Source organism: Astatotilapia calliptera, chromosome 4, assembly GCF_900246225.1.
Source record: "Astatotilapia calliptera chromosome 4, fAstCal1.2, whole genome shotgun sequence".
NCBI lineage: Eukaryota > Metazoa > Chordata > Actinopteri > Cichliformes > Cichlidae > Astatotilapia > Astatotilapia calliptera.
The window spans coordinates 31,241,864-31,363,759 of record NC_039305.1 but is presented as its reverse complement, the minus strand read 5'-3'; the positions used below and the strand labels follow the sequence as shown (position 1 = coordinate 31,363,759).

Sequence of the window (121,896 nt, the reverse complement as noted above, 5' to 3'; positions counted from 1 at the left end):
ATATAACACCAACTGTGATAACATTTTTATTTTTGTATGTATTGTTTTACATAGTTTAACAGCATCATTCTCACATCATACAATATTTTATTTACTGTGAAATTTCTCCACATCAGACAACATAAGCTTGGTTATTTAGTCAGCGTCCATCTATTTTTGTGATGTAGGACTCCAAGCATATAGGTCTTTAGTTTAGTTAAGGGTACCACGCACTGACAAAATAGATGTAGGGTTTTGTATGATGTGTCCATCATTGTCTCAAACTTAGATCATTTATTTAGCTTATAAAATAGTTGGAAAACACCCACTGAGTTACAGTTGAACTTCAGGGATGCACCAGAACCTTGCAGCACTTTGTGCTACTGAAGACTAAAAACAAACGCGCTGCTCAACAGAAACTAAATGCATCTATTGCTGAGCTAATAATGCAGGTGAGCGTGTTTTATATAAGTTCCCCAAACATGTATTAGCACACAGCCATCCCTCCTACTCACATACTCACTCAAAAATAGAACCATCCCCTTATCGTCTAACTGCTAACAAGCCTATTTGCCTGTGACTGACGTTGATGTGATCCCTAAAGCCTCGAGCTTGGCACCAGATTGCTTCTAAGCCAAATTAAGCCTCTGTCATGCCCACCCCCACCTTCAGTCTAGTGCTACCCCTGCCATGGGAACCCTAAATCTTTAATGACGACGGAGAGCTCTGCGCGCTCCCACGATACAAAAGCGATGACATCTGTCTCTGTAAGTGCCGCACTCCAGAGCAACCCCATTTGTTCTATCCTCGCTTCTTGAAAATAAATCAAATATAAAAGTTGCAGGAGGGCGGAGGCTGCTAAAAGAGGAAAGAGGAGGTGGAGTTAAGGGGGTTAAAACAAAGATCCTTTCTTTCGGCGGTTTACTCCCCTGCCCCAGTAGTCCCAACATGTTCAAAGAAGGTGTTAAAAACGTTTCAGCTTCCCTTCTTGCACTGGAGCTCTGGCAGCAGCCCACCTGCTTACAACTGTTTCCAAGTCAACGGGGACCACACACCTCTAAATATAAATCTGTAAGAGTCAATGTAACTTCAAAATGCTTTGAACACTTTGACCTTTAGTCACCCACTACCACTGAATCTAAGTGAAGTTATTTATTATGAAATATAAGAAGCAAACCATGCCAAACAGAAGGAGAAAGAGCATCATTCTACAGATAGATAAAGAATTGGGATTAAGGAAAAAAGAACACATAAAGGAAGCTTTGGGCCAGCACATGCTGTCAAAGCAGCGTGGCACGGACTCTCTAAACTCTGGAACTCTGCTGATGGGATGAACACTATATTTTGAAATTACATTCACTCTTTTGTTCAGGAAGGTTAAAAACTGGTGACGGCAAAGGTTGTGGAATACTTGACTTTTAGATCCTTTTCATGCTCATCAAACCAATCTGTGACTGCTTGTGCTCCACGGATGGGGTCATTGTCATCCTGAAAGAGACTGCTCCCATTAGGAAAGAATAGTGTCATATGATATAAAGGTGATCAGAAGCATCGATGTGGGCGGATCGATCCAAATATCGATAGTATTGATACCAACGCTAGTGTTGGTATGGGAACAATACTTTGCTTTTATCCTCCAAGTTCAGTATTAATTATTTCTTTGGAGAAACTAAACCTCAAACATGCACTATGAAAAATGTCCGAACCTTATTGTGTGCTTTAGTTTATAGACAGAAAGATTTACATTCAAGGTATCCAGAAACCCAGCTGTAAAACACATGAAAAGCTCAAAGGTGTGTTTTTGTTGTGCTAACTAATTATCGTGGAAAATAACAATCACAGTGATGTAGTGGTGTTTAAAATATGTTCAGAATTTGCAAATTCAGAATTCATCAAGACATGGCACACTACTGTCCCCCACATTAGCTGCCTGAATAACTTAAAATCATTGGTACTGATATTGGCAATACCGGCCATGTATTTACTTGGTATTGGATCGAACTGAATCAACGCTCCTTTCTACTAATTTATCAAACTGTTTCCCCATCACACCCCAGCAGTGTGCAAAATCCATGAACTGCCAAGCTTAAGCTCTAACGACTTACAAAATCTTTCAATGAAAATAAACATTCAATTCATTATTTTGACATGTCATAGAAGATATACATGAAATATCACACACACACACACACACACACACACACACACACACACACACACACACACACACACACACACACACACACACACACGTGGTTAAAAGCTTTATGGTTTTCTGTTAAACTTATTTGAAAATGTGAATAATCATAATGGATTTTCTTTTCCCCCACATAAATCCACCACACTGAATTTAGAGATATTCCGCGTCCTTATGTAAGACTTCCGTCTCTAGAATTAGGGGGAGAAAAAGGCCAGCTTTCATTGAACTTAAAGACATTTTATTTTCTCTTCATGCTTCCATAAATATGAATTCCTACTCTCAGAATCAGCAGCACCAGATGCTCATCTCCCTAAAACATCAAACATCTGTTTAATAACAGTGTATGTAACACTGCAGCTGCAACATCACCAGTGTAAAGATTTAAAGGAGTGCTTTGCAGTTTTCCAGCTTTAATCGCTGAGGATCAAATTACACAAATGTCAGCAGGAACTCTTTCAAACCGCTGAGCCACATCAAAATGAGCCCTGCTTCCTTTTGATGCGAGTGTTACTGAAGATGATACAGATGATGCTGAAAAGCAAATACTTCTTTAATAAGATTAATTATGTATTCAATATAATTTATAACAGAATAGTGTTTAGATCAGTTGCATTAATCCTCCCTTAATGCTATCACAAAATCGCATGGTTTAATGTAATTACTATGTAAATGCACTTTTTCATATTTACCATATAATTTCTGTATAATAGTAATTATAAGTGTCATTATCATCATAATCATAATTATTGGGGCAAACTATTGTTGAACTCTGGGGGTTTTGTCAGTGGGTAACACAGCTGACAGAGATTTCTCAGAGACATAGAGCGGGAATAATTTATAATTATTTATTTAGTCAAATAGTTTTCAACACGTTTCTCAGATTTTAATGATTATTTGGAACACTTAAATGACTATAATATGCATGCATGTATCGTGGTGTGTATTTAAACAGATAACTTGAAACAGCACAAAAGAGAAAACAAAATTCTTGTAGCGTACACATTTTCTGCAAAATAAAAGAGAGTTGTTTTTTTTCACATTACCCCAGAGTTAAACTTTTTTCTCTGTGTGTGTTATTGTAGGGTCCAACTTACAATATAAAGCGTCTTGAGGCGACTGTTGTTGTGATTTGGCGCTGTATAAATAAAACTGAATTGAACTGAATTAAACTGATCACTGCCTGAAGTGAACATTTTTTTAAATTCATAAATTCGACCTGTGTACATGAAATGTACCACTAATTAATAAACTAATTAATAAACTAACATCTATTACACATTGCACATCATCTGCAAGCGACAATAATTTACCACTTACAAGCCTAATTGATCTTTTTATGTGCTGCGAGCATGTGAAATAGATAACAGCAAAGACTGCCCATTACAATTCTCAACGCACCGGTTTTAATTAGCAGCTATAAAGTCATATAAAGTAAAGGTTTTAAGCTGGAATTTGGCTTTAAAACAACAATGATTTAATAATAAAGGAATTTTCTTGCTAATTAATGCTTCCAACACTTTTCACGACGTTTACTTACGTCATAACGTGTCCTGGAGTGTATGCGTTTAAACTATATTTGTGTCCTAAAAATATCTTGGAAATATATTTGGTGCTGCTATCTTTTCCTTTATGTAATGGCACGTTATAAAAATCCATCCATCCATCCATTCGCTTCCGCTTATCCTTTTCAGGGTCGCGGGGGGCGCTGGAGCCTATCCCAGCTGTCATAGGGCGAAAGGCGGGGTACACCCTGGACAGGTCGCCAGTCTGTCGCAGGGCCAACACACAGGGACAGACAACCATTCACATTCACACCTAGTGACAATTTGGATTAATCAATTAACCTATCCCCACAAGCTGCATGTCTTTGGACGGTGGGAGGAAGCCGGAGTACCCGGAGAGAACCCACGCAAACACGGGGAGAACATGCAAACTCCACACAGAAAGACCCCGGCCTGATGTTGGAATTGAACTCAGGACCTTCTTGCTGTGTGGCAACAGTGCTAACCACCGTGCCACCGTGCTGCCCCTACGTTATAAAAATAAACTGCATAAAAAATAAACTACTGTCACATTAAGAATGTAAAAACCACACGGAACGGTCATCTGTCGCATTGAACAGGCACTGCGGTAGGCATCTATGACTTCACTCCGGGTCCTTCTTGTGTTAGAAGAAACATGGCGGCGTCCATGCTGTGCAGGAGGACGGCTGCCTTATGTAGGACTTTAAAGGACTTCTCATCTTGTAAAGCTGTGCTTTCTGTAAACTCTCCGTGTGGACCTTTATCACAAACAGCGTCCTATAATCCCAAACCTCTAAAGCTGAACCTCCGGAACCCGTACATCCCGGACAAGGACAGCGAGAAGACGCCGGAATGGCAGAAGACAGCCCGCTACGATAAGAAGCTGTTCGGTCGGTTTGGCTCTGTGTCGGGCATCGATCCTGCATCTCTGTGGCCCACACATGAGGAGCTGGAGAAGATTATTGCGGAGGAAACCCAGTGGCATCCCCCGCTAGAGGTGATGCTGAAGAACATAGAAGCCAGGGAGAAGGAGGAGAGGGAAAAACGGCTGGCGAGGTAAGGCTACATGGCTAACGTCAGTGCGTCCATTATCGGACAACGTCCTCACCAGCGTTTGTCATTCTGTCAAACACGTTTACAGAGTAACTAGCAACACGTTTTCATAGTTCTCTCTTTCAAGCTTTTAAAAAGAGCACTTTTTAAAGCAGGATTTTTAAATAAGCTAATGTAAAATCAAATCGAATTAGAAATTGTATCTAATAAAATAGAAGCTTGTCTTAAGTGTACTGAAGAAGGTAGAGTGGCAGGCTTTAGCTCCCTTCTGTACCAGCGTGGCGGGCCTAATGAATTGTTACCCATTGAAAAGGGTCCGGTTTTAAATGTATAGAGGAAAATGTGTGGACAAATCCAGCTGTCTTCCACCATCCTAAAGAGACATTGAAAGAAAACCTTAGTAAGGTGCTTGGGCTCCACATGTAGTGAGAAACCCTTCAGTGCTCCTTCTTCCAGCTGTAGTAGATGGATATGGGTGTCTTTTTTTTATTAGTGGTGAAATGAAGTCCAAAACGTTCCATCTGTGCTGGCCTGTAGTCACTGCAAAAGCCAAACTGTGTGATTTACGTCAATTTCACGTTTCATCACAGGAGGTCCTTCCTTCTCATATGACCCAAACCATGCTAGTAAAATGAGAACTGTGGCATAAGCTTTTGAAAGTGTGAAAAGGCAGGAATGAGAATGAGCACCTCCAAGTCTGAGGCCATGGTTCTTCCCACTCCGAGTTGAGGAGTGGACTTCACCATCCATCTTTACAGTCGAGGACTCGGAGTGGCCCAACTGGAGGAATTAAACAATTTCAGGGTCGTGTTCAGGTGTGAGTGGAGCTGTGGATTTACCTGTCAATCTACATCCTCACACTAGCTTTGGGTAGTGACCGAAACAATGAGATTGTGGATACAAGCAGTGGAAATGAGCTTTCTCTGAAGGGAAGGCTGATGTCTCCCTTAGATATGGGGTGAGGGGTTTGGTCATTTAGGGGAGGCCCAGAGTAGAGCCGCTACTCCACATTGAAAGAAGCCAGCTGAGGTCATTCTGGATTGTGACAAGGATGGCTCCTGGATTCGCTACAGGAGGTAGCTGGAAGAGGGAGGTCTGAGCTTCTCTGCTTCGGCTGCTGATCTGGGCCCAAATAAGTAGAAGAAGATGGATAATTGTGAAGAATCAGAGGCGTGATTGGTTTTCTTTGATCTTGTTTCCCTTGTTTCTGTGGGCAAGTTTAAAAAAATATTATTTTTATTTTTTTTGGAGCTGTAGTAACGGCAGCTTTTTCCTCCATATTGTATGAATGCAGCACATATCAACAGAGAATGGGAATAAAGGGCTCCATGCCGGGGTCAGCTCGTCAGCAAATGTTTAAAGAAGAAGAAACTGAAACACCATCTGGCCCACTGGTCTCATTAGAGTGCAACTTTTTAAAAAAAAACCTTGGCCGCACTCCTTGGATCACATCCAGTTTGTTTCTTTGTTGGATCACATAGCGGAGACCCTGTTTGTGAACTAGTTACTTTAATATGAAAATGTGCTTAATGACTTAATGTTTTCATTTTACAACATATTCCACGCCTTTTGTCATGTTCTTGTCTTGCACATTGAGCTTTTAGCTTAGTCACAGACTGGAAAAGGCTTTTAACTTTCTAGTTCTCTGCATGGATGATGGCGTACTTTGGTTAATCAGAGATCGAGATGTCTTTCATGAGACTCAAGGAAGCTTTAAATGTACACAACCATCCTTGTTAAAACAGACAGGTATGTTATAATTATAATGAGAGTCACCAGCTTGAACATATCTTAAGAAACTTCCCCAGAGTTGATACCATAGACTAGGGCTGCTCGATTATGGCAAAAATGATAATCACGATTATTTTCACTGAAATTGAGATCTCGATTATTTGACGATATTTATTTAACAATAACAATGTGTTGAATAATGACTTTAAAGATTGTCAAAAAATAATATAAAACAGTGCAAATACTGATAACAGTGCAAATGTTTGCAATATAAAAATAAATGAAAAATGTAAACATCTATGTTTAGTGAACTTTGCAGTGTTGCTCTGTGGTGCAGCTACATTGTAGCAAAGTTTACACACTGTGTCTACTTGATCCACGTCTGACTGAACCCATAATGTTTCCACACCACTGAAGTTTTTTTTTAACCTCTTTTCAACCAACAGCAGTCACTCTCCTCTCCAAATAACTTCTGCTTAGCTTTCCGAGCTTCCCTCGGGTCCTCTTAATCAGCGGTCCCCAACCCCCGGGCCTCGGACCGGTACCGGGCCGCGAGCGTTGAGGCTCAGGTGTGAAATGTCTGGTTTTCAGGGTTTTTATCGGTTTTCAGTGTTACTTTGTTATCGCGTTTATCGTTTACTCGGTTTTCCTGGGTCTTTTCATGTGTGTTATGAATAAATCTTTTTTTTCGGTACCGGTACTAGTTTTATTTTGTTGTATTTATCCGCGACACCTTAAAGGCCGGTCCGTGAAATGAATAAACCGGTCTGTGGTGCAAAAAAAGGTTGGAGACCACTGCTCTTAATTGTTGTGACACGTGTTCGAAATGCAGAGAGGTGCGCTCGATTTGCCACACGGAGCAGCGCGAGAGTAAAGCACGAGGGAGGGGCTAATAATCGGCTCAGTCATTTTTAATGATCGTTGAAAGCCCAGATCGTAATCGAGATTAAAATTCGATTAATTGAGCAGCCCTACCATAGACTGTAAACTAAAGATGCACGAAGCTTTGAAGTTTGAGAAGTGAAGTAAACTTTTTTTTTCCAGGGGTGACTCCTTTGTTTGGAAAATATGTGCATAGGTATAGAAGCCTGTCACTACCCGATCCGTACCGGAAACCCGATCGGTACCCCGCATGCGCGAAAGGTTTCTACTTCCGGTCGTAGCGTTTTACGATAGTTATGGGTCAGAGTAATAACAAGTATATCTTAAAATGTTTGCAATAATGAAGCATTTCAGTACAATGTAGACAAAAACGAAAAATAAAAAGAAAGTTACGGATCAGGACTCTCCGATCCTTACTGCGCATGTGTAAAGTCTGACCGTACAAATCGGGTCTACCCGATCCGTACCGCGCATGTGCAGATGTTTTCTTCTTCTTCTGTTCGTTTAATGGCAGTTTACTCCCCGTGTACGAGGATACCGCCACCTGCTGACCGAGCGAATGAACCCTATTATAAACTGAATTATCGTCATTACAAACGTGTGTTAAATCTGATTTAGCGATAGTCGAGTGTGTTTATGCTCGTCTGCGAGGAGAGGATTGTTGGAATAGTGATGATGATGTGCGCTATCACTGTCAATTGTCAGTAAACACTTAATCTGGCTGATGAATCTACACGTGAGATATTACAAAGTCTGCATTATTAACTGTAATTAGGCGCCATTCTTCTTATTTTACGGCGCTGTTGCTCAATCGGGGGACGCTCTCTGTTGAGGAGAAAAGCATGAATTTCTTTGTATACGGATTATCCATTGTTTAAATGTCCCGGGCAGTCGAAAAGGAGGCAGAGCTGTTGAGAAATGCTAGGAGCTAACTGGGCGCTAACCGTACCATTCAAATATATTGAATGTCGCAATGTTGGCAAAGAGAGGAAGTGACGTAAGATTTGCGCATGCGGGGTACCGATCGGGTTTCCGGTACGGATCGGGTAGTGACATCGCCTGTGGGAAACATGTTGTTCATTTAGCACCATCAGCGGGTATACCTCGTGATTGTGTTGTCACACTGCGAACCTGCAGAGTCCCACAGTGTAACACACAGATCAACGCCTCACTCATCAGATGTGGTTTCAAAACGGCAACAGCACAAATACTCAGCTCAGGGCTTCAAAATGACCTCACTAACCAATGTGAAACATCGCCATCCATCTTTTAGGTCCAGTCTAATCAGTGTAGTCCTAGATGTTCCAAGAAATGCTCAAGTCTCATTCCTTGAATTTGCTGTGGTGGTATCAGCTGTGAACTGACCTCAGCTAAGCATAGCAGCACCTGCACGCAGGCATTCTGATGTCATCATGAGTATAAACCATAGACGGTAATAAAAGACGAGCGTAGCTTCAAGAGCGTGAAGCCAAAGTGTAATAACCTTTAACGTGTATTCTTTTGAATGGCCACCAGATGGTGATACGTATGGCTTTACATTGACTTCTGGTCCTGTACAAGTCTATGGATGAAGGCCTTTCTGTCTTGACTTCTCGAAACACTTTACTGATGGTTTCTGGGCTTACGTGACCAGTTTGTAGTGTACCACAGCTGAATCAACAATTACATTAATCTCTAAGGACAAACTTCTTGAAACTGTAATACTTTTAAACTCATTTAGATTTGTGTGATGGATTAAAGTCCGCAGTTGGTTTTCTGAAGTGTAGCTGTGATATCCAAGTATTGTGGACAAGTTTTTGTTTTCCTTCTTAAAGTTGCACTTTAATAAGACCAGTGGGCCAGATGGAGTTTCAGTTTTTCTTCTTCAAACATTTGCTGACGAGCTGACCCCCGGCACAAAGCCCTTTATTCCCATTCTCTGTTCCATTCATGCAATATGGAGGAAAAAGCTGCCATTATGTTAACACAAATACAGCTTTACACTTCTCACTTTCAGAAAAGTGAAACAGTTTGATCCAAAACTCCTTCTTCATTGACGGCTTTCTTTGTGTTAGCTGGTTTAACAAAACTCCTGGATGGAGTTGGAGACTGTGACACATCATCTGGCTCTTCCTCCAGACAAATTGAATCAGTCGAGTGCCTCTTATTTCAGTTAGAGACACACTGAGAGGAATTAGTGAACATTAAACAGTCCCATAGCTTAATAAAGGACATGTGGAAGTTTAGTCTCCAGATCAATTTAATTGGCATTCTTGGTGATGGATAGCAAATGTAACTGATCAGTTTTCTAATCTGTGTCCGAGTCGCTGTAGTTCCAGCTGTGCAAAAGACTGCTGGAACTACAGAGGGATCAAACATAAAAGCAAATTCCAGTGACAATAACACAGTTTGCACTGCTTTAACGTTGCAGCTGGGCTTCATTCAGCAGTGTTGGGAGGGGACAGCTCGACAGTTTGCATGTGCAAAGTGGAGGAGAGGACCTATATCGCACACAAAACAGACTGTAGACTTAATAAATGGTGAAAACGTGGCGCTTCCAGCTGATTTTAAACACACACTCCAAACATAAACTGTTCTGGACCAAGTTATGTTCTCAGCACAAGTTACCATGGTGATTTAGCCAGGTAAAAAGAAAGCTACTTAAGCTTAAAGCTTAGGCATCGTTTTATTAGCTTATTGCTTTGGAGTATGTCCACAGGTCCGTTGTTTACCGTTGCCGCTTCCCTTGAAACTAGTATGTCAGACAAAGTTGATCTGAGGCTGATGTTTGTGTTTGTGTTGTTGTTGTTTTGTTTTTCAGGGTTTTTGAAAAAGTTTTATTTTGATGGGCTAACCTTAAGATTAATCACTGTATTTGGTGTATATCCAGATACCATGGATGGCATTACCTTGGCCTCCCGTAACACTGAGGAATCTTGCAGTCAGTTTGACCAGGACACGTCCTTCAGCACGCATATTAAACAAATGTGTAGGACTGCTTTCTTTCATCTGTGCAGTATCTCTAAAATTAGAAACATCCTGTCTGAGAGTGATGCTGAAAAACTAGTTTACGCATTTGTTACTTTTAGGTTGGACAAATTAATTTATTATTATCAGGTTGTTCTAAAAAGTTCCCTTGAAAGCCTTCAGTTAATCTAAAACACTGCAGGAGCGTACTGACAGCACCGGCCTTCTGCTTGACCATTTCTGATTTGCATAAAAATGTTATGGCTAAATTTGAACTTGTATATTGACTTTCAGATGGGTTTTTTTCACAGTCCTTGAAATTTTAGGCCATATTTGGACATCAATATCTCCAAAAACGATTAAAGTTAAAAACTCAGCATTTTCACTGGTCTTTCCTAACATTAAATTGAATTAGGATTTCTAGTTTAGGGTAGATACATCAAAAATGTTTGTGTTGACTAGTTAAAATATGAAAAAAGAAAACGAAACTGAAAGAATGAAATACTGGAGTTTCCAGATGGTACTGTAATTACGTATAACTGAGAACATAATTTCTTAAATATATGTATACGTTTCATTTTTGAGAGCTACTGCCCTGCAGGAGTCTAATTCAGGTGGCAGTGTAAAAACTTTGGCTACATTTATTTTTATGTATTAAACGAGTCATGCAAACAGGATGATTTCACAGGAGTAGTCTTGCGAGGTCAAGCTGTGGTGTCTAAATGGCCGAACTGGTAATCTGACACAAGATGCTAACCTAATGTCACGACTGCTGCAGGCAAGCAGGGATCAGACGGTCGGTGTGTTGACTGTCTGAGTGTTGCAACAATTGTAATACATAAATAAAAATGCTACATTGTTGCATTTTAATATCTCTTTGTACATTTCAAACTAAACCTGAATTATTAGTCAGCTCCAGGGCACTAGGTCTTGAAATGATAGGTAGAGTAGGACTTGAAAATGAAAAATCTGAACAAATTTCTTATCTTAGTTAAAATCAAAATACCATCTGGAAACTCAAATTTTGTTCTGTTCAGATAATAATACCTACTGATATTTTTGTGGCATGACTAATATCTGCTCCATCCAGCATGAAAATACCATTTTCTTCATTTTTTTTACTAAGAATTTCACGTTAAACTATTCTGCATGCTTTGTTACACTGTTTATTACAACTACATATGATTCAGAAATAGTCTTTTGCAATATGGCATATTTTTATTAGTGTGTGCTCAAATTTAGACTTTGCAGGAACACTTGATTCTTTTTAAATGAAATTAAAATTCAGACACTGAAGACACCGGAGATTAAAGACCCTGATTTAGGGCAATGAAAAGTTCAGCCTTTTATCTTTTAACAGTGTTTAGGATATCCATCCATCCAATTGCTTCCGCTTATACTTTTCAGGGTCGCAGGGGGTGCTGGAGCCTATCCCAGCTGGCATAGGGCGAGAGGCGGGGTACACCGCAGCACGGTGGTTAGCACTGTTGCTGCACAGCAAGAAGGTCCTGAGTTCAATTCCACCATCAGGCCTTTCTGTGTGGAGTTTGCATGTTCTCCCCGTGTTTGCGTGGGTTCACTCCGGGTACTCCAGCTTCCTCCCACCGTCCAAAGACATGCAGTTTGTGGGGATAGGTTAACTGATTAATCCAAATTGTCCACAGATGTGAATGCGCGAGTGAATGTGTTTAGGATATTCGTCTTCAAACATTGAATGAGATGTAGGGAAAAATGGTGTGGAGGGTTAGCAAAGAGACCTTTTTTAAAAAAAAGATGTAGATCTTGAAAAGTATTCAGTACAGGAAACTAAATTTCACAGCAGTCATACTACGTGTTCAAAGTTTGGACCATTAATTATTTACTTTAGGCAAATGGCACAGTTGATCAGAAAACCTTTAAAGACATTTGCTGTCTTGAGATGGATGATTGCAGTTTTTCCCTTTGTTTCTGTCGGAGGCTTCTTCCTGTTAGAGGGAGTTTTTCCTTCCCACCATTGCAAAGTGCTTGATTGTTGGGCACCGTTCACCTTACAGTGTGAAGCAACTTGAGACTGTTGTGTTTTGGAATCGGAAGTTATGTTAAGTTCTTCTGACATGAGTGCTTGTACCAAATTTACTGTAAAAACCACGATATTCACGCCAGGACATTTCTCTCAAAATCAATGTTAATTACCAGCCAGTATGATGGACAGCACTAACATCTGCTATCTTTTCTATTTTCACCGCAGAGAGAAGCTCATTGCCGCAAACATGGCCAAAATGCCCAAGATGATAGCAGACTGGCGCAGAGAAAAGCGTGAAACCAAACAGAAGCTAAAGGAGGAAAAGGCTCGCCGTACAAGGTTGCTGGCTGAGGCCAGAGAGCGTTTTGGCTATGCAGTGGACCCCCGCAGCCCCAAGTTCTTGGAAATGGTTGCTGAAATAGAAAAGGAAGAGAAGAAGAAGAAGAAACTAATGAAACGCAGACTGAGAGAGGAACAGGCAACAGGCTCCGATGCACCTCCTGCTGCCTCCTCATAGTCTTGGACCGAGTCGTTAAAGACGTAAATAACTGTTGGGCCTGGGTCAGATTGTGTTTGATAGTTTTGAAGGTGTGCTGTGTAGTACAGTTCAATGGAACCGTTCAAATGGCTAAAAATAAGTTTTGTCCTTCTGTGAAGATGTGACGATTCCAACTTTCAACTTAGTTTTTCAGGACTGCTCCAGATAAATAAAACCTCTGCACAGATGGTGTGGGTGTGTTTAAAACATGACACGAGGCCAAGTTCAGCAATTTTCATGATTGCAGATATCCATGAGAACAATTTATTTATACAAAAATAATTTTTACACTCAAGTTTTCTGAAAAGCGCACGTCGTGTCTCGGCACCGACGCGCTGAGTGTGAACAGCAGTAAGCCGTAGTTTAGCCTCACTGGCTCTGCCGTGCTCTTATGCTGGGCGCAGTGCACGAGCCAGTCCTCCTTCATGCTCGTTATCTTTGTCTAAAATATGTTTGTGCAGCTGCACATGAAATGCTCTAGCCATCTCAACACCTCATACACTACCAAACCTGTGGCAGTAGCAGCGTCTAACCCTGTAAGGTCCAAGTTCTCATCGGTGATGATGAAGTAACACCAACCCAAACTCGCTGGTGGGGAAAAATAAAAACTTTGAGGGTAAATTAAAGTTTTTGTGTGTCTGTAGGAATGCAGAATTTAAAAAAAAGTCCACATTTGGGAGAAACATTACTTTCAGAAGCCAAATATATTTTAATGTGTTAGGGTTCGTAGTACTTAGACGTCACGGGAGTGACTACTGCATATTACACAGAGCTCTTTTAGAACAGTAAAATAAATTCATTGCATTTCATTAGGTTTTCATTCTATTAAATATTTCTCGTGGCTTCCAATTGCTTAAGATTTGGTGTTTATCAGTGTAAACAATAAAACCATGGCCTATAAGTGTGTGTTAACCTGTGGCAGGTGGTGAAATTAAAGGTCCCTCAGCTGTGCCTCACTGACAAATATTCTACAGATTACACCTTTGTCCAGCTTAAATTGTGGAGTGTATATGATCACACAAAGGTAAACCTGACCACAGCAATACCATACCCAGTGTACTCTTGTTGAAAAAGGCACTTTGGTCAAAAACTGAAGTAGCTGTAACTGTGAGGGGAATCGGAGACTCCAGCGGAAGGAGCCCGAGCAGTCTTAGAGGTGGGTGTCATCATCCTCACCGGGATCAGCCTTGAGTTTGGCAAGAGCAGCGTGCACCCTGAACTGTGTGCGAGACTCCATGGAGTAGTCTTTGTAGTTGTGCCTGTAAGTCAGAACAGCAGACGTGGTAAAGGCGTGTCCTGCAATGAAACTTAACTTGCCATACACATTATATGCTGCTGTTGGATGCACGTTTCTAAAGTACAAGCAGATGGATGAGAAATGGATAAAAGTGTTTGTCATCGGCACCCTTAAAGAGGATCACGCTTGAAGAGCTGGAGTCATTATCAGCTAATGGATCGTACATGTTTACACAGGGATAGGGTGACCTCTAGTGTTCCCTACAGTTGCTAACAACCATTTTACTGCAGTCCTATTTAACCCCTAAAAAACATCATTTTCCTAATTTTGCATTTCAGGATTCTGTGAGTTTTACAAGTACACTAATGTTGTTTACTTTTGGATACACACGAGCTGTTTCGTAGTGCTTCGATTTTACACTACGCCAAGATAACGGCTTAAGAGTTGGGAGTTCGCCTTGTAATCGGAAGGTTGCCGGTTCGAGCCCCGGCTTGGACAGTCTTGGTCGTTGTGTCCTTGGGCAAGACACTTCACCCGTTGCCTACTGGTGGTGGTCAGAGGGCCCGGTGGCGCCAGTGTCCGGCAGCCTCGCCTCTGTCAGTGCGCCCCAGGGTGGCTGTGGCTACAATGTAGCTGCCATCACCAGTGTGTGAATGTGTGTGTGAATGGGTGGATGACTGGTTGTGTAAAGCGCTTTGGGGTCCTTAGGGACTAGAAAAGCGCTATACAAATACAGGCCATTTACCATTTACAGGCCATAACCTATCAACTACAATACTAACACACCATAAAATAAAATAACAAAACCACTTGTTATAACCAAAGTATGCAGAAGAGCATCTCTGAACACACATGGTGTTGAAGCTCGATGCAGATGGACTACAACGGCAGAAGACCACACTGGGTTGCCACTCCTGTCAGCTAGTCTTGAGTTCACATGAGCTCGTTGAAGCTGAACAATAGCAGATCGGAATAAAGTTGCCTGGTATGATGAGTCTCGACTTCTTGTACAGCGTTCAGGTGGGGTCACGTTTGGTATAAACAACATGAAAGCATGGATCCACCCTGCCTTGTATTAACAGTTCAGGCTGATTGTGAGATAATTTTGCTGGGGATATTATCTTGGCACACTGTGCCCAGTCCTTTATGACTGCTACGTACCCGCTATCATGACAACCCAAGGTGTACCTAATGAACTGACCAGCGAGTGTATACCTAATTTTGTTTTGTGGTGCAGCATGCCAGCACTTTAAACTTCCGTCCAACTAATTAGTGTCATTTACTACTCATTTACATTCCATTGGCACTAAAGTGAAGCTGGGCTCATCATCTGCTCAGACTGAACTCAAATGGAAGCAAAAACGCGTGGCTATGTGAGGCACACTATGTGGGCTTGTTCAGTTGAAAGCCAGCTGAATAAGGTTCTAGCTCCCTGCCAGTGCCGCTAAAATGGTAGAAAAGTAGTGCAAACTTTTATATTCAAAACAGAATGCTGCAGTCTCACAATAATATGGAGAGTGAAGACTGAAGGAGTAACTTACTTGGCCTTGTGCAGTATTTTAATAGCTTCATCCCTTCTGCCTTGGTCTATGTAAAGCAGACTGAGCTCCACGAGACAGTTGGGCACCAAGTAATGGTCAAACCTGATCTTCTTTTCACTGCAATAAGAAGCGAGTTAAATATTCATTCAACACGGACATTCATTTAAGACATAGGCTATGATGTTGATCCTGCACTGTACTCAATGTGGCATCCTTGGGAAGGCTGAGGGTTGTGCTGCAGGTGGCTGACCAATTTGGTGAATAAACAAACGTCTCTCATGAGGACTGTCAGTGTAATTTAAGCTGGAAGTCCTTCTTGATTGCCACGCAAATATTCACACTGTGACGTAGTGAGATGAGAGTTTTATGGCTGCAAAACAAACAGGGCACTGAAAGGACGTCCAATGAAGAGTTACCCTGATACGTTTTAAAAGGAAGACCTGCAGAATTTATGCAATGTTTGGAAAATCAGAGAAAACACTGATGTAAAAAGCTTGTATTACAGGTTTTAGTAGAAGAAAGTAGTAAGATTCTGAAGTACTCCCTCTTCTGCCACTAATTCAAGAAAACACAGTGTGTTAACCAGTGTTGCCAAAAAAAACGTTGCAATGAAAGGCTGATATTAATTTGTTCACACAAGATTAATTGATTCTGAAGAAACTGCTTTCACTGTGAGCAGGAAATAACTTGGCTGCGTTTGAAACTCTGCTAGAGCTCACCTGGAACACACTTTGTTAAAGCACTCCTCAGCAGCCTGGAGGAGGCCTTGATTCTTCAAACAAAGGCCCTTCAACATGTGGATCACACAGCGGTCGTCCACTGTGTACTCGTTTACTGCAGGGGACGGAGCAGACACCATGAGCAAACATGAAAAACTGCGTGTTCCTGTTTCACAGTTTGGAAAAGGGCAGCAATACCAGGAGCTTCCAGTAGAGAGCGCTCTGCCTCCACCAACGTCTGCATCATGCCTTCAGTTAGCTCTGGTGTCTTGTTGATCATACTGAATCCATTCCACATGTACATCATTTCCTGTAATGAAGCAGTTCATATTGTTGGGACGCTCTTTTAATCAAACATAGCAGTCGTTATATGTGTTTATTTTATTTCGTAACTCTTACCAGCACTGGTACAGGTAACCTGACTGGGAGGGCAGCCTTGTAGCGTCTGGCTTTACGAATTGCAAACTTCTCCGTTGGAGGAGACTTCCCCGCTATCTTCTGCTTCAAGGTGGGCACTTGTCTAAAATGACAGGGGATATACAAAGACACACCAACGAATGATTCAGTTACTAAGTACACCATGTGACTGTTTGGCATCGTAGTGAGTGTAGGCTGTTACTCTGCTGTTTACCTCAGCTGTCAATATGTGTCCGTGTCTATTTATTGTAAAGTAGGCTACAAGACTTTGTGAAAGGATAAAAATCGATTGACCAGCGAAGCTCACTTCTTTCCAGTGACTGCGATACGGAGGTGAGTTACTGAGGGCTACCACTATTAGCCGCTGTTAGCTGCTGTTAGTTAGTGTTAGTAGTGAAAATTTCTTTGACATGGATTTAACATTGTTGGACTTAGCAAATAAACTCCCATGTGATGTAAGGATGTAATCTCTTTTTATCAGAGGGAAAGTTTGACTTTTAGGACCCTTGAGCCAATAATTAGCTGGCTTAATGTTAGCTTATAACCAGCTAATATAATGTTAGCTAACAACAAGATGTTTTTGTGGTTTGGTTTGTGGTTTTGTTGTTAGCTGTCTGGAGATTTGACGAGTGCATGTCTATTTGCTGACAATAACTAATTGCAACAATATTGGGAATAAATAAGAATGTCATTTCACGCTTTCCTTTGTTAAAGCCCTGACGTGAGATCAGGAGATGAGGCTTGAGGTAAGGAGGAAGAGGATAAGATTTTATTCAGATGCCAGTCATGTTGTCTCTTTCCTTTCCGTTTTTCAAGAAACCTGTGAGTTCCTTTCTCCTTTGCTACATATGTGGATGGTCTCTAACCACATATGTGATTAAACACGATTAAGTGGAATAGCTATGTCCATCCAGGCCACTGTATTCAAGATGGCAGGGCAACATGTTGGCTTCCACAAACTGGTGCCTACTCAATCTGCAGGAAGACACTAATTAACATTTTCACATCAAAGTTTGGTCTTCTTCATATTCTAAAGGAAAAATATCCCTCCCATTTAGCTGTAAAATGTACCACGGTGTTCATCCATGTGAAAAATGAAACCAATAACCAAAGTGCCTGAAACCTGTATTCTAACTGAAAGCGCCAGATGGCGATACCTGTGGTAATATTACTTATTGAAGAAATAAAATTCTGTTTTTAGGCATGTCACGTTTCAGAATGGAGGGTTATCTGTTGTACGAAACCACATGCTCATTGGTTAAGGACCTGTTATTCACAAACCAATGAATGTGACGCAGTGACTTACGTCCCTCTTTATTGTGTCTAGTTATTTTTTTGCAACCAAGATGGCGACGGCAGAAATGCTGGTCCCAACTGTTTAAAACAGAACAACAGAAAGCAGAGGATGCCATCACAGTAGCTATGTTTTTTTAAATATTGTCTGTATTGTAAGCAAAAAGCACAGAGACATTTACGTGAACTATACCGCTCACCTCACAGCATCTATACTGGTAAAGAGGAAGTAAGGATATAATCCCTGCTTACCTAAAGAGTTCTACCTCGTCCTCCCCAAAAGGCCTGGCCTCATCTTTAGGCAGCATACTGAGGTAAGCAGCTTTCATGTACACATACATGGCCTAACAGGGAGAACCATAAAGAAAGGATTCATGTATTAAATCCTCAAAATGTCTGACAATAAATTTTATTCTGATCTTCTCCCGTCATAATTTCTGTACCTTGGACCAACGACTCTCCTTGCTCAGCAGGTCAGCGTAGAAGTACGCCATCTTCCACGCACGCTTGTACGTGAAGCACCACATCAGCTCCCAGTAGCACATGTGGTGAAACTGCTTCCATGTCTGCTGGGCCTTACAGCCGTCTTCAAAGAATTTCACTGCCTGGAAGCGCAGAGAAATTAAACCGTAGAGCAGAAGAACACGGACAGTGACAAGGCATGTTGTACATTTAATATTAACACTGGGCGCTGGTTTTTTGGAGCTCATTTCCTTAAAAACATAGAAACACTGCCACAGCAAGTGACGTATCATAAATGCTCCTCATACCCTCAAGAAGTGCAATCAAGCAATGTTTTCTTGACACACCTCATCAATGTTCCCTTTGATTTCCTCAGTTCGACCAGCAAAGAAGAGGAATATGGCCCCCTAGAGAAAAGAGAAAAATGTACAAATCTAAACACTGTTAAATTTTCATCTACCTGGAAGCAGGCACATCACACAACAATCATTCTTGGCAGTGTTTGATCAAGAAATTTTCATCCGAGCGCTCAGTTTGTTCTCTGGGATGGGCTGTGAGTAAAAGGTGGAGCAGAGAGAAGGATTGTGAATTTACGAGAATGTGCGTCATGCGGAGTGGTAGTGATGGCATGAAGCAAGCGTGACATGGACGAGAGACCTCGGCAAGGATCGTGCGAGTGGAAGTTTGAGACAGTATCGGGTCGAAGGAATCAAGGTGTGGATGGATGGCAACGTGAATACAATCAACGACTGTGTGAAAACTATGGCGTGAACCCGTCAGAGACAATATACATTTACAAGCAATACAAAAAACAGAAATGTTTGGCAATAATAAATGATACGGTTTTGCCTTTTTGGCCAAAATTCCCATCTGTTATCATACGTTTGTTCTGACCACTATAAGGATCCTTCACTGTGTATGGAACTGCAACTGGTCAAAGTTTAACCACATTACTCCATACAGGTTCTTTGTTGCTAAGTTCCACTCTTATCAGCTACTCTCGTGTGTGCAAATATGAGTTCAACTAATGTCATCCCACCATCCATTTTCTTCTGCTTATCCAATTCAGAGTCAGAACTGGGATGGAGCCTATTCCAGTGGTCATAAGGAGGGAGACGGGGTACATTACGGATAGTTCGCCAACATAGCGGGCTAACAGAGAGGGACAGACATCCATTCACACTCACATTCACACTAGAGACAATTTAGAGCCACCAGTTAACCTAAACAGTCTTTGGACTGTGGGAGAAAGCCAGAGTACCTGGAAACCTATGCCAACATTACACAGAAAGGCTGGCTGTTGGATTCAAATCCAGCTAACCACCATACTACTGTGCTGACTTCAAATACTAAAAATTATGAGTTAAAAAATTCCTACAGCCCTGTGTCCTGCACTGCCTGGCCAAATGTTAGAAACCCAAACACATTCAGTTAATGGGGAACTTAAAAAAGGTCACATTTAGATTAAAAAAACAATTTGATCATCAGAAATGTGTTTATTAATCAGCCAGTTGTCACAGTGCTGACTACAATGCAGTCAGCTTCTGCCATGTCATCAAAACTAAAACATTTAAACATCAAAACAGAAATGACACGTTAATAATGAACTCTAAAGAACAGTATCGACGTTCCATAAGTTGGTGTATTTATTTAAAAAAATAAAATCAGTCAAATCTGAAGCAGCAAACCAAAAGACTCTTCTCCAAATACTTACTCGTTATGTAAACATGGACGTATCTGAAGAGCAGCCAGTGCTACCGACAGTTACAAAAGACACAATGGCACTGACAGGAGTGCAGGCACGCTAGTTTTCATTCTTTGTATTGATTAAACAAGAGATTTTATTTCCATGGGACTCACAACATGGAAGGAAAACTGGAAGCTATATTCTGCTGCCTAACGTAGCAGAGCGTTTGATTATGACAGCCTTGAACTGAGCTGCTCTGGACTGCAAAAGACATTACTGGGTTGGGGGTGATAGCTGTCTTCAAGGGTTTTTTTTAAATGCTTGAATCATAGTTTAGTCTGTGGTACAGTATATGGTTGAAACATCATGACTACCTCGAAGGTTTACCATAGCTGGTAAACTAACTGCTGACACACTAACCAGCAGGCCATGTAACTGTCCCTGAGACAGTTAAAATAAAGTTGGTTATTTCATGTTTCTGTGATAGATTCATGCTGTAATGTGTAAAGTCCTGTAATGTTTGTATGAGGTAAAGTCTGTAATTGTCACATGACCAGAGTTTGGTTGAGAGCACAACCATGGCATTGTGGAGCTAGCATGGATACATGGCTACCGATGCATCTACAGCCTCAGCGTTAATGTTATTCTGCATGTGGTCCAAGAGGCGCACACGGTATGGTTTCATGTATATTGTTTGTATAATGTTGCATACGTGTTCTACACTGGTAATGAGAGGACATTTTTGTGATATCCATTATTGTGCATTTTTCTGTTCTGCTTGCACAAGACTGTTTATGGACACTGATATGAGAGACTGATAAGCTCAAAACATTTATGTTGTAAACTTTGTGTTTCTTCAGTTTTCACGGTGTCTGAAGACAATAAGAGTGTGAGAGAGAGAGAAATAAATTTCCGAAGACATCAGTATGATGCGTGGCCATTCTTTGTTGGACCCCTGTAGTTACAGGCCAGCTAGTCACAAGGAAACCCTGAAAGGTTCAATAAAATAGCCTCAAATGTTTTTAGGACTCCTTTTTCCATTTTATCTCACACTTGCAGACTGAATCAACCAATCACAATTAAACTGACAGGAACTGATTTTCTCACATAATGTTTCCACCTCAAATGTTGTCTGTTAGCAACAATGCATATCCACCCCAGTCTGTGAGTCATTTACAGGAGACTAACACACAGTTGGTAAACAACATCGTTATAACACTTTTAAAACCAAAGTGCTTTACACTAAAATAAAATAGAATAACAAAACTGACGTTGCACACATTCACCATGTTTACATGACACGTCCCAACAGCAGCCCATCATCCAATTACAGTTCTAGACACCAGCATTTTCCAAACGCTTAACAAAAAAGGTTTGTCCTTAAATACAAAACCTGTTACAGCTGATGTCTGAAGTCAGAGTTTCAGTGCAACAACAGCAAAGACACGAGCTCCTTCTGAAATAAGTTTGACCACAACGTGATCAGACTGACCGAGAAGCCAACATTAATGATCCTGCAGCATTATCTACCACATATGTATATACAACCCCATTAAAGGCTTCTGGATACTGGATTCTGTAATTAGCCAGTGCAAGGCTAATAACAGTATAGAGTTATACTCCAATATATTCCAGTTTAGAAGTAACAAAGACATGCATAATCCTTTGCAGATCAGAAGGTTGCAAAGATGTTTTTAGTCTGGAGGTTTTTCTGGAGCATTGATTTGTTTGTCTAATTGTAAACGTGTCACAAGTTTTTAAGCTGTGTTTTTAATAAAAGGAGTTAAATAGCTCAGGTAATGCTTCAGCCTCTCAGTTAATACTGGAGAGCTTCGGTTTTGAACTGACTTAACTGTAAGAAAGTGTGGGATATCCAAAAATGTACTCATCGAGCCTTCTTATGTAATAGTGATTTCCAAGACTCAAAAGGTAAATACAACCATAAATCATCTGTATATGACAAGAAATGTTATGTTAGCAGATAATTTGACCATGAGGGAGCATGCAGCAAAGAAAAACAGAACAGGACAGATGCCTGTGGAACTCCAGGTGTCACATTAAGTGACATAGGAAAGTGTTACCCAGGGGGAGTCACATGCTTGACTGCTGCACAGTCTCCGAGCGCTCACTGAGTAAGTCACAGTCAAAAAGGTTAAAAGCAGCACTCAAGTCCAGCAAAACTGAGATAGAAGGATAAAAGCAGACTCAGTACCACGAAAGGCCCTGAAACCTGACTGAAAGGTCTCATAGTCTCTAGTCCAGTAAGGACAATAGTTGAATACAGACAAGTTTTTATAAAGCTTTTTTAAATAATTAGAGTAAGTTACCCGTGGGTAACGCAGAAGGAAAGGTTTCAGCAATCTCTCAGCTTCCACCACCTCTCCCTCGCCTGTCCCTGAGAGGATAAAATGGACATATAATATAACACAGGCGTCTTGTAGGAATGATTTAAAAAAAACACTGATTTTTAGCACTACCTAGTATGAATGTGAGGAAGGTGTAGTAGCAGAGCAGCAGCAGAGCACACAGCATAGAGCGCAAGTTCATCCCCGTCGCACCATCGTTCAAAAGAGACAAGCCGTATTCCTGAACAGGATTAAAAAGAAAACAGAAAGTATCATAAAATAACAGCTGTCAGCTAATGATTAAATACACAGAGGTGGGCGTGTATGTTCATTGCACCTTGTCTCCAGAGAAGCCTGCAAACTCCAAAACTTTGAGTATCCGCGGAGGGAAGAGAGAGAGAGTCTGTAAGCAAAGAAGATCTGATAAACGGAATAATACAAACACGTAATTATACACATGCAGCCACCCAGCAGTGCAAATATATAATGTGGGACATACCAGGTTAAACGCCCCTATCCCGAATGCTATTCCTCCCTCTAAGTGAACGTGGCTGGGCTCTTTGAGACAGCGGTGCGATTTTATGAAGGAATGCAGCTCTCTGCGTTATGAAAGACAAGCATTTCTAATCACACAGCTTATCATATCACCGTTTTACTACAGAGGTTAATGAAAAGTAAAAACATGGAAGCGTTCAGGAAACACTTATTCGAGACTGCTTTGACTTCATTATTTCTTGTATCTCACAATATTCTGGACTTGCAGTTGTGATAAATCAGCAAATCCTTCAACTGTAAAACTGGTGAAGTAGCCGTTTAATAATCACAGTGCAAATATGTTTTAGTGACTGATTTCTGTTTAGACATTAAATACAGACAAGTGAAAGTAAAGTTCAGAATTACTTTAATTACTATACTGCATTATAAACATTACACATTTACTTAAAAACAGCTTCTTGTTTCATTGTTTACTTACTTGTAAATAAGGTAACTGTTTCGTACTTTGATTCCTCCTTTGATAAAACTCACCATGTTCTCATCCTGCAAAACAGTGCAAGGAATGCATCGCTACAGTTTACCTGTGTGTTGTTTGCAAACAAATTTAACATGACACAAATGGTTTTTGCATGCTATGTGTTATATGAGGCAGGTTCTACAGCTTGTGCAGCCTTAAGAAGACTAGACTGGGAGGTTGTGCTGTTTTTGAAAGTGTAGAGAAATTGTTACTTTGTTAGAAGGATATTAGCATACTGCACCTGCAGGAAGGTGAGGGCAGCTCTTTGGAGTTGACACTCTGCATAACAGACTTCTGCATGGAGCTGCACTGCAAAAACACATCCATGTATACACAGATTAAATGATAAATTATATATGATGAAGTGTAAAATCTAGGTATACTCCTGTGTTTGGTGTTCATCTACCAGGCAGGTGCTTCCTAGCTTAACCCTCCATATGCAATCCTGACTGAAGACATTTAGTCAGCTTATCAGTTCGAATACATTTTATTTATATAGTGCATAGGTGTCAAACTCTGGCCCGTGGGCCAAATTTGGCCCACAGCATAATTACATTTGGCCCGCGAAGCCATACCAAATTACTATTAGAGCTGGCCTACTGGTATTATACAGCTAATATATATATTGTTTAGTATTAAGCTTTGCTTGTTCCATATTCAGTTTTCCAGCAAAACTTATTTGAGTCCATAAGAAAAGATTCATTCTTATATCTGGAGGAAGATTTTTTTTTCAATAAATATTAAAGTTAGCCCGCGACTTTGTTCCAGTTTTGAATTTTGGCCCACTGTGTGTTTGAGTTTGACACCCCTGATATAGTGCAAGACCCTATAATATCAGACATACAGGCCCCTTTATGCAAGAATGTGGCAATGTGGAGAGGAAGAACTCTGAGCTGAGGGTCCTAGCCTCAACGGTTCAGAGCGGCGAGTCAACTGCAGAAAGAATGGTTTCACTGCTGCATCACAGCAAGGAATGAAAAACAAAAGTTGCCTGAATGTGTTCATTAATAGCTGGGGTCCGTCAGTGCTGGAACAACTATTGTTCATTTTCCTTTTTCTAGGTTCTCTGATCTGTTTAAGGCACTTTAAGTCACACTGTTAAAGCAGATCTACAGGCACAAGTATGAGTCTGCCAGCCAATCACATAGCTGCATTCTGAAATACTCAACATCTATAACTTTGGTTGCAGGATAATTTTGAGCCAACATTAGTAACACTTCCATGCATTGTTAAACTGTAATTCTTTGGTTATCCTGGTTTTCTTTTCTTAGCTCAACTGTCATTTTCATTTTTCCTATATATGTCTACAACCTGCACTCCCATCAGCCTCAGCTACACTGGAAAAAACTACATGCAAAATACATGACAGCATGTTGGAATGGTATCACATTAAACCAAGGTGGCACACACAGTAAAAATTATGCACGCTTATGATCAGTTTTTTAGCAGTGTCTGAGATCACGTTGGTATATCAATGTGTAATGGAACTTTTTGAGAGGATTCCAAAATGTGGATTCTGTTCATCCAGATGTAGTAACTTAGTGTCAGACTCTTCCTAGACTGCAGAAAGAACTGGCATGAGTAAAGAAACGTTTTCCCCACCGAATATGCAACGTCCAGGGGTGTTTAAAGATATCTATTTAAGTACAGGCAGATGGGGAAATTGGCTTCTTCAAAAAAATGGAACTAAATAAAATGACTTACAGTAGACATTTCTCCACTGCATTTTTGGAAGGATCCTTTAAAACTACACGAGTGGCACATTTAAGCCTTTTACCTTCAGAAAGTGACCCCCCGGCTGATTTGTTGGAAAGGCTGGAAGACTTCCGTCGAAACCTGAAAATAAAAATCAAATGGCACTTCAGGACACTCAGACACTGACTACTGCGGCCATGTTATCTGACACATCAACCATTTGCCAATCAAATGTGTCTATTTTCTCTTATCTAAGAAGTTGCTATTGCGAATTCTATTATGCAAACACAGTCAAACTGGTACTATGGTCACATGGGAGCCATAAAAGTACATGCAGCTCTTAATATTTGCCTCTGTGGCTCATGGAATGTGGAAGAATAGTTCACTGCATCCAAGCTGAGGATTGGGGGGTGTTACCATCGTTAACCTTTGTAAGACAGAATCAGGGGACAACAATCTCGACATCCTGACCTCTGACAGACCTCCTGGGCACGCTTCATGGTATTTCCTGCATTGGTGATGTCATCCTGCTGGAAAGTCATCATTGCCTGCATTTCCAACACTGTGGCGTAGATAAGAGCATGGTACATGCTCTCATTCACTCTACATAAAAACACAGAGTTGCAGGATCAACATCACACACCTCAGGCTGTAAGCAAACATGTAGTTACTGCATTTCCCTGTTGCGCAAAGATAAGAGTAAATATCTGGCTCTTTTTATTCTTTCTATCTCTTCCACCATCCCAGTCCGTCTTGTGCACAGTGTTTATTTTGCAGGCCTAACAGTCTGTACGCTGTTGAATCAGTCAGACCTTGGGCGTCAGCTTCGGCAAACACTTCATATCCTGGAGAACTGAAGCCTGACAGGAAGGCCACTGCTTCACGGTTCACACCATATAAGTCTCTAAATATCACCAAAGGCTAAAATACTGCTGACATCACACTGAAAATGTGAACACTGTGAAACAAAGCAAGAACACCACAAGCGCATACAGCCTGCATCGTAAGAGTTACATGAAACCTCCGGAGAGCTAAAACCTGACTATGGATTGTTGTGTCACCTTGGTCGCAGCTTCTCCAGGCTCTCATTGAAGTGGTTGTTAAGGAAGAGATCCAACGCCTCCATACAGTCATCCAAACACTCTTTCAGGGTCATCTCAGAGGAGCTGCTGCGCACACACACACACACACACACACACACACACACACACACACACACACACACACACACGCACACACACACACGCACACACACACACACGCACGTGACTCAGGGTAAAACAAGCCTTGCAGTATTAGCATGAGATAATGGACCAGATCTATTCGGGTTCAGCGATTAGCATGCCTCCCAGTTAAAGCTGACATCCGCGTTTACATGCAGGCGTGTTTACTTTGTGAAATTTGCCTAAAAGACTCGTTGTTTAATAAGATCGCAGCAAGTGGGACAAAATATTCGATTAAAAACATACGGAAGCCTAATTGAGTTTTTTTAACTTGTAGTTTGAAGTAACACTCTCCGTTTCACTACGTGAAAGAATGCGAAACTACACAAGTCTCCTTCCTGGTGCAGCACAAACTTTTTAAAAACATTGAAAAAAGTTCTGCTCATTCACGTTTCCCTGCTACAGACAAAGGCGAATAATCACATTTATAGATCTGCACAGGTGGCTTTTCAACATTTGCCGGGCGATATGTCACCGCTGAAGTGGACAGACCCACACATAAACACTTTGTGGGAAACAACTCCAACTTTTGACGTGTCCTTGACTTTTCACTCGCCTCCCGTACTCACTTTTCCGCGGCGTTTGTCTCTCTCCCATTGGACATGTTCGCTCTCCGGGCGGCGCGCCTCCCAACACCTGTTCGGAGTTCAGCGGCACTCGCAGAAAATCGGGACGCATTCAGCTCTCACACCGCGACACCAAGCTTTCAGCTCTCACGCTTCTTCGCGTTGGCGTAAAAGCTGACAGTTAAGCTACCGAGGCTTTGCTGTCAGTTAAAGTTGACCAGAAATAAGAACGTGCACTCCTCTGTGCTGACCCAACAGCCCGATACTACGCATTGCGCAACAGAAGCGCAGCTCCTCCGCCTACCTCTGTGGCTCCACTGCCACGCAGACACTACACCGTAACACTGATCAGTGTCAGGTGCTCGCAGCTCTTAAAGATCCATCTTAGTCTTGACTAAGAAGTTCGGTAACTTTCAACAGTAAATGGCGCCATTTCCCCTTTGTCTTCTTCTCCTCTCAAAAGTGAAAATGTTGAGTACATTCTTCTTTGCGCCATTGCTGCATCTGATGCCATATGGACGCGATGATGGGCTGAGGGGAGAGCAAATATGATGAGGTGACAGAAAAGGGAATATTATTTCGCTGTTAATCAGAATTTAAAGGCAAATTATTTTGTTGCTGCTTCGTCTCTGGTACCTAAATAAGGAAGAGGTAAGTGTACTGTAAAATTCACGCGTGTAATTCCACGGAATCGTGAATAGGGGTCAGTGTTGTAGTTATACCTCACGAGGAGACACAGATGCCAGAAGTGGTTCATCATCTAGTAATCTAAATCTACACCTTTTTATTTATTTTAAGTTATTCCAAAATCTTGTTTATACAGCCCCTCTCACACTTTGCATCCCTGCTATGAACTACAGGTACGACAGCAGTGCACTTGTTTGACAAACAAAGACAAAAGCAGGGTGAGACTGTGGGTAAAGGGAAACTTGCGATGACTTGTTGCAGTTTTGTATTTTCTAATTCGTTTTAATTTTCTTTCAATTTTAGTTTGACTTTTTGTTTTAGTTTCGGGTAGTGTACAGAGTAGGATTGTTTCTGTTTAATGTTTTTACTGTTTCAAAAGGTTTCGTTTTTATTATTTCACTTTTAGTCTCCTCAAGTATTACTGCACTGCAAGATGTAGGAAAACCCGCACAGGTCATTCAATGAAAACACTGAACTTTTTGGAACTGGACTCACAATCTTAGACATCCAAGGCCCCAAGAAGCGTGTGCATCAAAGGAATTACAGCCATGTCCATTTTCACAATTCCTGTTATATATGTGCAGGGAGGCTACTTTGTCAGTCGATGCATTTTAAAAGGATTTGCTATAAACTCACTGCCCCAGTGTAAGATCATGCAAAGAGCTTATATACATGGTCTCCCGTTTTTAGAGGTTAACATATAATTTGACAGTTTACAAAGTATATTTCATGGCCAGGTGAGGCCTGTCTCCTTGTTAGTTGTTGATACATGATGTAGACATCTGAAGTTGATTCAAGGTGTTGAATTTGTATTTCAGGGCTGTAATCAGGGCTTAGAAATGAATGAGTTCCATGCTTTCTCTTAACACTGTGGATTTAAGGTGTGGCATCTGTTCTCCAGCAGAAAAGACTCCTGAAGAGACTCTGTCCTACAGTTGCAATACAGTCAAAGAAACAGAAATGTTGGGAGCTGTAAAAGGCTTGTACAACTTCCATCTTTTGCAGGAACAACTGTGTATAAAGAAATATGGAAGAAGGCTGTTGTGTCTATGAAACAATTAAATAAAGCAAAATAAAATGTAGAATGATTTCTTTACTTCAAATTACAATAGCACAGATTTACTCAGAGCAATTCTTTAAAAAACTATTACCCTTCAAAATGGTGATGTCTTCTACTCATGTTTCGTTCTCCCTGAGCATATTGTGACCTGACAAAGCTAAACTGATCACTTAACAATATGGATCTGTCTTTGATTAAAAGTAACATCTGTCCCCTATTTTCATACCACCATTAGAAATATGTATTTGTTTGAATTATAACCTTTTTCAAGCTGCTTGATTTTATAAAGCTTCTTAAAGTGCAACATAAATGGTCTGCATTTGTATAGCGCTTTACTCAGTCCCTAAGGACCTCAAAGCACTTTACACTACATTCAGTCATTCACACATTCACACACTGGTGATGGCAGCTACATTGTAGCCACAGCTGCCCTGGGGCGCACTGACAGAGGCGAGGTCTGCCGGACACTGGCGCCATCGGGCCCTCTGACCACCACCAGTAGGCAAACATGGGTATCTTGCCCAAGGATATTTGGAGATCGAACCACCGACCTTCTGATTAGTGGCTGACCTGCTCTGCCACCTGAGCTACAGCCACCGCCAACATAAAGAAGCAGTGTGTCCCATTCAGTTCCTAGTTGGCCACTTGACTTTCTTTTTGTTTTGGGTCTTGACCAATAGGCCGTCAGGCTTTTTGGAAGACTTACTAAAACGTTTCTTTGAACTTACTTTTTACATTCATTTTCAGTCATGTGTCTGTACCTGATCATTTACAGAGAAACCCCAACAACAACAACAATATAGGTATGAACTGGGACCTGCCGACAGAGAGAGAGAGAGAGTCTTTCCTCTTGAATATTTGTTCAGTATTGTATCAACCTCCTTAAATGTGTAATTATTATTGGCGATTAAAATTCCAATTCAAGAAATAAAATGAAAGAAAATCCTTTAAATGCATTTAATGTATGTATTTCCAGACATACAGAGGATCTTTGCGTTGCAGCATTTACCTATATGAAAACGTTGTTTTTGGAAAGCAGTTTATGCTGTTACCAATCTGAATTAAAACAACTGATTTATATTATTTGTTCAGCTGTTTAGCAGTTGGCCTTCTCTTTCATTTGATAACAGGAAATTAAAGTAACTACTGATCATGAGCTGACCGTAAAGTTCGAGATAGGAACCACTGCAGTCTAGAACACTAACAGTCTGTTTTACACTGTAGCTCATGATCAGTTTCAGTGGATTTGTTTGAGATTTTTCTTGTTATTTCTTATGAGATGTCAAAGTAAAAGCATCAAAAGGACACAGATCAGTGAGCATGGATGGGTGCCTGACGCTTTATCTGCAATTCCTCTGTTTGAACTGTAGGTGGAGCTGCTACATAAAACATTGACCCCAGACTAAACCATGCAAAGGCTCCAGTGTTCCTCTTCTATCTGGACTACAACACAGGAATCAGCTCTTAGAACTACAAAGTGAAAACATAAATGTGGTTCAGAATAAAACAGGTTTGTGTGTTTGTGTTACTCCAGGACGTCAACATGACACGTTCAAGGACCCAGTAAACATCAGAGCAGACAGCTGTTCATAAACATGTCATAAAAACGTGCTTAAACTACTCAAAGCTGCCCCTGTGACCACTGCTGCAGAGCAGAATGAACAGTACTGATGGGGACTATGAAGGTTTGTAGTTTAATTCCTGCTCTTGCAGGATCAGTGAGTTTAAAGATAAACCTCACGAACACAACTTTAAATCCCCACGACATCACCAACAGTTCTGCAGGAGGACAGAAGCCCCTGATTTAATCTACCATAATGCTCTGTGATATGTTGTCATGGCAACATGAAGTCCAAAAAATACAAATACAAAAATGCAAAAGAAGAGGAGGACAACAAGACAGGCAGCTGGAGGAGCTTTTGAAGCAGGACAACTTTTCTGGATTTATCTTAACTGGAAATTCTGCTAAACAAGTCAAGCTGGAAACAAGGAGGCAGCTGGTTGGATTATATCTGAGGACAGGACGCATGAAGAGAAGCATGAGGAGAGAGGAAACAGCAGAGAGATGCTGTGGAGACGATCGTGGATCAAGTCGAAGAAGCAAGCACCAAAACTGTGAGTAGACATCACACACCAAGAGCTAAAATGACTGTGCTGATTAAGGAAACATTACATTTGGTTAGTTTGGGGTCTGGAGCTTCAGGTTTGTGGGTTCAGTTGGTCTCAAAATTGAAGAAAGACAAAAACATGTTTCTTTCAAAGGTTGTTGGAGGATTCTTACTGTAAGAACTGAAAGTTAATCCGTGGGTTTAACTGATAATTAAATAATTGTAATTGTTGTTATACAAATGTGCAAACATCAATCATAATTAGTGATCAATGTGAGTTTTAATCATTGACATTTCTTTTAATTTCTTTATATTTCTGACAAATTTGCAAAATATGAAAAAGAATTTTAGTATTTTTTCAAAATAAGACGTTTCTAATGGACTTCAAACTTCTGAGCTGTAGTGTAGATTGCAATGATAGTTCTCTATTATAGAAGATGATATAGAAGTATGAGGACAGGGAGACACTGTTAAAACGTTATGAGCTGTCTTGCTGCAGAGAAAGTGGAGTCTGTCATCCTTGAAATGCTCCCTAGATAGGCAGCTGGCAGGATTGAACGATGCTCTGCCTCTGTGGTCAAGTACAGACATCCATGAGCCACTGATGAGCGTGACAGATCAGGAAGCATGCATGAAGTGGACGTGTTAGGGAGAGTTTGCCATCAGAGTTAAAACACTTCAACTCAGTTTTTGATGATAGACACAACTAAAAATCCTGATCAGTTACAGACACACGTACACATGTAAAAGTTTGGAGTCAGCTTGTTTGGATCCCTGCACTCTTCTGTGACAGTGTGTGAGTGTGCCTTCAGACAGCCTGCAGTACCTCTGCCCCGTCTCCTGGAGCCCACAGTGTTTATCCTGGATTCATAACTATCTGCAAATAATCCTGTGAAACTTTACCACAGTGTCTCATGATCACTCCGAACACTACACTTATGTAGATATTTCACTAAATCTCATTCGTGATTTGCGATAAATGTTACCATTAATCTTATATTTCTTTATACTTCTGATTAATTTAGTAAAACATAAAAAATAATTTTACTGTTGTCAGAAAATTATAATGTTTACTAAGTTAAAGCAACTTCTTCATTATGTGTATATAGTACTACGATAGTACTAAAAATACAGTGGGGCAAAAAAGTATTTAGTCAGCCACCGATTGTGCAAGTTCCCCCACCTAAAATGATGACAGAGGTCAGTAATTTGCACCAGAGGTACACTTCAACTGTGAGAGACAGAATGTGAAAAAAAAATCCATGAATCCACATGGTAGGATTTGTAAAGAATTTATTCGTAAATCAGGGTGGAAAATAAGTATTTGGTCAATAACAAAAATACAACTCAATACTTTGTAACATAACCTTTGTTGGCAATAACAGAGGTCAAACGTTTACTATAGGTCTTTACCAGGTTTGCACACACAGTAGCTGGTATTTTGGCCCATTCCTCCATGCAGATCTTCTCGAGAGCAGTGATGTTTTGGGGCTGTCGCCGAGCAACACGGACTTTCAACTCCCGCCACAGATTTTCTATGGGGTTGAGGTCTGGAGACTGGCTAGGCCACTCCAGGACTTTCAAATGCTTCTTACGGAGCCACTCCTTTGTTGCCCGGGCGGTGTGTTTTGGATCATTGTCATGTTGGAAGACCCAGCCTCGTTTCATCTTCAAAGTTCTCACTGATGGAAGGAGGTTTTGGCTCAAAATCTCACGATACATGGCCCCATTCATTCTGTCCTTAACACGGATCAGTCGTCCTGTCCCCTTGGCAGAAAAACAGCCCCATAGCATGATGTTTCCACCCCCATGCTTCACAGTAGGTATGGTGTTCTTGGGATGCAACTCAGTATTCTTCTTCCTCCAAACACGACGAGTTGAGTTTATACCAAAAAGTTCTACTTTGGTTTCATCTGACCACATGACATTCTCCCAATCCTCTGCTGTATCATCCATGTGCTCTCTGGCAAACTTCAGACGGGCCTGGACATGCACTGGCTTCAGCAGCGGAACACGTCTGGCACTGCGGGATTTGATTCCCTGCCGTTGTAGTGTGTTACTGATGGTGACCTTTGTTACTTTGGTCCCAGCTCTCTGCAGGTCATTCACCAGGTCCCCCCGTGTGGTTCTGGGATCTTTGCTCACCGTTCTCATGATCATTTTGACCCCACGGGATGAGATCTTGTGTGGAGCCCCAGATCGAGGGAGATTATCAGTGGTCCGTGCCGGCCGTGCTTTTCAAACATCCACTGGTGGTAGGACAGCAGCAGTTTGAGGCAGAACCTGAGGGCGAGGATGAGGGAGAGCCACAGCAGAGTGCTGAAGACCAGCGCTGACACCATAGTCTGGCCCTGGGCACTGAGGGACATGTGGAGACTGCACAGAGGGAGTGAGATCGCTTTAATGATGCGAGCAGCTACAAGGAAACTTTTTCAATAGACAATAAATAATACAATCTGCAGGAAACTGGGAGGAACAGTCTTGATAAATGACCTTTTTAAGAGATGTCCCGTTGCTCTGTTTGTTACTTTAACAGAGCAGTGGGACATCTCCCATATCTGATAAAATAACTAAAAAAGACAATTTTTGTAATTTTGCCTCTACACACCACCATGGTAATTTACAGCCATATTTATCGGCAACACTCAGAGTCCAGCCCAGAGAGGCTCAGATATAACCAGACAACTGCCTGGTAATCAGTTTCAAATGTGAGGTAATAAGCAGTATTATCTGATTACAGCTACACTAAACACCGATCGGAAGTATTTTTATCTACAGCTAAGAACTGATGCAAAAATAGACTTCAGTGTTAGTGACCAAGACAGCAGCTTTTAGATTCCAGTGGCTCCAAAAACTGCTGCCTTTGACAGGTTAACACAAAATTATAGAATAAATAAATAAATCCGTTCTTGATAAATGCAGTTCTCCCCGAATAATCTGTTACTTTAGCAAAACTGAGAAAGTGTGCATTTCACTCACATAGCTCATGTTTAATCTTACCGTGAGGCTTCTGACAGTATAAAAATACAACAGCAACACCTAGCGGGCCACTGAGGAAGTGAACTGTGCATAGTATTAAAAACAATAAGATGTTAGGATATTAGATGTTATGATATTAGATTGCATTTAAAAAGTAATAAACTCATAATGAAGGCAACAAGCACGGGCAGTTCAGTTTTTTTCTGTAGTCTAGTACTGCACTAGTACAGCTTGGTAATCAGGAAAGTGAGTTTTGACTCTCCTGAGAAACCTCGGTTCCTAGCGTTCAGGTGGATGTAACTGAGACACGCCACCTACCTATCAGCTGTTGGCGAAGACACTTGCTGACGGCAGCGGTCGTCCCCAGCAGGACAGTGCACCCCACCACACCACAAAACTAGTCAGGAACATGACAAACGGTCCGAGATGTTGGCCCGGTCTCCAAACTCCCCAGATCCCAATCCGAGCCAGGATGTTTGAAAAACAAGCCCAATCACGGAGGCCCAAACCTACAACCCCAGGAACCCAATGTCTCCATCCCCCTGGAGTCCCACGTCCATGCCCCGACGGGCCAGAGCAGTGTTGGCACCATGAGAGGGGACCTACATACAGTGGGGCAAAAAAGTATTTAGTCAGCCACCGATTGTGCAAGTTCCCCCACTTAAAATGATGACAGAGGTCAGTAATTTGCACCAGAGGTACACTTCAACTGTGAGAGACAGAATGTGAAAAAAAAAATCCATGAATCCACATGGTAGGATTTGTAAAGAATTTATTCGTAAATCAGGGTGGAAAATAAGTATTTGGTCACCTCAAACAAGGAAAATCTCTGGCTCTCACAGACCTGTAACGTCTTCTGTAAGAAGCTTTTCTGTCCCCCACTCGTTACCTGTATGAATGGCACCTGTTTGAACTCATCATCTGTATAAAAGACGCCTGTCCACAGCCTCAAACAGTCAGACTCCAAACTCCGCCATGGCCAAGACCAAAGAGCTTTCGAAGGACACCAGGAAAAGTATTGTAGACCTGCACCAGACTGGGAAGAGTGAATCTACAATAGGCAAGCAGCTTGGTGTGAAAAAATCAACTGTGGGAGCAATCATCAGAAAATGGAAGACATACAAGACCACTGATAATCTCCCTCGATCTGGGGCTCCACGCAAGATCTCATCCCGTGGGGTCAAAATGATCATGAGAACGGTGAGCAAAGATCCCAGAACCACACGGGGGGACCTGGTGAATGACCTGCAGAGAGCTGGGACCAAAGTAACAAAGGTCACCATCAGTAACACACTACAACGGCAGGGAATCAAATCCCGCAGTGCCAGACGTGTTCCGCTGCTGAAGCCAGTGCATGTCCAGGCCCGTCTGAAGTTTGCCAGAGAGCACATGGATGATACAGCAGAGGATTGGGAGAATGTCATGTGGTCAGATGAAACCAAAGTAGAACTTTTTGGTATAAACTCAACTCGTCGTGTTTGGAGGAAGAAGAATACTGAGTTGCATCCCAAGAACACCATACCTACTGTGAAGCATGGGGGTGGAAACATCATGCTATGGGGCTGTTTTTCTGCCAAGGGGACAGGACGACTGATCCGTGTTAAGGACAGAATGAATGGGGCCATGTATCGTGAGATTTTGAGCCAAAACCTCCTTCCATCAGTGAGAACTTTGAAGATGAAACGAGGCTGGGTCTTCCAACATGACAATGATCCAAAACACACCGCCTGGGCAACAAAGGAGTGGCTCCGTAAGAAGCATTTGAAAGTCCTGGAGTGGCCTAGCCAGTCTCCAGACCTCAACCCCATAGAAAATCTGTGGCGGGAGTTGAAAGTCCGTGTTGCTCGGCGACAGCCCCAAAACATCACTGCTCTCGAGAAGATCTGCATGGAGGAATGGGCCAAAATACCAGCTACTGTGTGTGCAAACCTGGTAAAGACCAAGGCTAAGAAGCCTGAAAACCTTTATATTTTTTTTCCTGCCTTTGGAGTCTTTCCCAAGAAGAGAAATATTGTTCTAGCAGAAAGTGGTCCATTTGATTTTGATTTTGAGTGTGGTTTGTCTTGCTGCCTGATAAAATATGCATCGAGACGGATTTGTCTCCAGTGTTCTGGTGACAGGCTGAACCCAAAGACCACAATCAATTCTTGTTGGCCTTAAGATAATTCTTGACCAACATTGTTACACTTGTCTTTTAATAACACTTTTAGAGTCAGAGGAATTAAACCGTCAAGCCTGCTTTAGATGCGGTATTCTTCCAAACCTCCAACAATGCACAGCAATGGAGTGAAGTCAGTGCATGCAAACTCGGTCAGATGCAACACAGCCATTGTAAGGCCGAACATGGATGCACGGCTATTCTAATTTTTTCAGTATCAAATCTCAAAAGTTCTGGTGCTGGCTCAAGCAGACTGTTATGAAGGCATAAAGAGGATAGACATAATCAGCATGTGTTATTGCTAAATTTTGGACAATTCTTTCGAGATATGCGAAAATGAGCGAACCTGTCCAAGCACTAGAAATGAGATAGGCATGTGACTGTGTTGAAAACATTTTTGAGACAGCAGTTTTCACTCACATTAGTTTAGGATGTTTATTCCGAAAAAAAAAAAGAAACAAAAAAAAAAAAAAACGAAAAAAACAACCCAAAAAACTGGTAAAGACCTATAGTAAATGTTTGACCTCTGTTATTGCCAACAAAGGTTATGTTACAAAGTATTGAGTTGTATTTTTGTTATTGACCAAATACTTATTTTCCACCCTGATTTACCAATAAATTCTTTACAAATCCTACCATGTGGATTCATGGATTTTTTTTTCACATTCTGTCTCTCATAGTTGAAGTGTACCTCTGGTGCAAATTACTGACCTCTGTCATCATTTTAGGTGGGGGAACTTGCACAATCGGTGGCTGACCTGACCTGCACTCAATCTAAAGCAGGCGGTGCTGGACCAAGGCCAGGAAGATCGTGAAGGACCTCAGCCATCCCAACAACAGACTGTTCTCTCTGTTGAGGTCAGGAAAGCGATTCCGCTCCCTGAAGACCAACACAGAGAGACTGAGGAGGAGCTTCTTCCCGCAGGCGATACGGTCTCTCAATCACACCACCACACAGTCCTGACCCACACATATGGTTCTTACACACACACTGGACTTTCTGAACATTTGTTTACACTTCATTACTTAAATCACGCTGCTGTTATTGTGTATATATTTATTTATATTTCTTCATACATTCTTATACAGTTCTATATTGTGTATTTTGTTGTACAGTTATTTTATTTTCAACTTTAATTTATATATTTTATCTTATTCTTCCCAGTTAAATTTACCCTTCATTCTAATTTGTGTTGTACAGTTATTTCATTTTTAACCTTAATTTATATTTTATTCCTTCCTAGTTAAATTTACCCTTTTTAATTTTTCATATTTATTTCCTATCTTATTCATAACCTTTTCCTTTTTTGTTTTCTTTAGGTCACGAGCAGTTGTCCAAGCATTTCACTACATATCGTACTGTGTATGACTGTGTACGTGACAAATAAAATTTGAATTTTTGAATTTGACTAAATACTTTTTTGCCCCACTGTAACTAGTTTGCTTGCATGCAAATTGAATGCAACTAAGTAACATTATGTTTGATTGCCCTTCGACCTAAGAGATGTTTGTGGCTGTGTGGCAGGCAGAGGTAGGACCTAAACGCAGGACTCAGAACCAAAAGGACAGAAACAGGTAGCTTTACTGTTGTGATTACATAAACTCAAGTGTAAAAACATACAAAAAATCAGAAATTAGGAACTATACACTAGAATTAAACAACTAGGAATTAACGACTGAAACATGGCCCACATGGAAATGCAGCAAACGGGATGATGCAGCAACAGTCAGAGGGAGACTGACATACACAGGATGAGGAGAGGATGGACCACTGCTGACACTAATTGCACACTGACAGGAGAGAGGAGGCAAAGCAGAACACAATGCACACAGGACACAGACAGGCAAAATAAAACAGGAAACAGATGGAACGGACACAGGATGACGGTGGAAACAAACACTGAGACGAGACTGACTCGATAAAGGGAACGCATGGAGGGGACAGACATAAGACTAGAAAGACAAACGCAAAGACACTGAAGATGAAAACGAGGGCGACAGAGAGAATGAGAGACAGAAGGGGGGAGACGCAAAACAAACTAAACTTAAAATAAATACAATCTACTCAGCAAACTCCTAAGCACAAGAAAATACACCAGGAAATGTAAATCACTCTAAGAATACAGCAACAAGATGAGATTCAAGAGTCCACAAAGACAAAATGCAATGACAAACACAACAATGCTAAATCATTACAAACATTGTATGTGGGTATGATTAAAAATAATTAAAAACCAGTTGTTGTAATGCAATTAAATGATTCCAGCTTTTATTTTTAAAATCAAAAAGTGTATCAGCCAACACACTGGACATTTTTCTGCTGAACAACAAACACGAATATTGCCACAATTGTAGCTGGTGTTATTTAATAAAATTTAAATTCTATATTTATTTGTTACACAATTTAAAAATTTTAATATACATATTATAATGTCATATATATCATCTTACAATAAAAACAGATTCAATAATTCTGAAACAAAGTTTAAGCTTCCCATAACTTTGTACTGCAAGTTATAGTATTGATATAATTGATATAAAATGTATGTATTGTTCAGCCATAAGTGCAGTCTCTGGCTCAAACAACACATTTGTTTTGCATTCAAATGCATGAAATTGGTATGTTGTATTTATATTTTAAGGATGGCTTGTTTCCAGTCCAGGCACTGCTGCCTGATTGACTGTCATGGATTTAGTTGATCCAAATGCCTGAAGAAAGTCTTTAACATCTCCCTTTAAGTACAGTGGCAGTGGATGTGGGCTTGAGATGCATTGACCTAGAACCTGCTGGTGACCATCTTCACTGAACACGCCGTCTGTGACGGAGGGTGAAGTAAAATGCTTCCCAGATGGTATTGCACGGTAGCTCAAAGTCATACAGCCCTTTTCTGTGATCATAATTCCATCAGTTTTGTCAGGACTGCAAACATCACCAGCCGCAGCTCCAAACCATGACACAGCCTCCCTCTTACAGTTTGTTGTAGACATTCATTGTTATACATTTCTCCTCGCATCCTCCTTGTATACTGACAGTGAACCAACATTTTTCAAATTTGAATTCATATGTTTTTATGGAGCTGCCAGCAGGAGGGGAAAGGTGAAGACCACAGAGAAGGTTTATGGATGAAGTGAAGGTGGACATGCCGAGCGATGGTGTCGCAGAAGCGAATTCAAGGGATAGGCTATAGTTCTTTGAGAATCACTTTGTTGGTGGAAAAGTAATATTTTATGCTTTTATCTTTGTCATTTTTCACTGACTCAGCATGCAAAATGGGAACAAATTACATCTGTTTTGCTTAGTGTTTTTGACAGGCTGACAGTTCCTAAACACACTTACAATTAAAATAGGTTCTTTGTTAAGTTGCTTATTTATTAATTTAGTGCTTCAGTATATTATGGATCAGTGATAAGTGGCTTAACAAACAAATCTTCACCTAAATACAGTCAGGTGCAAGGACTTGATTAAAATGACTGGGAAAAAGTAAAAATAAAAAGTTTAAAAGATCTTTACAAACCTGAGAATTATTGCTCAAGACTACTTTAAATCAGTGGTTCCTAAACTTTTTCCCGCCACATACCCCGTGAAACATGTCAGCTACCAATGACTCACGATTAGTGTCTATAAATACAATGCAATACCGCATGCATAAAACTAAATACTGCAAAGTCGATTATTTCTCACCACAAAATGAATTTATTAAAATATTTTAGTAATGACCCAATTTTAATCACAAACTTTACTACTTAATACTAGCAGTGTATCAAAAGATTTATTAGAATTCACCATTTTGTCGAGAGCTTAAAGGCCAGATGTGAACTTTCATTAAGCAGAACTTTATTTAATGTGATGGGCAGACGCACACAGCTTTTCAATATTTGGCTCAATTTGGGAAAGGATGAGTCTTAAATCGTTTTCCACACAAAGTCTTGCTGTGTGTTTTGTTTTCATTTTTTAAAAGCAGAAAACCCCCTTTCTCACAAGTATGTGGTTGGCGGAAGGCATCAGAGTCTTGATAGCGTGTTTAGCCAGTGCATGCTGTTTAGTGCGCAGTCCTATGCAGAAATCCACCAGGGAGATCCAACTGTGGCGATCTCAATTAGGCTCTCCTGGTCAGACGGTCATAACGAAGTAGGCTCGGCTGAAACATGTTTCAGACAGAGAGGAATTCCCTTTGCAGCAAGAACCTCTCGGTGGATGCTGCAGTGTACCCAAGAGGCATCTGGCGTGACTGCTTGTACACGCCAAACCACACCTCCGTGTGTCCCAGTCATGGCCCATGCGCCATCAGTGCTAACACCTCTGTCACACACGAGTCCATGTGTGTTCACGAATGTGTCCAGCTTTTGAAAAATATCAGCGGCAGTTGTCTTTTCTTCCAGCAGTTTACAGAACAGCATGTCCTCCTTGATAGTTCCTTCATAAATGTTGCCCACATACATTAGGAGATGCGCCAGGTCAGCCACATCCGTGGACTCATTCAGCTGTATTGCATAAAATTCTCTGTGAAATATGCGCTGATGGAATGGACTGTATCGTCTTTTTTGCCTTTTCCATTGTCCCTACCATATCTAAAGCAGCAGGGAGAACGAGGTCCTCCAAGTTGGTTTTAGCCACTCTGTAACTGACCATGTAAGATGCTTGTAGTCTGTTTTTCTTCATAGGATTTGGCATTCGAATGCAAGTTTTACTTGTTGAAAGTGATTTTAGCTGTCGCTCAATATATTCTCTTGGTTTATTTTTCAAATGGGGATGATTTGTCTCTAAATGTCTGCACAATAGTGAAGGTTTCATTGAGTTGTTAGACAATACTTTTGCACAATTAACACATTGTGGCCGGTAATATCCACCAATATTTATACACGTGAATCCCCGCAAAATATAATTGTCATCATATTTGCGCTTCTTTGATGAGGGTGTGTTACAGTCCGAGGTGATATGCTTTCTCCCACTTTGACGCTCTGCATCAGACCCTTAATCACTTTCTCCACGACTGTCTCCAGCTATGCTAGCCACTTGGCTAGTAACCACAGATGCATCTGTGCTAGAACCCCAATCTGACCATTGTTGTTGAACAATCACCTGTGCGGTCACTGGCAAATGCATCTTCAGATATGAGCTGATTGGTTTTAGTGGCCGGTGTTTTGGTGGTAGGGTGTTTTTTTTCCTTCTTCTTGTTAACCATTTGTCCATTTCTGCGCTGCACTGAATGCTTGGAGGCAACTTTGACTGTCAGGCCTCAGTCAATCGGGCAAGTCACGCCCATTTATTTTGTCAGTGCAATGTTTTTGCTGAACACCAGAGGGTGGTATATAGTCATTTAATAACCACAGCAAACTGTATTAAAGCAAATTTAGGCTTTTTAAATTCGTGATCGCCACTCCAACCTCAACCCTCATGTACACCCTACAGCCACTTGTGTGCCCCCGAGGGTACGCGTACCCTAGTTTCGGAACCACTGCTTTAAACAATACAGGACATTCTGGCTTCTTGACAACAAAATAAATGTGGTTTGGCTCAAGACTTTTGCACAGTACTGTACGTATTGAACAAATGACTAGATATCGTTCCATTTGCCTGTGCATCAGGAAGTCTACATCTACAAGTATCTGGAGATTAATCGTTATATAATTTACATATTTTGCTTGTTTCCTGATGAACTACGGAAAATGCTTTGTCATTGCACGTGACTATCTCCCAGCAGGTCACATTAAACATTAAAGTGGATGATGAGTTTTCTACGAATCAGGAGGAGAAAAAAAATGCAACTTCATCCTGTGAGTCACAGCTGGTACAGACACCCCGGCTCAGTGATTGGTGGAAACATACGTCACATCTTGCACGAGCACTTCCGGTGGAGTATAAATACAGGGACCCGCGAGTGTCCCTGTATTCACCAGGGGAGAAATCTTTGAGGAGTTTTTGCTTCAACAGTGTTTGAACGGAACTTCTTGACTTCGTCCCGCTTTGTATTTCAGCTACTCTGCACTTCGGAAGAAAAACCCTTTTCTACTTGAACACTACACATAAAGTCGACGTGAAGCTTTATTTTTGCACCGTTTTTGTTAATAAAAAGCACAAGAAACGCCAGCCGAAATGGAGTCCCAAGTGCGCCAGAACTACCACCGCGACTGCGAGGCCGCCATCAACCGGATGGTGAACATGGAGCTGTTTGCGTCTTACACCTACACTTCTATGGTGAGAACACGTCATGTGATGCTGATGTCTGTAATAACCTTAGTCTCAAGCTATATTAGCTTAATGCTAGACAAAGAGAACGGAGTAGAGTCGTTAAATGTAAAGTCCGGTATGTTGTTGCTAATTTCAGTAATGCATGATTTCAGTAACGGCTTCTTTGCTGCCTATCATGTGCCAATAAGCAGGTTGTCAGATACGGAGTGTATTTTCACCACAAGTACTGTCACTAAGTAACCAAAAAATGCTGCGTCATGCTTACGGTGGCTTTTCCATACACATGCTCGCTTCGCAGGAAACGAGTGTAGACTCTGTCCTGCAGAATTTAGTGCACATTGTCTTTTTAAATCAAATTTGAAACATTTTATATCAAAGTTAAACTTGTATAACTTGTGTTGTACAGGGGCGAAATGATTGGTGGTGTGTACCAATTAATAACCTGTGTCTGATTTGTCAGGCCTTCTACTTTGACCGTGATGATGTGGCCCTGCCAGGCTTCTCCCACTTCTTCAAGGAGAACAGCCATGAGGAGAGGGAGCACGCTGACAAGCTGCTGTCCTTCCAGAACAAGAGAGGAGGTCGCGTCTTACTCCAGGACATCAAGGTGTGTACAAACTGAACCAGTCCTGCTGTGACATACCTGACTGTGTCTCTAACACAGAAACTGGGATTAATGAGCAGTGTTATGACACTTGTTCTCTTGTTGTTAGCGTTAGTGTGTAATGTGTACACAGAGTAGAGCTGGGCGATATGAGATTTTTTCATATCACGATATGTTTTTTTCATTTCAGGCGATAACGATATCTATCACGATATGAGCCAAATAACTATATTTGTAAGATTTAAATGTGCCGTTGCTCACAAGTAAAATGTGAAATAATCAGCAGCTTGTTTTTATTTAAATATTTATTTCCCATAATAAGTTCAACAGGGTAGATGTACTTAAGGAACATGAGACTTTTTCAGATAAATAAAGGCAAATATTGCAAACTACACAAAAGGCAGCCGCTAAAGCGTTTAAGTTTCAAAATAGAACAAACGAAACAGACTAAATTGTCAATTCCACTTAGAAACAAAATATTAATTCTAAAAATAAATCTTAGTTTGTTTTACAGAAGAACAGACAAAACTGACTAACTTTTGTCAATATCAAATAAACTGAGAACTAAAAGGAAATTCTCAATCTCTCCTTGTTGTATAGCTGAGCTTTTCAAACAGTTTTAACAGTTACTTTAGTCTGACAAAAGCCGAATGACGAATTAGCGCTTCCAGTCAGAGACTGAGGCTACGTCCACACGTACACGGGTATTTTTGAAAACGGAGATTTTCCGTTTTCGTTTTAAAAAATAATCCCGTCCACACATAAAGGCAGAAATGAAGGAAAACGCTGCTATGAACATGGCAAAGCAGCAGGTGGCGCTAGATTCCTAACCGTACCGAAATGTTGGCCAATCAGAAGTCTAGAAGCCTCGGTGGGAAAAAGTAAACAAAGCTGGGGCATAGAAGCAGAACCGAGTCGTATGTGTGGACGGACAGTAACTGTGTGTATATGTAAGCATTTAAACACTGCAGAGAGTAGAATTAACAGTATTGTAGAAATTCATTTCACCGACACAATAACGTGGCGCACAGTGTGACGCATGCACCAGTTTATTGTATTTCCAGACTTGCTTTCGGCACAATTTACAGTGCACGCTACTCTATTTTTGTCAGACTTGAAATAGCCGAAATACCTTCACACTACGGAACTTCTATGGCTCTTCCGTTTGACAATCTCTCCGGCATTGGAACCATCATCTGTTTTCTCTTCGGTCACGCTCGGTTGATTTTTCTAGTCAGCACACTCATTTCCTCCATTACCCGCTGGCTGCTTCCCAAACAAACACACGTGCGGCTTGGCACTTGTGCTGTACGTAACAAGTCACGCGACGTGACGCTGCGGCTGTGATTGGTTCGGCTCTGCGCTACTTGATTTGGATTGGCTGACCCTTTTTTTTTTTTTTTTTTTTTTTTTTTAAGAGGACAAGAGCGGCGAGGTCTATCGCGATAGCTTAATTTCTCTATCGAGTAAAAGTTATATCGCGATACATATCGTTATCGTTCTATCGCCCAGCTCTAACACAGAGCTTAAAACAAGTGTTCAGTCTCTAACAGAATTGTTTGTTGTGCAGAAACCAGAGCGTGATGAGTGGGGCAGCGGGCTGGAGGCCATGCAGTGTGCTCTGCAGCTGGAGAAGAATGTCAACCAGGCTCTGCTGGACCTGCACAAGCTGGCTTCTCAGCATAATGACCCTCATGTAAGTGGGAGTTGGAGGGAAGAGTTTGGGGTTAAAGACTGAACTAGTTGATGCTGTGTATGTTTGACAAATCATCAAATGTTAACTGTAGTTTGTTTTCCCAGCTGTGTGACTTCCTGGAGAGCCACTACCTGGATGAGCAGGTGAAGTCCATCAAGAAGCTGGGTGACCACATCACTAACCTCACCCGCATGGATGCACACAACAACAAGATGGCAGAGTACCTGTTTGACAAGCACACTCTGGGTAACAAGAGCTAAATGCTGAGACGTAGAAGTGAGCCTGGAGTCAGCATGTTAACAACACAGGCTTTGAAGTAAACTCACTTCTGCTCCAGCTGATTTCTTTCCTGATTTCCTCACTTTAAAGCTGGCATCAGTTCTTGTATGTTGTGGTGTTTTTGTGTGAAATGTCACATGGAGCGATGGATGTTATCAGGGTATGGCTCTGCTTCTAAGCTGTCTGACATTTGGAAATGTTTCTGATCTGTTCATCTGAATAAACCTTTTGAGCTGGATCTTTGGTCTCTCTGCATCTGTGACTCGCTCACGAATCACTTCAGTGACTTGGGGTACAAATAAGTGTTTAAATCAGAATGTGAGTGTTACTTGGAGTTTTGCACAGTGAAGTAATGTTAACTGACACTTGCTGACAACATTTTGGTACACTTCCACCTCAGTGCAGACCTGCAGTTTCATGGCTGAAAGCAATGAGACTTTGTTACTTGTGATTGTGCTTTTACTTAACAGTTGCTGGGTGGATGAATTCTGACAGATAGGGCTGCAAAAGCAATGAGTGTTTGAGAATCCTTTTTCTGGTCAGATGAAACAAAGCTGGGACTGAAAAGCCAGACTTGGACTTTTGAGCTACAGTAAACTTGCTCTCATGTAATTTTCTTTAAAGCGGTCTGGCTAAAAGATACAGTAACCACTGACCTTAAGTTCATACTTAAGAATGGAGATAATTTTAACTACCCAGTAAAAGTAACCATGTTCTATTAAAATGTTTCCAGGAGAAACAAAAGCCACCTGTGTAAAGTTTATTCATACAATAGTATACTTTGAAATATGTTTTTCACGGTATATTTTAACCAAAGGTTCCTTAAGTAATAGGCCTGTCAGGGGTCAGCAACCTTTAACACCCAAAGAGCCATTTGGAGCTGGTTTCCACACAAAAGAAAACACTGAGCCGCAAATACTTTCTGACATGTAAAATGAAGATAACACTGTATATATTGTTTTTTTACTTTTATGCTTTGTGTGAACAACTAAGGTGTGTTGCTTATGAAATCCATGAAGTGCTGCAGAGAAAATTACATTTTATTTATGTAATGAACACATTTTGAACTCTTAAAGAAATATAACAAAAGGAAAGATGCTGAACTAAAATGATCCAGCAAACAAAAACTGTTATATCACCTTTGTGCTTTTGGAGCCTTGACCCGACTTTTAAAAATATTTTGAAAAAAGCACTATGCTGATAAAAAATTATTAAAAACAGATATTTGCAAAATTCTGCCTAAATATGTATTTTACTTGGTTAATCTGTGTGGCGGGGCGTGGTCTGCAGCGCCGCTGCTGGGGAGGTGACGCACCTGAGCGGCACCCGCAATCACGCCTCGCCGCCTGAAAGTCTGTGCTCTCTCTGCTGTTGTGTTGGTGTGTGTCGGGCTGTGAGCTGCAAAGCCACAGCCGGCTGTATGCGTACAGCAACCGTGTGTGAATAGTGGTTAATATAGAGATGCTGAAAAGCGTGTTCATGCAAACATCGTCGGGTCTGCCGTGGTATGTTTACAATGGGACTTCTGCTCCTGAACCTCTGCGCACAGCGTCTGCAGATCAGGGCTGTACGAAGTCAGTTTACGCAGGACTGTAAGCTGTCGTCTGTGAGGCGTGAGCGCTGTTTGTTTGTAACATAGTTCACGGTGGAGAACAGCTGCTGACATAATGTGGATCCAAAGATCCATAATTGGCCTACCTGGGTTTGAAAGTCTCGATAAATGCAGGCGTTTCGGCGGGTACACCGGCTTCCGCGAGTGTGACGCTTACTTTGAGCGATGAAAAATAATAAAATAATATTATTTTATATTTCAATATCACAATAATCTTCTAGAACTACAAGTTAAAAAAAGAACTAAAGACAAATAAAATACACTTTAGCTAAATACTGAAGTATAAGGACAAAAGAGCCGCAGGTTGCCGACCCCTGTTCTATACAGAAGTTGAACTGGAACTTTGACCACTAGGGGGGAGTGTTTTACCATTAACAGTTCTAATTGTTTGACTGTCAGATGTGAGCTGTAGATATTATTTTATATTTCTTTTTAGCCCTACCCACCTTTTTTCAAGGTTTCTGTTACAGGTTTCTGTTGTGGAGAAGAATGTTTTCATATTTATTAGAACTGTCAAGAGAGGTCATCTTGTGCCCCATTATGCAACACCAGCAATGATGGCAAAGAGTCGCACAGCGCCTGATGCAGCGCCGTAGTTCTTGTGGTGAAGAAGGGTCTAAACGGTTCTATGTTGACTACTGCAAGATGAATGAAGTGTCACAGTTTGATGCTTACCCCATGTACCGGGTCGATGAGCTGCTGGACCGGTTAGGCACCGATGTTAGATTTAACCAAGGGCTACTGGCACTTGCTAATTATACCCCTCAGTCTGTTTTGTTGCCACATTAATTTCACCCTCCGTTGAATTCAATTGAATTCCTCTTTCCTCTAAAAGGAACATGACTTCTGGAACAATGTCCTTTGGACAGATGAGAACAAAGTGGAGATGTCTGGCCATAATGCACTGCTATATTTGGAGAAAACTAACACAGCATATCAAGACAAACATCTCATACCAACTTTCAAGCACGGGTGATGATTTGGGCTTAGTTTGTTGGTGACACCACGGCCCATTGTTAATCAGTGTAGCTTCAGTCATTTTGCAGATGTACTGTTTATAAGGTTGGGGAAACCTGCAGGAAGCTTAGGTTGAAGAAGTCACTTGGATGAATGACAGAATATTTGTTCCACTGAAAACGCAATGTTCACTTGAACAGAATCAACTTTTTAGGATTTCCTTACCTGGATCATTGAGCATGCATTAAGACATTTTAACCAACTTTGGGAAGAACTGCCTCAACCTAGTATGTGAGCAAACTTAACATAAGAGCGCTGACTACAGAAACCACAACAAAAATCTTCCAGAAGGCACAGAGCCAGCTGCTCAATGAACAGGTGAGACAAACAAATTTTATCATCGATGTGTTAAATTCGAAAGCGGCTCCGATTGAGACTTACAGTGAGTCTAGATGAGAATACCCTTCAAATGGTGTTTGAATTCATTGAAAAGGCTCATCCAGCACAGCATGAACAGTCTAAGACCAGGCAACAAAGCAAGTTTGACTTACTTGTTGACATCAGCAAAACACAGAGCGTATTCTCAGCCACTAGATGAGAGAAAGATGCCACACTGAGGATGTGGATACATGAGCATGTTTCTGGCAGACAAGTCACTCAAGCAGTGAACAACATTCTCGCAAAATGACTGAACACTGAGAAAAATCTCACGAGTGGAAATGATCACAGCCACAAAATCAGCAATTATAAAAAAACACAGTGCAGATGTGAAAGCAGATGTGGAAGTTTTGGCCTATCGCAGCAATGCAAAGCCCCCGGCCCTCACATTGCTTAGTAAAGACAACAACATTGTCGTCCTTCTGTCAGACAAGGGTTGGTGCGCAGTTTTGCTAAACCAGAAAGACTATCATGGGAAAATTATGAGCCCCTGAAACGAGACCCAGGAAGTAGTTACAGGAAGATTGTCTGAAACAGGACGATGCTATTAACCGGACCTCATGCCACAGGCTATAACCAGGGGAAACTACACCAATTCTGTATGGTTTACTGAAGATACTGAGAACAGGTACAAGGGGTGTACCTGTAAGACCATATTGTTTATTTGATCAACTTGGTCATCTATAACACCTCAAAGTTTCTGGCTTTGATCCTCAACCTGTTGGTAGTCAGCTCTAAACACCACATTTCTGGATTTTTCTGAGAAGGCGAGAGACGTCATTATGGAGGCAGATGGTTTCGTATGATGTAACATCTCTCCTCACTTGTGTTCCCGTCATTGAAGCAGTTGAGGTAGTAAGAGATAACAGGATGACTCCAACTCAGCAACAGAACCACTCTCAGCGTAATGTGTAACATAATATATGAAAAGTATTATATAACGATTTATCATATTACATCCTTTAGAAAGCTACAATGAACATGGTTTACTTTGCTATGGCTATCTGAAGATGCAAGTGTATATACTGCCCCACTCTCTTTAGGTGCTTTCTGGACTCTATATACTAGGCATGGGTACCGGTGTCCGGTGCCATGATGGCACTGGTTCTGACATAAACGGTAGTAACCAGACCGAAAAGCAGCGCACATTTCGGTGCTTTATTTCCCTGAGCTGTGATACACTTCTAGCCAATCATTTTACGTTTCCCAGGATAGTAGGCGGGTCCAGGTACGTGCGTTCTTTTAGAGCAGAGCTACAGATTAAAAATGTCCAAGGCGAAGCGGTCAAAGGTCTGGTTGTACTTCACAGCAAAATATGCAAACTCAGCAGCCTGCAACAAGTGCTTTAAGCTGATACTGTGATACTGTCAAAGGAGGTAACACCAAGAATCCGATGAAACACATGGCGACGCATAGCGTTTTTTTTAAAAGCCGAGAAATGCGCCGTATTTGATAGCTTGCTGCGAGACCTCACACTGTGCACGTTGGGTGTGGTGCCAGTTATCGGACCCGGAGCAACATCCCCCAAAAACCCGAAGAGTAGAGTCCTGGCCCCTAGCCCTGCCAGTGTAGCAGAAATGATGAGGATGATGATGCAGCAGCAGCCGTTCTTCTCTGCGTGAGTAGCTTAATGTTGTTCGTGTATAATTTACGTTGAGTAGGCTAACCACGTTATTGCATTAATGCATGTAAGGTGAACTAGCAAACATCATCATAGCTACATGCGGCTGTCCTCTTGTTTGATGGCAGATACTCCCTTCACCCTGGCCAAAAAGGCTAAAATGACCAAAGAAAAAGTGGGAAACAGCTAAACATGAGAGGTTTTTGGACAAAGTTTGTGTTTTTTCCATTGTTTAAGCTTCCAGCCAAGAGTGATACCATATATGCCCCATAGCTGCAGAAAAGGCTAACATTGTTATCTTTTTACAAAAACAAAACAAAACAGCTGAACATGAGAGGTTTTTGGACAAAGTTTGTGTTCTCCATTCTTTATTAAGCACCGGTTCGAGCACCGTTTAAGCACTGGCACCGTTTCAAAAGTACCGATTTGGCACCGGTATCGGATAAAACCTAAACGATACCCATCCCTACTATATACCCAGATCTCTCATACTCCTCCCAGCCATGCTGTGCAGAAATACTAATTAGCCATCTTTCAGTGGTGCATCTCTAACTGGTCAAAATTCTTTTTTCTGTGGTCAGCAGTCATTCCCTAATTCCTTGAAACATAACGTGCAGTGGGATTTGGTGCTCCTGAATCCCCACATGAACATCTCTTGCAATGGGGTTGACGCAAAAGAACATACACTGGCCTGCATAAGAGTGGTATTATAACGAGCATAGCTGGGGCCGAGATGAATTCTAGCCTCTCTGAACACGACAGAGCATGCAGCAAACTGAGGAGAGTCCTATTAAAACACGTGCACTGGCCATTTCCTGGCTTGATGGTAAATATTACGAAAGCTGCTGGATGAGGCAGCTTCCAAAGCTGTGGCCCAAGAAGCTTTCGGCAAAGTGTAATGAACAGCCAAAATTATATTTGGTTGAGTGGCCTTGTCAACATTAACAAAGTGGAATCCACTCACACCACCACCTTTATTGTACTTTGATGAATTCTGAATCCTGACTAAAAATCAGTCTAAAATTAGCTAAGACAGCTAGGTCAAGTAGCTCAATAGTGCTCTGACTCTTTGTCAGTGCTCTGACATGTGAGACCGTTCAAATGCAAAACATTTGCAAAACATAGAAACTTAAGGGGCTGGCAGTGTCAGGAAACTCACAGAAAGTGCAAATTAAGTTGTTTGGATGACCCAAATTTGGGTGTGTCTTCCTTCATGCAAACATTGACGAACACTCATTAAAGTTCCATATGTTCTCCTTTACCAGACTAAATCCAGTATGTTATTTGTAGTACTCTGAAGAAAACTACGGAGAAAGTAAGTCCTCTACTTGCCAGCTGGTGTATACGAGCAATTAATGTCATTTGTTCAATTTCATAATCGATTTGACATTTCAAGGAGACATGAATGGCATGGATTATATTTGGATCTTCACAGGTAAGACAAATTACCTTTTACTAAATGTATTTTCCCATATAAAGAATCAATGCCAGATATTTTATTGTTTTAATCTATCTAAAACCCACACCATGAACCACAATTATGAAGGAAAAAAGTGCACAATCACAAAATGTACTCTTCTTTTACTCATAACCTGCTTTGCTCACTTAGAGATGTTGTGGAATATTATCTTCCCTTAATTCTTTCCTCTTTGGGTGCCTATTTTGAAAAATCAAGAACCCGTTCTAATCTCATGGTCCTGGGTTTGACCAAATGTTTTGTTTTTTGTTTTGGGCTTATATTATGTTTCTTTTGGATGTAAGAAAACTAAAGCTCTTTAAATACTTTATGTTAACAGGTATTTTCTTCTTGATGGAATCTGGTGCACCAACAGGTACAACCCTACTCCAACACCCCTTCCCACCACCCTCGACTCCCAGAGTAATCTATTAATTTGACTAATTACTACAGTTTTTTTTCTTAATAAGGTCATCTCCTCCAAAACCTGGCACTGAATCAGAATGCTGTACAGTCCTCAAACAATGACAGCCTGGGTTTTGCTGACAAGGCAGTTGATGGCAACAGAGACTCGAGCTATCAAAGAGGGTCCTGCACACTTACCACCTCACAATCTGATCCCTGGTGGAGGGTAGACCTGAAGAAAGTGTACACAATCGGCGCTGTACTAATTACCAGTACAGTAGAACTAGAAAACGGGCTGGATGGTGCTGAAATTTGGATTGGAAAGTCAACAGAGATCAATGACCATGAAAGCATGAGGTGAAAACACTTGATAAAGCCCCAAATAATGAAATCATTATGTGAATAAGATTTATTCCTTCACTTTCTTTCTGTTTTTTTTGGGCTCTTGCATACACAGGTGTGCTGTGATCTCTCACTTTCCCAGTGGACAGACATTTTACTTTCCCTGCAGGTCTTTTGAAGGACAATACGTCACAGTGTTTCTCCCTGGAAGCAAGAAGATCCTAAGTCTCTGTGAGGTTGAAGTGTACTATGGTAATCACATTTCAGTCTGATGCTGATACAGACGTCTGGTATTTCATAGACTCTGAAACTCAGAAAATGTTATGAAAATTAAGTGTGACCTTTAAAATAACTGCACAGTGCACCTTCTGCAGAAACCGACTTTTCCTGGTTTTCTTTCAAGGATACCCATCACCCAATTTAGCACTTAAAGGAGAAGCTACTCAGTCATCTACGCTCTCTTTTGCTGCTGCATCCAAAGCCATCGACGGTAGACGGAACTCGTTCTATACCAATGGGTTCTGCAGCCACACTGCTGAAGACGAGACCGACCCCTGGTGGCGGGTAGACCTGCAGCACAGCTTTACAATCACTACTGTAAAAGTCACCAACAGAGGAGATTGCTGTGCTGAAAGACTGGATGGAGCTGAGATCCGAATAGGGAACTCACTGGAGAACAATGGAAACAATAATCCCAAGTAATGATGAGAATTCAATTTTCATTATGAAATGAAATTAAGAGATACATGCTATCCAACTTTGGGAAAATCCATATTAACAGAATATTGTCTGCATATATTCGTCTGTCAGGTGTGCTTCCATCTCCCACATAAAAGCGGGTAAAACCTACACATACCAGTGTGACGGAGGCAGCATGGAGGGTCGCTTTGTGAACCTGTTTCTTCCTGGACAGAAGAAAACTCTCACCCTGTGTGAAGTGGAGGTGTATGCTGCCCGAGGTAGAGCTTTTAGTGAGTGAATCTGATCTACTGAAACACACCTGCCTGATAATGACTCATGTCTGTTTGTTCTTTTCGATACTCAGTGGAACCGCTTCCAAATGTGGCCTTAAACAAAGAAACAGTACAGTCATCGACTTGGTCTGGGACAGAATATTGGGCCTCAAAAGCTGTCGATGGATGCAGAAATGGACAAGTGCCACAAGGATGCTGTACCCACACTTCACCAACAGAGGACTCGCCCTGGTGGCACATAGACTTGTTGGGTCTCCATAAGGTTACTGCTGTCACCATCATCAACAGAGTCGGGAGTACAGCTTACAGGCTTATTGGGGCGCAGATCTTGATTGGGAACTCACTGGATCAAAATGGAATTAAAAACTCCATGTAGGACACGATTTCTCCATAAATATTTATGATTTTATTTTTCTCATTTAAACAACAGCACATTATTGTTTAGCCAAAACATTTTCTTTTGTAGATAAAATAAGTTTGATGTTTGTGTAAATCTATCAGGTGTGGCACTATCAATTCATTAGGGAGTTCCCCAACACACACATTCCAGTGTAATGAAATGGAAGGTCGCTACATCACTGTGTTCTTACCAGGACCTCAGAAAATACTGACGATGTGTGAAGTGGAGGTGTTTGCTTCTCTCTCTGGTATGGCCGTGGTGTGTTTGTTTCTAGCACCATATGTTGTGGTTGCATGTGCTTGTTGTTGCTTTCTTTATTGTCTCTATATTGCTTTCCACCTCTCAGTATTCATGTTTTAATTTGGAGCTGAAAGCAACCTTACAATTCAGCCTGTTAAAACAAAATGAAAACAACCAAACATGGTTGGAACAAACGCAACCTGTCAAGATTTTTCTTCTCAGCCCCCAAAGCTGTCACTCCTCCACCAACTCCTCCACCATCTCCTCCCACTGTGAGCGTACTGCTGGGCGAGAGGAATGTGATGGTTGTGGGAAAGAGGCTTTGCTGGTCTGATGCTCTGATGTACTGTAGACATTATCACTGGGACCTGCTCAGCCTTCACAGCCAACAGGAGCAAGACGAGTTGGAGAAGCTGCTGGGCAGCCTTCCCTTCACCCTCACAGACTACATCTGGCTGGGACTGCGCAGGTACTGTGCTTATCATGTAAATGCTCTTAACACCTCAATGAATGAACAGGACATAATATGAATGAGATGTTGTTCATGTCCAGTTGCAATACAATGTAAAAAGAAATCTATCCAATGATTAGAAATGTGAAATGACCACAAAGAGACAGAAGAAGAAGTAACCACATCAAATAAAAATATCACCACAAAGCAATGCAAACAATGTACACAATGACTCAAACTGACTAGGAAAGGTTTAAAAGAAGATAGAGAACACACAAAGTTACCAACAGAGCACCACTTATCTAACCGAGGGTCACAGGAGTGCAGTTAGTTCATAATAACCCTGAACTTGGTAGGAGGAAGAAAATGGATGAATGGTTGGTTTTAGGTTTTTGGCCCCATTTAACATCATAAAGATAAATCTGCATCATATAATTGTGGAAAAAAGAGAAAAAGCTTTTAAACATCCACAGGTAACATAAACAGCAGCATTTTGTTCACTCTGTCCAACAGGTCACTAAGAGGAAATGACTGGTTCTGGATGTCTGGACATTCCATGAATTTCTTCCATTGGCCACAAAATTGGGTCCCTCGCTATTATTCGAACACCTGTGGCGGCATGGGCAGCACAGAGGACTTCCAGTGGAAGGACATCCACTGTGGGAAACAACTCAACTTCATTTGCCAATTAGGTTGGGCTTATACCACTGTAATGCATTCTGCGATTTGTTGTACACTTGTGATTCCTCACAGTATCGTGTTTCTGGGGATTAATTACTCTACTCTCTGTTCATTAGGTGCTGGGGACGACATGCAAAGAGTGTATTTCTACAGCACCAAGAAAGACAGAACCCTAGAGTAAAGGCCAACAACATATTGCAAATGCAAATTGCAATGTGTATAAGGGGGGCTCATCTCACCTTATAGGAGGCAACCTTTCTGCAAACAGCTGCAGTCGGACTTGGACTGACTGCAGTCACTCTGAGAGAGATTAGTGAAGGTTTCAAATAATTGCTGTCCAATTTATAAATGCAGACTAACTGCTACAACGATTCCATCAGTTTGAATGAGGCTTTATCAGTGAGCACAACTCAACTTCAGGTTATATTCCTTTGTTACTAGGTTACTGAGTGCAAATGTAAAAGTTAACTATGAATTTCTGTTAAATGGGTTTTTCTCTCTATATAGACAGATCGGTGATTTACAATTTATTACTGTTAGTTGCCGTATTATCAGAAACATATTGCATGTAATTACCAGCTTGACCCCATTCATCTCCTCCTAGATGAGTCGACCAATCATGATGAAACTTTGCACAGACATTGTCTAGGGCTCTGTAAGTGCCAACATCTAATTGCTATATACAAATGTTTTACCCACAATTGTATATATTTGATAGATTAGAGTGTTTGTTGCAATATAATGTATCATAGCATCATCACTATAGTGATTGTATGTTTGTATGTTTCCTCTCTGCTAGTTTAAAAAATAAAGTGTCACTGTGTTAATGAACCTTTATGAACCATTTGATTTTAATTTGATTACAAAAGTAGCTTTAAAGGTGTTTCTGTATTATATGAATGATCTTAGCAATGAAATGCAGATCACCGCTGAAAAAACACAGAACTAAACTAGGTGATTAGTTAGTAGCTGGCAGTGAGGGATACTGCAAGGATTAGTGCAGAGGGGGTGAGAGAGAGAGACAGTCGTGCACACCAGCTTCTCTTTAATCAGTGGTGGAGGATTTATGGTGGAGAACATTTGGATGCAGAAAGTAATAACAGAAAAAGACACAAGACGGACTGAGGTTACATCATGTGAGTTATGCTTTTCCTCTTTTATTTTCACTGTATCATGTTTTACTTTAGGTATATAATGCATATAAAATATACATTTAATCAAACTGTTGACATTAATATTGTCTATACCGTAGATATAAAGTATCAAGCTTTGTATCTATTAGTGTCTTATTTCAGGTCTTATTTACAGTTAATACCTCCCTGCTTTTGTACACGTCTGTGTATTTATAAGCATATTACAGTCATGCTGTAAATTTCTTAAGATATAACCATGTAGACATTAATTTGCACCCTTCAGTTATTGAGTATCGATTGTTTTTGAGCAGTGAGAAAGTTCCCTCTTGGAAAATACATTTGATGATACATAGTGTAGGATTCCTAAGGTGGCAAAGATTAGTTTAAGTGGATTATAGGAATCTACCTCTATTTCTAGTGTCTGTGATCACGTGAAGTCACCTGCTGTATTCGCCTGTAACATCTCTGTTTGTTATGGAGGTTAAAGGTTTGCTTCTTTCCTGTCAGGGCTACTGTAAGTGCAGATGACTTTTTCCAGTAACTTTGTTTTGATAAGCTAATCTATTCCACAAAAAGGATCTGTTTTGTCATGGTTGGCAGCTATGGGCTGCTGTATTAGAGGTGAACCTTGATTTTTTTGTTGGTTCATTTTCCATCTACTAACAGGAAGAAGTGGGGTTTAGACATCAATAAGTATATTTGATTAATCAATCCAAGTATTTGGTGGAGGCATGTTGGATGATCTGATGGCTCACTGAAGCTTGTATACGTCAGCTCTGTAAACTCTGAGGTGCAACATTTCAAAAATAGCTTTTGAGATGTTTCCTTGTAAATAAAATGATGAACCAGCCAGCAGGCAATAAATGCCATCCACAGAGCTGCTGTTAAAAACAGCAGTAGAGCCCCAGCTGTGAGTCACCTTGTGCTCGTTTATGAAAGACAATGTATTGGCAAGGAATATCCACAATCTGTAGTTCCTCCAACAGTGCCGATCACCAGAGTATCCAGCGCATTTCCAGATTGATGAGGTGAAACGATGATGTTCTGAAGACAAACTACAGAAAAGTGCATCTTTGATGTTTTACAAAGTGCATTTTTATCCTTTTGGGGGTTTTTGTATCCAAGACGTGATCATATGAACAACCCAGATACAAAATATTACCTCATTATCAAGGTGAGATGGAGATGGGTAGCAAAGGGGCTTGCAGATACAGAGCAACTTTAAGAAGACTAATGCAGCTTAAACTGCAAATCCTATATGAAAGGTTGATGTGCTGAATGGTATGCATGATTTACTCTTTAACCATAACACAAATCTGATTATTACATCATAGCTAATAACCTGTATACGCTGAACACCTTTCTAAGCTGTCTTCCTCTTGGCAGCACTTTCACAAAGTGCAGATTTTACAGTAATGTGCAAACATTTTTGAGTTTTGAGTTTTTAATCATAGGAACAAGTTAGTGCATTAAATGAAAAACAAAGTGCTGATTCACATGTCTGCTGCATTTTGTGTCAGCTGGAATTGTCTCCTTTCCAGTTTATTCTATGCTAAAACAAGCACTCTTGCTATGAATACCATTTATACAGTGTCAGTCACAATAGGGTCCTTTTACTCAGTTATACAACACTGCAATTAAAGAACATGAGAATGTGAGGCTGATGCAGAATATTAATACACTTTACTGGCTATTGTCATGTTTGACAAACTCTGAGATTCAGGTTTCTTTGTTTGTAACACGAGTTTTCTTAACAAAACAGGAAAAAGAAACCGTTGCTACTATTGTGTGTGGGGCATCCTTTCTCTTCAAGAGTTGGTTCACATTAATAATCTTTCAACTGAATTTCAGTCTTCTGACGTGTGATTTGGGTGGACTGTGTTTCTCCAAGCTTTAAATTCTGGACAGACACACACATTACTGACCAGGATTCTGACTTTGGGTGGAGCCCAGCTTAAAGCTGCTGTGACCCAGAAAACATGTGCAATTATCATCCAAAGGTTTTGGGGTGTTCTAAATCCCTCCAAACAGGTGGTTATTTAACACACCTTCCTGTGGCATAAACAGTAATATGATACATAGTATGATGCTTGCTATTATCCAGGATCCTCACTATACCATCTGAGGCTTATACCTACTGAGACATTTATTTGATTTAAACGAATATGTTATACGCTGATGATCCCATCCTGTAAAAACATAAAATGAAGCATTCATTTATTTGCAATTGAAATAATTTAATTGTATTTTACTTTGACTCACATGTTTTTTATATTTTTGTGTGTAAATATGTTTTAACCTCTTTTTGATGCAGTTTAGTGTTAACAGCAATGTGCGGTGTGCAAATCCATTCAAAATACACATACAGTGAATTATTCTATGTATCTATCTGCATGCACAAACACAGACACACAAACATGCTTCGGTCTCCCTCTCTAATCCTCTGCTTATACAATCAGGGGGCTGTAAGGGTCATTGTAACAAAGCTTGCCAGCTGAACCAGATCTCATTATTGAAATATGTTGCCTATGAGCCTCTCCGTGTGCAGTAGTGCATATCAGCAGGGAGACATGTATCTAAATCAGGACTAATCACAGACAGATGGAGACAACAGAGGGAGGAGGAGTGAAGGAGAAGTGGTGACAGTGTGGGCGGAGAAAGGGGAGGAACCCCGGAGAGGCAAACTGTCCTTAATTTGGTTAAGCCTGAGATTTTTGGATTACCTTTGGCAATTAATCTTGTTACAGTGCTGTGCAGCGACAGAGGGACGTGGGAGGGGCCTGTGTGTGTTTAAAAGTAACTAACCTTGTGGTCTGCTATGATGTAGCTTATTTATCTGCTCAGCTACATAGGTAGGATGAGTAATATGTATTTGTATTAGGTTGTTACATTGTAGAAAATGAAACAATGTAGCCACTTTCAAATGGACTAGAAGTGTGTTAGTGTAAACCAAGAATCAGAAACGGGACGTGTTACTGACTGACAAACAGAGATGTTCACAAAATAACAGCTTGTTAGCCAAACGCTCCAAAAAAGTATGCCTTTAACATCAGGTTGTATTAAGTGAATTTTTGGATTTGAGAAAACCTGGAAAAAATGTCTTTGAGAAAATAAATCAGACCTTACTCATTCAGACCTAGTCCTGTTAGCTGTTAATGTCTGGCTGCTAGGGAAAAAAGTGTAGTCTCCAACTGGTAGGTAACTGGTTCTGGAGTTTCCTGGTTAAAAACCTTCATTTGATTGATTTGGTCGCTAACAAATTGCTGTGGTCACTGCCAGTTTGCACTCTTAACTTTGATGTAAACATGCGCAAACTGTGACAAGTGCAAAACAAACCAGAAACATCAACTGTTTGCCTTCAAAGGAAAAGTTGCATGATTTGAAATGTCTTGGGTGAAGCAGGAAGGCACAACTTTTACCTTTTTAAGTTTCACTACAAATTGTAGGGGCCACAAAGGGGCTACTTAAAAAAATCTCTAAATAATGAAATTAAATATCAATCAAAAAATTGGCTCCTTAAACTGTTGCATAGGTAGTCTAGAATATGCTGATTGTTCTATTAATCTTGTACATGTGGAACTCTAAAAGCACCTGATTTTACTGGGTAATTCAGTTTCCTACTATATTATTATACATTCAGAAAACGTACAGATACATTTACTTGTTATCTAGTTTGAACACAATGTATGAAATATGTGAATACCTTATCAAATATAACAGATTAAACTACACAACAGCAGTCTATGTAAAAGGGATGAAGTTACAGTGACACTTACACACAAATGAGTTTGAATATTTCACTTACCTGATAAAACACAATGCTTTAGACTAAGCACACACTTTGAGCATGAGAATGAGGCGATGGAGAGAGGATTAAAGGGATTACAGCCAGGTCAAAGGTCAAAAAGGACAGAATGAAATGAGGGCACATTTAAATCAGAGTGAAACAGTGAGAAGAGCTATTACTTTACTGCACTTTGTAGTAATTCTGTTGCATCGTGTAGGTAAAATTAAAAAATCCAATTAATCTAAAGACTAAAATTAGTGGAGGTTTTAACCTCCCCACAATCAATTTGTAATATTGTTCCCAAAAGCTGCCCACCATTGCTGGACATGTGTGGCTGCCTGATCACAACCATTTTATCAACCATATAAATACAAATGAACTGCTGTGCACCCGGCGAGAGGCGGGGTGCACCCTGCACAGGCCACCAATCTGTTGCAGGGAAACTCTAATTTAACTTTTAACAATGAATTTAATTTATTTGATTCATTTCATATCAATTTAATTTTCATATGCTTTTATATTTTTATATGTGAATGCTGATCCACAGCAAATGCCAGCTGAAAGCACATTATAAGGCTTTACAAAGTAAAAAGGAAAACGACAACCAGAGAGCAAGCGCTTGATGACAGTGGAAAGGAAAAACTCCCGCAGAACCAGATTCAGGGAGGGGCATGAGGGGAAGGAGAAAAATGAAAGCATGCATAGACAAATGCCCTTTAATGACAAGCAGCAGTGGTGTATCAACACACAAAGAGAAGGACTGACTGTGACTGAACATGCATCTCTTCTGGTTTTCTGTCTCCTAAATCTGCCGATTTGCAATCCTATCGTCACGCTGCTGTCTCCGTCAAGTCTTCTTTACGATCAGCTTGGATCCTGTTATTTATTGTTTGTCTGCTTTCCTTTTTTTTTTACAGAGCAACAATGCGACTGGTCAACATGGCTGGAGTGCGGCTCCGCCGGGCAGCTGAGGAGGAGGAGAAGGAGCGGCCACCCCCTCCACCACCCGTCTCCCACCACCAGTTTAACAGCATGAAGAACAAGTTCTTTAATGAGCTCACACATCTGCCAAGTGAGCACACGGCTATCTAAACATAACGTTACAGTTTAAGCTGAAAAGAAAAAAATCACAAACTTTCATATTGTAAACTTAAGGAAAATGTTAGATGAAATTGTGCATCAGAAAGCAGATCAGGGTATCTATCTCAGTCTCTTTCATCTCATCATCCTGTCATTCATTTTTCCCATTCTGTCTTCTCTCGTTTCTTCGCCGTGTGACCTTTCTGTCCTGCTCTCCAAGATCATAAACTCAAGAGTAAGTTCATCTCACATCTCATGCTGCTGTGTTTGTCGCACAGAGTCACGTTCTTAAGGTTATTCCAACTCATCCTGGGCGGAACAGCAGACACATGAAAAAAGGCAACTGATAAAATGTTGACCCTAAAAGCAAGTATTTTATAGAGTCAGTCTTTAAGTTTATTTACTCATCTACAGTATAGCTAGCTACCGTTTCTTAGAAACAGCAGTGCTTTGAGATAAATGCTCACAGTAAGAGTGCTAATAATTTGATTTAAACCAGTCAGAGGGCTGAGGGCCACTAAACCTGTTGGAAGCCCAAGAAGCCATGATATTGTGAGCTGATTATGTTGGATGACACATTAACATTAACACTTTAAAAGCGTTTGACTTTCTGACCTGTGCAGTGTGATCACTCTTTTCTTTTTATGCAGCACTAATCTACATTTCCCCTTCCTCTCACTCCTTTCTCCAGTGCCCATGTGGGCTGTGGGTGCCATTGTGGTTGTGGTCCTTGCTCTTGTCGGCTGCCTGGGATTCTGCATCTACAAGAAGTGCTTCAACAAGGGCAAAAAGCCCAAGAAGGCCCGCGAGAGGAAGGGAGGACGAGGACGCAGGAAGAAGGACAAGGAGGGAGAGGAGGGAGAGGAGAAAAAGGTGAGAAAAGAGGAATTTCTTTTCTTCAAAAAGAAGAAAACCTGCACTACTTGGTAACTCTGCTTAGTTTGGTCTAAAATTCCCTTACTGTGGGTTGTGCAGTAGAGGGGCAACATTGAGACAACCCCCAAAACAGGAATGTTTTTACACGTGGAGGATTTTTACCCCTTATCTTTTATTAGTTTTGCATTTGGCTACAGTCAGTGTTACCGCTGGTAGCATGAGGCTACATATAATATATAACCCCTCCAGGATGCCACACTGTCAGCGAGTTTGCTGTCTCTCAAAGGCATGGAGGAGATTCCAGGACACAAACAGATATTCTAGGAGAGCTGGATCAGACTCTAGAGGATCTTTTATTCAGCAGGACCAGAATCTGCTTCTTTGTGCGAGAAGAACGGGATGAAGACTTCCTGAGCTACGATATGACATCCAGCTGGAAGCTGGTGTGAATGTGTGTGACCAAACACTCAAAAACAGATTTCATGAGGGTAGCCTCAGGGCCTCTAGTGGGCCCTCTGCTTATTGTCTGGCACTGTGAACCTGATTTCTATTTGCAATAGAAGACCAGAACTGGCAGGTCCACCACGGACGTCTATGCCCCACAGATGGTCTGCAGAAGCTGTGGAGAGCATTGTGATGCCTGTAACATTATTCAGCATGACGAATTTGGTGGTGGGTCAGTGATTGTCTGAGGAAGCGTATCAATGGAGGGACACAGATCTCTACAGGCTATGCAACATTCACCCTAACTGCCACATATTATCACACATTTGCAGAGCTTTTTATGCTAAGCAGCTATTAGGAACAGAAAGAAAGGGAAGCCTAAGGCCCAAGGCTAGCCTAATTTATCCTAAATGGTAGCAGAATGTAGATTTTCTTTTTTCTTTTTTTTTTTTACAATTTTGTGGCTAAGCTATCAGCTGCTGGCTGCAGTATCAAATTTAAAATTAGGAAATGAGGGTGTTATTAGGTATAATTATTATTATTGGGATGTGAATCAAGAAAGATCCATGGCTGCATACATCCTCCACCCTCTGCGTGTCAACAGATGGAGTTAGCTGCAGCTCTGGGTTTTCTATCTGATTGTAATCACTGATTAACTGTTCACAGCTGTTTGGCCTTTATCCAGGTTGAGACTAGTGATGGCTGAAATCACTGCTTAAACTGCACACAACAGCCACAGTGCACTAGGGTAAACACAAAAGGAGTCAGAACTGCCAGTACTTTGCTTTTGGGCACTGGAGAATATAGATTATTTCATCAAAGGGTTATATTTTCACACAGACTCCAAACCAGAGTATTATATTTAAATATTTACATTTAAGCCTTCCTTGTTCATTTTCTTTTCCATATTTTAGACATTTTGCAGAATCATGGTGTGGCATGGTGTGTTAACTTCTATCCAATTTGTGTGTCTTCCAGGAAGGAGAGGAAGGGAAGGAGGAGGAGGAGAAAGAGTCCCTTGGCAAACTTGAGTACACACTGGATTATAACTTCACTGATAATCAGGTACACACACATTTAACCCAATAAAAGAAGGATTTTATGACCTTCATCTAACATCTGTTTCCTCCCTCCTCTTGCAGCTGATAGTTGGCATCCTCCAGGCTCAGGATCTCCCAGCCATGGACATGGGCGGCACCTCAGACCCCTACGTCAAAGTCTACATGTTGCCAGACAAGAAAAAGAAATTTGAAACCAAAGTCCAGCGCAAGAACCTCTGCCCTGTGTTTAATGAGACCTTCACCTTTAAGGTTTGAATCACACTGATGATATTATATTTTTAAATCGCTGAGCACCACCTCATCACTCAACATTGTTAATAATTTTCTTCTTCAGATACCCTACAGTGAACTGGGCGGTCAGACTTTGGTGCTGCAAGTTTTTGACTTTGACCGTTTTGGTAAACATGATGTCATCGGTGAAATCAAGATCCCCATGAACTCCATAGACCTCGGCCAGCCAATACATGAATGGCGGGATCTGGTTGGAGGAGAAAAAGAGGAGGTAAAGGTGTTTTTCCATCTCCTGGAAACATGATAAATCTAATGGTACATACCGGTTTTGGGCAAGATAACCAAATCCCTGTGTTTATTTTTTGTTCCTGACAGCAAGAGAAACTCGGTGATATCTGTATTTCCCTTCGTTATGTCCCCACTGCCGGAAAGTTAACGGTTAACATTATGGAAGCCAAGAATCTAAAGAAGATGGATGTTGGAGGACTGTCAGGTGAACACACATACTCGTACTTGTGCTTGTTAAAGACTCTGGAGAGCTCTGCTAACTGATTATCCTGATGTCATGTCTCTCTCTCAGATCCCTTCGTTAAGGTAGTTCTTCAACACAACGGCAAACGAATCAAAAAGAAGAAGACGTCAGTCAAGCAAAACACACTGAATCCTTACTTCAATGAGAGCTTCAGCTTCGAGATCCCGTTCTCCCAGATCCAGGTTTGTATGCATCACAGTTTGACCCCGTCATATTTAGACCAGAGAGTTGCATCAATGGACAGGGCTTAAATTGTGCAACGTTTTTTCCTGTGGTTGCATTCAGCTTGTGCACTATTTTATTTTAGGAGGCCTGAAACAGAGGCTGTTAGAAATACTGCTGTGCCAGGTTTAGGCTGAAAATTCAAGCACTGTGTTTGAATGAGAAGAAACACAAACATCTGGAAAACGTGCCCCCATGTTTGCCTCTCGATTGGCTCTTGAAACTCAAAAGAATAAAGGCAACATTTTTACCTAGCTCGTATAGATTTTGTGATTTCATCAATCAATCAAAATTTATTTATATAGCACATTTTTAAGACCGAAGTACACCAAAGTGCTTTCCAGTAAAATCGCAGTACAAATAAAATCACACTAAAATATAAATTACAAATATATAAAATATAAGATAATTACATAATCTAAATACAGAGCCAGATGTAAATTACCCTAATTCGCCTTAAATGCCAGATCAAACAAATACGTTTTTAAACGTGATTTAAAAGACTGAATGGAATCTGACGCGCGAATATGAAGAGGGAGAGTATTCCATAGCCTGGGTGCAGCAACGGCAAAGGCACGGTCTCCTCTGGTCTTCAGCCGAGACCCAGGTTGCACCAAGAGCAGTTGGCCCGATGATCTTAGTGCCCTCTGAGGGCTGTACAGACAGAGGAGATCAGCTAAGTAGTCAGGTGCCATATTGTTTAAAATTTTATAAGTAAACAATAGAATTTTAAAATCAAATTTCATCTTGTGCTTCTTGCAGAGATTTTCCTTTAGTCTTGCCCCAACTTCCTCTAATGATACTCATGCCACAGTTTTAATATGTTGTATAATTTGCAAAGTTCACATATGTTATATAGTTTTACAGCAGACTGAGCAGAGAAAACACTGAAATAATATAGGTTTAAATTTCAAATGAATCCGTTTGATTTAGCCTTCTCAGAAGACCAGTCACTACATGTATCAACCCTTTAAAGCTGGAACCATGTAATAATTTAAATAAAAAAAAATAGTGTTTATCAAACCGTCTGAGAATTAAAAAGAAAAAAAGTTAAATTACAAATATTATTTCATATAGTTTTAATTTGTATCATAATTGCAACATGGAGCATTTTTGCAATTTGTTGCTTAAAAAGTATTTTTTTTGGGGGGGGGGCAGGACGTCTCACTGATGATGATTATGCTTACACTAGGTGTTAAGAGGTTAAATTATAAATGTGAAAGTACTACCAAAGTATTCCAGAGGGACGCGACAAGACAATGATCCAAATCTACAACAGGATGGCTGAAAAGAAAAAGAATGAAGGTGTTGCAATGACCAGTCAGTATCAACCTGATCGACATGCTGTGGCAGGACTTTAAGAGAGGTGTACACAAACAAAAGCCCTCAAGCTTCAGTGACTTGAAGCAAGATTGTTGAAGAGTGGGTTAAAAATTAAGTAATTATTGCTAAAGGTGAGTCTACAAGCCACTGAATCATGGATCGTACCTAGTGAGTCCTGTTAAAACTTTCTTTTTCATAGGTCTGCATTACCCAGTAGCTAAACCTGACCAACCATCATAACCTGAGTTTACTCAAAAGCTTTACAATAACATCACTCAACTTGGAATAAAGGTGCACACCTGACCCTCATCTGTCTCCTCACACAGAAACTTCAGGTGCTGATCACCGTATATGACTATGACAAGCTGGGCAGCAACGATGCCATCGGCAAGTGCTGGATTGGCTACGGCGCCTCAGGCGTCGGGCTGCGCCACTGGTCAGACATGCTGGCCAATCCTAGGCGTCCTGTGGCCCAGTGGCATACGCTGCTGCCCGAGGAGGAGGTGGATGCTGCTCTGAAGGCCCCCATCCGCTAAAGACGCTCACATAGTAACTTACACATGTGTACAGCATCGTGTGCATAGCAGGGTGTTTGTTTCAATAATAAACCAAACGCCTGTAGAGTTTTATAACTTGATGCATTTTTAACCATATTTCAGTTTTAAACGTAATTCCTTTTGTAACATAACTTCGGGATGTCATTGTATGACTGCGTGTTATACTGAGTGCATCCTATAGAGATGCTTACAAACATATTAACATATTAACTGCACACTTCCTCTGAATGGCTCACAAAGTATAAATTAAAGAGCCACAACACAGTTTAACTTTTTGCTTCCATAAAGCTGGAGGACTAACAAAACTGCATCATCTAAGATTTTAACTGAGCTTCAAGGCAAAACTCTCCTACTCTTTGTTATCTATTGACCGTTTTATCATTAAGCTTTATGCTGACTTATGTAGTCAAATCCTGTCTTCAGGTTAATTCTGATTGTCTTCTTTAGTATTAGTATAATTATGCAGCAGTTAACGTTGCTTTTCTGGTACTCTGCCTGGTTAATAGAGTTCTCCAAAATACTACTACATTTCCTAGAAACCCTGCTTCTCCTGCTTTTCGATTGATTTTTATGACCAGCAACAGCCCAGTCTTATACTACATTAGCATGGCCACTAGCAGGTTTAAGTGCAAGGATGCTAATCTGTTAGCAGATTTCCTGCCTCAAAGTTCTGTTTAATGAAGTTTTATACAACAACATTGGGTCTAATGACTGAGGTTGAAGCGCTGAACATTATAGAATTTAGGAGAAATGTGAAATATTGCTGTTAACATTTAGTAGTTAAAAATGTTAAAAATGTGGTTTTGTTAGTTTCTTACAGTACAAATAGACCAAATAGCAAAAACTAGCCTACCGAGCCTGTGGCTGTCAGTTCTCGTTGTTGTATCGTCCCAGAGGAGCAAAACGGAAAAACCAGAGGAGCTCTGAGCTCATGTGTGAATCTTCTTCTCAAATTTCTATTCCTTATTTTGTCCCATGAATTTATCTTCATGGCTCCTGTTTTCAACACAACGTAAAACTTTTCAATGAAAGTGATGAAATTTGTTGTATCTAGTGTTCCATGTTTTACTTCTTATTTATCTTTCTCTTTGTGGTTCCTTCTCTGTTTGTGTGTATAAACTGTATAAAGAACTGTATAAAGAAAGATGTTTTCATTTTCATTGCATATAATGTGACTGTAAATAAATAGCTGAATAAATGTTTCCAAACAATGACAAATGTATTTATTTATTATGTGTCAGATTGGAAAATGTAACATATAATACTGCACATTAGAGGTTTTACTGAACTTAAAATTACCAGCTCTGAAAGTGGAGTCTATTTCTCTGCCGAATCTCTGTGTGTGTGTGTGTGTGTGTGTGTGTGTGTGTGTGTGTGTGTGTGTGTGTGTGTGTGTGTGTGTGTGTGTGTGTGTGTGTGTGTGTGTGTGTGTGTGTTTTGATTCAATGAGGCGAGTGAAAGACTGGATTAACACTGTGTCCTTTTTAGTCCTTGCCTCACACAATGAGCCAAACATGTGAGGGAGGCATTAGAGAGAGGCACAGGGTGTCACGGGAAAGGAAAATGCACCCTCCATCGCCCATACAAGACAACCCTTCACACCAAGGAGTATTAACCTGACACATTTTATTGTAAACCATTTCTTAGTCTTTTTTTATTTATTTATTTATTTTACATCGCCCATAATCAGTGTGTTAACTCATTTTGAAAATCAGTGGATGTGCTGGTACTGATGCAGGGACATTAACTGAATGTGTAAGTTTAATTAAATTCAGACCAACACTGTTGGACATTTACCAATTCTAGTTAACTGCAGACGGACAGATGGATGTCTCAACATGCCATAAACTTGCAGGTCCTTCGGCCAGATGAGCAGGAAAAACAACAAAAAACATTTTGAGGTTTTGAGGAAGAATCCAAAAGAAAATTTGTGTTTGTTTGAATTTGAAAAAGTATTCATTAAACTTCTTTTTCTTTTACCCTTAACAGACAGTAAAATGATAATGAGAAAAGTTACAATATTTAGGATCAGTTTTTAAATGTGGATGCTTATTACAAAGTTGGATCTGATGTGTGTAAAAACTGTTACATTCTAATGTTAATAGAGCAGGTGGGGTCATATCCTGCTGCACATACTGCTTGGTTTGGTTTACATGTGTTAGGTTTACTATTCAGTGGGTTTAGGGACCAAATCTATATGGTTAGGTTTACAAAAAAATGAAGTTTGGGTTTATTCTCGCGGAATTAGAGATAAGAGTACTGCATGCGTCACAGCAGTGGTCCCCAACCCGGCCCGGTCGTTTGGTACCGGGCAGCGAGAGTTGAGGCTCGGGTGTGAAATTAATGGTTTTTCAATTCAATTCAATTTTGTCTATATAGCGCCAAATCACAACAACAGTTGCCTCAAGGTGCTTCATATTGTACAGCAGATCGTACAATAATAGATACAGAGAAAAACCCAACAATCATATGACCCCCTATGAGCAAGCACTTTGGCAACAGTGGGAAGGAAAAACTCCCTTTTAACAGGAAGAAACCTCCAGCAGAACCAGGCTCAGGGAGGGGCGGGGCCATCTGTTGCGACTGGTTGGGGTGAGAGAAGGAAGACAGGATAAAGACATGCTGTGGAAGAGAGACAGAGATTAATAACAGATATGATTTAATGCAGAGAGGTCTGTTAACACGTAGTGAGTGAGAAAGGTGACTGGAAAGGAAAAACTCAATGCATCATGGGAATCCCCCAGCAGTCTACACCTATTGCAGCATAACAAAGGGAGGATTCAGGGTCACCTGGTCCAGCCCTAACTATATGCTTTAGCAAAAAGGAAAGTTTGAAGCCTAATCTTGAAAGTAGAGATAGTGTCTGTCTCCCGAATCCAAACTGGAAGCTGGTTCCACAGAAGAGGGGCCTGAAAACTGAAGGCTCTGCCTCCCATTCTACTTTTAAATACTCTAGGAACAACAAGTAGGCCTGCAGAGCGAGAGCAAAGTGCTCTAATAGGGTGATATGGTACTACAAGGTCATTAAGATAAGATGGGGCCTAATTATTTAAGACCTTGTATGTGAGGAGCAGGATTTTGAATTCTGGATTTAACAGGAAGCCAAAACAGGAGAAATCTGCTCTCTCTTTCTAGTCCCTGTCAGGACTCTTGCTGCAGCATTTTGGATTAGCTGAAGGCTTTTCAGGCCATTTATTTTTCAGGGAGTTTTTTGGACATCCTGATAATAATGAATTACAGTCGTCCAGCCTGGAAGTAATAAATGCATGAACTAGTTTTTCAGCGTCACTCTGAGACAGGATATTTCTAATTTTAGAGATGTTGCGCAAATGGAAGAACGCAGTCTTACATATTTGTTTAATATGTGCATTGAAGGACATGTCCTGGTCAAACGTGGTTTTTATGGTTTGTATCGGTTTTTAGCGGGGGTTTAACCGTTTTTATCATTAACTCAGTTTCCCTGGGTCTTTTCCCATGTGTTATGAATAAATCTTTTTTTTGTTTTATACTGGTTTTATATTGTTGTATTTATCCGCGACACCTTAAAGGCCGGTCAGTGAAAACATTATCGGACATAAACTGGTCCATGGCGCAAAAAAGGTTGGGCACCGCTGCATTACAGGACATGTGCTAAAGGATAAACTGCAGGTATCTGTAACAGATAACAGCAGAAACATTGGCTAAACAGAAGTATTCAACAGAGCACATAAAATGTTGTAAGTCACCAGAACATATATTTTGCTATCACTTATTAGCTATAGAATAATAAAACAATATATAACTGATAAATATATTGATTTTAAAAAGTTATACAATCGACTAAATAAGTTTAAATGAAAAACTGCCGTGCAGTCCTCTGCTTCCATGGCAGTGCAGTGCCACTATAGTCCACCTGAGGGAGCATGTTGCTTTGCTTTGATTTTAGACTGCTTCTGAAATCGCTGCAATCATTGCAACTCAAAAGCCGGATCAACCAGATATGGTGCAACTCTACAAAGTCACATTTCAAACTGACCTGTGACACATGCCAGTTGGATTTGTACTGATAATTGCTGGGCCAATTACACTACAATGCACAAGTGTCTTTATGCCTGTTTTCCTTCAGGCTCTTTCCAAGAAAAACATTTATAATGTCTAGGTGACAGTGTTCTGCCATTTTCCCACAGCAGCACCTCTAATGAACACACGATTTAGTTGCAGCTTGTATCAAACAGAATCCCCAGTCAACAGTGAATTATACTTATTTTATGTTAGCTTAAATATATAAAAAAATGTAATAATCGTTCATGTTATGATGCGTTTGTACCTGCTGTTGCTTGTCCTTTCAGGTTGTGCAATGCTGTGTTCTGGGTTTCTTGTTAGTTTTATAGGCAGCTCAGATAAAGGCTTGTCATGTGAAACACTAATTATGATAAAGCTTCAAACATTACTAACTGTTGGGAAATATTTCAGTATGGAAAACATGTTGATTTTTGCAGAAGTGTTGTGTTTTCCTTCTTTGAGACATGCCACATTGCTACCAATCCGGTGCTCTACCCTGTGCCGCACAGACTGACTCTTCAACCTCTAACGCTGTGGTGTAACCCTGAACACGACCCTGAAACCTAATCTTACAATCATGCTTCTTTTGTATGTAGTTTTTGTTCCCTTTGAATATTTTCTCTCAAGTGTTGTCAAGGGGATTAAAAAAAATAAAAACGGTAAATTATTAAGCATTGTATGTCAAAAGGTAAGTTTGATGTTAACTCTCTGGTGGCTGGTTCTTCAGCTGCTGCTATTTTGCACAGTGTGCACCAACTACTTACCTCCGTCCAGGAGGTTATGTTTTTGTTAACGTTTGCATGTGTGCATGTGATGACGACTGTGTTTAGACTGTTCCTTCCCATAGCTTCCCAAGTGTGGTGTGTTCTGTCAGTGTCTACAAAGTATCATATAACGATCTAAAATTAACTGATGTGAAGGTCAAACTGATAATAATGCCACTGTGATGGACCAACCAGTAAAGAAAAATTAGACACAGATTAAAGTCCATAAAAAGTTTTTATTTAACCCAAAAATCAAACTTTAAATTATACAAAAAAATCTTAATTCTGGGCCGATAAAAGAGGTCAAAGTAACAGAGCTCTACTCAAAAGCTGGCAACAAACAAACTGACCCACTTAAATGAGACCAAGGGGAAACTTAAACAGTGTGTGATCAGCCCACAAAGACAAATAGGCTAGACACAAAAACCTGACTTAATTCAGATCAAACTGAGGTTATTGTACTCGGCCCTGAAAATCTTAGAAATATGGTATCTAACCAGATTCTTACTCTGGATGGCATTACCTTGGCCTCCAGTAACGCTGTGAGGAACCTTGGAGTCATTTTTGACCAGGACATGTCCTTCAACGCACATATTAAACAAATATGTAAGACTGCTTTCTTCCATTTGCGCAACATCTCTAAAGTTAGAAATATCCTGTCTCAGAGTGACGCTGAAAAACTAGTTCATGCATTTATTACTTCCAGGCTGGACGACTGTAATTCATTATTATCAGGAAGTCCTAAAAACTCACTGAAAAGCCTTCAGCTGATCCAAAATGCTGCAGCAAGAGTCCTGACAGGGACTAGAAAGAGAGAGCAGATTTCTCCTGTTTTGGCTTCCTGTTAAATCCAGAATTCAAAATCCTGCTCCTCACATACAAGGTCTTAAATAATCAGGCCCCATCTTATCTTAATGACCTTGTAGTACCATATCACCCTATTAGAGCACTTCGGTCTCGCTCTGCAGGCCTACTTGTTGTTCCTAGAGTATTTAAAAGTAGAATGGGAGGCAGAGCCTTCAGTTTTCAGGCCCCTCTTCTGTGGAACCAGCTTCCAGTTTGGATTCAGGAGACAGACACTATCTCTACTTTTAAGATTAGGCTTCAAACTTTCCTTTTTGCTAAAGCATATAGTTAGGGCTGGACCAGGTGACCCTGAATCCTCCCTTAGTTATGCTGCAATAGGTGTAGACTGCTGGGGGATTCCCATGATGCATTGAGTTTTTCCTTTCCAGTCACCTTTCTCACTCAGCATGTGTTAATAGACCTCTCTGCACACTTGTTATTAATCTCTGGCTCTCTTCCACAGCATGTCTTTCATCCTCGACTTTAGACTTGACTTGAAAAATTGTTTTAAGACTTGGGACTTGAACCTGTTTACTTGAAAAGACTTGATATTTTACCAAAAATCTATAATTTAACACACATATTATATAAAAATTGTGCACCATTAATTAAATTCATTCATTCATTCATTCTTACCACTCTGTACGTATGTGTGTGTGAACTGTAGCACAGCCAATCAAATCAACAAGATTAAAAAAAACAAAACAAATAAAAAACTGCTCAGGCCAAAAATGCTGCCAAGCCTTCTTTTGGGTGCATAAATTATGAAGCAGTCAACAGAAAACGAAATGCAACATGCAAAAAACATGCAAGATGAGAATCACAGACGGAGAAAGAACACCATCCAACTGAAGTTGAATTTGAAGTTGCATAAAAAAATGGTAGGTGGTGCTTCTCTTTTGCTACGATGAGATAGCATCATCTTACTAGCAAATGTTGCTACGTTGATGATACTATTTGACTTTAATGTGTATGATATTTGTGTCATGCTATTTTAAACCCGGTCCTACAAGCGCATCCAAGAATAACATGCAGATTGTTATCTCAGTCTGTCGGTGGATGGTGAGCAAAAAAAATCGAAACTCAGGGAACACACAACACACACTCTGTCACTCAGACATGGACAGATACAAACTCATACGTGCACAAACGGACTAGGTGAGAGGGAGAGGACATGCTAATCACGCTGCACTAAATATACTGCAATGGTTTGTTTTGTACTGTGGAAATCTCAGCACTTTTTGTCTGAACAGGAAGTTCTGCTTTTGTGTTTTTCATTGAATGTTTATTCTGTGAATTGAGCTGTATCTTATAGAGGTGCAATTTCAGAATTACTTTGTGTATATTTTGTAAGTTCACTTATTTCATCATGTGTTGAAATAAACACAAACGTGATTTTTAAAAAAACACATGGTCTGTTATTTACATTTAACATGTCATTGCAACATTCTTTTTTCTTTTTTTAAAGACTTGAAAGGACTTGAAATTCAAAGTTTCAGACTTGTGACTAAACTTGGACTTTTACACCAGTGACTTGAGACTTGACTCGTGAGACTTACTTACAAAACAATGACTTGGTCCCACCTCTGCTTCTCTCACCCCAACCAGTCGCAGCAGATGGCCCCGCCCCTCCCTGGTTCTGCCGGAGGTTTCTTCCTGTTAAAAGGGAGTTTTTCCTTCCCACTGTCGCCAAAGTGCTTGCTCAAAGGTGGTCATATGATTGTTGGGTTTTTCTCTGTATGTATTATTGTAGGGTCGACCTCACCTTGAGGCGACTGTTGTTGTGATTTGGCGCTGTATAAATAAAATTGAACTAAATCGAATTAGTGTAGTGTTATAAGTCTCGATTGTAGCACTGTGACATTTGGTAGATATTACCCAATATGTGTGGCTGTTTAAAACGGTTTCTTACTGCCTTTGTTTGTATTGACAGAATATAGGCATGATATACAAACAGCATATAAGGAATGATGAATGAAGAGTATGTCACGGTCCTGGGTCATGTGACCAAGTTTCTTGATGTTTTGTTATTCTTTTCAGTCCAGTTTCATTTCAGTTTATCTAGTTACATTCTGTCAAGCCTAGAATCTAAACATCATGATATGGTCAATTATTTTATCGTTAAACCAGTGCTTAAAATTCTGATGCTTTTGCTTGTATTGGCAGAATGTAGGAAATGATACTACTATATGGGGTTTCTAAATATCACATTATAATTTGCATCCAAAGTAACACTGGACCTCTGACAAGGTCTGCCTTTCTTTCAAGTTGCCCCCAAACGTGTTATGAATATGCTTACATCTCTGCCTGTTAACCGGATTCTTTGCTAATGCTATAATCCTCAAAAATCCTTGGTGGTCCCTTTTGTTGCACATACGTGGTTTGCAACAGGTGTGTCAAATACTAACATTCTTGTGTTGTTGCCACCGAAGTTATGTACTCTGTCTCACAAGTTGACAAGGCAACAGCTGGCTGCTTCTTTGTTCTCCATGATACTAAGGTATCATTCATTCAGACTTACTGAACCATGTAGTACTCCTCCTATCAGTCACCTCTGCAGCCAAGCCTGAGTCACCGTGAGCTTGTATTCCCAGATCCTTGTTACTTTTCCTGTACCACAATGTTTTGTCTCCTGATTGTTTTTACGGTAATGTTCCAAAGTTGCTTCTTTGAATTGCTGCCATAGCTTACTTAAAACAAAACTCAAATCTGGTTGCATGCAAGAGGACAAGTACATAAGGCTGCTTACTGCCTCTCTGTACATCTTGGCATTCTTCATTTTCAGCATCATCATTGTAGTTCAACTGTTCATAAGGAGTTGATCTTGGTTTACAGTCTCTCCTGCATTTTACTTACATATCTTCTGTTTGCTCAAAATCAACACTGAGAAAATGCTTGAGTTTACCCATATCTTTCATTTTGAACCTTGCAGTTAGCATTCCCTTCACAGTTTTTAAAACACTTTCATCACTGGCTACAATAAGAATATCATCACCTCATAGGATGAGGATCACTTTGTCTTTTCTTGCTTTCCTTGAGTAAACACAATGATCTGCAGGACTCTGCAGGAAACTGTTTTCTATCAAACAGTCATGTCATGTCCTGTTCCAGCAAACTTGTTCACTGCTTACTTTCTTCAGAGAAATCAATTCAGTAAGGCTGATAATTCTTGGTTTACCTTTTCCAGTATAATAGTCTCTTAATATTTTCATTGTCTTGCGGCCATCAGCAGCAGCTTCTCTCATCAAAAGTGATTAACTCTGTATAGGCCTGGGCATTCTTATCTTTATCGTCCTCGTCTTCACCATTACTATTCCATGTTGTGTCTTTCGACCTTGTAGTCTAAGACAGCGGTTCCCAACCCCCGGGCCACGGACCGGTCCGTGAGTCGTTTGGTACCGAGAGTTAAAGCTCGGGTGTGAGATTAATGTTTTCAGGGTTTTTATCGTTAACTCAGTTAACTATTTTGAAAGGATTATTTGCACGTTACCATAGCGACCAGAGAGCATTAAGGGGCAGAGAGGAGGATGTTACTGTCTGTGTTGTTGACGCATTTCAGGAGGACGCTGCTAATAAAGTTACACGATTACACAGTGAATTTGCATTTATTATTACATTTACAAAGTTCCACATTTTTTGTCTTGGTTGTATCATTTTATTTTGTTGTATTTATCCGCGAACCTTACCATGTTGTCTGACATTAAACTGGTCCATGGCGCAAAAAAAGTTGGGGACCGCTGGTCTAAGATGTGCTAAAAATGTTGTCGGCCACAGTTCATAATTCTTCTCATGTCCATCAAAAATTTGTAAGGTTGAATAAACAGACCGTCCATTGGATCCTGTTTAGTGTGCCCACCCCCAAGGCCCTATATATAAGTGTTGTGAGAGTGTAAGTAAAGTGGATGTGTAGGTTGTGGAATAAAATTGAGGCACAGGTGGCCAGGAGCGGACAGAGGAGGAATGCCTCCCCTGCACCTCAGTGACACACCTGTACCTCAAGGCCCTGCATGTGTGGTGGTATGATGGAGCGGAAAGAAGGAGGCAGTTGGGAATGGGGAGGGAAGGATGGGGGGGGGGGGGGGGGGGGCAAAGTACCTCCTCCCTTGAGCCAGCTCCCCTGCTGACCCCGGTAGGCAGCCCCGTTCCCTGGAATCCACCAAGGGCAGGGGGCCCACCCAACCCCACTGCAGAGGAAAATTACACCCGCCCCAACATTCCATCAACTCCCAGACTCCATGAGATAATAGACAGCCAGGTTGAGTTCATCCTCCACCTCTGCTAGAGCCCTCTTCCACTTGCAGAGTGAACTCCTGGAGAGCAGAGAGCCCTGCAAAGGATGGTAACAAAGTTACCAAAACTTAGCATTTTATGGTGGTCCAAATGTGCCATAATTGTGTCTGATGAGGCATCTCTATGTCTTTGCAATATGGGTATGATAAATGTGTATTATGCTTAGGCTATCAAGATGCCATGCTGACCAGGGAAGCTCAGTCCTGCATGGACTGTTTCATATTATGGGCATGTACTGTAGTAGAGAGGCCCATGCTCTCTTTTCTTGCCTCTAAACATGTCAGCCAACCACTTCCCGACATGCAGGGGTGGCTTCCAGGTTTGATGCCACACAGCTTTTGCACCCTCAGCTGCAGGTGCCGCTGCTGCTTTATTTGAAGGACCTGGTGTGCAGGCAGTTTGCCGCCCATGCTGCTTTGCACAGGGTGGTCCCACAGACACACAAAACTAATGAACAGGAACACTGCCTAACTTGTTCTCTTGCAAGATTTTCCAACATGCACAGCCAGGAGCAGATTGCCTGAGGGCTACTTATCCTAGCAGGGACAGATTATAGAGTCCCTGCTGGCTAGGCAGGATCATGTCTAATAGCCAATTTGGCATCCATTTTGTCCCTCTACCTGCGTCACCATCGGGTCACAAATCTAGCTTGGCCACCCACTTTCAAAAGGCTAGACCACCAGCCCTCCTCCCCAGTCTTGGATGCTTGTGAAAGGTGAGGAAGGTGGTTGTCTCTTAAACAATGGCGGAGTGTCTGGGCCCTCGGGCAGGGACGCTCCCCCATCTGTTGTGTGGCCATCCTCCAGCTGTCACTCCCTTGCCCTCGCCAGGATTCAGTGAAGATTGATTGTCAGGAGGAGGATGTCCATCCTTTCCTTCAAAGCTGTGACCTGTCCTAAGGACAACCTCTGGCTAGCTCCCCAGGAACAGAGTCAGGCCACGATTAAGTCTTGGTGTTAGGCAGGGCTCTGGGGACCCTGTGGCTCCTCCTCAGTGCCGCAACAGCATGTAGTCCACCTTCTAAGGGCTACAGCCCGAGTGTAGCAGCCAGCTCCTTTTTCGGGAGTGGGTGCTGGGTGCCCCTCAGCAGCAGCCTTCGTCTCCGTGGTCACCTTGGCATCTTGCAGGCCAACCATAGCAGGCTGCTCTGTTGTGGCCGATAAGAAATGCCTCATGTTTCTCAGAGTCTCACAACCATGCTTAATAAACATTTTGTAGCAAAATTAAGTAAACGTATGTGCTCATTTGTGCTTATTTATCCATGTAGATATACGAGCACTGACAACAGATGAAGTTGTGATCCACAAGCAGCAGAATCAGAACAAATGCAATGCTTTAATTAGACTTGCGCCGCATAATGTGCATACATGCCTTTGCAAAATCAAAACAAATGAAGCAGACTCAAGATGCTACTCAAAACACAGTGCATATATTTTATTATCCATTTGCAGTGAGATATAATATCTACCACATTCTTAAAATGAAGGCAGAAAGGCTCTGATACTAGAGAAGCACGGAGAAGAAATGTTTAATTCCCACAGCGACTTCATTTTTTTCTCCCCTGTCATCTGTCCTGTGGTTTTCCTTTTTGGAATTTCCCGGATTTACTTCCAGCGACCGCCAACCTTTCCTTTGCCGTGGCCTTTTTTGCTGGAGGACAACAGGAGAACAGAGGAAATTTAAAAAAAGAAAAAACAAGAGTAAAATCTGACTATTTGTATAAAAGTGACTACTCACAATTTTTGGGCATGTTGGATTCTGTTCAGTAGCACAATGATCTGCAGGATCACAGAAACACAATTAACATATTCTGTTGAATAGAGTTTAGAGTAAAACGCTGAAACGTGTATACAAATTTTTACACACGTTGAGCTTTTTTTTTTATTTATTCTTTTTTAAATTTTTACTTTCTAGTTGTATTTATTTATCAAAAACACATCTTTGAATTGACTGCTACTGTTGAGATAGTCTACTTCAAGATGTAAAGCAGGTTATCTGCCACGGTTGATGTTCAATCCCTTGCTACTCCAGTCTGCATGTCAAGGTATCCTTGGGTGAGATACTGAACCCTGAGTTGCTCTTGATGGGTTTGTTGGAGTGTGAATGTGAGCTACAGGGAGTGCAGAATTATTAGGCAAATGAGTATTTTGTCCACATCATCCTCTTCCTGCATGTTGTCTTACTCCAAGCTGTATAGGCTCGAAAGCCTACTACCAATTAAGCATATTAGGTGATGTGCATCTCTGTAATGAGAAGGGGTGTGGTCTAATGACATCAACACCCTATATCAGGTGTGCATAATTATTAGGCAACTTCCTTTCCTTTGGCAAAATGGGTCAAAAGAAGGACTTGACAGGCTCAGAAAAGTCAAAAATAGTGAGATATCTTGCAGAGGGATGCAGCAGTCTCAAAATTGCAAAGCTTCTGAAGCGTGATCATCGAACAATCAAGCGTTTCATTCAAAATAGTCAACAGGGTCGCAAGAAGCGTGTGGAAAAACCAAGGCGCAAAATAACTGCCCATGAACTGAGAAAAGTCAAGCGTGCAGCTGCCAAGATGCCACTTGCCACCAGTTTGGCCATATTTCAGAGCTGCAACATCACTGGAGTGCCCAAAAGCACAAGGTGTGCAATACTCAGAGACATGGCCAAGGTAAGAAAGGCTGAAAGACGACCACCACTGAACAAGACACAAGCTGAAACGTCAAGACTGGGCCAAGAAACATCTCAAGACTGGTTTTTCTAAGGTTTTATGGACTGATGAAATGAGAGTGAGTCTTGATGGGCCAGATGGATGGGCCCGTGGCTGGATTGGTAAAGGGCAGAGAGCTCCAGTCCGACTCAGACGCCAGCAAGGTGGAGGTGGAGTACTGGTTTGGGCTGGTATCATCAAAGATGAGCTTGTGGGGCCTTTTCGGGTTGAGGATGGAGTCAAGCTCAACTCCCAGTCCTACTGCCAGTTTCTGGAAGACACCTTCTTCAAGCAGTGGTACAGGAAGAAGTCTGCATCCTTCAAGAAAAACATGATTTTCATGCAGGACAATGCTCCATCACACGCGTCCAAGTACTCCACAGCGTGGCTGCAAGAAAGGGTATAAAAGAAGAAAAACTAATGACATGGCCTCCTTGTTCCCCTGATCTGAACCCCATTGAGAACCTGTGGTCCATCATCAAATGTGAGATTTACAAGGAGGGAAAACAGTACACCTCTCTGAACAGTGTCTGGGAGGCTGTGGTTGCTGCTGCACGCAATGTTGATGGTGAACAGATCAAAACACTGACAGAATCCATGGATGGCAGGCTTTTGAGTGTCCTTGCAAAGAAAGGTGGCTATATTGGTCGCTGATTTGTTTTTGTTTTGTTTTTGAATGTCAGAAATGTATATTTGTGAATGTGGAGATGTTATATTGGTGTCACTGGTAAAAATAAATCATTGAAATGGGTATATATTTGTTTTTTGTTAAGTTGCCTAATAATTCTGCACAGTAATAGTCACCTGCACACACAGATATCCCCCTAAAATAGCTAAAACTAAAAACAAACTAAAAACTACTTCCAAAAACATTCAGCTTTGATATTAATGAGTTTTTTGGGTTCATTGAGAACATGGTTGTTGTTCAATAATAACATTATTCCTCAGAAATACAACTTGCCTAATAATTCTGCACTCCCTGTAGAGAGCACTTAGCAGTGGAAACAAAGGGCTCATAATGTTTGTTTGGATGAGAGATGTTGTATACAGCAGTTTATTTGTGGTCTTCTTTTGCGGCTGAACTTTGGTCGGAGCTTGATGAAACTTGCAGTTTTGAAATCTGTGAGATGTTGGCTTTTAGAAAATTAGTTGTTTGGCTGGTTAGACGTGGTCAGAGTGAACACGGGGTTCACTTGTTTGTGTGTTATGTCAATTTCGTGAAATTATTTAACTGCTCTTTTAATGGTTTGTTGTTTTCACTGTATTTGGTGGTCATAGAAATGGTTTATATCAGAATCAGAATACTTTATTGATCCCTAGTGGAAATTATTTATATGATCTTTTAGCTAAGATTCTGAGGTTTCGGTGGATATCCCACTTGCCTGTGTTTACATAACCGACCTCATGTCACAGCCGATGAAACAGAAAGCCTTCCATTTTCGAATGTTCACTAACATACGCACAGTGGAAAGAACAAAACTGGCAGGGTAAAGTGACATTTAAAGTGATGAGGTGCGTTTGCAGTATTACCTCATATTTCTGGTGTTTCATGCACTCCATGAAATCAAACTTCTCAGATTCCAGCTGGTAGATCCAGTTCCACATTTCTTGGGCCCGTTGCCTAGAACGCAGAGTTCGTAAAGTTAGAAATGATCTTCCTTTACTTAAAGTCAGCGGTCTCCAACCTTCTTTGCGACCGGTTTAATGTCAGACAATATTTTCACAGACCGGCCTTTAAGGTGTGGCGGATAAATACAACAAAATAAAATGATACGACTGAGACAAAAACGGTGGTATTTTGTAAATATAATAATAAACGCAAATTCACTGTGTGATTGTGTAACTTTATTAGCAGCGTCCTCCTGAAGTGCGCCAACAACACTGAGAGTAACATCCTCCTCGGGGGTTGGGGACCGCTGCTTTAAGTCATTTAAGTGAAAAATAGATAGAATTACTTTTTGTAGCAGGCTACACATTTGTAGTCAGTGACTGTGGATTTGTCTAATTAATCTAGCTAAGTTGGTTCTACAAACCACTCATTCATTGGATCTTTGAGCTTTATAAATACATTAAATCATTGTGCTGAAATCATGACATTATTGCTGCATCATCACTATCTTGAGTTTCTGGAAAATGCTTTAAGAAAAGGTGGGCTGCTTTATAGAGAAGTTATAGTAGTTATTTTATTATAATCACTACTTAGCTGTCTACAGTCCCAACTGGAGGAGACTCACTTCAGCCCGTCCTCTCTCAGAGTGTCGGTGGCTAGTGGCTGCCGTCTATCAGCCAGAGTTCTCTTCTTGATCTCTCTGCCTGTCAGGCGCTTCCCTTTCCTCGACTCTGCCTGGGACAGAACACATATGTTTCACAGTTATTCTATATGTAAACACTTACTCCATATCTCATCATCACCATCACACCCCAGACTGACAACAGCCATTTGTCTACCTTGGCCAGGAAGCCTCCAAAGTTCGCCCCCATCCCAGACAGCACTTTCTTCTTTTTTGCATCATCATCAGCTTTTCTCTTGGCCTCCTCTTCTTCTTTTCTGTGACGCTCTTCCTGTCAGATGAACGAAAACTGAGCCAGAAACACATTTGGAAACAGTTTGGCTGACCTGAGAGACACGCTGTGGTAAAATGTCCAGAGAAATGAACTGACATTTGGTATTCTTAATTTAAAACATACGGTACTGTGCCAAAGTCTAGAGCACGGGTCTCAAACTCCAGTCCTCGAGGGCCGCTGTCCTGAATCTTTTCCATGTGTCCCTGCTGCAACACACCTGAATACAATTAGTAGTTTATTAGACTCTGTAGACCTTAGCTGTGTCCCAAAACGTCGGCTGCATCCTCCGGAGGCCGCATTTGAAGGCTGATTACATCACAGCCAGGCGATGAAGGCTGTCCCAATTCATTGACTCCTTCAAATGCGGCCGACAAATGCGTCCTTCATTTCCCCGAATTTGAAGGATGGGTCGGGTGTGTCCTTCGTGGCCCACCATATCCCAGAATTCATAGCCCAGCCAAATTTCAGCTGCCAACAATGACGCTACTGACTTTTAAAATTACTCTTATTAATCTTTCTGGGCCACAAAATAAACTTTTAACATATTTTCAGTGTAAATTACAAATATCTGCTTGGTTTATCAAGACATCGCATATTTGCAAAAGTGTGCCGACGTTTTCGGAGACGTCTGTCACCCACCCGCTCGATAGCAAGCCGGGGGGTTCAATGGTCACTCGAGCCAGCGAGAGCAGTGGACTCCCGGCTTCATCGTTTTCAGACCCCCGCTGTCTTTCGCTACTCAGGTTAAACATGATATATAAGTCACTCGGATAACTTAAAAATTGGAAATAATTGTTTTCCTTTTTTCTGTGTTTTATTTGTTCCGGAGTAAATCGGTTTGGCTGAGATCAAAGTTATTAGATTATTAGATTAAATATAACTTTATTAATCCATCGGGTAGGTTCCTCCGGGATTTTCCCACAGCTGAATAAACGTTAAACAGAAAACCGATTAAACAGAAGTGTGAGACGGTCGAGAATTTACGGCAGTCTCCTGTTATATTTTAGATAGCAAGGAGCAGACGGCCGAGTTTGTTAAACTCCGGTGACGCAAATCTGAAGGGTAGACCGTCCCATTTCACAGCCTCGCACTTCCGGCCTTCTCGGTCTTTGAAGGACCGGGCCCACGTAGACCGCGAAGGCCGGGTCCTCCGAAGGATGCAGCCGATGTTTTGGGACACAGCTCTTGACTGCATGATTTCAGCCACTGGATTCATGTTACAGCAGCTCGTGAGTGAATTAACATAGTGCAATAAAAGTACTTTTAGAAGTACATTTTTCCAAACACTTACATACCCATATGGAAAAGAAATCGTAAAAACTTCTATGATTTACTCATGAAAGTGGCCACTTTCTCATTACTTTCATACATTGTTTTAGTAAGTGTCCAAAACATACAAGTTTCATTATATAATTTTTCAAGGGATCTTATATCTGTTTTCACTCTTGTATGCTTTTCATACAAGTTTCACACAAGACAGATACAAACTTTATAAGATTTATATATATCTTTTCCATATGGGTATACTTGAGTGGGGTTAGGGGTTGCCACCTCACCATGCAGTCAAGTTCTATAGATTCTTGCTAATGACCTACTAATTGTATTCAGGTGTGTTGCAGCAGGGACACATGGAAAAGATTCAGGACAGCGGCCCTTGAGGACTGAAGTTTGAGACCTCTGGTCTAGAGTAACCCCTCATTTCTTTATATTCTGCTTCCAAGGAGCCAAGTGGTCTTCAACAACAGTTCCCTATGTCTTTAGACATCGGTTTGGTATCATTTATTTCCAGTCAAGTTCTTGTACCTGACCATTTTTGGAGGTCAGGGTTTTGCCACTACACACTGATATATAGCACGTTCAATCATAAAAAAGACAGTGAGTTAGGTTGTCTCTACACATAACCTACAGTCAGCATATTTTTTAAATTGTATCTTTAGTATTTGTAGCTTTCTATCAGCCTGTTGCAAAAACACATTTGTTCTCATTTCTTTAGTTGAATCTCTAAAAATTACTAAAGACAACAAATCTTGACGGACGTATTTTTGCACAATATTCTGTGGAATAGTCGCTGTGATGAAGCCACTTTAACCTTTCATGGCAGCATTTTTAATTTTTCTTCGCTATTTGGGCCGATTGGGACCTGATGAATGTAAAAACAAAGAATTACCAGATTTAGATTTTTACCTAATTTTTGTTTCTGAGAAAAATGAGAGCCACATATGAGGACATCCGTTTTAAATTTTGATAGAACAGTGGCAGCATAATGTCCTCGTAAGCAGATATCAGGCCCTACAGTAAAAATAGGTATTTTGGTCTCGACTACCCAAAATATGATGTCCACATATGTGGACGCCAGGTCCTAGGAGGTTAAGGATGGGCAACGGGGGAGAAGAAGATGAAGAAGCTGGTGGAATAAAAATCAGTGGCAATGGGTGTTATGGAGTGATGGATTCACGGGAAACTTTTGATTCAAACTGTTGTTGATAAGTAAGGAGGTCAGGAGAAAGGGACTACAGTGAGGGTCTACAGCCCATCTGTTAAACCCACTGGAGTCTCTGTCATGCTTTGGGGCTCCATTCCAGCCAGTGGTGTTGGGGATCTTGTCAGAAATGATGGAATTATGATTGTAGAAAAGTACAGTCAGATTTTGATCCACCATGTTAAAACTGTTGGAAAGCATCTGACTTGCAAGCTAACTGAGGATCACCGTGACAGAGAACGGGTGAAAAAGGCAGACAAACATCCGAAGACAAGCTTTGAATATCCTTCAAGAAGCCTGGAGAACTGTTCCTTAAAACGACTTATGTCAGAGTGTTACCGCAATTCTGTTCTGTCTGTCCTTCTCCTTTTCTGCTCTAACCCTCTGGATCTCAGCTCTCTCTGCACGACGACGCTCCTACAGGACAGCAAAACATGTAATATTAAGAACAACACAGAAGAAGCATTTATCCTACACATGATTCATTTGTTGGATTCAACTGCTTTGAGAGGTGTTGGTAGCAAAGTAAACTTACAATTCGTTCCATAAGAGCAATGAGTTCTTCCTCGTCCTTCTTCCTCTGCTCAAAGTGTACATCGATCAGAGTGTGTAGCTCCAGTAAGTCTTTCTCCATACGTTTTCTGTGGATGTCCTGGGGGAAGAAGAATGTTTCTGTAACTTAGAAAAAGATTTAGGGTCAAGTACAAGTGCAAGATAAAACATGCAAAGACCACATGCTGAGGTCTGAACCAACCAGCTGGTTTGAACCAAGAATCTACTTGCTGTGAGGAAAGAGTGTTACCAGCTTCACTACAGTGCTGTACTGGCCAGAAACTGTTTTTCAAATAGTTTACCCAAACTTGAAATTCTTGGGACAGTTACAGTTTTCAGAAAATGTAGCATATCTGTTGATAGATCTTAGATAGACTACAGGCTGCAGGAATAATTAAATGTAACAGGAAGATTAATGTTTCTGGCATAATAACAATAAATAACATTGTATAATTAGACGCATGTGCACAACAAGATGTGATCCTACTACCAGTCCCTGAGGAACACCGTATTCATAGAAAGATATATTACACAATGAGTTTCGATTCAGATGTGGAAGAACAATCTAAGCCACAGCGCTTAAAAGAAAATGTCCTTAAAATGCTGCAAGAGTATGTACACAGTGTTAAAGTCAATTTGCACACCTAAAACAGCAGCAAGTCTCAGATATTAACAAACTTATTCTTGCCCTGGCTGGCATGTGTTTGGCAAAGGGATTGGATCTGGTTACAGGCTAGGAATATGCAGGGACAGTGAGGGTAAAGGAAACAGAAATAATTCCAAAATTGAAACTTGACTAAGATTAAGATGACTGTGATTGCTAACTTAAAAGAGAAAAGTGTAAAAAAAAAATTAAAAAAGGAATATAAAGATTGTGGTGGGCGTGGCTGCGGCACGGCTGCAGTAGAAGCTGACGCACCGGAGCTGCATTGGCTCATCACGCCGCCCTGCATAAATGGTACTGGATCCTGAGGGTGTGTTGTGGGTGATGTGCGCGGCTGGCAGAGGGAGAGCTGCAGCCAAGTTTGTGAAATAATGATTAAGTGTGCTGAAAATTATGAAAACGTGGTGAGGTCTGCCGTGGATTTATTACTAAGATGTTTTGGTTTAATATCATGTTTGTGACTTACATCAAAATCCACCCTCTCTCCTTCAGGAATCTTTGGGGGAGCAAGTTGTGGCACCATGGGTCTGAAGGTAAAAAATACGACAGATTCAAAGTGAGACTGCAGTTCTTTAAATGAATAGAGAACATCTGTTTTCTGCTACAAAACATAAGAAAAACAGATGGAGTGAACATACTTGGGCTTGGGGCGCTCTTCTTCTGAATAAAAGAGAGACAAAGATAAAACAAATGGCTATATGAGTAAAAAGTGTTTAGAATGACTGGTTGTCATTAGTCAAATACAAAATGTTGCATTCAATACACAGCAAGCATGGGAGTGAGAAAGAAATGCAACACGGGGTTTTTAAATGTTATAACAAAATGTGAAATAATACTATTAAAAAACCTGGGCTTGGGTACACTAAACGGCTACATGAATTTGACCACATAGTTTGTATTAGGCTGTCTTGGAAGATTTTACCAGAAAATGAGGCATATGGAAAGTAATAACTTAGGAAACTACATAACATAGCTTTCAAAGGCTAGAGTCCAGTGAGAACCACAAAAGTTAACCTGCTCTCAGTGTGTTAGATAATTAATGACGTAAACACAGTGCCAACAGAAAGTGATGAGTGTGACCACTTCAGGGAACTGCACGCCTACTAGATCTCACCTTCCTCCTGGGCATCTTGATCTGAAGGACCATCCACATAAAGACACAGTGAAGCATGGAAGGATGGTAACACGAAAATATGGAATGAAAAGGAGGGTTAATTGTGGGTGAAGTGTGAACATGAGCAAAGCAAGAAAGAGGAGGCAGCAACCAAAAAAGGTGGTAGGAAGGAAACAGTGGGAACAAAAATTGAAAGGAGAACAAAATACGGATGAGTAAGAAATGAAGTTGTAAAGATCCAGAAGAAGGAAGTGAAAAACAAAAGAAAGTAAAACATAGATAAATAAATAAAAATAGAGGGGGAAAAAACGTGATAAATGAATGGGAAAAGAGGTGTGAAATGACCAGAAGAAGCTCCAGGTTATATCTGGTGCTGCAGGATTTAGCTATTTTTGGAATATATACCAATTACCTTTCTAGCTAATACCTGGATTAGAGTTGTTATGGCCCTGTCCATAATCTGTTTTGGTGGCTGTTGTTGTCTGTGCCTTTAAGTCTTTGCAGGTCCCGGAGTGGATGAGCTGACGGCTGCTGATTGGTCCCCTGGCCATGTGATCTTCATTCAAATCCCTCACCAGCAGTTGTCCCGGGGCAGCCACTGACAGCAGCAGCAGACCTGACCCTGGCCTCCAAAACCTGAGACTTTTGTGCCTGTGACTTTGTGTGACTTTTTTGGAGTTTTGTATATAGTGTGTACATTAGTTTTCATTGTAAATAGCCTTGTAAATAGCACTGCAACAGAAGGGGTGAGCTGCCTTATTGTTTTTCCTTGCACTGTTTTCTCCTGTTTATTTCAGTTAGGGAGTTAGGTGTAGCGCTTGTCTTTTGTTTGATATTTGATTTCACATAGGGTTGTAGATAACACCTCCTCCTGACTTAGCTTGTTTTGTTTGTTATTTTGGCCTTTGTTCACCCCGGAGCTTCATTTTTGCAGTGCAGAAAAATAAATCACGATTCACTAAGAAATTGGTTTCCCTTTGTGTATGGTTTTGGGGACCAGGGCGGGGCAATTCTTTCAAACTTGTGTTGCGTTCCTGTACCCCTAGACTGGGGCGTAACATAAAGTGGGGGCTCGTCCTTTTTTTTTTCTTTTGCCATTCTTTTTGCTCGTTGTATTTTGTGGGTTGTCTGCAGTTTTTGGTTGGCAGTTTTCTTGTAGTGTTGGGGGTGATCTAGTCACAATGACTTTTGATGTGGATGATTTTGCACTACAACCCACCGTGGATAAGTTGGATCGATGCACAAAGGCGGATTTGTTGTTGGTGGCAGATTTGTTTAATGTTTAAGTCCAAAGAAGTTGAGCTTATGCATCTCCGCATAAGGGCTATGGAGCTGGATCCTTCCCGGCAGCGCAATGTTACCTCTACCCCAGTGAGTAAAGTTGTGAGTAAATCTTCTGATTCACTCTCCTCTGACCAATTTGATGCAAGCAGGCAAATTGCTTTAGTGCCACCTTTCAGAGAAAGTGAGGTTGACTCTTACTTTAATGCCTTTGAACGCATCGCAACCACTTTGAAATGGCCCAAGGATGTGTGGAGTTTGTTGCTGCAGTGTAAATTGGTGGGGAAAGCACAGGAAGTGTGTGCGAGCTTGTCTATTGATGACAGCCTGGATTATGAAATTGTGAAATCCACTATTTTGAGGGCTTATGAGCTAGTTCCAGAGGCATATCGCCAGAGGTTTCGGTCGTGTGACAAATCTGCCAACCAAACACATGTAGAGTTTGCCAGGGAGAAGACTCTCTTGTTTGATAAGTGGTTAGCTGCAAGTAAAGTGAAGGACTTTGCTCAGCTAAGAGAATTGGTCCTGCTGGAGGAATTCAAAACGTGTCTTCCAGAGAATGTTGTTGTATATATCAATGAGCAAAAGGTGGATTCGTTGTCTAAAGCTGCTGTTCTCGCAGATGAGTTTGTGTTGACCCATCGCGTTGCGTTTTCAGCTGTGCGCCGTGAATGTGCCCCGTTGTCGAAACCTGCGAGGAGTTTGAGGGTTTCTCCTAAGCGTCAAACGCGCCCTGATCAGGTCCCCATGACTGTCCGAGAATGCTTTTATTGCCATGATACTGGCCATCTCATTGCCAGTTGTCCGTCGCTCCGTCGCAAAGAGCAAACTCACACATGGAAAAAGCCAAAAAGCATTGGTTTTGTTCAATCGGTTGCTACTCCTAATCCCGTCAGTGATGAACCAGGAAATGACAGTCTTGACAGCAGTTACCGACCATTCATTTCACAAGGGTTCGCCTCACTGACTGGAATAGAGGAGGATCGCGTGCCGATTGTAATTTTGCGCGACACTGGGGCTGCCCAGTCTCTCATTTTGGAAAGCACGTTGCCTTTCTCAAGTAACTCGTTTTGTGGTGCTGATGCTCTCGTGTGGGGAGTGAAAATGAGTGTGTTACGAGCTCCACTGCACAGAGTCTTCCTACAGTCGCCTCTCGTTTCGGGCCCGGTAACAGTTGGGGTGCGCGCTCGCTTGCCCGTGCAGGGGGTTACTATGATTCTGGGGAATGATCTAGCCAATGGGAAAGTTTTCCCGATCCCTGAAGTAATTGAAAACCCCGTCGATGATTTTGATTTTGTTTCCGAGTCTGCTGCTGACAGTCTGCCCTCTGTTTTTCCTGCCTGTGTTGTCACACGCGCCCACAAGCGTAAATATGGTGATGTTGACTTGTCTGACTCTTTTCTATGTTCTGAAGCTGTTCCTGAGAAAGCTGAACTGCCTGTGGAAAAAGCTGAAAAATGTGTGTCTGATAAACTGCTACCCGCTACACCTGACCTGTCTTTTGAGGTAAACAAAACAGATTTCATTCATGCGCAACAGAATGACCCGACTTTGGCCAAATGTTTACTTGCCGCAAATTCAAGCGATCAGAATCCCCGTGTCTACAGCATTGAAAATGATGTGTTAATGCGCAAATGGCATCCTCCCTCCTCTAGTGATCTTGGCTGGAACGTATTTCAACAAGCAGTTGTACCGCAAAATTTCCGACACCAAGTACTCAGCCTAGCACATGACAGTTTCTCTGGACATTTAGGAATTAGGAAGACCTACCTTCGTATTCTGCGTCACTTTTTCTGGCCAGGTTTGAAGACTGATGTGACCAAATATTGCCGCTCTTGCCACGTTTGCCAGGTCAGCGGAAAACCCAACCAGGTTATTCCTCCTGCTCCATTGCACCCAATCCCAGCCTTAGGCGAACCATTTGAGCACATAATCATCGATTGTGTAGGTCCGCTTCCAAAAACCAAGTCAGGACATCAGTACCTCTTGACTTTAATGTGCGCCGCCACACGCTTCCCCGAGGCTATTCCGTTACGCACTATCAAAGTCAAAGCCATTGTCAGAGCATTAGTAAACTTTTTCTCCCTTTTCGGTTTGCCCAAATCAGTTCAAACAGACCAAGGGTCTAACTTCATGTCCAAGATATTCGCTCAGGTCTTAAAATCGCTATCCATCAAGCATCAAAAATCCAGTGCATATCACCCCGAATCACAGGGTGCGCTTGAGCGTTTCCACCAGACTTTAAAAGCCATGATGAGGAAGTTCTGCCTCGAGTCAGGAAGAGAGTGGGACGAAGGTCTGCCACTTCTCCTTCTAGCGGTGAGGGAGAGTGTGCAGGAGTCCACGGGTTTCAGTCCCGCAGAGCTGGTGTTTGGACACACAGTGCGTGGTCCCCTGCGGCTGCTTAAAGAGAGATATCTGTCCGACACAGCTACCCCCGAGCAGAACGTATTAGATTACGTAAGTTGTTTTAGGGAGCGTCTGCATAAAGCATGGGAAATTGCACGCGAGGCTCTTTCCGCGTCTCAGGAAAAAATGAAAAGGAAATTCGACAAAAAGTCCGTGCAGAGAAAATTTGAAGTGGGTGACAAAGTGTTGACTCTCCTACCCGTTCCTGGATCCTCTCTCCAGGCAAAGTTCTGTGGGCCCTATACTGTCCAAGAGAAACTGAGTGACACAGATTATGTTATAGGTACCCCAGACCGTAGGAGAAAGCGTCGTGTGTGTCATGTTAATCTGATGAAGCCTTATTTTGTTCGTGATGCAGGTGTAAACTCCTCCTCATCCCCTGCTGCGCTGTCTGCCGTGTCGGTAGTTGTGCCAGCATCCCCGTCTCAGTATAGCCCAGAAAGTGATGGCTTAGCTTTCGTTTGTGCTGAGGGTTGCTCCCGACTCAGAAACTCTGAAGTATTGGATAAGTTGAATTCCCACCTAAAACATTTAGATGAGGCCGCCCAGACCAATGTGTGTTCTCTGATCAATACTTACCCATCTCTGTTTGCTGACACTCCGTCTCGCACTACTGTCCTCGAACATGACATAGATGTAGGTGACCACCCTCCGATCAAACAACACGCTTATGTGTGAACCCTACCAAACGTGCACTTTTTCAGCAAGAAGTTTCCTACTTGCTGGAAAATGGTCTTGCTGTCCCTAGTTCGAGTGCCTGGAGTTCCCCATGCCTTCTTGTGCCGAAGGAAGACAAAACTCCACGTTTTTGTAGTGATTTTCGAAAAGTGAACAGTGTGACCAAACCCGACTCCTACCCTCTTCCCCGCATGGAAGATTGTGTTGACAGGGTTGGCTCCGCAAAGTTTGTCACCAAACTGGACTTATTAAAGGGTTATTGGCAAGTTCCCCTCACTCCGCGTGCATCTGAAATTTCTGCTTTTGTCACTCCGGACCACTTCCTCCAATACACCGTCATGCCTTTTGGCCTTTGAAATGCCCCTGCCACATTCCAACGCCTTATGCACATTGTCTTAGGTGGTGTCACAAACTGTGAAGTGTACTTAGACGACATTGTAGCCTATTCAGAGACTTGGTCAGATCACCTTGGAACACTCACGGAGATTTTTGAAAGATTACAAGAGGCATCCCTTACCCTAAATCTTGCCAAATGTGACTTTGGTAAGGCCACTGTGACTTATCTAGGGAAGCAGGTGGGTCAGGGACAGGTGCGCCCCCTGCTGGCTAAAGTCCAGGCTATCCTAGATTTCCCTGTGCCTCGCACTAGACGTGAGCTTCGCCGGTTCCTTGGTATGGCCGGCTATTATCGTGGCTTCTGTAAGAATTTTGCAGATGTAGTTGCACCTCTCACCAGTCTCACAAGTGTGTCAAAACCATTTGTATGGTCCCCCACATGCCAGAATGCTTTTGAGTCTGCCAAAGCTCTCCTCTGCAGCACACCCTGTTTATTTCAGTTAGGGAGTTAGGTGTAGCGCTTGTCTTTTGTTTGATATTTGATTTCACATAGGGTTGTAGATAACACCTCCTCCTGACTTAGCTTGTTTTGTTTGTTATTTTGGCCTTTGTTCACCCCGGAGCTTCATTTTTGCAGTGCAGAAAAATAAATCACGATTCACTAAGAAATTGGTTTCCTTTTGTGTATGGTTTTGGGGACCAGGGCGGGGCAATTCTTTCAAACTTGTGTTGCGTTCCTGTACCCCTAGACTGGGGCGTAACAAGAGTATTTAAAGTTGTACTGTAAATACAAATCTACGCCCAAGACTGGAAACGTGGAAACACTGTTTCTGTAAGTTGCCACTAATAAACTCATTTTAGTGGTGCTGGTAGCTAGCTAGTTTTTTTCCCCCCAGCTCTCGGGCTAAGCTAAGCTAGCTGGCAGCTAGCTGTAGCTTTTACTAAAAGATGGAGTTCTATCAACCATCTCATCTAATCTTAGCATCCAAGTAATAAGCACATATTCCAAAATGCTTAGCTATTGCTTTAAAACTATCATTTCCCATCATGCAACTAGAGCCAGTTCTACACTGGCACATGGTGGCTGTGGGAAATGTAGCCTTTTGGAATATTCTGTGAGCATTCATTATTGCAAAATGTAGATGTTTTTGCATGCCTTTTAGTTTGACTCATAGATGTTCTGTGAGGTCAAACTGATTTCATGTTGGAAACGCAGGAAACACATCTACACACTTTGCACTCTGTGTAATAATGAACGCCAGAATATTTCGAATGGTTCCAGATGAAGAAATGAAAACATAGTACAAGTTTTAAAAGGAAAAAATTTTCCAAAACAGAAGCTTCATATAATATTATGATGTTTTACTGAGCTTTTAAAACTGAACTAATGTGCTTCTTTCATGTTATAAGTATCCAGCTGATATTAATGAATTCTATCCATTTGTATCAAGCAAACCCAGCTTCTAAGGACCGCTTCTGTAGCTTTAGTTGCTAATTACACAGTGGTTACACTTAGCTGCCAACTTGTCTAACTGCTATGTGGTACTGGACAGTAAAAAGCTTCTTACAGTAAAGTTGTGGTCCGCAAAACCCCAACAATGAACTGAAAGTCACTAAATTTCGGAGCACAGGGCAATTACAGAGTTTGTAAAATTCCCAGTTCATTTGTTTTTATGAGCTAAGCTTGTCACATTATACATAACTTGATCCAATAAAGCAACATTTATTACTGCAGCTTTAAACGGCACACTCAAACAAATATTATAATTAACTTCTGTTTTGAGTGTTTGCTCCTTTAAAACACAGATTGCAACGACAAGCATATATGCATATATATGTGTGTGTGTGTATACAGATAGATAGGTGTGTGTGTGTGTGTGTGTGTGTGTGTGTGTGTGTATACAAGTGGTGTCTAAACTAGCCTGTAGGGCTAACTCTGAATCATTTAAAGTTTTCAGTCTGCTGATAAGTGAGTGACTAATGAAATGAAATGTGGCAAACTTGAGACTCAAGCTGGTGTGAATCACCCTACCTTGATATTCTTGTTGCTCTGATGGTCCATAAGAACAACAGCAGAATATTAGCCAACAATGTTGGGAAACAAGGGAAAGAAGGACACAGGGAAAAGTGATAGGTCAGTTCATCCGCAACATTTATGAATAAGAGTGCTTGACCAACTCTTTGAGAGCATCTCTGGAGATTGAGAAAAATTCTCATCCATTCGCAATGGAAACAGTTTTTCCAACACCTTACCTCCTCCATCTTCCTCCGCCTGCTCCTCCTCCTCCTGCTGCTCAGGCTCAGGCTCAGGCTCCTCCTCAACCTCTGGGAGAAGGAAAACAAAGATAAAGACCACGTCAGATGTGTGTACAATAGTACAGTCACTATATTACTATATGTGTCTGATTTAATGTGTCTTGTCCATATTAAAGACCCATGCTGATTATATAGTGTATTTAAAAGGTGGACATGTCTTGTGAACAAACCAACACAGGGTTGGCCTGCTGTAAAGCGAACCCTGGTTTGTTGGCTTTTTTGGCACCAACAGAAACAATAATGGACAAAGTGATCAAGTTACAAAGACACCATAAGCTAATCAGGAAAGTTTTTACTGAGGTCTTTACATTTAACTTACTCCACTTCAAAGAGTATATTTTTAAGGCATAATGGTTTTACTGCACTATGCGTGTGACTGATATGGACCGATCTGACTGAACTTACCCACTGTCTGATCCCTGGAGAGGTGAGAAAAAGGATGAGAGAAAACCAATATTTATCAGTAGGCCTGTCAGCTCATGGATTTGCACTAGTGTGAAAGCTGAGAGGTGACATCAAATGAAAAACTCTTGTAAGTTCTATTTCACTCACTCGTATTCTTCTTCTGCGTCTGACATGCCTGCAACAAAATCAAAATGCAGGATGATGACGCCAAGATGTTAAACATAAATGCAAAAGACTTTTTCCAACTGATTGCATAACTAACTAATGCATTTTTATAAAACAAAAGAGTGCAGTGATTAATGTTTTTATTATTGAAAAGAAAATAGTATTGTCTCATCTTAAAATTAGGGAATAAATACAAAAGCAAATTGAAAGTCAGGGGAAATGGTAAAATGAACCGGCACTTATGTCTCATTTTTGACTCTAATGGAGCACCCAGAGCTCTTTTTACTACAAGCCCCACACACTCTGGTGAAAGCACCTGGCTGCCAGGTGGGTTTCCATAAAAAGAGCCCACAAAGACATTGCTATGCAGACTAGAGGAGCCAGGGATCAACTGACTCACTCTACTTTCTGAGCCACAGTCAAAAATGAGAACTGCAACGATCCTGTTGTTTAAACAGTTATATAATTTTGCCCCATTTAAAGCAGAGCCTACAAGGACAAAGGAACCCTTTATTCCTTCAGTACATGGAGACTGATGGTATACTACGGGCTGCCCAGAATTAAAACAAGCAAACACACAGGGACGTCCAAAGACTATACAATTTATCTTGGACGATGAAAATGGATAGAAAAATTTAATATATATAATATATATATATATATATATATATATATATATATTATATATATATATATATATGAAGAAGATGTTTTCCTTCATCTGTCACATTTGGTGTGGCAGTCACTGCATTGTTTTGAAATGTCACGTTTCACCCCTGGTAGCCATTTAAAAACTGTTGTTTCCCTTTTAAAGTTAAATTTTTCTATCCATTTTCATCGTCCAAGATAAATTGTATAGTCTTTGTATGGAACGCCAGGACTGCCATAATGAATTAATTAAATACACCATTAAATAATTAATTAAATGTGGCAATAATTAATTAAATTGGAATTAATTCATTAAATAAATAGTTATGACACATGTAATTAATTAATTTATGACACATTTAATTAATTATTTAATGATATATTTATTTATTTCATTTTGGCATCCTGACGCCTGGCTCTCATCATGAAATAATTTTATCTGTCAGCCTCACCCATCAAACTCAGGGGCCGGGGTTAACCGCTGATCGAGTCAAAACCATTGCTTTGGCCTGGTGGCCATTGTTTCTAGCACACAACAACCGGCATGTGGAAGCTAACAGAACTGAGCTTTGAAAAACCCTGTTTGTGTGTTACCAAATACCGTTTTAATATTTTTTTAGCCGAGAATGTAGTGGTTTAATCTTCATGTGTTTGGTCGGTTTGTCAAGATACAGCCTCTTTGCAAAAGTGTTTCGATGATTTCGGAGATGTCTGCCCAGTCTCACGGCAAAGCGTGGGATAGACCCGCTCGCCTCGCAAGCAATCCCACCGACAAAGCGCAGGCCCCGGCACACAGCTGTAGTAACCCCCGCTGACTTCTTTTACTGAGGTTATATTTATCTGTGTTTTATTTCCTGATGTTCTTATGTGTCCTACGTGTTTCAGTCGCCAATTCTGAATTATAACTAACATTAAAAACATGTTTAAGGAGGAGAGAGAGCAAATAAATCTGTTTAACATCTGATCTTTGGGTTTTTGTTCAGTAATCAGCGTGACCTGTGTATAAACACATAAAAGAGATAACGTTGGTGTTTCCGTCATGTAGTAACTGCTGGCTTTAACTGTACAAAGGTTGTTCGACACTATGAAACACATACAGACTTCATGATGTTCGGCTAATATTTTTATTGTGAATATTAATCATGAGGGTAAACGGCTCTGTACACCACGCAGCGAGGTCAGCATGTCCACGATATCCTCAGCTCCATGAGTTAACACAAAGTTTCCCAGCTGACTATCTAACTGCCAACTATTCCAGAGACGTGAAAATATACAGCATCAAGAAAAGTGGAAGAGACTCAGCAGCAGATTAGAATAACAGTTATACATTTAATAAATCACCAAATGAATCCAAGAAACGAGCAAACCTGTTCCGACAATTTGAATTTGTATTCCCTCAGCTGCAGACTCGCTGCTGTTTAAATGTTTGAAAAGGAAGATTAGATATAAACAAACGTCAAACATAGACTCAGTCTGCCTTCACATTTGATATGAGGCCAGCACGTATAGTGGCCTCAGCAGGCTATTACTGAAATACACGTGCTATATCATAAACTATGATATAAACAGGGAGGTCCTATTAACATGTTTAGTTTTGAAGGACACCTTCCTGCCTTTAGTCTCATTCATGAGCAGTATTAGTTTTCTTCTAACATCCAGAAGTCTGCACGATGTGTTTCATAGTTTGTAACAAGCCTTTGACAGGTAAACATAACATGACCGAAAAAGCAAAAAAAAAAAAAAAAAAAAAAAAAAGGAGAGAGAGAGAGAGTATTGACGTAAGAAGAGAAAATGCTCTCAATTATGGAGACAGGCAAATGGTTCATTTATGTTTGATGTGTGTTTATTCCTCCCTAAATATCGTCGGTGAAGTTCGCCATGCACGTCAGATTTTCCTGCGCATTTTTATACCTCTGCCAACAGAGAGAGAAAAAAAAATCACATTCTAACAGACAGCTGGTGCTTAGAATACAGTTGAATAACTATTAAAAAACAGATGATATTTAGATGATAGTTCAGTCTAACACATGTGCCAGTGAACCATTAAACGTCTGTGAAACTATGCAGTTATGAAACGTAACTTTAACCTCAGCCAAACCGATTTGCTCAGTTGTAAATAAAACAGCGAAGTAAACGTGACCCGACAGACAGAACCTGAGTGAATGAAGTCCAGCGTTTAACCACTGAGAGCTAAAACTCAGCTGAGGTTTCAAAGCTGTGTGCCGGTGATTGGACATCAGCCGCTGATGAAGCTGTTCGCCTATAAAGTGCTCTGTAAGGAAACGAGCTCCAGCAGCTCTGCGCTCGGGGAAAACACTATATTTACTTATCTTGTGCAGAAAAATGCGCTGACATTGCTTTATATTGAGCACCGGCTGCCCAGTTAAACTGTGACTATCACCAGGTAACTAGGCGTGTTTCTTGAATTAGCAGCAGGTGTTAAACAGTTGACAGATGAGGAGGAGGATGCATGCAGGTAAACTGAGGGTCTGTTGAGCTGATTGCTGGTTTCGTGAGAAAAATGTCAGCTCGTTCTTTATGTTACAGAAGCACAGAGACACAAGACCAGGCGGAAAGAGACGATCGTTCGGTGAAAATGAGAATCTGCGAATGCAACATGTGGAACACGGAGAGTGGAATATGTAAACAAACCGGTTAACGTAACCCCCTGGGTGCACTCTGCATGCTAACTGTTAGCAGAGCTAGTGAAATCTCTGAAAACATCTGAGCACTTTTGCAAACATGTTCTATGTTGACAACCTGACCAGACATACGGCGTTAAAAGTGTAGCTGGTGACAGAAAAACGGGGTATTTTAAAACTACACCACCACCATTGCTGCCTGTGATTTGATCTGCATTCTGGGATACCTGGCTGCCCCAAGTCTACACAAGCAATCGATTATCTAGGATCGACCTGTTTGGACTTACTTTGCACGGCAACCAATCAAATGTTAGAGAAGCTGCATGGGCAGCGTTAACCCCGCCTCCTGAGTTTGATGGGTGAGGCTGACAGATAAAATTATTTCATGATGAGAGCCAGGCGCCAGGACTGCCAAAATGAAATAAATAAATATATCATTAAATAATTAATTAAATGTGTCAATAATTAATTAAATGTGTCAATAATTAATTAAAATGTGAAATACATAAATAATTAATTAAATGTGTCAATAATTAATTAATTACATGTGTCATAACTATTTATTTAATTAATTAATTCCAATTTTAATTAATTATTGCCACATTTAATTAATTATTTAATGGTGTATTTAATTAATTCATTATGGCAGTCCTGGCGCTCCATACAGCAGATCCCGGGAACAACATCGGAGATCTCTGTCCAGAAGAGCGCAGTCCTGGGAACAGCTAAGATACTGCGCAGGACCCTCAAGCTCCCAGGCCTCTGGTAGAGGACCCGAGCTTGAAGGATAAACCGCCCGCAGGGGCGTGCTGGGTGTATATATATATATATATATATATATATATATATATATATATATATATATATATATATATATATATATATATACATATAAAATCTGCTTTTGCTGGACTATGGAAACAAAGGACCATTTGATTTGTCGTCCTCACTAAATCACAGGTGACTGACGTTTCTGTGCTCCTGCGATTAATCACTCTGGAGACAGAAAAATACACAATCCCCATCGTGACGCTTTTAGTCATACACTGTCCATCGGAGCTGCCATTGTTCTGACATAAAACCCTGCACAGAGACAAACATTCACAGTGGGTGTGCGCTGACACCGTCCTGGCAGGGGGACACGTTGGAGATGGATGGAGTGTCAACAGGTGAGAATGTGACAGGGGTCAAACACATAAAGAGCAGGAGAGATAGGGTTTCTCTCACTTTCTAGTGTCTCCCTTCTCTCTCTTGATGTTTGTCCTCAGTGCACTCTCTCAATGGTGCGTCTGACAGGTTAGCAGGTGTGGTTTGGAAAGGTGGTGGTGGAGGTGGCTCAATTCCAAGCTTCAAATGTTCAGTCGAGCATTTTGCAAGCAGCCAGATAACTATGAAGCTCTTTCATCAGTTCATCCCAGGCGCTCCGGTCCCTGTCGCATTATTGTGTGCCCTAATACAGTACTGTGCAAAAGTCTTGAGTCAGCCTCATAACCTCCACGTAGGAGGTTATGTTTTTGGTTGTGTTAATGCGCATCATTGTGTCTGTAAACATGATAGCTCAAAAAATTGTGAAGGAATTCTGATTAAACTTTGTAAGCGGTGTGTCACGTTAGCAACCCATTAAAATGTGAAAACTGACCCAACAAAGCAATATAATTTAGAAACTACAATGTGGTAATGTTGGCTCAGCACATTTGCACATTACAGTATAAGCACAGTGTGAGAGAGAGCTTGAAAGAGTGTTTGATTGATTTCCTGTTTAGATTTAAGTTTAACAGACAGTGAAAAAAGTTCCATGTAGGAAGACCGGTCTGTTAACAATTAAAAAAATAAATAAATCACAAGACCCGTTTATCACCATTTCCATCGTGGCCTGGTCCTTTTCCTTTCATCTTGAATCATTTATGAATTTGTGCAGTTGAACTGAAAGAGGCAGAATTGTTATTCTAGGCTGTGGCCTCTCTTCCCTCTGTGATGCAGTGCCAGCATTAGACCCACAGCTTTGGCATACCCATCGGCTCCTTAATGCTACGTCTTAAAATCTGAAATCTTCCATGTGTTGTTACTCACCCCCTCACTCTGTGTGCATGTGTATATACAGATGGAGGAAGGCCTGTACATAAATCAGCCACAGCATTCGGAGTTGCAGCATGGCCTTAATTTTCTCTCTATGCACACTAGCCACAGGTTAGCTTAGCTTAGTGCATGATATATAACTTCCAGAAACGTACTGATCCAAAACACTATCATGGATAGACATAATTATTCATCTTAAAGGACTCATCATTAAATCAAAATATTATAAAGATTCAGTCTCACTTAAAGACACTTAAAGATCATATGCCAAAAGTACACCTCCAAATCATTTGGTATGTATAAAACATAAAGCAAATTCCACACACTCACGTGGAAAGGAGGGTTAACCTTTCTGGGATTTTGATTACTCTTTATAGCAGAAAGGCCTTGTTTAGCACCCGTGTCCACGCCATTTATTAAATGCTGGATGAAGGGGCCTTTCATGTAATGTCCTTTGTGGTCTCTGGCCAGCTGCAGAGGAGGGGTGACGCAGTGAGCTCCCGGGGCGGCGCAGGGGCGGGGTGAACAGGTGTGCTGGGATCTGACAGTGATTGTGTCTCTTTATATGTTGGCAGTGACAGTCGGAGGGGAGAAGCGGACGTGACAGCAGAGAGAGCGGGAGTGTCTGTGTCCCAGTAAACAAACCACAGTATTAAACAAAAGTTATGCTGTCATCATATTCGCTCCAGCGTATGTTTCTTGGGTCCAACGTTACACCCTTCCTGTCCACCCTCTTAGCTATGTTCATTCAAAACAATATTACACATCTTTCTCTTACAAAACACATGATGGGCATCATGATTGTTAATTAAAATAACACAACTAGCAGTAAATTCCCAGTAACGGACACTTATGGCAGATAACCTTAAAAATATTCTGCAGTAGATCAAAAATGGAAGAAAACCATGAATTAACATATAAGTATTACCTGATGCTGCTGAAGTGAAGCAAAGTCACAGAGGTTGGATTAGACACAGCTGAGCATTTTGCAATTTGGCATGATTTTAAACAGTTTACATTTCTTCAGTATTGAACAGAAATGAGACTTTCTTGTCGGAAAACAGTTAAATTAAAAAAAAAAAAAAACGACAGCGCTGTATAACGGTGGATTTGTGCAACCTGCTCTCATTTAAGTTTTTAGCTGTTTGTTGGTTGTCAAACTTCTGTGAGGTTTAACCTGAGATTCTGGCGTTTTGGGCAAAATAAATTTATATTTAAAAACCGATTCAGGATTTTAATGAATCGATATCATATTATCCAAGCTAGAATCGATTTTCCGATTAAAATCGATTCTAGCTTGGATAATATTGGATAATCAAAACCCACCCCTAGTTATAAAGCTGGATTGCATTTCATTTAAATTCATTTTTAATGAATTTGAACTTTTATTTTAATGCTTTTATAATACTGGTTAATTAACACCTTTTAAATAGAGCTGCAGAGCAATTGTTTGCTCAAAACACTTCTTATCAGGAATGTAAAATCCTAGAGCTTCATTAATATCATTCATTTTATGAAGTGACATTTCCTGCAGCTGTACCACCCGATTTTTACAGCTATTTCTCATTCTAACAGACTTTGTCATGGATCCAAATGAAATATATGAATAACATTTTCCGAGAACAGCGTGGTTTGAAAGTCAGGGAACAACGAAAACAGGAACTGAGCATGAGATATTGTTGGAGTGCAGACAGAAAAACGCATTAACCTCCATGTAAACTCAAATCAAAGCCATGTGTCTGAAAGTACAACGATGGGTAAAACCTTAATTATACAAGCTCTCCTCTCCCATTGGGCGAGTGGGTTGTGCTTTCTTGCAAGAATAACAAAAGTGTTTTCAGTGCATTGACTGAGGTGGATTTGGAATGAACACCAACCTAACTGGTTTACTGGTTTCATTGTGACTGTAGGCCCACACCTGGGTGGGCCCAGCCATTTTTTACAGCAGTGAAGCCTATGAATAAAGTTATGACGCATGGTAATGAGAGAAATGACAATTGGATTCCTTAAATATTTATATTTCAACACTTCTTGCCGGTATAGCTGGAAAGTGCCTATTTGGAACTGAATGGAGGGAGGATAAGTAAACCAGGGGATCTGCAGAAGGGTCAAGTTTCAGTGGGCAACTAGCACAGGCTTTAGTGGGTTAATTTTAGTCAAGGACAACAGGTGTGTGTGTGTGTCATGCACAGCGCACAGCACAATATATCATTAGTTTATTTTGAGTACGAGCTATTGTGTTGTCACACTCAAAAGAGTTTGAAAGTTGGAGTTTGGAAAACAGTTTGTAAAAGGAAACAAAAATGATTCCAGAACAGCTTTTTTAAAAGCTTTTTTTTACAGGCTTGTATCCATCGTTGTCAGCACATCTCTGCTTCAGTGGTTTTTAGGTTGTGTGTCCAACTTAGTGTAACAGGAGTGTAACTTTATTTCTTAATGAGTCGCCTTTTTAGTCTCGTTGACCATTCAAAGTACTTTAGACTACAAGCCCTATTTTCAGTCATACAGTACTCCATGCCCTTTATCCACCTCACACACGTCCAACTGAAATGGCATGCGTATCTTCCAAATGTGGGAAAGATTCCAAAATACTTGGCAGAAACCTGTACAAGCACAGGGAGAACATGCAAGTTCCCACTGTGTTGTTTGTTTTGTTGAAATAAAGGCTCTACTGAACACGGGAACAATCCAGGCCTGAAAAACACTGGATAGTGACTAACCGGATGATGAAAGAAACAGGCATGATGTAACTGCTGGAAATGTACCACAAGCACATTTGTGCACACTTGTTAGTACATCATCCGAGTGCTAAATGAACCAGTCTGATATCAGACTATCAGCAACTGTGTCTGCTGCTGACAGTGACCGCAAAGCCACAGCGCTGATGGTGGTATGCTACACACGCACACACATACTCATAAGAGTTAATTTGCTGTCAGACAGCAAACTCTGAAGAAGCTATACAACAACTGTGTTGTGTTGACCTCTCCTTGAACACTTAATTGCTGCCTTAACAATTGTCCTGTGCAGTAACAAATCTAAAATTTATTTGGATTTTTCTCTCATATTAACACATTTAAGTTTGCCGTGTTTTCCATTTATTTTATCTGGCCTGAATTGCTGATTTTAATATTCGTATTTTACAGATTTCTCCTTTGTGGTGCGTTCAGGGATGAACATACTACAAATTTAGTTTTACTTATATTATCCCACAGAGGGAAAAAAAACCTCCAGAAAAATCAAATTAGAAAAAAAAGGTTATAAAATTTGCACTCTATGATGTTTAATTGTCTAACTGTTTAATTATGCTAACTGGTGAGAATAAAACCCCAGAAAGATCTCATTAAAAGCCTGAAAGACATACCTGTGTGATGATGGGGTATCAGCAGACGACAAAGGCAAACAGAGGGACAGGGACAGACAGAATGGCTTTTGTACAGAGACCAGGGCAGTTTTATAGAGAGCGGCGGCGTGGCACAGTGAGTGCACGTGTGCTATCTGAATGACTATGCGTGTATGCATGCTGTGAGAATTACTGAGTGTCTGACTATACAATACAAGAATAACTGCAAGTCTGTGTGCAAAAGCATGCACATGTGTATGTGTGGCTGGAGCCAGGGGCCACAGGCGGATTAAAGGGAGGCAGAAAGATGAGCACCTCGCAGGATTAGATGGAACAGAGGGATGACCTCACTAGACAAATGGAGGGATGCCACAGGGCAGGTGGAGAGGGGTGATAAAACAGAGAGAGGGTGGGTTTGATGGATGGGGTGGATAAGGAGTGTTTTTCTTTTACTAAGTCAAACTGTTTGAACACTGGGAGGTGAATAATGAGGAGTGGAGAAGATAAAAGAGAAGAGAAGAAGCTGCTACTACAGAAGCTCACATCACGCTCGCATTTAAATCCGTCTCTCCGTCTCTCTCTGTACGGGGCCTCTACCACTACACGCTGTCTTTGGAGGAGGGCAGGACTGGGACAAAAAATCAGCCCAGGCATTTTGACCATTGACTGGCCCACCGTGGTATAATAGGAAAAGCCATAAAGCCTTTATAATAAACTTAAACTTACACCATCCTCCCTATTCTGGTATTCTAAACAGTACTTAGCAAAAATATAAAACAACCTGATTTATAATTACATATACCTCACTAATAGGGTTGCCAACTCCCAGCAAAAAAAGAAAAGAAAAAAATAGGGAACCACTCCCCCACCCTCTGCCTCAAGATGCTTAATTGACAAAACCGATTTTAAGTAGATTCAACATCTTTCTTCAACAGAATTGCAGACTGCACTGATGGTACCTTCCCAAAGGAAAGAATACCACAACTTACTAGAGTATATACTAGACTTGATATTTACTGAATACAATAATGGATTTCTATACATTTTACATCAGATGAAAACTTTGGTTGTAAGATTCAGATGATTATTTATTAAAAGCTCGACATTTTAAATGACAATAAGAAAGAAAAGTATTTCTATTAGTGGCATAATATTTAATAGTAGGGTGACCACATTTTGATTTCCAAAAAAAGAGGACACTTGGCCCAGTCATGAAGAATTTTAATAATACTGTTTGTTTAAAGAACATTTTAACATATTTAAAAGATACCTTATCTGTGCGGTTAATGAATGGTGAAATAAAAAATGTCATATAAGCTTTTACAAGTCAACAAGTGCAAAAAAACCCCCAAAACCTAAAAACCTCTGGAATTAAATAATGTTACAGAAATAATGCTTCATCTGTGTAAGAAATATTGCCAGTGAGGTATTGTGCAGTGGTTTCTGCTGCCTCATTTGTCGTTTCTAACCTCAATTAATTTTGTTTGCACACTTCTTCCAGTCAAAGTATGATCGGGAATATTTTCTCTGCTCCATGATTACTTTTTTTGATGCCCAACGGGTTAACTTTACCAAATGGACCATCCCAGCCTTACAGTATTGGTCTATTTGATTCACCTTTTATATTTTATTTTATCTTATTTTCACTTGTTAAATACAGGACAGACTTGACTGGGGAAAAGGGGAGAAAGAAAGAGGGAAAGAAAAACAGCGGGGAAGAGGAACAGTGATAAAGGGCACAAAACAAAAACCAACAAAACTAACAGACAAAAATACAAATATCAATCACCTGGATCAGCTGTTGAGAAAGAAAAAAGAGAAAACAAGCAAAAAAAAGAAAAAAAGAAGAGCAACATAATAAACAACATCATGATGATCTATGTGAATATGACAGTAAATACTAAATATTAAACATTATTGTGCAGCACGTAAGATCAACAGCACACAGTGTGCTTTGAGGTAGGAGCCAAAAAGGGTGTAGTTTGTGGGTGTGATCACCCGTGTGTACACCTGTGAGCATGGACGCGCTTGTTTTTAAAAGGTTCCTTCATGTAATGATCTGTTAGAGGGTGTGGGGGGGGGGGGGGGGGGGCCACAGCCCCGTCCTCCAGGGCATGAAGCAGGTATGGAGGAGATCCAGGCTCCAGACATCCAGAGGCCCTCAGAGCACAAGAGACCCAGGTTCCATGATTACTTAAGTCTGAGAAATGCCACAGTACTGGATTTCATTAAGAGCTTCAAGAGTGATTTCCACTGAGTGTAGCACTATCACACCACTGACAACAGCTTCAGTCTTGGTGGGGCACTGCTGAACTTTTTAGCTGTGTTAAAGTCTGGAAATGCTTTTGATTTTTTTAAGTTATTATTATTGTTGTTAGCAACACACTATCCATAGATCAGTAGCTATTGGGATGCTTCATATGAAATGCCAGTGCACCTGCTGCTGCAGATACAACAGCATCCTCGTTTTTCCCAGGTGTTTTCACCTCGCACAACCTTTTTATGTTTTTCTGTGTCCATGTAAGCAGCAAGATCTACGGTACCTTTGTTAGACACACAAACGTCTGTGCCAGCTCTGCATACAGTGCACTACGCTTTCCATTTATTCCGAGCGGGATGGTACGAGGGAAATTTCTTTTGCAGTTTGTCTGAAAAGATGCTCTTGCGCTTTGACATCTTTTCAGTGCGCCGCTGTCCTTTCTGTGAGCGCGGAACAACACTTAACACAGCAGTTCGGGGATGGCGTTGCACATATGGGTCCTCTGTAGGCCGATAGGAAAACCCCAGACATTTTTACCCGTCTCGAAAATCCCCCTGGACAGAACGTGAAAAGTGGACATGTCCGGAGAAAAGAGGACGGTTGGTCACCCTAGATATTAGCAAACACTGAAATACAGTTTTTGCACGCAGCAATGAATTTTGTTTACTCAAATTTAGCTTTTCTTTGCTCAAAATAAATTTCTCCTTAAAATGCAAGTCTTGCACCTGCAATTTTTTTTTACGTGCGCTCAGAACAGTGGCACAAAAATAACCCATACAACATCAAGTGGATGAGCTAGCGGATAAATAGGGATGAGCAAGTTTAGGATTAGAGAAAAGCGACTTTTCCAGCAGGTGAGAAAGTCGGCATGACATTGTTGTTCCAGTTCCTCTCGCTATGATTCCTGCTCGTGTAATTCCGTTTCCTGTTGATGCCACAGTTAAAGCATAGTCACTAATCAAAATCTGCAGAGTCAACTTTAGTCCAACAAAAAGATCTGTTTCCCAGGCATTTTAAGGACAGTTTTTTGTGACTACTGGAGAACTGAATAAAGTGGAAAAAGAAGCTCTGCCAGTTCTCTTTTCCTGGAGTCATAATAAAATACCTACACCATAGGCTCAGGGTTGGAGCAGTTGCCCTGGACAAAGAGTACGTCAGACTTCAATCACAGCTCTGTGGCCACAGTAAATGCAGAGGAGAAGGGAGCGCCAAAAACACAAAGTGTCACGATGAGTTGTGTGGCTGTCAGTGGCTGGACCCACGTGCAGGACTCGGAGACAAAACATTAACTTAAACGACGGCTTTATTTGCTGGAGAGTCACCCTTGGACGATACATAAACAACAACTTTAACTAGACAGGAGATGCTGAAGGTAGACGACCATGGATACACACACAACAAACGTGGAGGACGCAACAACCGGCAGGGAAAAACACAGGGCTTAAATACATACTGAGGTGATTAGGGAATGTGAAACAGGAGGAGAGCACAGCTGGGACTCATCAGACATGACAAGACAAGGGGCGGCAAAACTCAACACATTGACATAGTACACAGACTTTCAAAGTAAAACAGGAAACTGAACAGACGTGGACTAAACTAGGGGATACAGTGACAGAATCAAAACACATCATGAAAACAAAGATAACTAATACAAACAGAAAAGCACTGAGTCCACAGACTCAGGACCGTGACACAAAGAAGTGCTATCAGACAACTGAGCAATCCCTGACCCTTACTGAGTTTTCATAGCAGTCTACATACAACTGACGCCAAAGCAATCAAACATCTGTGCCAGCTCTGCACACACACACACACACACACACACACACACACACACACACACACACACACACACACATTGAGTAGCTTTTCTGGGAATGGGGGTACAACAGCCAGGAAAAATGTGACTTCTGGAACAGCAGTATGCGTGCTGCTCCAGACGCCACAGTGGCAGTACAAACCTTCATAAACCTCTCATTGGTACATCCCACGTGGCACAGGAACAGCTCGTGCATTGACAGTAAACGCTCATCTCTTGAGTGCACAGGTCAGCGGCAGCTCTCATCAGGATAATCCTGCACTGCAGTCCCTGGAACACTTTGCTGTGCCAGGAGAGTGCAGTGTCCATTCATTTTTATCAGAAGTTTTCCTTTTTTTTTTTTTTTTTTCTTGGGCATATCAAATTTTTATTTATTTATTTATTTTATTTTTTTTGCCTGTCCCGTTTGGCTCTTTTGCATCAGAATTGTTGTCTAAAGGCAAAGAAAGATGCCCAACGGATTTACTTTACCAAATTGACCATCCCAGCCTTGCCGTAATGGTCCATTTGATTCACCTTTTATTGTTTATTTTATTTTCACTTACTGAATACGGGACAGACTTGACTGGGGGAAAGAAGGGGAGAAAGAAAGAGGGAAAGAGAAACAGCTGAGAAGAGGGACGGGGGAGAAGGGCAAAAGACAAAAACCAACAGAACGGGCAGAGAAAAAAAAATGCATATATCAATCACCTGGATCACCTGCTGAGAAAGAAAAAAGAAAACAAGCAGAAGACAACAAGAGTAATAGAATAAACAACATCACAATGATATATGGGAATATGACAGTAAATACTAAATATTAAACATTATTGTGCAGCACGTAAGATCAACAGCACACAGTGTGCTTTGAGGTAGGAGCCAAAAAGGGTGTAGTTTGTGGGTGTGATCACCCGTGTGTACACCTGTGAGCATGGACGCGCTTGTTTTTAAAAGGTTCCTTCATGTAATGATCTGTTAGAGGGTGTGGGGGGGGGGGGGGGGGGGGGCCACAGCCCCGTCCTCCAGGGCATGAAGCAGGTATGGAGGAGATCCAGGCTCCAGACATCCAGAGGCCCTCAGAGCACAAGAGACCCAGGTTCCATGATTACTTAAGTCTGAGAAATGCCACAGTACTGGATTTCATTAAGAGCTTCAAGAGTGATTTCCACTGAGTGTAGCACTATCACACCACTGACAACAGCTTCAGTCTTGGTGGGGCACTGCTGAACTTTTTAGCTGTGTTAAAGTCTGGAAATGCTTTTGATTTTTTTAAGTTATTATTATTGTTGTTAGCAACACACTATCCATAGATCAGTAGCTATTGGGATGCTTCATATGAAATGCCAGTGCACCTGCTGCTGCAGATACAACAGCATCCTCGTTTTTCCCAGGTGTTTTCACCTCGCACAACCTTTTTATGTTTTTCTGTGTCCATGTAAGCAGCAAGATCTACGGTACCTTTGTTAGACACACAAACGTCTGTGCCAGCTCTGCATACAGTGCACTACGCTTTCCATTTATTCCGAGCGGGATGGTACGAGGGAAATTTCTTTTGCAGTTTGTCTGAAAAGATGCTCTTGCGCTTTGACATCTTTTCAGTGCGCCGCTGTCCTTTCTGTGAGCGCGGAACAACACTTAACACAGCAGTTCGGGGATGGCGTTGCACATATGGGTCCTCTGTAGGCCGATAGGAAAACCCCAGACATTTTTACCCGTCTCGAAAATCCCCCTGGACAGAACGTGAAAAGTGGACATGTCCGGAGAAAAGAGGACGGTTGGTCACCCTAGATATTAGCAAACACTGAAATACAGTTTTTGCACGCAGCAATGAATTTTGTTTACTCAAATTTAGCTTTTCTTTGCTCAAAATAAATTTCTCCTTAAAATGCAAGTCTTGCACCTGCAATTTTTTTTTACGTGCGCTCAGAACAGTGGCACAAAAATAACCCATACAACATCAAGTGGATGAGCTAGCGGATAAATAGGGATGAGCAAGTTTAGGATTAGAGAAAAGCGACTTTTCCAGCAGGTGAGAAAGTCGGCATGACATTGTTGTTCCAGTTCCTCTCGCTATGATTCCTGCTCGTGTAATTCCGTTTCCTGTTGATGCCACAGTTAAAGCATAGTCACTAATCAAAATCTGCAGAGTCAACTTTAGTCCAACAAAAAGATCTGTTTCCCAGGCATTTTAAGGACAGTTTTTTGTGACTACTGGAGAACTGAATAAAGTGGAAAAAGAAGCTCTGCCAGTTCTCTTTTCCTGGAGTCATAATAAAATACCTACACCATAGGCTCAGGGTTGGAGCAGTTGCCCTGGACAAAGAGTACGTCAGACTTCAATCACAGCTCTGTGGCCACAGTAAATGCAGAGGAGAAGGGAGCGCCAAAAACACAAAGTGTCACGATGAGTTGTGTGGCTGTCAGTGGCTGGACCCACGTGCAGGACTCGGAGACAAAACATTAACTTAAACGACGGCTTTATTTGCTGGAGAGTCACCCTTGGACGATACATAAACAACAACTTTAACTAGACAGGAGATGCTGAAGGTAGACGACCATGGATACACACACAACAAACGTGGAGGACGCAACAACCGGCAGGGAAAAACACAGGGCTTAAATACATACTGAGGTGATTAGGGAATGTGAAACAGGAGGAGAGCACAGCTGGGACTCATCAGACATGACAAGACAAGGGGCGGCAAAACTCAACACATTGACATAGTACACAGACTTTCAAAGTAAAACAGGAAACTGAACAGACGTGGACTAAACTAGGGGATACAGTGACAGAATCAAAACACATCATGAAAACAAAGATAACTAATACAAACAGAAAAGCACTGAGTCCACAGACTCAGGACCGTGACACAAAGAAGTGCTATCAGACAACTGAGCAATCCCTGACCCTTACTGAGTTTTCATAGCAGTCTACATACAACTGACGCCAAAGCAATCAAACATCTGTGCCAGCTCTGCACACACACACACACACACACACACACACACACACACACACACACACACACACACACATTGAGTAGCTTTTCTGGGAATGGGGGTACAACAGCCAGGAAAAATGTGACTTCTGGAACAGCAGTATGCGTGCTGCTCCAGACGCCACAGTGGCAGTACAAACCTTCATAAACCTCTCATTGGTACATCCCACGTGGCACAGGAACAGCTCGTGCATTGACAGTAAACGCTCATCTCTTGAGTGCACAGGTCAGCGGCAGCTCTCATCAGGATAATCCTGCACTGCAGTCCCTGGAACACTTTGCTGTGCCAGGAGAGTGCAGTGTCCATTCATTTTTATCAGAAGTTTTCCTTTTTTTTTTTTTTTTTTTCTTGGGCATATCAAATTTTTATTTATTTATTTATTTTATTTTTTTTGCCTGTCCCGTTTGGCTCTTTTGCATCAGAATTGTTGTCTAAAGGCAAAGAAAGATGCCCAACGGATTTACTTTACCAAATTGACCATCCCAGCCTTGCCGTAATGGTCCATTTGATTCACCTTTTATTGTTTATTTTATTTTCACTTACTGAATACGGGACAGACTTGACTGGGGGAAAGAAGGGGAGAAAGAAAGAGGGAAAGAGAAACAGCTGAGAAGAGGGACGGGGGAGAAGGGCAAAAGACAAAAACCAACAGAATGAGCAGAGAAAAAAAATAAGAAAAAAAATGCATATATCAATCACCTGGATCACCTGCTGAGAAAGAAAAAAGAAAACAAGCAGAAGACAACAAGAGTAATAGAATAAACAACATCACAATGATATATGGGAATATGACAGTAAATACTAAATATTAAACATTATTGTGCAGCACATAAGATCAACAGAACACAGTGTGCTTTGAGGTAGGAGCCAAAAAGGGTGTAGTTTGTGGGTGTGATCACCCGTGTGTACACCTGTGAGCATGGACGCGCTTGTTTTTTTTTTTGTTTTTTTAAAAAGGTTCCTTCATGTAATGATCTGCTAGAGGGTGTGGGGGGGCCACAGCCCCGTCCTCCAGGGCATGAAGCAGGTATGGAGGAGATCAAAACTCCAGACATCCAGAGGCCCCCAGAACACAAGAGACCAAGGAAGACCAACAGAGGGGCAGCCGCGCCACTGTCCCGGAAAGAGCTGAGGAGAGTCCCAGATGAGGGCTCACTCAGCAGCCGCGGAGCAGAAGCCAGGGGGAGTTGCAGTGACGCGCCCGTGAGCTCCGCCGGCAGCCAGCCGTGCCTGAGTGACCGAGCCCCAGGCCGAGAGGCCGGGGGCACCCCACCTCCGAAGTGGCCCGAGCGAGCCCCAGGCTCCAGGCCCCGATAAGCGGCCGCCAAGGAGTGAGCCGGTGTGTACCTGGACGCCCATCCCCAGACACAAAGAACCACCAACGCACCGATGTCTGAGGGGGTCCGCCACTGGCAGGGGAAGTGGTGGTAGGGGGAGATAGGCCTCCAAACCTTGGAGGGCCTGAGATGTCCCCAGAGAGGTGGCGCCTGACACCCAACCTGACATATAGACACAGACATACAGGCACACACATATACAAACATCCATTCCCACCCTCATGCTCTCATATGCACTTACTCCACACTCAGCCAACGTGGAGACAGACATAAAGAGACGCTGTACACACAATCACACTCCCCAAGCGTACTCTACACACCGGGTCTAGGTACCCTTGCCCCTGGAGAGGGAAACTGCACCCAGACCCAGGTGGTGTTACCCTTTTCCCTGCGGTGGGGGGAGGCAGACCGCCCCGACTCCGCAGCAGCAGGAAGGCCCCACACTCCAGACCGCAGTCGGACGGCCAACTCCTCCTCCTAGCCCCCCTGCTCCAGCAGGTCGCAGAGAACGGGGGTGAGAGAAGACTCCAAACCTCCCTCCACCCGCTCATTGTAGTGTTGATGCATGTGTGTTCTAAGGTGCATTTAAAACCCAGGAGGGCATGGAGCTACCTGCCAGAGAGCAGCAGGTAAGCGCATGGTCCCTCCTGCTGGCCCTCAATGTCTACGTGTATTTAACCTTGAGAGGTGGGCAACGACGCCAGGGGTGGGGTGTACACCCTGATGGTACTTTGGATTCCGTGTATCGTGCCCACCCCCAAGATCCTATCCCACTCGTTACCTGTATGAATGGCACCTGTTTGAACTCATCATCTGTATAAAAGACACCTGTCCACAGCCTCAAACAGTCAGACTCCAAACTCCGCCATGGCCAAGACCAAAGAGCTCTCGAAGGACACCAGGAAAAGTATTGTAGACCTGCACCAGACTGGGAAGAGTGAATCTACAATAGGCAAGCAGCTTGGTGTGAAAAAATCAACTGTGGGAGCAATCATCAGAAAATGGAAGACATACAAGACCACTGATAATCTCCCTCGATCTGGGGCTCCACGCAAGATCTCATCCCGTGGGGTCAAAATGATCATGAGAACGGTGAGCAAAGATCCCAGAACCACACGGGGGGACCTGGTGAATGACCTGCAGAGAGCTGGGACCAAAGTAACAAAGGTCACCATCAGTAACACACTACAACGGCAGGGAATCAAATCCCGCAGTGCCAGACGTGTTCCGCTGCTGAAGCCAGTGCATGTCCAGGCCCGTCTGAAGTTTGCCAGAGAGCACATGGATGATACAGCAGAGGATTGGGAGAATGTCATGTGGTCAGATGAAACCAAAGTAGAACTTTTTGGTGTAAACTCAACTCGTCGTGTTTGGAGGACGAAGAATACTGAGTTGCATCCCAAGAAGACCATACCTACTGTGAAGCATGGGGGTGGAAACATCATGCTATGGGGCTGTTTTTCTGCCAAGGGGACAGGACGACTGATCCGTGTTAAGGACAGAATGAATGGGGCCATGTATCGTGAGATTTTGAGCCAAAACCTCCTTCCATCAGTGAGAACTTTGAAGATGAAACGAGGCTGGGTCTTCCAACATGACAATGATCCAAAACACACCGCCCGGGCAACAAAGGAGTGGCTCCGTAAGAAGCATTTGAAAGTCCTGGAGTGGCCTAGCCAGTCTCCAGACCTCAACCCCATAGAAAATCTGTGGCGGGAGTTGAAAGTCCGTGTTGCTCGGCGACAGCCCCAAAACATCACTGCTCTCGAGAAGATCATGGAGGAATACCAAAATACCAGCTACTGTGTGTGCAAACTGGTAAGACCTAAGTAAACGTTGACTCGTTATTGCAAAAGTGAATGTACAAAGTATTGAGTTGTATTTTGTTATGACAAATACTATTTTCACCAATTTAGAATAAATTTTTACAAATTCGAGTGATTCATGGATTTTTTTCAATTGTCTCTCAGGCAGTGAAGTGTACTCTGGGTGGCAGAGATTACTGAGCTCTTCATCTTTTAGTGGGAACTGCACCTCGGTGTGACTAAATACTTTTTTCCACCACTGTAGTAGTGTAATGAAGTTGAGTAATGTGAATGTCTAAGTTGGGTTAAAATGAGCAGAGGCAGCAGAAGGGACGGGGGTCGCCTCCTCGTCAGCACCGTGACATCCCCTACTCAAGGTCCTGCATGTGTGGGTGGTTGTGGTGGAGCGGGAAGAGGGAGGCAGCTGGAGATGGGGAGGGAAGGAAGGGAGGGGCAAGTGACCCCTCCCTGGGGCCAGCTCCCCCGCACTAAGGGGGAAGTTGGAATGTTACATTTCAGACACTTCGATAAGTCTTCACATATCTCGCGCCAAAACTTCTGAACTGGTGGACAGAACCAAAGAGCGTGGATATAATTGTCCGGTGAATTGGTTTGGCAGTGTGAGCAGTTGTTGGTAGACGTAAAGCCCATCTTGAACATCCGATGACCTGTATAGTGCACTCTATGTAATATTTTGTATTGAATTAATTGAAGACTGGGATTTCTAATTAGATGAAAGGTTTTTAAGCAAGTCTGAGACCAGAAGTTTAGGTCTAAGTTAACTGATAAATCCGCTTCCCATTTTGCAATAGGAAGTGATATTGATTCATCTGTTTTAGAAAGCATTCTGTATATTTTGGATAGTAATTTGGGGGTTTTAAGAGTAAGAAATTGAACCACACTTGGTGGTGTTTGTAGTTCAACTTGACCCGGTTTAAATTTCTTTTTTACTATGGATTTAATTTGTTGATATTCTAAAAATCTTTTCTTGTTGATCCCATATTGTGTAACTAGTCCGTCAAATGAAATAAATTCTGTTCCTTCTAGTATATGTTCTAAATATTTGATTCCTTTACCACTCCAATCTGAAAAGTTTATCATATTATTGTTTTATGATTTGTCAGGGTTGTTCCAGATAGGTGTACGTTTGCATGGGATTAATGAAGACGCCGTCAATTTTAGAAACTCCCACCATGCTGTCAGAGAAGAGCTGATGTTGATGCTTTTAAAGCATTCATGTCGTTGGATGTTTGAGCTGATAAATGGTAGGTCTGAGATCTCTAGATTATTGCAAAGTGCTTGTTCTACATCTAGCCAAGGTTCATCTAAGAGGGTATGTTTTAGCCATCCTGAGATAAACTGAAGCCTGTTGGCTAAGAAGTAGTGCTGAAAGTTAGGCAGTTCTAGTCCTCCTTTATCCTTGGTCTTTTGTAGTGTTTTTAAGCTTATACGTGGGGGTTTATTTTTCCAAAGGAATTTGGACATACATGAATCTAGAGATCTGAACCAATCTTGTGGCGGTTTAGTTGGGATCATTGAGAATAAATAATTTATTTTTGGTAAGACCATCATTTTTATAGCGGCAACCCTTCCCATGAGTGATATGGGTAGACATTTCCATCTAGCCAGATCATCTTCTACCTTCTTTAAAAGTGGGATATGGTTTAATTTAGTTAGATCTGCAAGCTTGGGAGAAACATTAATACCTAAATATTTTATATTTCCCGATTGCAGTGGTGTTGAAGAGGAATTATGGAGGGAGCAATTAATCGGTAGGACTGTAGATTTTGACCAGTTAATTGAGTAATCTGATATTCTTGCAAAAGAGTTTATCAATTCAATCACCCCAGAGATATTGGTTTGTGAATTTTGGAGAAAGAGTAACACATCATCCGCATAAAGGCTGATTTTATGTTCCACGTTCTTGCATTTTATGCCCTTAATTACTGAATTCTGTCTAATTGCTGCTGCTAGTGGTTCAATAAAAATTGCAAACAGTGAAGGGGAGAGTGGGCATCCCTGCCTGGTGTCCCAGTTTGGTCAGGATGAATTAAGATGGGGGTTATTTTCTCCAGTCTCTTTGAGAGAGCTTTGCAGATTATTTTAAGGTCTACGTTTATAAGGGATATTGGACGATAGCTTGAGGGATATACAGGGTCTTTGCCTGGTTTTAGCAGGAGATTAATGTTTGCAGAATTCATATTTGATGGAAGTCTGCCCTTTTCTTTAATTTCCAACAACGTTCTGTCGAAAACTGGTGCTAGAATCGACCAGAATTCTTTGTAGAATTCTGCAGGAAAGCCATCTGGACCTGGAGCCTTATTATTGGGCATACTTATCAGGGCTTCCTGGAGTTCACCTGGTGTCAGTGGTGAATCCAGTGCCATTGCTTGAGTGTCCAATAATTTTGGAAGAGTTATGTTGTCCAAAAACTGATCAATTTCTTTTTTAGATGGGTTTATTTGTGGTGAATACAACGTTTTATAGAAATCCCTGAAAATGTTGTTTATTTGTATCGGTTCATATAATGTGTTCCCAGATGAATCTTGAACAGCACATATAGTTGTTTTTTCTTTATTTATTTTTAGCTGGTTTGCTAGAAATTGACCGGATTTATTACCGTGTTCATAATTTTGTAGGCGTAGTCTTTGTACTAAGAATTTTGTTTTTTTATCAATTATCTCATTTAATTCTAGTTTTGTTTTGCGTATTTTGTTCAATGTTTCCTGATCTTGGTGGGACGCGTAGGCTTCTTCTAGTGATTTGATGTTTTTTTCTAATTCCTGAATATTTTTGTTTTCTTTTTTCTTTTTATGTGATGAGAAAGAAATTATTTTACCTCTCATCACAGCTTTCCCTGCTTCCCATAGAACAGAAGCTGATGTTTCGGGAGTGTCATTATAGTCCAAATATGAAGTCCACTCTTTTTTAAAATATTTAATAAAGTCTTCATCTTTAAGTAGTGATATATTAAATCTCCAGTTTTTTCTTGGCGTAGTATTATTCTTGTGCATTAGTGTTAAAGATACAGGACCATGATCGCTGACAGCTATAGGGTGAATCTCAGTGTCTGAAATGTCGTTCAGCAGTGAGCTGCTGACCAAAAAATAATCCAGACGAGAGTAGGAGTGATGGACATGTGAGAAAAAAGTATATTCCTTACTGGTGGGGTGAAGGGAGCGCCATGCATCGCAAAGACCAAAGTCGCTCATATACTGTTTGATTATATTTGTGGACTGCCAATTACGCTGAGTTCCCGCTGTATTGAGCCTATCCATGTCTTCATTTAGTCCAAGGTTGAGGTCACCTCCAAGAACAAGTGTGCCATCTAAGTGTTCAGAGAGTGCACTGAAAAAACCGTGAAAGAATGAGGGATCATCAACATTTGGACCATATACACTTGCAATGCATAGCTTTTTATCAAGTATAGATAGTTTAATGATTAAGAATCTGCCCTCTGGATCTATAACTGTATCGAGTACTGTGAAATTAATATTTTTATGTATTAAAATTGCTACTCCCCTTTGTCTAGAATTATAACAAGCTGAGAACACATTGGGAAACTCAGGTGTTTTAAGTTCATTCGAACCTCTAAGAGGTCTGTGGGTCTCTTGTAAAAGGACAACATCCGCCTGTAGTTTTTTGAGTTGGTTAAATATTTTTAACCTCTTTACTCTGGAGCCAGCTCCATTTATATTCCATGTAATGAACCTCAGTGTACCCATAGATGTTTGTGTATAACTAGGGATGTATGCTGTGTGCGTCGCTTAGACAGGTGGAGAGAATACGTCACTTGTTCATAAATAAAGAGAAGGAGAGAGAGAAAAAATGTGTGGCGAGATGCTCCCTGAGTCTGACTTTGTGTATGCATAGTTACTAATATGAGTAGGCTTGGCTTAAGTGTGTGTGTATCTTATATGACTGTGTGCGCTGTCTGACTGATGTAAATGTGCTGCCGTTGAGCGCATGGTGTGTATGTGTCGAAATAAAGGATGTTTGTGGATGAGTGTCGAAGCAGGTGATCAAGGCAGTGAAAGGAATAAAGAAAGAAACCAAGGACAGGGGTGAGCAGCATAAAACCAAGAGGGGGAAAAGAGAGGAGGAAAAAAAAAAAAAAAAAACGAGAAGAAAAAAAAACCAGAAACAAAACGTAAACATTCCAATTAAATCACTGACGGAGAGTGACGGTGTTAATTCTGCTATGAAATCACACTTTAAGATGCGATTTGATACTGGTAAGTTAAACAGATGTTAATGCAAGTTAGTGTGAGTGGATAGGGAAATGGTGTAGCTGATTCTTATCTGGTGTGAGGTTAATACAGCCACGGAGTGATGTTGGGGTTGCGGTGGAGCTGTCCGTCCACGTACAGCCGGTCCACAGCGATGACAGCGCGGGAGCCCTTCTGGATGAAGCCGCGTCGGATTGGGAAGAGGACCCTGCGTCGTTCCAAGATCTCTTTGGGGAACTGGTCGTTCACGCTGAAGTCCATTCCTTTTAATTCCCTGCCGCGGCTTTTCACATGTTGCTTTTGTTTGAAGTGGCCGAATTTGGCCACGATAGGACGTGGTCTCCCGGCCGTAGCCCGAATGGGGCCGAGGCGATGTACCCGATCGAAGACGATGTTCTTCACAGTGTCCTCCGGCAGCTTCAGGTGGGTTTTGATGAAGCTTTTTACCGTGGTCTCCGCGTCCTCTCCAGCGGCTTCTGGAATACCAGAAAATACCAGATTATCACGCATGCTACGAGCTTGTAGATCGATAACTGTTTCTTTTATTTTTTTATTTTCTCTATTGAGCTGGGTAACATTATCTGTGAGACATTTCACCGACTCCCTTAGCGTGGCATTTTCAGCAGCAAGCGTTTCCACCTGCTGCTGGCTGTACTCCAGGGATTCTCGCAAGCATTTAAATTCTCGGTGAAGAATCTCCACCAAGGACAGCCTTGCGTCGAAACTGGACAATCGCTTGTCGATTGACTCCAGTATGTCAGCAATATCTTTGCCGGCTGGCGATGTTGAGCCGGGGGAATCTGCCGGGCGTTGTCTTTTCGACAGGTTTGGCCGGGGGAGCTGCACACTGGGTCTTCTTCATCACGAGATCCTGAAAGCACTGATCAATATAATCTTGGAGAGTCTCTAAACTCTCCTCGTTGTTCTCCAGGGTGTTGGAGATTATTTAGACAAATAGTGTTAGTTATAAGACAATTGATAAGTGTATTTGGTAATACTGAAGCTTAAATGAATTTGTTCAGATCTAAACTACCATTTGCTTTAATTTTCCGCCAAAATCTCCGGCGTCTGACGTCAGTTACAACATGAGTCGCTTACCTTGTCCGTCACTTCCGTCACTTACCTCACTTACCTTATCAGAAGTTTTCCATAATATCAAAAACATACTGATTCTCCTTCAGCCTCCTCTCTTTGCTTGAAGCATAAGCGTGAGTGTCATGTTCAGAGGCAATAAGACGCAGGGTTCTCAAGCACGAACCACTTTTTATTGAATTGTAGCAGCAGTGTACGTGGCTACATCAATTTCTGGAAAAACACATATACACACCGGTCTGCTAGCGACCTCTAGTGGCTGCCCTCATGGTAGCCTTACTAGGACAACATAAACAGATTTCACAACATCTCCCCCTTTAACAAAAGTACTTTAAACATAAAACAGTGTTGTCAGAACGCAGGACATCACGGGGGTAGACTACCCTCAGTCCTGATAAGGGATTATTCTGCCCTTAGAACATAGAAAGGAGATAGTCCTCAGTCTCTGAATCTGAGAGGTACTTTAATCTCCCGCCCCCTGGAAGTCACTCTCACAGGTGTGGTAGGGTGGAGAGGAGACCCCGGGACAGGGATTGGCAATGTCTGCCTTACTAGTGGTTCTCGGGAAGCGGCCGCCCCTTTAGTTGGAGTAGTCGGCGTAGCTGGAACAGTGCTCTGCTGCTGCTCCTCAGGATCAGCGGTGCCTGGGACAGGCTGAAGGTGTCGTCTGTTGCGGCGAGTCACGTTCCCATTCGCCATCTCCACCAAGTAGGATCTCGGCTCCTTAGACTTACTGATGACCTTGGCTGGAGTCGTCCACCCCTTTTCCCCGTCAAGCTTCACTACAACATCCTGGCCTGGGAGAAGCTCAGGAAGTGGACGAGCTGAATGTCTGCGGTTGTAGAAGAATCTGTAAGAGTCCTTAGCTGCAGCATCTCTTTGGCACACTGTGTCCCTATTGACTGGACTGGGCAGCAATGTCTTTTCGAGTACTGGGACGGTGGTGCGGATTTGACGTCCTGTCATAAGTTGAGCTGGGCTTGCACCGGTTGCTGCAATTGGTGTAGAGCGGTAACTCATTAAGGCTAAGCAGGGGTCAGGCTGTTTGAGAATGTACTTGGCCGTTTGGACAGCTCTTTCAGCAGCTCCATTTGACTGGGGGTAATGAGGGCTCGACGTAGTGTGGGTGAAGCCATAACTCAGTTTGAAGTCTTGGAACTCTGATGATGTGAACTGCGTCCCATTATCACTGACCAGTTCTAACGGGATGCCCCATCTAACGAACATGTGTTTAAGCTTGTTAATGACCTGTCTGCTGGTTGTTGTAGTGAGGGAAGCAATCTCAATGTCTCTTGAAAAATAGTCAACAACGACAAGAAAGTTCTTACCCTCAAGCTCGCAAAGATCAGCTGCAATCTTTTGCCAGGGGCCATTGGGCAGAGGAGTAGTCACGAGAGGTTCCCGTCGCTGTGTAGGCTTGTGCTCTCTGCAAAAGTTGCATGACCTCACCTTATGTGTTATTTGAAGTCCAATGTTGGGCCACCACACTGTTGATCTTGCGCGCTCTCTACATTTAGTTAGTCCTTGGTGGCCTTCATGTAATCGGTCAAGGACACTGGGTCTAAGTGCTGTGGGAATTACGATGCGATCGTGGTAGAGCACTAGACCATCTGATTCTGAAAGGTGGCTTCTGGCTGCATAAAAGCCTTGCAGTGGTGAGCTCTTTGCCATTTTCCGAGGCCACCCTTGTCTGATGAAGATGATTGCTTTTTGAAGCTCTGGGTCCCTCTGTGTAGCTCTACGAATTTCCTCCAACTTATGTGACTTGATAGGTTTGCTTGTCACTACGTTGCTCACATATGCCTTGACATGGCTGTCTGTCTCGGACGGGTAGCATCCATGCAGTGGATGTCTGGAGAGTGCGTCCGCCACAACTAACTGTTTACCGGGAACATGCTCAGCAGTGACATTGAATCGCATCAGTCGCATCAGCAATCTCTGACATCTCAGTGGCGTTTTATCAAGGTCGTATGAGTTGATCAAAGGCACCAAGGGCTTATGGTCAGTTTGTAGACGTACATGACCCATGCCTTGGATGTAGCGGGTAAAACGTTCGCAGGCCCAGACAGATGCTAAACACTCTTTTTCGATCTGCGAATATCTTTTCTCTGCGTCTGTGAGCGTGCGAGAACAAAAGGCAACAGGCCGTAACTCCCCGTCATTGTCCTGTAACAGTGCAGCACCCAGGCCATAGCTGCTGGCATCCGCACTGACAACTGTTGGTCGGCCTGCATCATAATAACAAAGTGCTGGTGCAGCCACGAGCATTGCTTTTGCTTTGTTGAATGCTTGCTCCTGAGGCTCACCCCACACCCATACAGTCTCTTTTTTGAGTAGATTGGAGAGGGGGTGCAGCACCGTGGACAGGCCTGGCAGGAATTTTCCAACATAGTTTATTAATCCGAGTACCTGCCTGAGTTGTTCTACATTGGTGGGGCTGGGCATCCTGGCAATAGCCTCCACCTTGCCACCATCAGGTTTCACACCATCCGCACTGATGATGTGACCGAAGAACTGTAGTTCATTCTTTCCAAAGTGGCACTTGGACCTGTTGAGCTTAAGTCCTGATGCTTTGATTGTCTGTAATACTGCACCTAAGCGTTGGTCATGTTCCTCTTTGTTAGCCCCGAAAACCAATATGTCGTCCATCACGACGACAGTCCCCTCTAGGCCCTTGAGCAAGGTGCTCATGAGCCGCTGGAAGATCTCGGGTGCTGAAGTTATTCCAAATGGCAGGCGTCTGAAGCAAAACCTGCCCATGGGAGTTATGAACGTGGTTAGTTTTTGGCAGCTGGGATCCAGTGGTATTTGCCAGAACCCACTGGAGGCATCCAAAGTGGAGAAAACTTTAGCCCCTGCTAACTTAGGAGTTATGTCATCCAATGTGGGCAAGATGTACCGTTCACGCTTTACTCCCTTATTCAGACGTTTTAAGTCCACACACACCCTGACCTCATCCTTGTTGCGCTTTGGAGCAGGCACCATTGGTGCCCACCAGTCTGTTGGCTCGGTGACTTCCTCAATGATGCCAAGTTTGAGCATGCGCTTTATTTCCTTTTCCACTTTTGGGAGGAGAGGAAAAGGCACCCGGCGTGGGGTGGTTACACTGTACGGCACTGCATCTTCGGTCAGCTCGATTTTTACAGGTTCACAGTTCAGCAGGCCAATTTCTCCGAACACATCCTCTGTTAAGTCACTACTGATTTTGTTAACTCTAGTGACTAATCCCATGCGCTTTGCCACTGTCTTCCCCAGTAGGTTACTTGCATATTGCCCTTTTATAACTGTAATCCAGTACTGGTACTTTTGGCTTTTGTACTCTGTAGTAGCAAGGAATTTACCCATGCACTTGACTTTTCCACCAGGGCTGTACACAGTTGGCTTACACTGGATACGTTTGGGTCTCTGCTGTAGCTTATTAAGGGTCGTTTCTGTCATAACAGTGGTGTCTGCGCCTGTATCAATTTTGAAATCAACTGGACTGCCATTTACCAATAGCTCAATGTCCCAGTCGCCATCTGAGCCTGACTCCTCAATGACTGTTGTTTTTGGCTCAATTACTGCTCCCAGGAAAAGCTCCCCTATGAAGAATGAATCCTCATCTGAGTCCTCTACAGCCTCAGCCCTGACCTCTTTTAGCATTTTGGTTTTGCATACAACTTCAAAGTGTCCCAACTTATTGCACTTTCTGCATCTTTTATTGCGGGCTGGGCAGTTTTCTCTTTTGTCATGCACCCTGTTGCATCTTTGGCATTTTGGTTTACTCTCACCATGTTGTTGCTCACGTACCTGATGAGGTTGGTAGTAACTCCTTCTCATGCTGTTATAATGCCTCTGTTTCACCTCATTCACCGTGCTTTCCACTCGGTCTGCACTTTGCTGTTTGACTTGTTCACTCTGGCGTGCTAGTTGAATGGCTCTATCCAAAGTTAAGTCCGCCTCGAGCTGGAGTTTTTGTGAAACATCTTTGTCAATTAATCCAATGACGATACGATCCCGGATCTGCTCGTCTTTACTGCCGCCGAACTCGCAGTGCTGCGCGAGCTCGTACAGGCTCCGCACGAAAGCCTCGACCGTCTCCCCGGCCCTCTGGCTCCGTTTGTGAAAACAGGCACGGTCGTGGATAACGTTTCTCTTTGGGACAAAGTGCTCATCGAACTTTTGTATAACCAGATCATACTCAAACTGCGGACTTGGCCTGGCCTGCGTAGCAGCAGGAAACACAAACGAGCCATATATTGGTTCGGCATCTCTACCCATGGAGTAAAGAAGCGAGTTCACCTGCACTTCGCGGCTCTCCATCCCTAGCTTGGACGCCACTCGAAAACGGGAGAATCTCTGCCGCCATATCGGCCACTCTGCCGGCTGTGTAAAGTCGAACGGCTCCGGAGGTCCAAATTTAGCCATTTCTTCGCGTAACTTGGCGTGAAGT

General features: G+C 41.6%; 6 protein-coding genes across 17 annotated transcripts; 4 read left to right on the top strand and 2 right to left on the bottom strand.

Annotated features, from left to right (window-relative positions):
- Positions 1-4,285: 4,285 nt before the first annotated feature.
- On the top strand, positions 4,286-13,663 carry gadd45gip1 (growth arrest and DNA-damage-inducible, gamma interacting protein 1). Its single transcript, XM_026166106.1, has 2 exons — positions 4,286-4,758; positions 12,542-13,663. Exons 1-2 carry the CDS (start codon positions 4,358-4,360, stop codon positions 12,831-12,833), a joined length of 693 nt encoding a protein of 230 aa, XP_026021891.1. The 5' UTR covers positions 4,286-4,357; the 3' UTR covers positions 12,834-13,663.
- LOC113021435 (tetratricopeptide repeat protein 39A) lies at positions 13,540-27,494 on the bottom strand. 2 transcript variants are annotated; one of them, XM_026166104.1, is made up of 18 exons: positions 27,055-27,494; positions 26,324-26,431; positions 25,734-25,865; positions 25,345-25,403; positions 23,809-23,876; positions 23,529-23,593; positions 23,055-23,154; positions 22,893-22,958; positions 22,688-22,796; positions 22,538-22,605; positions 18,871-18,930; positions 18,505-18,666; positions 18,314-18,405; positions 16,751-16,871; positions 16,550-16,661; positions 16,352-16,466; positions 15,633-15,749; positions 13,540-14,113 (listed from the first exon to the last, which is right to left on the bottom strand). In XM_026166104.1, exons 1-18 carry the CDS (start codon positions 27,087-27,089, stop codon positions 14,005-14,007), a joined length of 1,698 nt encoding a protein of 565 aa, XP_026021889.1. In that variant the 5' UTR covers positions 27,090-27,494; the 3' UTR covers positions 13,540-14,004. The 2 variants fall into 2 exon arrangements, with proteins under 2 accessions (XP_026021889.1, XP_026021890.1); XM_026166105.1 differs by having other exon boundaries at positions 26,324-26,428.
- A 14,420-nt stretch (positions 27,495-41,914) lies between these two features.
- On the top strand, positions 41,915-45,050 carry LOC113021434 (ferritin, middle subunit). The gene is made up of 4 exons (XM_026166103.1): positions 41,915-42,239; positions 42,694-42,840; positions 44,408-44,533; positions 44,638-45,050. Exons 1-4 carry the CDS (start codon positions 42,138-42,140, stop codon positions 44,791-44,793), a joined length of 531 nt encoding a protein of 176 aa, XP_026021888.1. The 5' UTR covers positions 41,915-42,137; the 3' UTR covers positions 44,794-45,050.
- A 4,372-nt stretch (positions 45,051-49,422) lies between these two features.
- On the top strand, positions 49,423-55,194 carry LOC113020089 (uncharacterized). 7 transcript variants are annotated; one of them, XM_026163766.1, is made up of 13 exons: positions 49,423-49,437; positions 50,706-50,755; positions 50,837-50,875; positions 51,237-51,272; positions 51,367-51,658; positions 51,759-51,895; positions 52,047-52,341; positions 52,454-52,602; positions 52,689-52,989; positions 53,119-53,264; positions 53,480-53,726; positions 54,222-54,400; positions 54,506-55,194. In XM_026163766.1, the coding sequence occupies exons 3-13, from the start codon at positions 50,842-50,844 to the stop codon at positions 54,568-54,570; spliced, it is 1,881 nt and encodes a 626-aa protein (XP_026019551.1). In that variant the 5' UTR covers positions 49,423-49,437; positions 50,706-50,755; positions 50,837-50,841; the 3' UTR covers positions 54,571-55,194. The 7 variants fall into 7 exon arrangements, with proteins under 7 accessions (XP_026019551.1, XP_026019548.1, XP_026019549.1 ...); XM_026163763.1 differs by having other exon boundaries at positions 50,706-50,875; XM_026163764.1 differs by lacking the exon at positions 49,423-49,437 and having other exon boundaries at positions 49,871-50,755.
- A 183-nt stretch (positions 55,195-55,377) lies between these two features.
- Positions 55,378-66,826, top strand: syt5a (synaptotagmin Va). Of its 2 annotated transcripts, XM_026166101.1 has the most exons (10): positions 55,378-55,525; positions 60,227-60,381; positions 60,610-60,624; positions 61,081-61,262; positions 62,688-62,774; positions 62,852-63,019; positions 63,105-63,272; positions 63,377-63,494; positions 63,582-63,715; positions 65,405-66,826. In XM_026166101.1, the coding sequence occupies exons 2-10, from the start codon at positions 60,234-60,236 to the stop codon at positions 65,612-65,614; spliced, it is 1,230 nt and encodes a 409-aa protein (XP_026021886.1). In that variant the 5' UTR covers positions 55,378-55,525; positions 60,227-60,233; the 3' UTR covers positions 65,615-66,826. The 2 variants fall into 2 exon arrangements, with proteins under 2 accessions (XP_026021886.1, XP_026021887.1); XM_026166102.1 differs by lacking the exon at positions 60,610-60,624.
- Positions 66,827-76,983: 10,157 nt separating this feature from the next.
- Positions 76,984-102,039, bottom strand: tnnt1 (troponin T type 1 (skeletal, slow)). 4 transcript variants are annotated; one of them, XM_026166096.1, is made up of 15 exons: positions 101,962-102,039; positions 93,214-93,241; positions 93,067-93,080; positions 92,599-92,670; positions 92,378-92,395; positions 85,642-85,662; positions 85,166-85,187; positions 84,994-85,054; positions 83,847-83,963; positions 83,651-83,728; positions 80,716-80,829; positions 80,502-80,611; positions 79,798-79,888; positions 77,314-77,354; positions 76,984-77,226 (listed from the first exon to the last, which is right to left on the bottom strand). In XM_026166096.1, exons 2-15 carry the CDS (start codon positions 93,237-93,239, stop codon positions 77,181-77,183), a joined length of 831 nt encoding a protein of 276 aa, XP_026021881.1. In that variant the 5' UTR covers positions 93,240-93,241; positions 101,962-102,039; the 3' UTR covers positions 76,984-77,180. The 4 variants fall into 4 exon arrangements, with proteins under 4 accessions (XP_026021881.1, XP_026021882.1, XP_026021883.1 ...); XM_026166097.1 differs by having other exon boundaries at positions 85,166-85,184; XM_026166098.1 differs by lacking the exon at positions 85,642-85,662.
- Positions 102,040-121,896: the final 19,857 nt, after the last annotated feature.

What these genes read in the sequence shown, in the direction of transcription:
- syt5a (XM_026166101.1), top strand. Translation starts at nt 60,234, where the DNA reads ATGCGACTGGTCAACATGGCTGGAGTGCGGCTCCGCCGGGCAGCTGAG. An exon ending in ATAACTTCACTGATAATCAG is followed by an intron (nt 62,775 to 62,851) that starts GTACACACACAT and finishes CTCCTCTTGCAG; the next exon opens with CTGATAGTTGGCATCCTCCA. An exon ending in ATGAGACCTTCACCTTTAAG is followed by an intron (nt 63,020 to 63,104) that starts GTTTGAATCACA and finishes TTTCTTCTTCAG; the next exon opens with ATACCCTACAGTGAACTGGG.
- gadd45gip1 (XM_026166106.1), top strand. Translation starts at nt 4,358, where the DNA reads ATGGCGGCGTCCATGCTGTGCAGGAGGACGGCTGCCTTATGTAGGACT. An exon ending in AGGGAAAAACGGCTGGCGAG is followed by an intron (nt 4,759 to 12,541) that starts GTAAGGCTACAT and finishes TTTTCACCGCAG; the next exon opens with AGAGAAGCTCATTGCCGCAA.
- LOC113021435 (XM_026166104.1), bottom strand. Translation starts at nt 27,089, where the DNA reads ATGTCCAATGGGAGAGAGACAAACGCCGCGGAAAA. An exon ending in GGATAGGGGCGTTTAACCTG is followed by an intron (nt 22,959 to 23,054) that starts GTATGTCCCACA and finishes CTTTGCTTACAG; the next exon opens with ACTCTCTCTCTCTTCCCTCC. An exon ending in CTTCCTCACATTCATACTAG is followed by an intron (nt 22,606 to 22,687) that starts GTAGTGCTAAAA and finishes TTATCCTCTCAG; the next exon opens with GGACAGGCGAGGGAGAGGTG.
- LOC113021434 (XM_026166103.1), top strand. Translation starts at nt 42,138, where the DNA reads ATGGAGTCCCAAGTGCGCCAGAACTACCACCGCGACTGCGAGGCCGCC. An exon ending in CTTACACCTACACTTCTATG is followed by an intron (nt 42,240 to 42,693) that starts GTGAGAACACGT and finishes CTGATTTGTCAG; the next exon opens with GCCTTCTACTTTGACCGTGA. An exon ending in TCTTACTCCAGGACATCAAG is followed by an intron (nt 42,841 to 44,407) that starts GTGTGTACAAAC and finishes TTTGTTGTGCAG; the next exon opens with AAACCAGAGCGTGATGAGTG.
- LOC113020089 (XM_026163761.1), top strand. Translation starts at nt 51,152, where the DNA reads ATGTTTTGTTTTTTGTTTTGGGCTTATATTATGTTTCTTTTGGATGTA. An exon ending in AATGGAAACAATAATCCCAA is followed by an intron (nt 52,342 to 52,453) that starts GTAATGATGAGA and finishes TTCGTCTGTCAG; the next exon opens with GTGTGCTTCCATCTCCCACA. An exon ending in CAACTTCATTTGCCAATTAG is followed by an intron (nt 54,401 to 54,505) that starts GTTGGGCTTATA and finishes TCTGTTCATTAG; the next exon opens with GTGCTGGGGACGACATGCAA.
- tnnt1 (XM_026166096.1), bottom strand. Translation starts at nt 93,239, where the DNA reads ATGTCAGACGCAGAAGAAGAATACGA. An exon ending in TCAAGATGCCCAGGAGGAAG is followed by an intron (nt 85,188 to 85,641) that starts GTGAGATCTAGT and finishes TCTTTTATTCAG; the next exon opens with AAGAAGAGCGCCCCAAGCCC. An exon ending in ATCCAACATGCCCAAAAATT is followed by an intron (nt 77,227 to 77,313) that starts GTGAGTAGTCAC and finishes GTTGTCCTCCAG; the next exon opens with CAAAAAAGGCCACGGCAAAG.